This window comes from Agelaius phoeniceus, chromosome 14 (genome assembly GCF_051311805.1).
Source record: "Agelaius phoeniceus isolate bAgePho1 chromosome 14, bAgePho1.hap1, whole genome shotgun sequence".
Lineage (NCBI taxonomy): Eukaryota > Metazoa > Chordata > Aves > Passeriformes > Icteridae > Agelaius > Agelaius phoeniceus.
This window is the reverse complement of record NC_135278.1, coordinates 14,408,882-14,526,612: the sequence shown is the minus strand read 5'-3', so window position 1 is coordinate 14,526,612 and position 117,731 is coordinate 14,408,882. Positions and strand designations below refer to the sequence as shown.

Below are 117,731 nucleotides of genomic sequence, written 5' to 3'. Positions count from 1 at the left end.
CTCAGGGCTCCAGCCATTGCAGGAGGTTTTGTTCCCAAAGCTGTCCCTCAAGGCTCACCTCGCTTTTGAACTCATGGCCATGCCTCAGCTCTTCTGTTCCCTCATAATCACATGAGCAGACAGGATTTGCTTTCCCAATTCCAGCACCCAACCAAGGAGCTGGCCCTGCCTCTGTGCCCCTGCTGGTCCCTCCACACACCCTCTGGTGACCACTGAGGTCCCTGTCCTGGAGCATCCACAATGCCAGCACAGAAAAGTAAACACCAGTGGATACTTCAGAGCTGTAACCAAAGCAAGTCCCACAGTTTCTCCTCTCCTGTCCCATCCCTGTACCACCCTCAGTATGAGGCAGTCTCAGGTGGCACCTAGAATCCGTGCTGTTTTCATCCACCCTGGCCAGAACCTCAGCTGGTCAGCACAGCTGTGGAGACAGAGACCAGCAAGCTGCATTTGCCCAGGCCAGCAGCACAGTCTGGCCATGCAAGACCACAATGACTTCAAGCAAACCCAGGAATTTTAGAGGCATTCCTCATCTTTCTAGGCCAGTATGATACACAGTATATTTTGTAAGACCTTGATTCATTAAACATATATTTCTCTGTGTCTGCACCATCCCAAGCATGTTTGCCATCAGCTAGCCCTGATGGTGTGATGGACACTTGAGGGATATCCCTCTTGTAGGATTGGTTTTCCCACTCCCAGCATTCATCTGCAGCCCTTCCTTTCCAGTTTTGCCTCCCCACTGCTGTCTGGCTCTTCAACCAAACCGCACAGACACCCTCCAGTGCTGGTGGCTGGGGCCTGCCCTAGTCTAGCAGCTTTCAGTTACATTATCAGCGTGCCAGGACTGCAACCACAGACTTTATGTTTCTGCAGCTTTGACCAAACCCTTAATCTGGAAAGCACTTATTTATGCCTCCAAGTAACTGAGCCCCCTGGGAGCACCCATGAGGTACTCCTGAGACTCTGTGCAGACACAGTAAGAGCAGCCTGCCAACAGTCAAACCCATTCCCTGTGCCTGAGGAAAAGTCAGATAATGAGGAATACAGTTACTGTCCAGTTCCTCTTTCATTTGCCTGTGTTTTAAAATATACAGTAAAAGAGGAATGGACAGGTCTGGGTGGTTTTGTTCTGTTTTTACTTTGGTTTTAACTGGCTGCAAGGAGTAGGGCTGTTCATGTAGTCTCTGTAGTTTTTTATGCAAGCCAGCATGAGCTTGAGTCCATGGAGGCTTTCTAGCCAACATGCCACCAGAAACCTGAGACTCAGCAGCTGGGGCAGTGGGAGATCAAGCATCCTCCCCCAGCCAGGACACTGCCTTGCCTGAACCTGACCCCAGCCCAGTCCTGTGGGCCCACAGTAACATCCAAGGTGGAAGGCTCTCAGGAAAGCTGATTTCCTCTATACTTTGCAGATGTCACCACACTGCCCTACTCTGTGCAACAGCCTTGAAATCACACTCAGCATTTCCCAATGAAGGGACTGTTTTCAGTGCCCTTGCAGTGCATGCAGCTCTTAGCTTGCTCTGGGAAGAGGAAGAAAGGAGGTAGAGAAGCTGTGGGCATCACAGACTGGCATCAAATAATGCTTCAGTGGCTTCTGCATACTGCTCCCCAAATTTTCTTGGAAAATCACATGAAAAAAAGTGCATCCATTTGATTAGTGTGCAGCAAATTCTCTCACACTGCAGTCTCAAATTCTTGTACTTTTTACCTGCCATAAAGCAGGACATGAAGGATTAGCAGGTTTGTACTGGACATGTTAAAACTGGGACTCATTTAATATGTTGCTCTGTGCAGATCAATCCACACAGACATGAAACAAAAAAGGCCATGGAACTCTTGGAGCAAGTGCAGAGCAGATCCACAAAGTTGATAAGAGGACTGGAGCACCTCCCTGACAAAAACAGGGAAAACAGTTGAGGCTGCTCAGCCTGGAGAAGAAAAGAGTATGTAGAGAGACTTTACAGCAACTTTAGTATTTGAAGGACCTACAGATACTGGAAGCTGGAGAGGGATTCTTCATCAGGAACTGTAGTGACAGGACAAGGAGTAATGGGTGCAAATTGAAAGAGAGGAAATTTAGGCTGGATATTAGGAAGAAATTATTTACTATAAATGTGGGGAAATACTGGAACAAATTGCCCAGGGAAGTTGTGAAAGGCCCAACCCTGTCACAGTTCAAGGCCAGGCTGGATAAGGCCTCGAGTGACCTGGTCTACTGGAAGGTGTCCCTGCTCATGGCAGGAGGAGTTGGGACTAGATGATCTTTAAGGTTCCTTCCAACCCTTAACTTTCTATGTTTCTGTAATCCAAACTGACTTAGCCAAGGCCAGGTGATTGCAGAATCTGGCCCTTGGTCAGCTTCTCTTCACAGCACACCAGGAGATTTTACATTGGGATGGCTCCTTGCACAAACATCTTCAAAGCCAATATACTTGTTTTGATGAAGGAATTAAAGCTGTGTGTTACCAAGTCAGGCCCAAATCCAGTCATCAATGACTGTCTTCCATTTCACTTTGCTCAATCAATCTAGTTCTGCCATCCAGCAGCATCCAGAATTAAGTCCATCAGTTTTAAAGCCACCATAAGAAAGGATGGAAAGACAAATTATTCATACATTTAATTCAAAAATACCAAACTGCTCTTCTGAAGTTTCTCCTCCCAGGTGAAGAATACTATTATTTACTCATACACTGGCTAACTGTTCAAATTGTTTTCCTTCATCCTTAGTTCTTGGAGAGCTTTCAGACTAAATCTCGGAGAGCCAGTTGCTACCAGACTTTCTCCTGAGCTATCTGTGAGAACAGCAGGCACTGCCTTGCACTGCAGTGAGGTGGTAATGGCCAGGGTCTAACAAAACCAGCAGTGACCCTCCAGCAGTCAGCTCCACCAAAGCCAGCAGTGACCCCTCCAGCAGTCAGCTATAACACCAACCTTTTCAGTTTGTCCAGATGTGAGTGAGCTTTGACACTTGTCAGCATTACAGGTGCTGCTTGGAAGAAGCTGTGAGGCCCAGTGAGAGCCCAACACGAATGCACATGGGGGAAAGGGTGAAAAGAAGGGTGTTTATGTGAGCAACCATAGTGACCATGTGAACGAGGAGAGGAGGAAAAGGGAGACGAGGAGCAGCCCTGAGCTGCCACTGCAGCACTTCCCCCCTGTGCCACTGGAAGCACTCATGGTGCTGGATTCTCCAGGGAGCGAGATGGGGTGAGTGTTTCCAGAGTTCCTTCCCTCCAGAGGATGGCTAATTATGACAGCTTAGCTCCAGGCACTAAAACAACTTGAAATGGTGCAGGAAAATGTCACAAGTATTCCTTGAAGGCCAAGCTGTGCATGATAGAGGAACTCCCTTGGGAGGTCTTTCATCCCTACATCTGGGCAGGGATCTCTTCAGCCAGCAAGGTTAGAGGCATTTCATCCTCACCACAAGCCTGCCTCTAGGAACAAGACTTCTCAACTCCACGTCTTGTCAGAAAAACTCACTGAGCTGAGCCCTGCCTCACTGGCCAGCCTGAGCTTTGAGTTGTGTGAACATCTTGTTCCCATTTCCATTCTTCACCTCGTTCAGAAAGAAAAACAAATCAACACACCACGTGGACCTCCAAGTTTTGCTGTCAGTGCCATCCTCCCTTCCTGCCCTCTTTTCTGGCAGGTGCACAGCAACAAGAGTCAGAGGCTGGGCTCCAGCAAAGAGCGGATATTTCTGTTCATGGCTGATTATGTGTTTGGCACACTTGTTTTAGACCTCTGGTTAAGGGGGGGGAGAAATGAGAAAGAGAGACAGAGAGAGAGGAAAAAAAAAAAGGCAGACACCAACCAAGAGGTTCAAAGCTGGTTTTCAGATGGACAGTGAGAGATAAGAAAACCCCACTAACTGTCACAGCTACTGAGTGACCCAGAAGACATCCTGTACCTCATACACTGTTAAGAATAGCATTCAGGGAACAATAGTAGTGTTGATATTTAATCCTAAAGAAGTAGCAAAATAGCACCAGCCAGAGGTCAAGTAAGTTCATGTAGCTTTGACTTATTCTTACTTAATTTTAATGAGTACACTTGGATTTTTATATGAGTGGAGGAAAACCTGACTTCCTTTTTTCCCCAGGTCTGGCATACCTGTTCAGTTGAGACCAGTTCTCTGTTCAGAGGTGCTAAGTAACCTTGTCTAGAGATTTTGCTTCAAAATAAAGTTGTATTGCAGCCACCTTAATTCCTTAATTTCCTTAATTTCCTTAATTCTAATGCATCATTGAAAAATAAAGTTACATTTTCCATATTTGCTCCATCAAAGGACTATCTTTTTTCTTGCAGTAATCTTATTACATGGCTAGACAAAGAGTAAAGTCTTACTCTAGGTCTTGATAGACATTATCTCTTAAAGAAATCATGAGCTATGGAGCTGCTTTATTCATTGCTGGTATCAATACAGTTACTTCTGAAAACAGAATCCAACCCTAGAATTCTAAAAAGACAATTGTGGATTCATATATCTATTGGGTTTTTTCATTAAAAAAATTTAACAAGCATTTAAGTTGTCAAAGACAGGATTGTGCCAATTCTTTTTCACAGACAATGAAGGCAGAGAGCAACTGTGCTTCTGACACTCATCACTGAACATGCAGTAACTAATTTTTTTTCTCTGCATATTACTTTCAGAAACCACACATCAGTTTCTCTGCTGCCACTTTCTGGAGATCCTACCAAATGAATATCCTGGGTACAGAGCACTGGTGATGGCTACAAGGCATGGCAGGAAAAGGCCTGTGGTGAACCTGCACACTCCTGCTCTGCAGCTACAGTCTCTCTGCCATGCCAGGCTCTCTCCCACGTGGGAATACAACAGGAAAAGCAGCTCTGCAGTGATGCCCTCAGGCTACCCTCCCATTGCTCAAGGGGCCAGTGCTAGAAAAAGCAATTGGCAGTCAGGAAAGAAAACCACATCAGGCCTTTTATGTTTGGAGATACCACTTCTAAAGGCTCCTAAGTCACAGATAGCTGGAAACCAGGACTGCAGCTAGAGAGATACCAGTTGCCCAATCTTTTCATTCTCCCTTTAGCATCTGTGCTGGTGAGCCCCAAGTGATAGAGTGCTGGGTCAGCCAGCCCCGAGTCTGACCCCGGGCAGATGTTCCAGATGTTCTGCTCTTCGGTTAAGCCTCAGAACTGACTGCAGGAACAGCATGGAACCAACACACCAGGAACACCTAAACTCCAAGTTGGTGTTTTATCAGTCCTGCACTCTCCACAGGCAACTGCTGCAGTGTCACAGAGACATCCCTCAGCACTGACCACTGTCAGACCCTTCACTCTGGGCTTCTGGGAGGAGGCAGATGTGCAGTTATGTTTCCCCCCCAAATAGAACACAGAGGGCATTTCAACACCGCTGCCTCCGCTTGCAGAGTCACTGTCAAAGGGAAGTCCATGACCGCGGGGCTCTGGCTCGCAGCTCGCCCGCTGTGTTGCTCAACAGTGACAGTTGGGTTTACATCAGCCACCTTTCTCTGTGGCAATGAAGTGCTTCCCAAAGACCATCATAACAGAACAGAAGGGGGTTTCTGTATAACACATCTCTGTCTCTCAGTACATGAAGTATCATGCTGGTAGGCCACCTCACAGTCATTACATCAAACCTCCCCTTTTGGGACACAGAAGTTGTTCACAGACATTGTGAAAAAACATCTGTCACAGCAGGATGACCTGCTTCATCACACCTCTTCAGAGTGCCACAAGAAAAGCCAAAACAGAATTGTGTGGGTTGGTACAACTGCCAACGAGTTTGCAAAAGTGGGAGCTCTGATTTTCATAAGCATTGCCTTGGCTGCTGCAAGGCTTCTCACCCTCCCCAAGAGGAAAAATGTACTTTGAGAGAAGGCCACAGCCCTCCTAACTTGGGCGGCCTTTTCTTTTCTTTTGGACTCTTAAGAGATTATTCATTATGTCTTATGCCTTCACACTATAGCTGAACTGGGCAAGAGCATGAAAATACATGGAAGGAAAGAGGTTATATTGACCCTCATGGCTTAATCTTATCCCAGTATGTGAATGAGCTTTAACAACACTCAGACTGAAAAGTTCAAATGTAGACACAAATGTCTCTTTCCAAAGCAGTTTATGGAACATTGCACAAATCCAATACGGCACATAAAGGTCTATTTTAAGCAGCACCCCAGCCTTATCCAGTCAGTGAACTTACACTTGGCACCAAGAAAGACAAGAAATTGCCCATCAGAGCACATGGCCTGAGTGAGGAGTTAGTGTTACAGCTCTGATTATCCGCTGAAATGCCCACAGGCAAAGAGTCGGGCCATCCATCTGCCTGCAGGGCTGCTCCGAAGGGCTGGCAGGGACACAGCCCTTCTCGTGGCTTTTTTCTGTAAAAGGCTGAGCAAATGCGAATGTTGAATCTTAAACCTGGAGCAGACCGGGTACCTCGAGGCAGGGCCACTTCTCTGAGCAGGTAAATACCCAGCCCGATGGGCAGGCTGGGCAGGGACACGGCTGTTCAGCCGGGATTTGGGCAGGCCACAGAGGCAAGTGTTTAAAAACTGTTCTGCTGTGTATCAGAGGTATGTGTTATATTAACCATTTAAAACTTTTCGGCAGATACAAAGTCAAATTTAGCGTGACTGGTGCAAGGAAGTGGGGAGAGACACAGAGGGGGAGCCGCTCCCAAAGTCACCGGCCCACCGGGGAGAGCGGCGCTGTCTCCGGAGGTTGCAGGGGAGACTGAGCTGCCCCGGCTTCGCAGAGCCGCCTCTCGGGACCACATCGGGCCCGGCTCCCCCCAGCCCAGAGCGGCTCTTGCTCGGGGCAGGGCCCGGAGCTGCGGCGGGGCCCGGCCGGGCCGGGGCTGGGGTGGAGCGGAACGACCAACGCCGCCCGCGCTGCCGCCCGCGGCCGTCAGGTGTCGCTGCCGCGCCGCTCTCCGCCCGACCCGGCTCCAGCCCCCGGCCGGGCCCCGCTCCAGCCGCGGGCGCTCCTCGGCTCCAGCCCCGGGCCCTCCGCTGCAGCCCCAGGTCCTCCTCGGCTTCAGCCCCGGGCCTGGCCCGGTCCGGCCCCTCGCTGCGGCCGCCAGGAGCGCCCCGAGGAACCCGCTGCCCGGCGGGGCCGGCGGCCGGCAGAGCCCCGCGTTCCGCGGCGGGTGGTGCCGGGGAGGCTGCGTGGGAACATTCTTGGCGGTCCCGGGCTCGCGGCCTCTCCAGGGAGAGGACTGCTGGTCAGAAAGGGACAAGGACGACTTTCAGGCGGGGGTAGGGGGGGCCGGTTTTATTTTTAAAATCCGTGTAAAAAATACTGCAAATAAAGCCCGAGCCGGCTGACGGGCCCGGAGGCTCATTCGCAGTCAGCGCAGGGCAGTCCCACTCAATTACTGCGCAAAGCCGCAGCACCGAGGAAATCCTTGTGCTGGGAATTGCCTTCCTGACAGCCCTGCTTTGGCCCTCGATATCGCTGTGTCAGCCACAGCTTTCTCCTGGGACCCGGTTGGAAAAAAATTCTGCAGGGCGTGCCATTGTCAGTAATGGCAAGAACCTGGTTCTTGTCAGCCCCAGACCATATCCAGACTCCCACTGCTCTGCCTGCCATCTCCATCCCTGTCCCAGCACTGCTGCCAAGCTCAGGGACTGTCCCTAAGTGTTTCTGGGTACTGTGTGCACAAAGCTGATGGCAAACACCTGCCATGGACCTGATTCCTGGGCACCACATGCCTCTGCACAGGATCACAGTGACCATCTTTCCCCCACTGGTCTAACTTTGCTTCCTTCAGCCTGACCCAGCCAAGTTCTTCCTGGCTATCTGGCAGTAACAGTCTCTCAGGTTTTGCAGGTGTTTCCAGTTGGGGTGAGCACTGTAATGAGTTTCACGCTGCTAATGCCTTGAGACAGGAAACTTGAGGAACAAAAAGGATGGGTGAGTGACAGACTGCATCACACAGCCAGCACCGGGGGTGTGGATGTGGCATTGGTCAGGCTGCAAGTGAGTACTCACCACTGGAATGTCCTACAGGAAAGGGGCCTGTGCCAGCCCTGGGAGGATGCGAAATGAGGTGAGGAACTGGGCTGACCCACAGGCAGGTCACATCCTGAGGAAGGGGAACCCAGGGAGAGCAGGGACAGCAGGTTTGCCTGGGCTGGGAAGAGTGATGGCAGTTGCAAAGCACAGTGGAGCAAGGGCAAAAAGTGAGACATTATTGCTCTTCAGGAACACCCGAGTTGAATCATCAGGAGTACCTGCACTTTGCAGTGGGAGTTGGAGTTCCTGTAACCATGTGATGGGGAGAGCCAAGGCTGGTGCAGACAAAATATCAGTGCCTGCTCTCTAGCTGTGTGGCCACACCAGTGTGCCTCACTCCTGCAGCAGAGCCAGAGCTCCCTGTGCATCTCTGCCGGGCTCTGGCTCCTACCCCTGGGGTCCCACAAGTGTTCCTGCTCACAGCTACACAGAGGTTGTTCATCCCCTTTGAGCAGCTCACAAGTCACACTGTTACTGGTGCAATTTGTTGATGAAGATGTGGTTTGAAATGCCATTTTCTTAGGGAATGAAACATTTTGTTTCTTTACTCAGGGACACATTTTTTTTTGCTTTAATCAGTTTTGGGGAGATAAATAAAACTATATATGCATACTGAGTGTGGCATGTTCCTTCTCAGATTTCCTTTCATTTACTTGATGAAGTGAGAGGGCTCTCCAGTTTCTTTACATATATTACATTTTTCACTTGCAAAAACATGGGAAGAATAAAGTAAATGCATATTTCGGATACTTTTTCCTTTCAGCCCTTGGTTCTTAACCTTTTGCATCATGTGCCCATGGGAAAGATAAAAAGTATTTCTTACTTCATGTGACCTGAGAATTTGGGGTTTTCTGTCTCTTCAAACTTTTCTCAGTTTACACAGACACACACAACACTTCCCTGCATGTACAGTGTGACAATAGCTTGAAAGCAAGTTTGTCTTCCTCAATTTTTTTTTTAGCTCACATAAAAAAGATTGGGAGCATTTCACTTCTCACAAAGTCCTGGCTTTAGCCTCTCTTGAGCTTGCCCCACACTGACAGCATTTGGTTGGACTGTGCTTGTCCCAGACCTTGCTAGCAGTGGCACCAGGCAAGCTGCCTGTCCTGTGAGAAGAGAGGTCCTGGTGGGTCACTGCAGTGAAAACTCTCTCAGGAAGAACTTGAAAGACACAAACCCCTAAAACTTTCTGCATTTCAGCTCTATACCAATTTAAATACATTTGCAACAAAGTTCGACAAGGTCCAGTAAAGGCTAAACTGGCACAGTGGGACTTCTTCCCATTTTCTTTCATTCCTGTCTTTAAAAGAGGTTTTTTCTTCCACCAGAAAAGCTTCTTCCCTCCTAACCTGCAGCCCACAGCATGGCACAGCCTTGCCCTGAGGAGCCTGGATCACAGAGTCAGTCAGCCAGCCTGGTGCCCTCCCTTGGCCATGGTCCAGCCAGTGCCACCCAGCACAAACAAGGGACAGGTGATGTGGGGATGTGCCCTCATCCTGCCCAGCAGCTGGAGAAGAGGAGGGAGGGCAGTGGAATGAAACCCAGGTCCTGTGGGGAGCAGCCAGCTCTGCCCACACCTCTGAACAGAACAGAACAGAACAGGCCATTGCTGAGCCCCAGGATCAAACAGCATGAGTTTGCTTGTGCCCACATTACAAAGCCCTTGAATCCACATGTGGAGCCTTTGTGTTCATAAAGAATAAGCCTCAATTTTTCATGTAGTTTTTTTTTCAGTTGAAAGCATATGGAAAAAAACATATCCCATGCTGCAGTTCATCTGAGCAGTGTTTGCATAACATGGAACTGTAAGCTTGCCCATGCTGCCTATTGGCAATTGTTCCTGATTTATGATATTGTCCAAACAGTGTTCAGGCATCATTTAGGAGAGTATTATTAGCAAAGGCTAAAATAGTGCCAGGGTGTGAGCTAATAATTAAGTAGGATAGACAATCACTGGTCCAGTGCTGAAGCTTTTAAGCTGAGAATGTTTTGTTTACACCATAGCTACAGCCTGGGAATCAGTGGAAACTGGAGGGATGTGATTTGGGAGATATGCAGTTTATACACTGCTCTGCCAAGTGGGATATCCCATAGCATCAGGAAACCTTGGTCCTTCCAACACTGCCCTGCTTCTTCTTTTTCAGTGACCATCAGCTGCCATAACATAATTCAAGCACTGTAATTTTTATATTCTTATATAAATAATCACAAAATCAGTTCTACTACGAAGGTTGTTTTGGTTCAAAAGAGGAACATGAAGTGTTGCACACTGTGTAGGGCTTCAGGCATGAATGGGATGCAGTGGATGTGCTGGGTCTGTAGCAAGCAGAGGACTGGCACCTGGAGAGCAGGAGGAGGCTTTTCTCCAAGGACTGTAACAGCATCACAGGGAGCATTGTGGTGCCATTCTTAGAGATTGTGGATACTAAAGCAACTGGGATCAGGGCTGCATGCACTGATAATACAGTTTTGAAGGGCTGCCTTGGTTATTCTTCAAATGCCCAGGAAGCTTCTTTGCTCCTGCTATTTGTACAGAATACAAATACTATGGGAGCAGTATTGGGATCAGGAAGGGATCAATGTGGATTATTCCTAAAATCAGGGTGGTCCACATTTCCATGGAAAAGTAGTCAAAAACATCTCAAGGTCATTAAATTAAAAGAAAAGCATTTGAGAATAAAGACTTTTCATGTGGTTGGAAGTACATTAAAATCTCTTAAACAGCTAATTTTCTTCTCTTGAGCACAGCAGAAATTGCTCATAGTCAGTAATTGATCCAATACACTTCACCCTCTGCAAGTTTTCTGTTCTGACACTCCTCCCCACCATTTTCTTTATTTACTCACTGTTTAAAACTATTTGTGTTTCCAGTCTGAGATCACATCCTCTGCCACAGGCAGCTCCCAGCTGGGGAGCACAAATCAGCACCTGACCTTCCTAGTGAATACACCTGGCTCAGCTAGGGTGAGACTGCCAAGGGTCTGCCTTTTCTGCTGTCCTTCCCTAAATTATTATTTGTTCTCAGCAGGCTTTGCAAGATTTCTTAGATGTTTCTACTTGTCAGTTATTCCAGGGACTTTTAGTGAAAAGCGAGGGTAGAAGAAAATCAAACTGGAAGACTACAACGAGATGCCTTTACTCCATGGCACCTCTTCCAAGCCTCACATCTGAAGTGGGAATATTCATATGCATGGAAGGTACTTTGGCCTAGCAGAAGTTGGTTCCCTGCAGCACATTCCTGAGCTGCAGACTGAGCCCAGACTAACATGATTTAAGTGGCAGGGCTTCCATCCCCTCACACTGGGAAATGCTGCCAAAGTTTTACAAATCTTGCTGTTAGGGCATTTTTCTTACTAGGTTTCAATCTTAAGTATCCTTTTGCACCATTGCATCCCACTAGTTTCAGATACAAGCTAAAATGAAGAAGAATGACCTGAAATGAAGCCAAGGGAAATGCATTAAGTGATGTTTGCAGAGTACATTGATAGAAGGGGACAAAATGTCCTTGGGGGAACAAAGAAGTTGATTGTTAATAACACATTTCATGATGCAGACACCAAAGAAGTTTTATAACTGCTGTGAAGTCCCTATGTATTAACTCCATAGTGCAGACCTGCAAAGTGCTCAGGGGAGCTGAGGGCAGGGCATTGCAGGGTGGGCATTTGGATCTCGTGGGTTATCAAGCAGCCCTGTGCCTGCCCCCACCCAGCTGGGCCATCTCCAGTGCTGGGCATCCATCCCCACAGGGATCTTCTGGACCTGCTGGCTTGGGGAGTGCACAGACAAGTGGGGAGCTTCTAGGAGCAAGGCTCAAACTCAAGAAAAGTGCATTAATCTGACTCTAAGTGCCTGACAAACTTTATTTGATTGTATGAGAGCTGAACAGCACAGAAGGAATTTTAGTCATGCTGCACTGGAAATGGATTGCTAGCCTAAACCCTGAGCAGAAGATCCAAGCCCAGCAACATCTGACAGTAGCTGTGATTGGTCCACAAATATTTGGCAAACAAAAAAGAGTTCTAAACTGATTTAACCTTTCCGGCTTATTCTAATAATCAGGTTAAGATGAGAGCCATGCTGTGGACGGAAGGAAGGTCAGCAGAACCCCAGTGTCTGTCAGGTGAGAGAATTAAGTGAAGAAGATGGATAAAGAGGAGAGATTTGGTGAGGGTGATGGGAAAGAGGACAAAAAAAAGTTAATACCAAAACTCAATAATGACAAATTGAATGAAGTGAGGATTTCTTAGTGAGTGGAGCAGCACCAAAACAAAGTCTGAACATGCTGGGGAATGGACTGGTTCTGAAACCTAAACCATCCAAATCACTGCCAGCAGTTTTCTTTTGAAATCTTCAGCTACCAGGGGGAAAGAACTGGGCAGAATTGCAGAGGAGGAGATCCAGAGAACCTCACAAGCAGGTACAGCACAGATGGCTGTGGGCTCTGTATCTTTTAGGTGATGTATTGGAGTTCTAATGGCAGCAACATGTATAACAAATGAGGTCACCAGACTAATGTTATTACAGCAAGTTCCACATGAATTAATCATGTTTGAGCCATGATAACAGAGGGTTGCTTAGTGTATTATCTCTGAGGCTCCCATCTCTCTGGCACTTGTTCTTAAGCCAGATGCCTTGGGATGGGGCATGGACTGTTTTTTTTTCAAAAGAAAGCAAGCATTTCTTTCAAAAGCAGACTCATTTATTCTGTTTTATTCTTGGGTAGGTCAAGCTTTGGTAGCAGAAGCAATCCCAAAACTGCAGTATGATATTTTTTGTAAGGTTTTATGTTGGGTTTTTTCCCCTCTTTTCTGTGGAAGATACTGAAAGGACCCTGGGAAATTTTCCCCCACCAGCCTTCTGGTTTTGAGATAAATATAATCTCTTTATAAAAACACACTCTCACATAGCTTACAGCAGCCTTGTGCTGGATGTGGTGTTCACCATAAATCACACCACCTCACTGCCAAACCAAGTCTAAAACAAAGTTAAACTTCTTAGTGAATGTCCAGCTTTATTTCTGTCCTCAAGAGCAGGAAACTCATGTGAAAGGTTTTTAGTAGTCCTTGCACAAAAAAAAAAAAAAAAAAAAAGGTTTGAGAGATCTCCAGATAAAGGTTTTCCTGAATTAACACACACATAGGTTAGCATACATCAATAAATAGAAACTCTTATGACCATGACAGGGAAAAGCCATGCAGGAGTGGAGCTGCTTGGGTGCCTCCTGTGTGTGACATTGATAGGTCTGGTCACAGCACTGGCTTCCAGTGTGTCCATCCTCCCTGATGCTGGAGGGCTGCCAGGCTGCTACCAAAGGAATGAGAAAATAAAGAGAATGAGAACTTTGACCAAACCCCTGGTAACCAGAGAAGTTGTTAATTGACTTGCACATCACAACAAAAGTTGAAGTCAGGTTAATGGCAGTGGCTTATCCATGGGCTGTTTTTCTCAATCTGGTCATCCCAGAATCACTGCTGTGCTTTACTTTGCAGTACAAAAGATGTCTCTGTGGCTCACATGTAGCAAGCAGGAAACCAGCAGGAAAGAGTGAAGATTCCACAAAAATTCCACCTTTTCCTGTATTACTGACTGTGCTGATGCTTTCTCTGTTCAGTTCTTGTTTGGCTCCTGGGCACTCACCCAGACTCACCCTCTGGCAGAGACAAAAAGTGCCATTCATGGACTGAAAATTGGAGCTTTGGTTCTGGGTAACCATTTGGCTGACAGATGTTTCTGCTTGCCTGTCTCCATCAACGCTTTTTCTCCAACTAATTCCTGTCCTAGGAAGTGTTTGGCACTAGTGCAAAGAAGGAATGGGGGAAACCCACAAAAAATTAAAACCATTTTCAAAGCCTGGGGGTGTGAATTTCCAACCTGTTGGCTGATGATGTGGGAGGGTGTGCCTGCACCTCCAGGTATGGGTGGGAGCCTGGCTGCAGGGGATCTTTCATGTAAGTCAAAGGCACAAGTTACAAAACATCTCCCAGCTCTTGTTTCACAGGTCAGGAAGTGCCAGCAGTCCAAGGGTTCAGAGAAATGCTGTCTGACAAAATGTGCAGAGTTGAGCCCTGGTCCTACAAGATGAGGGACAAGCTACCTGCAGTTAATTTGGAAAAAAAAAGAAAAGAAATAGAAAAAGAAACATACAAGAGATTTCTTTTGTTTGATTTTAACTGTTTGGTTTGTTTTCGTTTTCTTTAATTTCTGAAATGTTTTGACCATTGTGCAGAAAAGTAAGAAAACAGAAAGAATTATGTTATTTTCTGTGTTAATTTGTCATGAGAGTCACAAAAATCCATCTCTGAGATTGTTTTATTCCTAACTTATGTCTGTTAACTGTAGAGTGTCTCACAATGATCCCATAAAATCCTTGGGAACACGGACAGCAGAAGAGCTGCTCATTCTGCCCAAATGCCAGTGTGACAAGGGAGGGTGTCACAAGACTGTCACATCACCAGCTCTGTGACTGGCTCAGAGCCTCTGACCCATCTCATGCACACAACTTGTGCCTCACTCTGTCCCAGGGCTCACACAACAATGGGGTTTTTTTCCCATCAGTGAGGCTGATGGGCCTCACTGTTCAAGGAGGGATGGTGGCAAAGTTTTGTATATGGGCATTGCTGCATCTTAATAGAAATATTTTGAGGATTTCTGACTTCCTGGAGAGGTCTCTAAGCTGCTCCACCTTTGGAAGCACAGGACAATAGTGTTAGAGAGTAAGATTAAAATCTTGGAACTTTTACTTGCATTTTTTCAGAAGGAGTGAGGTCACAGGAAAATTACTAAGTTGGAAGGAGACTGGGACTGTTTCTAAACATTTGTCATTTTCCTACAAGGGATTTTTGCCCCCTCGATAAGCAGCTGTCCAAGGCAGGAGGCAGTTGAGGGGAACACTTTGATGACACTTTGGCTGATCTGGTCCTGCTGATGCTTTTAAGGGCGAGACGGTTTTGCAAAGCTCCTCCACCCAATTCAGAGCCCTGTGAGTAACTCCCCTGCATAGAGCCCATTTCCTCAGAGCAGCAATCACAGGCTGCAGACAGCAGCCTGGTCCTGCCCCAGTACAGCCAGCACAGTCCAGCCTGTCTGAGGGAGCCTTAACATGGGTGTGATACCCAGCCCAGGAATTCCAGTGTCACGAAGTAATTATTTGTAATAACTCAGAGTAACAATTTCCATATGTAGGACTCAAAAACAAGAACTACAGGTTAGGAGATAGATACAGCTTGTTAGATGAGAGCAGGATTTCCATGTCCTTTAAAATAAGATCTGTCCTGTTTTCTGTTTTGGTCTCCCCACCAAAATAAAATCAGCTGCAAACAGATGTGTCAGTGAGCAGAGGCGGAATTATTGCCAGAGGTGTGAGGTGGGGAGGGTTTGACATGGACTGAACTCTCAACACCATGATCATACTTTACTGATTAAAGAGCCTGAACAGATGCATCTTTCACTTCCAGTTTAGATTAAAACCTTGCCTATCTCCTCCAGGTTTGCAGGTTTGGTGTTCAGGCTCTTTCAGGACTGTTCAGGATGTGGAAATTAATAGAGTGAGACAGACACAAACTGAGGTGTCCCTAAAAACTTCCATGCAAAGAAGCCTGTGTGTGCTTCCCTGCGTGGAGGGATGGGATCTTCCTTTGCTCATCCCTCAGAGAGTTCCTTTGTCCAGCTGGGCAGAAAAAGCCAGGAAGGTGAAGGTTAATGCCAAGGAGGTTATTTAGCTTGAATGGTGGCTTTTTTTCCTCCTCCACCCCCCATTCCAACACACACACACACAAACACACACACAGGGTCTGGCACACACACATCCTGGAGCAAGGAAAGGAATTCCCTGCAGGACAGCAGGACACAGGCCAGGACCTCAGATGATACCTGCAGCTGGTGAGTCCTTGCCCTCACCCCACAGCACCTTCAGCCCTCCCCAGTGCTCAGAGCTGGGTCAGCAGCCCCACACACAGACCTTGCTCTGTTCCTGGGCACAGCATCCCCCTGGCTGTGGCCAGCACGAATCCTCTGGCCCCTAGCCAGCCCACAGGGTTTCTTTCCCCCTTTCTCTGCCAAAGCAAATTGACTTGTGACACCTTCCCTGATGTTTTCATCCTTTAAAGGGTGGAAAGCTGAAAGCCTGGCTTCACTGCCTTCACTTGCATGGCTCCTTTGTGCTCTCCCACCTAGATGTTAAATGAGCTCTTTCAGGGAGCACTGGCCATTGGAGTCACTGTGGGCAGGCAGGGGCACACGTGTGCTGCAGCCCCTGCCAGGCACAGCCCAGGGGGAACAGGGGTGTAGCATGCCAGTGCTACCCCAGCAGTGCATCCTGGCTCCTCTTGCTCCCACTCTCCAGCATTTCAGCTCCCTGGGCCTTAGCCATCCTGCTGTTTTCATTTCAGAAAATTATATAACCTAGTTCATGCCTTCTCTGATATAAAACACATTGCAGGTTTTGACTGAAAGATAAATAAGGATTTTTGTGCCCTGTAGATCATGGATCTTATGGTCATCTAAAAATATAATTTATAACTTCACAATCTCAGATAAGACCTTGTTCTGACAAGTGGATACCTTCTTCTACTTCCTGCACTTTAGCAGAAATCTAGTCCACATATACACTACAAGCTCACCTTCTCAATCATACATGGTTTGCAGCATTCTTCCCAAACAGAATGAGAAAAGGCATGTCCATGAGTGAACTCCTACTCTTCTACTCCTGACTCTTCTATTGACTCTTCTACTCCTCTCCTTGCATGAGACTATGAGGGACCACCTTGAGACTTGTGCTTATGGGAATATAACACTGAGGTATTATAACAATCCAGTCAATAATAAACTGTTTAATAATAAAGGTGATGCCAAAACCAGGTGGGATCACCTGAGCATTTGTTTTGCTAACAGAGGCACAAAGGACCAAGTCCAAAGCCCAGTGGAAGGCACCTGTGCACTTAGATGCAGTGCAGTGAACTTGGGTGTGGCCAGCAAATCCATCCCCTGTTCTGTGACAGTGGCCAAGGTGCACGGCACCAGATCTCTGCACAGGTGATGAGAACAGCGCCCTCTGCCCAGATCAGTGCAAGGAAAGTGCCTTGCCAGGGTCTCCTCTGCCTTTTTTTCTGAGCAACTTGCCTTGTTTCCACAGTGGTTACCCATAGGAACTTCCTTAGCTGCACACTGCCCTGGTGAGAGCATCTCAGCTCTGTTTATAACAAATTCAGAGCCTAGAGGTAAAAGAGCCACAAGACACCAGAATGTGTCATCTGGCTTTGGAAACTGGGAAACAAAGAGCTTCTAAATATGCAGGGACCTCCCTGTGTTCCTGGGACCACATAGCAAGAAGACAGAAAAGCCCAAACATATACAGAGAGGAATGTCTGCCCTCCTCCCTTTCCATGTGCTTCAGCCAGGATGTTTGTGCAAGAAGAAAGCCAGTTGAACAATAAAACCCACATGTCAGATGGGGAAGTCTGGAATCCAGCACGCCAAAAGAAAAGATTGACATGAGTTCATCCTCATGGTAAGGTTCCCCTCTCTAATGAGGATGCACATCACAGCATCTGTGATAGGGGGCCAAACTGATAATTGCAGCAGTGTGGTACTTGGCACTTTGAAATTTTCACCCAAGAATTGTGAAGCACTTTACAATTAAACTTAAATATATCTTTATATGAGATGGGAGGGGCAGTAAAGAGATAGCTTTGCTTATTTTGAGTGTGAAAAACACATAATTCCATCACAAAACAAACCAGAAGTCTCTAATTCACCTGGACATGGTGTTTTTAATGAATTTTAATGCCCAGTCAGACTACAAAGCCAGAGGACTTGCATGTCTTCATGCTTAGTAAGTGTTCTTATGACCTTTTGTCAAAAGAACATACATTTTTAGTAGTAGAAATTATATAAAACAATGGAACACAAGAGTCCTCACTTTAATAAGCATTACTAACACCTCAAAACATGGAGTGGGAAGGAAAGTATTGTGAACCAAGTCTGGCAAACCATAAGATGAAGTGAGGTCTAGGCACCGGGAGGTTTTACATCTGAGTACTTGCAAATTTTCACCACATTTTCATCAGATTCATTAGTTTTGGTTGGAAGAATGTTTGCCTCTCATCTGTCTGTGTGGCAAAAGTCCTTGCTAGGGTTTCCTTTTACATATAACACCAAAGTAATTAAGCTCCTAATTAGTTAAACTTTGAACAAAGTTCTGGCAATGTCTTCTCTGGCAAGGAGAATCAGTAGCTCTTACTGGACTGGGGCTGTCAGGCATTTCCAGACAGCAGCACTGAGCACCTCTCAAAGCCTACAACTACTCCTCCTGCTCCAGGCAGCTGACAGAGGTGTCAATGTCCCAGAAGTGATCCCAATGCAAGGTTTCTCTATTAAAACCATCTCCAGGGCAATCAGGTTTGCCACATGCCCATGGTCCTCACCAGTCTCAGACAGCCGTGGTGTACCAAGGGTTAGGGCTGGTGGATTCAGTGCCCTTCACTCCTGCCACTGTCCCAGCTCAGGAAGGGCTGTACCAATATCCCTTGCCAAATGTCCCCAGCCAAATGAGGAGAGGAAGAGCTTAGAGATACAGATGTGGAGTCTTCAGGTTCTGTGGCTTCCCTGCTGTGTTTATTTGCTTCTGCATGTCTATAGCCAGCTTGAGTGAGGGACTGCTGCCCTGGCTGAGGAGTCAGCAGCTGGGGCTGTTACATTGCCAGCCCTGGCACTGACCACCACAATTTGGCTTCTGTCTGTCCTTTACTTTCAGATTCTCTTTAAACTGGCATGAGCTGGTTTCCCCAGCAGCAGCAGCAGCAGCAGCAGTGCTGACAGGGTTTGCGTGATGCTTGAAGATCTTATCCCAGCTTCATCCCAGAAAATGGCACATGTATTTCACCCAGCCAGCTCCCAGTGATTACCAGGGCCCCAGTTGTCCTTTCCATGCCAGAGTCTGATGATTTTGGGATCAGGCTGTGCCTCACTAACAGCTCCTGGCAGCACTGATTTCACTGGGTCCTTTGCCCTGTGTGGCATCACTGATCCTTCACCAGCAAGGTGCACCCTGCTAGCAAAATACACCAACACTAAGAATAAAGCAAGGAGCAGGTGTCTTGTAACACATTCCTCTGGGCTCTGTATGGAGCTGGCAGAGCAGTGGCAGGGTCTGGGAATTCTGGAGATGAGGAGGAGTAAGGGAAAACTTAGATTTGCTGTGAAAGGGCTGACAAGCTCTATATTAAATACTGGTCTCCAGGCTATGTTTGGCCTCTCATGAGCAGACAGTGGTAGAGAGCCAAAAGTGTTCCCAGTTTATGACTGGCACAGAAGCTCCTTATGGGGAAGTCCTGAGGAAGCAGCTCAGAGACACTGCTGGAAATCTCCTCTAGTCCAGTGTGGTCCTGTAGGCTGCAGCTTATCACAATACAGAACTGCTCTGTGCCTCCAAATTTGCTTTTCTAAGGGAGAAATTGATTATATGGGCAGGGTCCTGCTTATGCTCTTATTTCTGGTGGATTTTTTTTGTCACCTACTTCTACTAAGATTTACCTTTTGGGATCAGCTCCTTGGCATGCACAAGCTGGTGTTGTTTCTCTGTCTGCACTGAAGCTGTTCTGCCTGTGATTTGTGTAATACAGACTGATGGTCTCAGATGGTCATCACTGGTCCTCTCCAGCCTTTTGCCATCACCCTCAGCAAGGAGATCAAGTGCTTTAGCACCCATAAAGACATTGCCATGTCATTCTGATCTCCATCATGCCCATGCATTTTTACAGACCAGGTGGATGTCCCAGGATCTGCTGGAGAACTCCTTGCTGAAGCTGCCTGTGCCAGGTTTGTTCTTGCAGAGCAGAGCACAGAGGTGCTTTGCAAACATTCTCACAGCCTTTGAGCAGCACAGGGCATCTTGCCACCACCTATTCCAAGGCTGAGTTAGCCTCTTCCTCTGGGACCACAGGCAGGAAGTAGTAGTGTACAAGTAGAAGCAATTTGGGGTGAAGACAGCTCTCCTGTGTTGTCTGTGTGCCTGCTCTGAGCAGGATTACTTCCACTCCAAATGTGTTACTGCAGGGAATAGACGGGAGCTGGGTGGGGCTGCAGGGGCTGCAGGGACAATAAAAGGAAATGCCTCTGCTCTGCACATGGTCTGGAGAGGGAGGGTGCTAGTGCCAGGCAGGAGGGGATGTTGTGCAACACAGGGTCCAGAGGGGAGGCAAAACCAGAGCAGAAGAAAGTATTTGAGAGAGAGAGTGGATGTGTGGGTGTGTGGGTGGTGTCAGGGGAGTGGGAAGGAGACAAAAGAGGCTGTGTATGGCTGTGTGTGAGAGGATTGCAAAGATGAGATGAGAGGCAGAATGTCTGTGGGTGGCATGGAGAAGGATGCAGCGCCTGCTCTGTGCTGCCAGACAGAACACTCCATCCCAGCTGCTCTGACCACCTTTTCAACCCGATCAGCCACACCCTTATTTTACCCTGTTAACCCTCTATATCCAATGTCCTTGTCTGAGGAAGAAAAACTGTGGTATAAGGGTCTGGGTAGGGTGCCAAGGTTCAGCAAGAGCTGTCCATCCCTTCAAGCAAACAAGCAGCATCTTTTCAAACTCCCTTGAGCACACAGAGATGCTTCAGAGTTGCTGTAGTGTTGAGTCTGGAGGTCATTAGAGAGCAACCTCTCCAGAAATGTTTCTGCTGATGTTTGAGTCACTGAGCCATCTTCTTACAAAAAATACACATATCAGTGTTACCAGAGGGAAAACAAAAGCTTCATCCTTGATTGCAGTAGCCTTCCAACTACACTCCTCCCTATAATTTCCACATTTTGCAGTTCAAGTTTTTGCTTCTTCTGTTTAAAAAAAAAAAAAAATTGGCTTGGTTTGGAGACTGCCTGACCCACATGGCTTAGACCAAGATGCAGCTGACCCCAACATCCTGAGGTGCTAGCAAGTGACATTTGAAATCAGACCTCTCTCTAAGCCAGGTTCCTGAAAAGCATGGGCCAAAGAGGTTGATAAATAAAATTAACAGGTTTGAAGACAAAGTAGAGGAAAGAAAAAATCAAGCTTGCTCATAAATATCCTTCAGAAAGTGAAAACATAGAAATAGTGACCTAATGGGAGGCTCTGCTCAGAATTCCAGAGGATCATGGTAATCTGATATGTACACTGACTTCATGAGTCTGGAGTCCTCCTGAAGAATCACACCACAGCCACACACACTTTGTCTTAGCCCCTGCATGCCATCTCCATGCCCTGCTGTTACAGCTCTGGCTTGTAAAGGCTTTCAGTTTGCTTTTTTGGTGGGCAGTACTTGCCCTGGATCAGCTTCAAATAGGAGAAAAAATTGTTAAAAAAAAAGACAAAAGGAGCCTTCAGAGGTCCTGAGCACTGTGCCTAGGTGGTGATCTCATGGCAGTAATGACCTCAGAGGTGTGTTTGGCTTGGTTCAGATTCACAGAACTGCCTCTTGCCAAGGATATTTTAAGTGGGCCAAAAACATCTGTAAACACACCCATCCAAAAACACACATGATGGGATTCATGTTAACTCACATGTGCTCCTCTTGGGAGATGCAGGGTCTGCAGCCACTGTCAGCCTGCTGGTGCTGTTTATCTCACAGCTCAGTTTACCTCAGTTTATCTCACAGCTCAGTTTATCTCACAGCTCAGTTTACCTCAGTTTATCTCACAGCTCAGTTTATCTCAGAGCTCAGGTACCCCAGCCCACAGCTCACAGACAGTGAACTCAGCCCACCAGTTGTAACCTGTGCCATGCAATACACGTCTCCTGTGGAGTTTCTGATCCTGGATCCCACATTGGGGGACTATTCCCGGGTCTTATTTCTCTTATTTCAGGTTAAAATAATTTTTAGGTAAGTCATGTGAACTTTGCTGTGCTCCTCATAACTAATCCATTTGAAACAGGAAGGAAGGTGCTCCTGGGGGTCCAGTTTTCCAGGATGAACACTGTGCTCCTCACAGCATGGCTGTTTGATGACTGCAGTGACTGCAAAGAGCTGTGGGTTGCCCCTGCAGAGCCCTCAGAGCTCTGCCTGCTGACATTCTTGGTGCTCAACACATACACTGGATCATTTTCACAAGCTGCTGTGCATTCCTCTCCAAACACACGTGGGATGCACTGATTACCTCCTTCTCCAAAGGCTAAGTCATGTACACAGGACTAAGGCTGAAAGCTGGCAAGAAGAACAACCCTGTCTGCATAGGCAGAATGCTTCCATGGCAAAAACTCATACTCTCAAAAGCACATATTTTCCCATAAATGGCCAGTCACAAAGAACCAGCAACCACGAGCTGATGTGGGCATAGGGAGGAGCTCTAATGTCCATTACTGATGAGGAGCAGCTCTGTGACATGATTGAACTGCAGGATAAAATTGTGGGTGACTTCACAGCCAGTGCAATGCACACTGATGGTACTTGGGGCCCTCAGCTAGCACACAGGGCTTGGGACTTTCACCTGCCCCCAGCCCTTGGAGGACACAGAGCAACAAAAGCCCCTTTTTAGCACACTCATGTTTTCAGCAGCTGCTGAACATCCAGACCAAGCAGCACACAGCTCTGACTCCAGCCTCTCTTGGGCACTGACAGCATCTGATGGGATCTCCCGACCTGAACAAACTGCCTTTGAGGAGATAGAGTGTACTCTAACAACCACAGTGACTCCTTTTAAACTATTTCAGAAAATACACAGCCTTAATCACCTCTTTAAACTATATTTCAAAAACTTTGTCACATAGGGCCATAGAAAAGGCTCCCTGAGCCTGCCAAAATTTGGAATATTTTCTCTTGAAGTGACCCTGTTTCAGTGTGCTGTTACAGCAGATACCAGACACCACCAAGGCCAGGTCACGCTGTAACATTTGCTGTCATCCTGAGTTTGCTTCCACTGAGTATTTGACCTCATATTTCCCATGCTTGGTCCCTCTTAAGAAAGGTTGTTTTGTTGGTATGGAATCCCAATAGGTATTTTCAAGTTCAAGGAAAGTGAAAAGAAACAAGCCCAAGCCCCCACTGTGCAATCCTCCCCTCTGCACCAATCCTGGCTGTGCTTTTTTCAGCAGGCCTCTATCAAGGAGGGATGAAAGGCAGAGTTCAGGACCAGGTCTGAAACCTGGACTTAATCCAACAGCACTAAATCTCCAGCTGCAATGATGTTACATTGCAGGAGACAGGAGGGTGGAACCTGGAGGGAAATTATTACCAGTGCTTGAAAGTTTCCCCTGAGTGCTTTGGGGCCTCTCTTAGAGTTTTGTAGTGGATCTCAGCAAGGCTTATTCTCCATCATTGCATGGGACAAGTCATTGCTGCTTCAGTGTTTCTGCTGGGTTGTTTTGCATGAAGAAGACTTCAACATGAGCTTCACAAAGCACAATTCTCAGGCAACCTGGCCTTTGTTCAGGAAAAAAAGGAAGTCACAGGTCTGTCAGCATCCAGGGAACTCCTGCCTTTCAGCTGTCCCAACAAGACCCAGTGAATGAGAGCAGGGAGATGGGAAGGTGCTCTTTTCAGCTGGAATTTTCTGATCTTCTATTCAACCTGCGATTAAGCAGTCCCAATGCAAATAGACATTCCTGCCCTTTCAAACCAGCTTTGTGTCAAGATATTTCCAGGCAGGCAATGACAAGAACAGGCAGGGGAAGAGAGCCTTCCTCATGCCATTGCTATTAAAGATCTAAAGACCTGTTCTCCAGCTCTTTCCTTTTCCAGTCCCTCCCACATCTCTGCAAAACTGTTTGGAAAATATAGCTTTGGTAATCCAGAGGCTTTCTCCTCTCTCCTCTGAGTCTGCAGGACCTGAAACAGAAGCAAGACAAAACCTAATTATCACATTGATTAAATCATGGCCCTGTCTCACTGGGTTTACTCATGTGATTAAAGTTCCATTGAAATAGAACAGGGGGCAACCAAGGAGTTATCCCACCAATTTCAGTGGACTGTGGATTTTTGCATGGTTATTTACAACTAACTGATGATTTAACCCTGATGGAACTGGCTGGTCTTGTGTGCATGGAAATGCAAAAGATGAGATCACAAAAGCAGCAACCCCTTGGCCGAATAACCTTGGCCAAAACAGGAGTGAGGTGTTTTCCAACCCTGCAGCAAGACACGCTGTGTGTTTGTATTGCAAACAGGAGCACAGCCCCAAGCTGGGGGGAGAGGAAGGCTGTACCTCTGGGACAACCTGTGTCTGTTGTAAATACATTTTTCTGCCTGACCTAGCAGCAAAACTATGTGTCACCCCACTCTAACCAACACTAGGCAGGCAGTGAAGGAATATATTGCTCACTGAGAAAAAAGTCTTTCACGAAGCAGCAAGTCAGTCATGAGAGATCCTAAGGCTGAGGGTAAGGAAGGGCAAACAGTGTCATGGGAAATACATACCTGATGTGGGGGTTCAGAGGACTGTGGCAAGAAATCCTGCTGTAAAACTGACTTTTTGCCCTGAAGGAGGAAAGAAAAAGGAGTATCTGCCATTTAGAAGCATATTCCTTGCAGTAGCCTTCATGCTCTTCAGACATGCCTGATCATTGTGTAGAAACCCTGACAGTATTTTCAGCCCAGAATGAAGCTACAACACACAAAGGAACCAGGCAAACAGGATGCCAGCAAGCCTTGCTAAAGGAAACACCATGTAAATCAGGGAGAGGAGGTCACAATGACTATAGAATGTGTTACTTCTATAGAAGGGGCCAGCTCAACCTTTGGCTGGAGTAAGATTAAGCCTAGGCAACTGTGTTAAATGAAATTGTGTGGGCAGGATGTCATGGGCTGGCCTTCACTCATCAAAGGTTACCATCCAAGTCATGGCACAGGAACACATATTTTTTTTTTACAGATCTGACCCATGCCCCAGCTAACCCAGTCTCCTGCTCTCAGATGCAGCCCTGACTTAGTGCTTGAAGTGTTAGGGTTAGGGTTAGAAAAGGAGGGTCCTCCCTGGTTTCAGCTCACTGACAGAGCAAGGCCAGACTTGATGAAGTGTCTCAGCTAGTTCCCACGTTTGTTCATCTAATTAGGGCCACTGGACATCAGAGCATTTCATGCACAGGTAGCAGTGTCAGCAGCATGGCAAACCCTGAGTCACGCTATGTGTTTGCAGCACTGTAGTATGGAAAACAAACCTAGAAGCATGGTGGAAGGATTTGTTGATCCTGTGTGCTGGTAGACTCTTTCAAATAGTTTCTCTTCACTATCAAGTAATAAGTCCAAAAAATAAAGGATATTCCTATTGGTGGATGAATGTTTTCCTTCTGTCAGACAGAGAGCTCATCCCTGCTGCTCCCACAGCAGCGTCACGGAGATCTGACAGCAGCAAAGTTTCCAGCCCTGTCCCATAAACAAGCAGAGTTTTCCAAGCCCTTCCCTGCTTGCACTATGGTCTGAAACAAATCCATAACCAGCAAAGGAAACAATTGCATTGGAATGGAATCCCTGGGCTTATTCTTCATTTTCTAATGTGGATGGAGCCAGAGGTGTGGAATTGGGTTCCTCTCTGATGCCTCCCATGGGATAATGCATAGTTTGTGTTTCTCCAAAGCCAGTGATTTGGAATAACAGTTGTCAAGTAATTTATTTTTAATGCCCTTTTGAAAACAAATTCCAAACTGTTGGGGTTTTATTTTTTGGAGGGTGCTGAGTTCTTTCTTTAATAAAACTTTTTAACCCTAAGAGCTACAGTTGTAACAAATTGGTTTTGATCTGTTTACTAATGGGCTTACCTGCTAGAAAAGGCTGTTTCAGTGGAGCAGTGACATTCAGGGCCCCTTTGAAAGACACCAGGGACCTAAAGACCATTGATGCTGTCAGATTTCCAAGACTAAATTCCTCCCTATAATATCCAGGCTTGCAGCCAATTTAGCTGGCTTGGAGCAGTTGTAGCTTTAAAACATGCTTGATGTGTATTCAGATTTCAAAAAGGAAAAAAAAACAAACAAACCCAGCACTGCAGTGATTCAGAAAGATACACAGATGATGGAGCAGAGCAACAAAGTCAAGCACAAGCAGGCAAAGCCAACACAAGCAGAGATGACCTTTCTAAATTCCACAGCCCTAATTCTGCTCCTTGGAAAGAGTGCCTGAGCATTTGTACCCCAGCCTGATACAACTATTTCCTTTCTCCATATCTGATTCCCTACATGGCTGCTGTGATACCATAAAAAATAACTTGAAAACAGAGTGGGCTATTTATGATTCTTTTTTTATGAAGGAAGACTCACTGTTCTTCAGAAACTGGTCATTCATGGATGTTTCTTGGGCAGGAGGCAAAGAGGAGGGAAGATGATTCTCTGTTTAAGTTTGCTAAAAAATTCAGGAGAAATGTTCCCATTGTTCCTGACACATTTTTCTGACCTATGGCACACAGATATCCTGAATCCCCTTTCCCATGCAGTGGAGATAAAGGAACACAACCGAAGTCCACCCAGCTACCAGTGGTAAAAAAATGTAATAAGGTTAGAGGTTCTACAGCATTTTTATCTAGTATAATAAGTGTTGTTAAACTCAGAATTCAGAGGAACTTACAGCTGCAGAGGAAATCTTTTCTGCTCATAGATTAGGAAAGAGGTACTTTGGAATGAAAAGATCAAGAAATTTTATCCATGGGAATCCTTTGGAAAAGGCTGTGCCATTTTAATTATTTTATTGTTGCTACAACAGTAAGCAAAACCATATTGAGACTGTGGACACTAGACATGGAAAAATATGGATGAAAAGCACTAACAAGCACTGGTCTTGACTGCAGCCTTAAATTAGTCTGTCCCAGTGGTACCTTTTGCTTACAGGAAATGCCTCCTGAGGTATTTCCCAGGAGAATGAGAGCTGATGGGGAGGCACTGCATAGTTTGGAATAGTCCATGAATGTGTGTGAGGAGGCGAGGAGGGGCAGGGGGTAGGCGGGGAGGAGGAAGGGAAGGAGGGGACTGGCTGCTGTATTTTGTCTTTTTAAAGGCAAATCAGATTTATGGGGGGGAGGGGGCTACTCTTTCATTTTCTGAAAATGTCTTTATATATCCTTAATTCAAAAGTACTTGTAAGGGTTGTTTAGAGACAGAGGAGATGTCATTCCCAAAATTTCACTACTTGTCAAATCTTGTATGCAGAGAGAAAACAAAAATCAGACCACAGAGTACCAGATGGCAAATACAGTATCCTTCATATTTCTTCATAGTTTTTAAAAATCTTTTGACCTTCCAAGACAGTCTGTGTGACTGAGATGTGCTTCAGTCTCGTTTTCTAAAGATTTCCATTTATTTAACACTTTAAGTTGTTATTTGCAGGACTGAAACCTGTGACGTGAAAGAGATCAAAATAGCTTAACATGGATTAGAGAACATTTTTCTCATGTAATATATCCCTTTCAGCACATCTCCAGAGAGGGTTTTATAGCACAAATATTTCTCAAAGTGACAGAACTGTGAAAGTGTGTGCCCTTGGTATGTGTTTACCTTGGAATAGCCTCTCAAGAGGCTTCTTTCTCAACACAGACTTCTTCACAGACACAAAATTTCCCTGCACTGCAGACAGAAAACTTTCTAAAGGAAACTTCCTACACAACAACGACTAAAACCCACAAATGGGTTTGGGGGTGGGACGAGGGGGCAGAAAAGGAATGCACTCGGGTCCCTATTGCTTTTCCTGCCTTCTCTGTGATAACTGGCACTAGAAGCCGACATCGCAGACAGACTCCACTCTGGGCAGCACCAGACTGGAGCGCAGCAGGAGCTCGGGCCCGTCTCTGAGGGCTGTTACACCCCACTCTGCTCTCTCTGGTATGGCAAAAATCCCCAGGAGAGGAGCCTTGAGAGTCCTAGAGTGGGAAACAGAGTGCTCAGGTGCCCTGGCGTGCAGGAGGAGTGGTCCTCCAGAACACACTGCCCGGCTGTCCCGGCTCCTGTCACTTCTTGGCTCTCCCACCGCGTTTGCCCAGAAAATCGGTCCCGATTTTCCAAAAGAGCGTCACTTTCTGGGTCGCTCTTTCTCCGTCCCAGCTCCGGGCTCCTGGGCAGCGCCCACCGTGCTCATCGCGCCCACCGCGAGCTGGGGCAGAGGCAGCTCCGGGGCGGTCTCAGGACCCCTCCCGTGCCCGGAGGGGCTCCCGGGGCTCGGCACTGCGGCCGTCGGGGCCGCGCTCGGGGCGGGGGCGCTGCGGCCCCGCCCGGCCCGGCCCGGTCCGGCCCCTCCCGGCCCCGCTCCGCCCTCCCCGCGCCCACTCGCCGCCGCCGCCGCTCGGGACCGAGCGCTGGGGCCGCCGGCAGCCACCGGCCAGCAGCCACCGGGCACCGGCCATGGGCCGCGCCGTGCCCCGGCCGCGGGCATGACAGCGCGGCCGCGCCCCGAGCTGCGCCCCGGGCTCCGCGCGGAGCCAGGCGAGTACCGGGAGGGAGCGGCACCGGGCGGGAGAGACACCGGGCAGGAGAGACACCGGGCGGGAGAGACACCGGGCGGGAGCGGCACCGGGCGGGAGCGGCACCGGGCGGGAGCGGCACCGGGCGAGAGCGGCACCGGGCGGGAGAGACACCGGGCGGGAGAGACACCGGGCGGGAGCGGCACCGGGAGGGAGCGGCACCGGGAGGGAGCGGAGCGGGTCGGCACCGCCGGGTGGCTGCGCTGCGGGTCCCGGCAGGGCTCGTTCAGCTCCCGGTGCCGGGGCCGCGCTGGACGGGCGGGTGCGGTGCCGGTGGTCGGGACGGGAACCACGCGCGGCTCCGGCAGCCCCGGTGCGCTCGCGGGGTCGCCGCTGGTCGGGGGAGCTGTCGGGGCTGCGAGCCGTGTCGGGACAGAGGGACAGGCACGGGAATTGCCATCGCTGCCCCGTCCCTTCGCCTCCCGGCAGCAGCTGCTGAGCGCAGCTGGCGGCACCGGCTGCGGCCGGACAGGGGTGCCCGGGCTGCGCAGAACCGCAGCTGCCCTCAGTGATTTTTCAACTCAACAGAACAAGCAACAAAATGTGGTATTATCATAAGGTTAGCTTGAAATAATGGAAAATAAGAGGGAAAACTTTCCCAAAATGCCAGTTGGAAATTCTCAAACGAACCATCCAACACAAACAGTAGCAGAGTGGAACAATTTTCTTTGCAGGGAGTTTCCACTGGAATAAATAGCAAGTTCTGTTAAAAAAATATAAAAATAAGAATTTGCAGCTAGTTGTAATACTTGTGATGCTTGCCAGGGCTGGAATGTGCTCTCAGAATCCTTGTGATCCAGACTGATGGTTCATTGCAGCTTTTGCTGCCAGTTCTTTAGAGCCACGTGCAGGTTTTACCTATGAGCCCTACCTAAGACACAGGTGGCTGGATTTCCCTTTACCTTCTGATGGTCTTCCATATTTAGAACATTCCTTAACATTCATTTTCCTAAGCAGACCCCTGCCTATTGGTACCTCTGTGTCACGTAGAATGTTGCTGTGATGTGGCAGCTCCACGTTATCTGCAGGTGATGGAAAATGAGGACCTTTAACAGAGTGCTCTTTGCCTCAGCATCCCAGCCAAGGTCTCACTTGCACAGCCTCAGCAGCAGGGCCATGAACGCCTGTTTCTGCAGGCTCTGCATGGATTCTGTTCCCAGATGCACAAAGCAGGACCAGGCACTCCACCTCAGCCTTCCACTGATGCCTTCAAGGACCTGGTCATCACTTTGTCCAGCATGGTTTTCAGCTCATTAAGCCCGTGGTACTTGATGGGTTATGTACAAATGGGAATGTTCTTGGTCATGACACAGCTGCCAATGCCTCACTGAGACCTGGCTCACCCCCAGCTCCTGGGTAAACTTCCTGGGCCCCTGGGCTGGTGCTTTCCAGTGAGCAGCTAAAGAGAAGTGAAGTATTAGTGTGTGAACCAGAGAGAGGTGTTCAGGGGGCTGTTTTGGTAAGCACAGGCCTTTTAAAGCCACCCCCCGAGCCTGCAGCTGACCAGTTTTCTCCAAGATCTCACTGCCTGCGCAAGCAATAGCTTGGTTGTAGCCCAACTATTTATCGCCCTCTAGTGAGGTCCTAAAAATTAACATAGATTCTTTCCACGAGGAAAATAAATATTAGAGTTTGTCTGTTAAAAAAGATTTACGTTTTCCAAGAGTCAGTGGCTTCAGGGAATCCCCCTCAAGCCTCATACCACACTTTGGATGGTTGCATAGCCTGATTTTGGGTAGGCATGGGTACAGAATGATAGTGTGTGTCTCCCCTGCAGTCTCTGGGTGCTCAGTGAAAGTCTTTGCAACAACAGCACTGGACACAGATCCTTTATTTTGAGCTGTCTTTAAGTGCTGGTGCACTTTAGGTTTTGGCTGAACCCACATGTAGATCACTTGACATGGCTCTGGTCTGGGTGATTGCTTCTGCTTCTTGTGCTCCACCTTCCTTAATTACAATTCAACTGGGCTGGCCCCAGACTTGGGAAGTGGCCTTGTCTTTGCAGAGGAGCTAGCTCCAGGGGCTGGAACTCTTTTAGGTTGTAACCAGGGGATGGGATTCAATCACCTGTGTAGTCAGACTGGTTTTACTTCACAGCTATGGGAGATGAGGAATGTACTGTGAATATGGTTTCTCTCAATTGACCTGAAGATGTAGCGGATGCTTGTTCCTCATGACCAGTGATGAGGGATCTCAGATCCCCTCCTGCTTGCAATGCAATGCATAAGATTCTGATTTGCAGCTCTGATACAGAGATCCTTGTGGATCCTTTCCTAGTCCCTCATGGACAGCATTACCTCAGCACACCATGCTCCATCTTCCTACCTGCCCCAGGCTCAGCACCCCTCTGTCACACCAGAACCCTCCAAAACACCCCCAGATTCCTGTGTTTGTTCTGTTTACCTTCATCCATACACTACCCACTCCTCCTCTCTTGCCAGTGACACCATTCAGCTCTTGCTGGAGCAACAGCTCCCAGCAGATCTGGTTACAAACAGCTCTGAGAATGCCCAAGCAGCACTCAGCCCCTCAGGCTGTTTCTCACTGTGTCCTGCATCACCGGTGTGCAGTCACACCTTGATCACACTGCACCTGTCTCAAAGGAGCAGCCTGTGGAGCTCTGCTGAGGGGACACCCCACGGTGCCTGCCTGGAGCTGGCGTGCAGGGCTCCCCCAGGGGCCCTGCTGAAGTGTGATGCTGCTGATCTGTGTTACACTGATGGCTTCTCAGGCAGTCAGGAAAGCTGCCCTGGCAGCTCCCCATCCCTCTGTGTGCTGCTGGGGAGGGACTGACATCTCCTCAAGGCAGTGCCAGCACTGGGGGGGTTAATTCTAACAGAGCAAACAGAAAGTCTCCTCAAGGGCACCTTCTCCATTTCATCCAGGGGCTGGAAGTGTAACAGTCACTGTGGTTTAAAACAAAGCTAAAAACCAATAAACCCCACTCCTTCTATCTTCCACTTCCCTGCCTTTCCTCCTGAGATGTCTCAGAGCTGTGGGAAGAGGAGCTGGCACAGGGATGGGTGCTCAGAGCCCATGCTCTGGGGATCAGCCCTTCTCTGCTTGTGCACAGTGCTGCTCTCCTCATGTTCCCACAGAGCAAATGGCAGCACAGATAAGGACATGAAAATTTCCAAAACCAGGCACCCATGGTTAGCCCCTTGGAAAACAGCTGGGGTGGAGCCCAGTTTGTGGCATGTGAGAGAGAAACCGAAGCAAAACCGGATGTTTTTGTGATTTAAAACTTATTTTTCATAATTCCATTTAAAGGCTCGGTTTGGTTTTGAAGTTGTCTGCTATATTTATTGGGAAATTTATAACCCAGAGAGCTTTGTGTGTGTCTGATGTGTGTATGCAGATCTGTATGTACACATGTCCTTGTGCAGGCATTACTTGTGAAGAGGCTACTGCTCAATCTGAGGAATATTTTCCTCCTTAAAATTAGTAAAACTAGTAGGTACTAACAGCTAAGTAATGGCAAATATAAATTCTATGTAGCTCTTCTGTAAATCTTGCTGGATAATTGGGTTTTTGCTCTGAACACCTCAATATTGGAAAGATTATGTCAAATTATAAAGTGTTTACCAAGGACCCATGAAAATACTCATGACTGGAGGTATTAGTTTATGCATAAACATGTTAAGCCCAAGTAATGGGAAATGGGGCATAAAAGGGAGATCAGGAAGCCTTTGGGGTCATCTGTACCCCACAGGATATCCTGTATTTAGCCTAATTTCAGCTGATACAGTTTTCACACTGTTGATGTTAAGGCAAAAGTGAAAAAGAAATACTGTGAGAAATGAAAGCAGGGAATAATATATGAATAGAATAATTGTCTTTAAATTGAATGTTTCTTGGAGTTTTCCATTGCCTGCCCCTTCAGGCTGTACTGGAAATGGAGGCACAGAGAACAACATCTCCAAAAAGCCCCATGGCCACTCTCCAGGTGCTCCTGGGGGCAGGTGAACCTCCACACCTCTGATCCAACCCCCACAGCCCCAGCCTGTGCCCTTGCATGTGGCATGAGAGGTCATAACTCTGGTTTAGCCTTACTCTGATTGCCAGGGGATGATAACCCACTCTCAGCACCCCCATCCCCTGCAGAACACTGGCATTCTATTCCTGCCTTCCAGGGAACACCATTTTCTGCCTTTGTTGTTTCTTTTCCTTGGCTCATCTCTGAGTTTCTGCAGTGGCTTGCAGCAGTTGCTCCTGTGGAATAATTATAACAGCCTTGTGTAGGGAACTTTGTGTGCATAGTAGTGATTCCACTGCTGGTGTTTTTCCACCTCTCATGCCATCAAAGAATGGGACGTGTTCTTTAAGGCCACACAGCCTGACTTGCATTGGTTCATAGCATTCTTTTTAGTAAAGGAATGTGCACATCTCTTTGCTAGCCTTGGCAAACTCTCCCATGGCCTCCAGGTTATTTGATCTTCCAGCTCCTCATCATCTCTGATCAGCTTCTCTCCCTCCCTTTCTCAGCCCACTGGCAGCTCTTCAGGCTGTGTTTTCAAACCTCTCCTTTGCATCTTCTTTTTCACATGGGTTCGGTTGCTCCCTCCTGCCTTCCCTTTCTTGACCTTTTCTCAGCTGCTGAGCAATGTCTCTCTCTTGGCCTCTATCACTGCTCAACCCTTAATGCCTTCCTGCAACTCCAAAAACTGGCAAAAAAGTGCAATTGTTTAAGCCAAAATCTACTTTTATTTGCCCAGCTCATGTAACTTTAGACTCAAAGCCTCACTGAAATTCATGATTGGATCCTCATTTAAGGTTAGGATGTCTATTTTTCATTTCAATCAACTGCAGAATTCTGTGGAATTAAATCCTGCAATTCAGCACAAACCTATCCTGGGGTTTGAGAAGTAGTTTGACAGTAAATGCTACTATGAGTGTGCCCACACTGATGCTGACAGGCAGATGAGCAAGCAGCAGGAGGAAAATGCCTTTCATGGTGTGTGTGCTAGCAGAGATGCTGTTGATTAACCCATTTTTCAGGCAGCCAGCTCTGCAAATGCCATTTCACAACCACCAGCTCTGCAGAATGCTAACGGGATGCTTATAAGGCATAAAGGGATTAATGCTCAGCTCTAATGAAATCCAGATGCACAGAGCTGCCTCTCCTCAAAGTCCTTTCTCTGGCCAAGCTGCAAATGAAATGATTTAATCATTGTAAACAGATGAGAAGCACCATCACTCAACGTGAAGCAGCATTCACTGAGCTCACAGGCAGTGCTGCTGGAGGGGCTGTGTCACCCCTGTCCCCCTGCCTGCAGGGACATCAGCCCCGGGGGGAACCTGGGACCTTCCCTGGGGTGCACAATTCCTGCAAGTTTCCATCAGGGCCGGGGAGGCTGGCTTGGAAACAGCCTCCTTCTCTCCCTGAGCCAAATCCAGGGCAGTTCTGAGGCTGGTGGGTCTCTGGTCACTGTCCCAGGGGTGCTGTGGGCACCTTGGTGGGGGTGTGGGAGAGGTGAGGATCTGAGCCAGAGTCATGTGGAGCTGCACTGTCTGCTCAGGACACCTGGAGCATTTCTGCCTTGTCAACTGTTTGTGGTTTGCACTTTCTCTTCCTTGGGCAGTTTATATTTTCCTTTGTCACACACCAGACCTGGGCAGTCTGCATGTCAAGCACTGGGAGTTAATCTGGGCCCTAGCAGGGTCTAGACCACCATACTCCTGCTCAGAAGCCCTGCATGGAAAGGCTGAAGTAATTCTGCAGCTGAGCAGACCCAGCTGTCTATGAATTTTTAATTTTTAATATGGCAGGAGGAGGGGTTTTGAACAAAGAGGCAGGGGGAAAAGGAGATATTTTAAAGGCAGCAAGGAATGTGTTACATTTTTCTGTTCCTCTGGTTTGGCTGCTCTGCAAGTTTTTCATTTTGCCAAAGCTCAATTCAGTGGACTGTTTATTTGCATTTTTAAAGAAAGAACATGATTCTTCATTTACTTTGGCCTCATTGATGAATTTTTATACTGTGAAACCCAGCAAGTTCCCTTCCAATGTTATGTATATACAACTTCACAACAGAAACTTCTACCCCACAGTACCAACCTAAATTAAATGGTCTTTATAAGAGTGTTCCCCCTCTGATTTCCCATATGAGTAGAGTCTAAAGTCACCTTCTAACCACTGGTGTCATGCTCATCACCAGAGCAGGCCTCAGCTTAAGGCCAGAGACCATATAAGTGTGTAGAGCTGTGTAGAGGTTTTCTTCAGAGCTATAGAGGCAAGAATTCCTTGTGAGATGTTCCTGGGGTGGCTTTCAGCATTGGTTCAAAGGAAGGAAAGGAATGAGGAAAGAGTCCTGATATAAATTTTTTATCAGAACATGTAGGGGTAATCTGTTGTGATGGGTTTTCACCATGGGATGGAGCACTTCAGGAAAATCCCAGCAGGTGCCAGTGTTCGGTCTAATCCATTGTCAACACACATTTCAAATTTACCTGGCCCTGGACATCAGAATTGTGACAAAACTGTCTGGACCTCCAAGAAAAGGTGAAGAAATTTTGCAAAACAAGGTTTTACATTTCTCACTGCTTTCCTTTAGCAGCTGTTCGTATCTTGCCAGGCCAAATGCTTAAAATTCAGAAGTATTTCTGAATCAACATCAATATTTATTGATCTCTTCAATTTCCATCAGTTAGTGATTTGCTGTGCTAGTGACACAGAAGAGACTTGCATTTGTGTTGTTCAAGGTTTTTCAAATTGATATTGATGCAAAAAATACTTTGAGTGTATCCTTTGGATGTTCAGGGCCTGTTCCTGCTGCAGGTGATGACTAGGAATCATCCTCACCAGCAGTAAGCATTTTTTGTGCAATGCATTTTTTTTGTTGTCCCAGAATACATAAACACTCCTCTCTTGCTGAACCTTAAGATTTGCAGAGAAAAGACCTCCTGTGGATGTTCTCAGCAGAGGCTGCCTGTAATTTTCAGAGATTCTGTCCACCAACACTATATCAGGGTTGAGGTTTGGAAATAGCAGGATATTTTTAATTCTTGTATTGTTTAATTTTCACCTCTCTGTCTGGTTCTGGGGCCTCAGTGAGGGAGCACAGAGCTGCAGGTGGGCACCGTGTGTTTTTCAGAGGCACAGCTGATGGATGAGAGCTGAGGTTTGCCTTCCTGCTTAAAGCTTTTGGGCCCCTTTTCAGGTGCCTGTCTTTGAGTGTCAGCTGAGGGTTTTGCTCTGTTTTGGGACCCTCAGCAGTGCCCTGTTATGGGATTGAACATTTGTGCTGTTCTCCGGGCATGGGCATTGCTGTTGGAGGACAAGGCAAGGCTGTGCTCAGTACCAGAAACACAGCCCCAAGCCATGATAACTTCCAAGTGTCCTTATTTGGGTTCCAGCCCAGAGCCATTTAAGAATATCCCCATGACACCAGCTGCTCAGAAAGACCTGCTTCAGGCAGGAGGACTGGTGCTCTGTGTGGTGACAGTCCCCTCCATCCTCCCTCACTGCCATCCACTGCTGGCATTGCTCCAGACCCCAAGGAAGGCACAAGGAATCCATGGGAGCAGGGAAAAAATGTGGCATGGAACAGATTTGTGTGAATTAAGCTGATCCCCAGGCACCTCTCTTTCCACCTCCAAGTGGAAAACCCACTTGGCCCTTGGCAGACAAGAACTGTTTCTCCCAGCCCTGCTTATATGGGAGACTTTAAAATAAACCAGCAGGGTTCCATTTCTTGGAAGGAAAAGGAAATATTTCAAAGTGTGTCCTTGCACTGATTTACAGCCACCAAGCTCTGCATATTTTAAGAAATGTTTTAGTTTGTTTGGAGCTGTGTATTAGCAGTAAGGAAGAGGGAAGCAGTTAGTGAAACATGACAGGAAGATGAAGTTGTGTAAAATGGCTCAGATAAATATTTACACCCAAGTTTCTTAGCTCTAAGTTCACATCAAACCATGGTTCATACAGAGCATGTTTTTTGTTGGGCCTGCTCCATTTTGGAGCCTTCTCCCTTCTCCCTGTTGGGTGATGCTGGCCTGCCTGGCTGGAAGGAAGCTGGTTAGCAGTGTCTGATCCTGACCACCATCATGGGAGCACTATCTCTGCTGTATATGGCATCCTCACAGAATCACAGAATGGCTCAGGCTGGAAGGGACCACACTGGTCCATCCTCCCTGCTCAAGCAGAGTCATCCCAGAGCTCAATGCACAGCATTGTGAGCAGAAGTTCTGGAATATTTCCAGAGAGGGAGACTCCACACTCTCCCTGGGCAACCTGTTCCAGTGTGCACAGAGCCTTCACAGCAAAGTTCTTCCTCCTGTTCAGATGGAGCTGCCTGTCTTCCAGTTTCTGCCCATTGCCTCCTGTCCTGCTCAGCACCACTGAGCAGAGCCTGGCTCCAGCCCTGACACCTCCCTTCAGATACTGATGGACATGGATGAGGTCACCTCTGGTCTCAGAGCTGAACAGCCCAGCTCCCTCAGCCAGTCCTTGTAAATGACATGAGCCAATCTTCCCCTGGCTGAGAACGGTGAAAAGAGAGGGAAAACAGTGCAGAAAACAAATCACAGACCGGGCTTTTGTTTTGCTCCTAGAACTCCAATCACTCACCTTTAAGAGACACTTGGAGAAGAAGTGGAAGGTTTTTAATCTTATTCTGAGCTGGGCAGGAAACCAAGGCTGAGAAGAAAAGACACCTCTTCCAAGGAGCTGATGGCATGCTGTAGGGAGGAGTGGAGCTTTTCAGGGCACTGTCAGCCAGGACCAGGCTGGCAGAGTGGCACAGCACCCTGGTGACAGACACTGCCCTGCCTCCCAGTGCGTGCCCTGGGATGGGTTTCCCATTTGAAGCAAGGGGGAATGGCTGCAAGGCAACAGCTGCTGGAGCCCCTGCTAAAACTGTTCCAGCTTGAGGGGTCACATTCACACTGTACAGTTTGCTGAGTGGCAGATGAAGTCTGGGAGCAGGGTGAGGGAGACAGCAGCTGTGTGAGTGCACTGTTCCCTAAACTCAATTTAAGTGTAAATCCACATACAATGGCAAGCCCGGGTTTTTTTCACATAACCTAATGCCTGATTTCCTTTTATGGACTGAACAATTTTCTCTTCTGTTTCATTATCTTTCTCTAATGGCATTTTCTAACTGGAAATGCAACAGCAGTGTGCCATGGGTACATGGTAGGAGCATGGACAGCACAGGAGGCAGCAGTGCCCACATTATCTCATTAAGAGGCTTTTGTAGGCATGCCTCTGCTAATGTAAACTCATTATTGGACAGGACAGCAGCAGTTCTTTTCACATGGATGGATCCAAGTCCAAGCAATGAATTGTTTCTCTACTCTTAACTGGATTCTTAAGTGTTTTTTAAATGTTGCCTGAGAACTAAGTGGCCATGTGCCACATTTATACAGTAATGTTTGCCCTGGTCCAGCAGACCACTGAATTGCCCTGTTCCACTGACAGCTGTGCTCAGCTGATCAATAGCAGTGATCTGCTACCTGCTCTGACACCCCATGCTGAAATCATGAGGAGAATATTTGTAGGAAGATAACGTTTCACAACATCCATGCAAGAATAAGAATAACGTTGATGTTGTGGGCTCTGAACAATCTGTGATGCCCCAAATAATCAAAGACATTGTGGCCCATGTTTTGCTCTCTCTGACCATTAGAACATAAGCCTCCCTGACAGATAAGAATACCAGCATGAAACGGACTCTGAATCCATGATTATAGAAATTGGGATGGTTTTTTTTTTGAAGAGTATATGATACCCTTTAATCATCTTTGCAGCTGGGAAGTGTACTGTTTGTCTAACGAGGGGAGAGTAACACTGACAGCTTAATGCTCCACATAGAGTAACAGAACCTGGCAGCTACGAGCACTGGGAGCAGCAAATTTCCCTTGGAAGTGTGAGCTGGGTGCTGCAAGCCCACCCTGAAACGCTGGGGTTGAAGAAAACACAGTGTGGTTTCAAAGAAACAGTGTATCAATGTTTCTGAAACAAATATTTCAATTTATGCTTTACAGAAAAATAGCCCTGTTAAACATTTTTTTTTTTCATTTCTGAATGGCAACTAAACCAAACAGCATCATTCCAGTGCCACAGGCATTGCAAACTTTGACCCGCTGTTGTCAGAAGGAAAACCCACCCTGTGCTAAGCAGATGTCATTATTTTTCAGTTCCATCCCACCTTAACTATTTGGAGAATAACATTCAAGTGCAGAGGTCAGCAGGGAAAAAAAAAAAACAACCAGTGCTGCTGGCCAGCTGAGCCGATAGCAGAGACCATACATGGATTTGGAATGAAGGGCATCAGACTCACAGCCCCCCTGGTGCCAAGAAATACACAGCTAAAATCAGCAGCTCACAGATGAGTAATGCACAAACATGGTCCAGAGTGTTAGAAGTGTTCAGGCACTTCCAGAGTGTGTTGGGTAAATGAGTCTCTGTTTCCATGGCACCAAAACAGCACAGAGATCACGCCATGTCCTTCGGCACTTCTGTGATTCCATGCCCAGTGAATGAGAGCAGAGCTGACCTCCAGGAAAAAGCACAGCCTGGCTCCAGTGTGGAGGAGCACAACGAGGTCCCCTCTTGCTGCAGCAGCAATGCTGTGGGCAAGGGCTGGGCAAGGGCTGGGCAAGGCTGCTGGCAGCCAGGTGAGTCTGGCTGGGAGCCACCCTCAGAGCCCAGCCAGCTCTGCTCAAGCCCAGCCCTTGGGCAGGAGGGTCAGGGGGCTCCAGCATCACACAGGGCACTTGTAATGCTGCTGATGGGTAGTGAGATGGGAGGGGGTTTGTGCAAGAAAACCATGAAACTGTAGAGCTTAGAAATATGCTGGATTCAGAGGGCATTTACATGGCACTGTGAGAACACTCAAGGTGTTAGGAGACTCTGCCCTGGTCCAGCAGTCTCTTAAGAAAATATAATTTACATGGGCTGGCCCATGCACAATCAAATTGTTTAAAATGAGATACACAGCTAGGTTCTGCCATGCAGAGAGGGAGTACACGAGCAACTGTTTTACTTTGTATGCCTACTGAAACCAAAGGCAGAACAATTTATTATTCCTCTATTAAATATGCAAATTAAGTATGTTAACCCTGAAATTTTGCCAATTAGCTGTGTGTCAAATTCCCTCAGTCAGATGATTGTTTTAGAGTGGCCAAAATGATTGCCTTACCTACAGTAAGGGGATTCCATAATGTCAGTGATGTCCTGCCAAAGGAACGGGACTGGCTAGGATCAAAGGAACTTTGGCTGAGGTCTTGGAAAGCAATTTTTTTGTTTGCCTAGAGTCTGTTTGGGGTCAGGCAGCTGGACCTCTGGACAGCTGATGATCTCAGCATTTTTTCCAGAGAGATGGGGAGTACCTTGTGTCCTGTAGTCACAGCATTCCACTGGAAAGTCCCAGTGTTGTCTTTGTTGGACTTCCAGGGGTAGCCCAGTGCCTGCTGGAGGTGGTGCTGTAGGACAGGTCCTCAGACAAGGCTGCTTTGCTGTCACCTTTCAGGAACAGTCTGAAAGCCTTCCCAGTGGTCAGAAGAAGAAATCCACCAGTACCAACTCCCTGAAGTTTATTCTGGGATAAATGCCCTCCTACACTAAAATTCCATCAGGTCTGTCCTTAGCACCACTTGTACCCCAGAAGAGAGTGGCTTTGGAGTGGCCAAAATGATTGCCTTGCCTACAGCCAGGTATTGTTTGCCGTGGGATTCTTTGGCACAGGAGATCCTATCAAGGGTTTATTACAAAGCCTCTGAAGACATTGCTGCAATCTGCAGTGCCCCTGGCACAGAGGTGCCTCAGCTCACCCTGTCCTCATCAGTGACCTCTGCAGTGGCAGCTGCTGGCATCACCCATCCTCACTGCCCACCTTCAGATAATGCATGGCTGATGCTTTGCTGCATTATGTTTGTGGGAATGTTTTATCCTATTAAGGCACTTCCAGAAGCCAGATGTTCTGTTTTAGTAGGGGCTTCCTTTTTTTAAAACAAACATTTGTGAGCTGATGTTATTTTTATTCAGTTCTCCCTGTGAAACTTCCAAAGACAGATTTTTGCTTGGCAATGTCACAGCAGGGTATGAGGGAGAAATTGCTGTCCATCTTCCTCTGCCTACATTTGTACATGTACCCAGGGAACCTACTTAGGGAGCACTAAGGATACTGCAAAGCTGAATATTCATCTATTAGGAAATTGATTTATTAAGTCACACTTGCAGGCCCACTCCAGCTTTGAGTTATGTAATCATACATTCTTTTTCACAAGGTCATCTGTGCTTTGGAGGCCTCTGTTGGACCTGGTCAGGCATGGAGTCAGGAGTCTGTGTTGTGGAAAGCTCTAGGCTGTAGGATTCCCAGGTCCTTGGCTGCAGAAGTCAAAAGTCTTGTAAACTAAATGGGAGATGAGGAGGGTGTCCCTTCCCTGGCAGCTGGACCCCACTCCAGCCTCTGCCATGGATTTCCTTTTTGAACAGCATTAAATCACTTCCCCCAATTTTTATTTTCTCACACAAACCCCTGGAGACAGACTTGCAGCCATGTTGAGCTCCTGTAGCTCCAGGGAGGGCAAACAGAAGCAAACCAGCCCCAGCCAGCCTTCCAGTTAGCTCTGAAAAACCTGACATAATGTGGTGAACACCAGTCACACAAATTGGCTGAAATGGTTCTGTCCTTTGCATTTCCATCCCTGATATGAGATAAAACCTTCCCCTGGCATCACAGGAATGGTAATGCAGTCATAAGGTGCTGAGCTGTAACAGCCTTGCATCCTCAGAGATGGGAGCTCCCAGTGAGCTCCCATGCAATGAATGTTTTCACTGCTCAGCACAGACCTTGAAAAGTATACAGTTAACAAAAGCAACATCCTTTCCCCTTAGGAGCCCTCCCTCATCAACCAGCAATCTTGGTTTCTTTAATTCCTAGAATTTTTCATATTTTGTAACATTCAGAAGTCAAAAGATCAGTAAGTCTCAACATGCTCTGAACTCCCTGGCACTTAAAGCTCTAACATAGGCAAATGCTGAAATTAGAAATGAGCCACGGGACAGATTTTCCCATGCTTACTAATCAAGAGTCACTGATGTAAGGATTTCTCTCCCAGGCTAAAATCTCTCATCTTTCTCCAGCACAAAATTTACTTAGCAAATAAAAGGGGACCTGTGACCTCTGTATATGTTGGCTTGGATAGTTATCATTTCTAACTCTTAGGTCTCACCATTACAGTCACCCCAGTTCTGTGTTATACAAGACTTGGTGGCTGTGGCTGTTAAAAAAGACAGAAGTGTCTTGAGGTTAGGCTGCCTGGAGAGGGGCCTGGTAACAACCTGTTTGCTGAACTGGGAGTCATGGAAAATGAAAATAGAGAAAAATCTACCAAGGAACCTCATTCATTCCTCCAGCTGATAAAGTACAATTCCCTAAAGCATTATATGCTCTTCATATCTTGGTCTGGTCCAGTTTTAAATTGTATTTCTATACTTTTCCTTAACAAACTTTCATGGTATGACTGTTTGGAAGTTTTCTTGAACTTCACCCTTTGTTTTTTTTCCTTCTGTTTATTCATATAATTACTTTGAGATTTGGCTGTGAAAACATAAATGTGAGAGTTGACCAGTGTTTTAATGATCAGGAAGGGGAGGGAGGTGTCTGGGAGCACATGGGAGCACAGATCATGGCTTTCAGTGCTGAGCTTTCATGATTATTAGCTAGACAAAAAGAGAATTTGAAGAGTGCAATGAGCAGGTCTGCTCCCAGGGTGGCCAGGCTAACTTGAATGTCTTTTTGTCCTGCAGAAGATGAAGCCCATCGTCCAGAGAAGACGATCTACCTCATCTGCCATTACTAAAGCTCTTGGAAAATCAAAGTCCCATTCCAGGTAGAAAAAATATCTTTCTGACTCCTGTTTCCATCTTTCTGCCTGCACAGACTGAAATCAAATGGGTTTTCAAATTCATTTAACCATGTTGAGGGCAATTTGGTCCTGTGGCAGGGGCAGGTGGGGGGACAAGGCACCAGGCAGATGTGGTGGTTCGCAGGACATGGGCTGATGCAGATTTAGCACCCCTGAGGAGCATCCTGGGCTTCCACCTCAGAGTTTCCCTGCACAGCCACGCCCTGTGCAGCTCATCACTGCCAGAGCCCTCTGCAGCCCCTGCTCCATGTGTGCACTGCCACTGGGAGGGACAGTCCTGACAATTGCTTCTGCCTCAGCTGCAGGTACACCTGGGCAGGTGAGGGGGCTGGAGCTGCTTCTGGAGATGGAGGCAGTGGTGGGAGGCATGCCCAGGCCCTGAGAGCCCTGTGCAGGATGGCATCAGCTCAGGACACTTGTTGGAAGAGCTGCCAGACCCACACATGCTCCAGCCAGCCTGTCCCTGCCAGCTTGGGTAGTGGAGAGCTGCCCCCATCCTGTGCCTCCGCTGATGCTCCTGCAGTGAGGAGTGTCAGCAGAGTCAGGGAGCCCCATGCCAGCCAGTCATGCACATTTTCTGCTGAAACACTGAGTGTTCTTACTCAGCCCTGAGCTGAGCACCTCAGCCCAGTGGGAGCTGAGTCCTCCTTGACCTCCTCCCCTCCTGCAGCACTGTGTCACTGCCAGAGACAGATAAGGGGATATGGTCCTTTCTGCCTTGCTCTGATAGCAGTCTTGTAAATAACATTTCCTGAGGGATTTGTTTAGTTTGATTTTTTTCTCTCTTTGTAAGAAGGAGAAGATAAAGCTGAACTGATTGATCTGGACCAGCCCTCTGGAGAATATCCCTTTTGTATCCCACCATTGGTGATGGATGCACAGTGCAGCCTGCTTCTCTGGAATGAGGGGGAGTGTCAGTCTCACAGGACATTTAATATGAAGGGCAGGACTGATTTTCATTTGGTTGTCATTTGAAAAAGTTATGTGACTTCTTTTTCCTTCCTCCCACCCCCTCTAAATTGCAGTAAGGAAAAAAAAAGTGAGGAAGAGAAACAAATTCTTGCCTTTATTTGGCTGGAGAACATCCTTATGAGGGAGGGAAGCTTTAAGTGCTTATTGTGATGAATTGCTGTGGAGGGAGCTGGTCCAATGCCATCTTTGCTCAGGCCATGAAAGCATCAGTGAGATTTTTTTGCTATTCTGCCATTGTGTTTATAAAGCTGGGTAATCCTCCAGCTTTAGGAAATCCACTGCTTGGGACTGTGAGATGCTGTGGCTCCCACTGCTCAGCTGATGGACATGGAGAGTTTTAATATCATATCTGAAGGTGATGAAACTTCTCACTTTCAGCCCCAGAGCTGCATAAGTCAAGATTCACTTGGTGGTGGCTGTGGAGGAGGGAAGAGGGAATTTCTGTTTGCCAGAGTGCAGGTGTTCCTGTGACTGGGGGAGGATTTTAGTAAAGCAGCTACTGGCTGGTTTTAACCTCATTCCTGTGAAATCAAGTGAGTTCAGTTATGAGGCCAGTGGAAACTGAGTTAAGACCAACAACGTCAAAAATACTGCAATTACAGCTCGTGTGGGTTTTTATTTGTTTGTGTAGAGTGTCCTCAGACTAGAGGGTAGAGCAGTAGAGCAGCAGAGGGAGAGCAGAATTGCTGAGGGGTGAAGGGAAGGCAAGTATCCTTGCCTGCAAGCAAGATACACATTTTTCTCTATGTGTAGAGACAGGAGGATCTCTGTGAGGTTTTTTCTGTGTCAGTCTAAGGCCATGTCTCAGAGTTTTACTAATTAAGTCAGGCTCAGGCACACAAACACACAAGCAGGAACTCTTGCATGTTCATGCAGCACAGAAATGGCTGTGGGAGCTGCTGTGCCAGCTGCCCTGAGCCCAGAGCAGTGCTGAGGAGGTGCTCTGTGGGGTGCTGAGCTGCAAGCAAGGACACTGCACTTGGCAGAGCTCTTCCAGCTGGGGACAGCACAGGGAGAGGGTCTGGTTCAATCTCCATGCTGCCTTGTTGACTGAAGTCAACAGCAGAACCCCTCAGGGATTTTTGGAAATGGTGAGCACCTCTATGAATCTCAGTGGAAACAGCAAGCTGGATGGCTGCCAGGCAAGCCAGAATCAGATGTCTGGAATTAGATGAGTACATGCAGTTCATTTTCTTTTTGCTGCAACTCTTGTGCTGACAAATTGTTCAGGCTGGATGGAAAACATGCACAGAAAGGGCAGTGCCCCCACGCCCAGCTGAGCCACACCATGAGCCACAGGCTTTCCATGGTCAAGTCATAGCACATGTGCAGGAAGTAAGTCTTTTACCTGAGTTGGAAATTACTCAAAAACTACTATTTCAGCAACTTAATCTCACAAGATTTGGTGTGGTCTTTTTAGGCAGTTTTCTGTCTGAGGCTGGTAAAGTTAATTGTGCAGGGGAATGTGGGTCATAATAGAGGGCAATAGGGGCTGGGAGAAGCACAGAGCTCTCAGGCTCCTCCAAAACAAAAAAGGAAAGCTTCTGACAAAGTCTTGTGATTTTTCTTACTCCTGCAGGGAAACTACTCTTTCCTCTTCCCATTCAGACAATGGGCTGCCAAGTGGGGTGTTCAGCAGCCCAGGCTCCACCTTCATCCTGGATGAGCGAGTGCAGCTAACCGTGGGCCTGCAGACCCAGGAAAGACACCTGATTTTGTTGAGTGATGTGCTGGTCATTGCCAAGTCCAAGTAAGAGGAATTTCCTTTTCCCCAGTAGGTGCTGTTGAAGCTAGGCTCAGCATGTGGTGGGGTTTTTTGGCCTGTCCTGTGCAGAGCCAGGTGTTGGACTCAATGATCATGTGGGTACCTTCAACTCACAAGATTTTATGAGGCTCTGATCTACTTGTGGAGCATTTAGCAGCCTCCAAAACAATGCTTCTTTGGAAATGTGGATCTAAAACGTGGCATTTCCCCCTTCCACCTTCACAAATTCTTCTTGGTATTAATGTTTCACTCCATTTGTCTGAAGAAAAATGTTGTCTAATCAGTTCTGCCCATTTCCTTATGAGGCTGCTTGAAGATCACCATGAGGGCAAGAGGCAGAAGGACAAAACTGACTTTCAGTCTGACTCCTTCTGTCACTTATAAATTAAGAGCTCTAACTGCATCTGCATGACTTGAAAGGAGCATGATCAGACTCTGGAGGACTAAATATTATTCTCTGGCCTAAGGAATTAATAATTTCCATTGCAGATCCTCCTCCAGCCTGAAGCTGAAAAAGCAAGTGCATCTGAGTGAAGTGTGGACCGGCACCTGTCTCAGTGAAGTGACAGAGAAAAAGATGAGTCCTGAGAATTCATTTGTCATTGGCTGGCCCATCACCAACTATGTTGTCACCTTCAGGTACCTTATCAGACATCAGAGCTCCCTCTGCATCCCAGTAGCTACTCAGGTCTCCCTGTGTCAAGTGAACAATGACTGAGGCTAAAGGGCCCATTTCCTTTTCCATTTCCTTACCCTGAAACCCAGGTAACCTGTGCTGGCAGCAATAGTTATAGGAACAGCAGACTTTGGGAAGGAAATACTAGGAGAAAGAAAATAGCAATTAAAGGTCACTGCAAAAATAATGAGGGCCCACCAGATGAGTTAACTCCAACTTCACAGAAAGGGATTTTCCCTTATCTGAACACTCACCAGTCTGACAGGAAACCTGGTCCAGTTTGTTGCTGGGATTTTTTTGTTATTATTATTTTTGGTATTTGTTAAAATAGATCAGAAGAAGGAAAGGACTGTGCTTTTGTTCCAGGGCTTTGCAGGAAGCAGCTTTGACTTACAGCCATATATAAATGAAATTGGGTAGAGTTTCCAAAGGCTGTTACCCATTCAGCACTTGTTTGATGATCTGCCTCCCTTTTTGTCTTCAGCTCAGCTGATGTGAAGGAACGATGGCTGTCAGAGTTGCTGGGGTAAGTGACCCTCCTTTCATCCTCCTTCCAGGAGGTTCCTCTACAGGCCTTAGAGAAATCTGCCCTTCAAATTATGCTCTGATTTTCAGCATGTCAAGTGTCTAAGTGATTAATATTGATGCCCCTAGGAGAGTGCAAAATTGGTGCTAACAGCTGGGAAAAAAGGGGGTCCATCAGAAGATGATATTGATGGAGCATCCTTTTTCCTTTGGAGCTGGAGGTTGACTTTACTAATCACTGTGGAGCTGTCACAAATGTTACTGATTCTTCAGATGTTTTTTGATTTCAACTAAAATTTTTATTATGTTGCATCTAGAGGCTACAGTTTTTTCTTTTATGTTTTATATGTGGTTTCCACTAACACTCAGACAAAAGTGTTTATATAGAGACAAAGAGGGGGGAAAAATCTTCTGATTTGTGGAGAACAGTAGTGATCCTGAGGGAACACTGGAAGGTATTATACAGACACATCTACCTGCACTGAAGTACTGCATGTGGGGGATTGTTACTCTTTGTGCTCCAGGTAGATAAAGAAGTCAGTAAGAGCATGGGGCCTCACTATGAACACTACATTCATGTATGTCATAATTAATCTGTATTTATTACAGTGCCAAGGAGGATGTCTCATCCAAATTTTAGGGCCCTTCTCAAATTTGGTTGGGAAATTACATCCCTTCCCCTTTTCTTTGACTTTCAGGCATATCAATGAGGTAAAACAAAATGAGTATCTGAAGAATCTGACCCTTCAGATCGTTGTGCTGGATGATGACAACTGTTCTTCTGTAAGTAAAGCTAAGGACCTGCTTGTCAGATCAAGACTACACAGGGGTCTGTGGAGTAGGAGAGAATGCAGGGCTGTGCTGATATTCCAGCATCTGAATATCTGCATCCTTCCCACTTGGAAGCCCACTTGGAGAGTTTTGGCTTGAGAAAGGAGTAGATAGCCAGGCCCTTATCAAACAGCACTTAAGATTATTCTTCACCTGACTTCTTTTCTCTTTTCCTTTTGCTTCACTTCAAAATTCATGCCAGTTTGTGGCTGAGTGCCACAGTCAATTCCTATTTCCAGTGCTATGAATTGAGGGTATTGATCTCAGAGTCACTGGTGTGTTGTCCTGAATTAATTTACTGGAATGTGTCCCAGTCTAGCATACATTTCTTGGCTTCGTGCCGAGCTTGGTGGGTCACATTTGCCTCCTGGGTATTCTTCCTTCAAAGAGTGACCCCTGACACTGGTTGATGAGCATTGCTGTGTTCCATGTTCACCCTTTTGAGTGACAGTGACATTATAATCAGACAAACATTGATGGGATCAAACACAGCATCTAAGCACCACCCACCTCCTGTGATTTCTGCTGTTTGAAATCTTTGGATGGTATTATAGACCTATGACAGAAGAAGGAGTGGAGAATAGCTTTCATTTTGTTTACCCATCATCCTTTCTGGTGTAGTTCAAATTTGTACAGCTCATCCAACCATGAACATTTAGTAAAGACAGTCCTTAGACACAGATGTGACATTTTCCCCAGATTTTAAAGCTACAAGAAAATGCCACCAGACTTCTCACCTTTGTCTTAGCTTCCTGTATTTTCTCTGTTTGCCTTTCTAGACTACTGAAGTCAAGGTGTCCAATGTGGAAACTGCAGAGAGTGTGATGAAGAAGACCCTTCTACAGCTTGGGCTCCCTGTAAGTGGCAGGTGACAGATCTTAGCTAAGGATTCTGGCAGCATCTGCTTCACAGGACAGAGTGGGTGTGGATAAGTGTAGATTTGCTGTCTGTTGCTTTCTGGGCCCTCACTCTGGCCCCTCTCAGCTAACATTTTTCTCTTCTCTGTTCCTCACCCAACAGGGCAGGACCAGTGAACACCACCTCTGGGTGGTCTCAGGAAAAGATGAGCCTGCTTATCCTCTCATTGGTAAGAGCCTTCCCATATTGAGCATGATTTTGTTGCTTAATTCTGGCACCAGAGGAAACAGTAATAAATTGTATTAGTGTATGTGGCAGAGAAACATCACAAACATTGCATTCTTCACTTAAAAAGCAATAGCAGGGACACTGTTCTTGATATAAGATGTGACATAAAGTTGCTGTGAGATGTCACTTGGCTTTTATCATCTCAGCATCCACATTTAATCAAAGCATGGTGATATCTTTGAAAAACTTCACACTTACCTCCCTTTTCCAAGCAAATCTGTGCATTTTGGGGTGGGAGCCCATCACACTTTTCAGCAGATGCTCCAAATAAATGGGAGATCTTCAGGTGGCCCAAGAAATACCTTATTTGCAGCAGATGTGGTGCAGGGGTAGGACATGCCTCAAAGCCTAATTCAATCTGGCTGCTGGTATGAGCTTGCAGGGCTCCAGGTGTGGAGGCTGGTCCTGCTCTCCTGCTCAGCTATGCAGGCATCTCCTCACAGGCAGAGCAGGAGGTCAGGGGCAGCCTCTGCCCACCTTCACTGTCTGTGACAGAGGTGTCCACTGATCTCTGTCAGACAGAGCATCTCCTGACACTTCCCAGGCCCTTTGCCTTTGGTCAGAACCAAACCAATTGCTGCAGTCAGGTGGGTATTCAGCAAGAGTGTTCTAGATCTAGAGGAAAGCACTTTGGCAACTGAAAGAAACAGAATTTTTCCATGGCATATTGGTGACTTACAAGCTTCTAGTTAGGAAGCTAACATGTTTATCCTACTCTTTTGGTACTTACTTAGTTTTCATTGCATTTCAGTTCTCAAATAATGAAACTGCTTTCCACACAAAACATTGCATCATATTGAAAACCCAGTTTGTTGCATTTTGGTTGTTATCTTCTGAACTGCAACCTTAATCCAGTACTAAACTGACATCACGGGCACATGTAGGCCACTTGCATCAATGCCTTCACAGGCTGTTTATTTGAAAGCTTTCCTTTCTAACAATTTGTGTTTAGCTTTTAGAAACTCCTCAGGCTTGACGGAGGGTAGGTGTGTATATGGGGGCCTTGAGGACAATCACAATGGTGCTTGAGTGCTATAGATCTGTAGGGGATGATCTGAGAAATAGAAGAAACATTTTAAAATAAACCACTGAATTTTGTCTGTTAAGTTCTAACCATTCACCATGGAGATCACCAAAGCTGGAATTTTCCAGTAACAGTAAGAGTTTTTACCATAGGTCTGCATTTTTGCTTGGTCTTTACACAACTCTGCTCAACAGGGCACGAGTATCCCTTCAGCATTGCCTTGAGCTGTCTCCGGGACTCTGCTGACCAGCAACAAAGAACCAACAACAACACTCTCCTGGCTGATGGGACAGAGGCTTCCTTCCTTGCTCAGCTCCCAAAGGAAAAACAGTGTCAGTTTGTCCTGAAACCCAGACTCCAGGCTCCAATGCAGCTGAGGAGAGGTAGGGGCTGCAGGAGTGTGGTACAGCCAGATAGAGACTCTCCGCTGACCAGTGCAGTGCTGAGCTCTTCTGGCATCGTACATGTATCCAGAGTTGCTCTCATACCTGAATGGAATGTGAAGAGGAAGAGACTGCAGAGAAGTGAAATTTCTCTGTGCAAATGTCTCGACTTAGCTTTCAGTCTTTCGTTAGTCTGCAACTGCAAGTCATTGTAATAGAATCATAGAAAATGCTGAGTTGGAAGAGAACCATCAGTATCATTGAGTCCTGGCCCTGTACCCAATAACGCCACCATCCACCTGAGAGCATTGTCCATAGGCTCCTTGAACTCAGACAGCCTTGATGCTGTGACTACTGCCCTGGAGAGTCTGTTCCAGTGCTGAGCCACCCTCTGGGTGAAAAACGTTTTCCTGAGATCTCACCTAAACCTCCCTTGACTGATTCATGCCATTTTCTCAAGGCCTATCACTGGTCACAAGGGTGAAGTGATTCTTGCACTGCAGAGACAGCAAGAGAAGAATGGTGATTGAGAATTTTGCTGATGGTTGAGAGATGAATAAGTGGTTTCATATATATACTGCTGTATATTGTCTAACCATCCCCATTAAGAGTGCAGTTAATAAACAGGTGAGGGTAGAAAGTGTTTGTTTTGCTGGGAACTCTGCCTCCACTGTACATCGCTCGCTGTCCAGCAGGAGGACAGGCAGGTGTGTAATGAGGTTTGTGTTTGCTTTCAGAGTCACTGCAGAAGCACACCAAGAGGAAGAAGTCCTTGATTGACTGGGCCCTGCGCCGCAGCACCAGCACGCCCACGGGCAGCCCTCCCTCACAGTCCCCTACCACGCCCCGCAAGCTCTTTGGCCTGTCCCTGTCCTCTGTCTGTCCTGATGGAATCCTTCCCAAGCCAATCATGGTAAGCAGCAGCCTGGACTGCTTGTCTTGATGTAAATTTGATGTCTTTAGCCCAAAATTTAAAGCCACTTGCAGCACTGATGAGGATTGCAGGGGGAAGAGGATCATGGTTTACTTGTGATCCAGACTCAGCTCAGTAACAAGGGTGGGAACAACCCTCTCCTGGGTAGTCCCCATCTCTTCATTCACAGGCATCTGTCCTTTTCAGTGGGTGTCTCAAGGTCATCACCAGCTGACAAGGGGCAATGTCAGTGGATCCTGCCATGCTATGTAACCTAGAACTCACTCACTGCAAGAGTCCCCTGGGCTCACACTTGTCACAGGATAAGCGTGCCCACATGAACTGTATCTGCAGCTTGCCTGTCAGGTTTTCATCCCTGGTTAGATCAGGATAAATCTCCTGTGTTGTTTTCTTTCCATTACTGACTTGGTCATCTGCTAATTACATTGCAACACATGATGAATAATATACACAAACAAGAGGGTAAAGTGTTAGGCTCTAAAGTACAACTGGCTTTTCTCTTAGGATATGCTGCTCCTCTTGTACCATGAAGGTCCCTCTACTAGGGGCATTTTCAGACGTTCTGCCAATGCCAAGACTTGCAAGGAACTGAAAGAGAAGCTGAACTCTGGAGATGATGTTCAGGTGGATGGAGAGTCAGTCTTTGTGGCTGCAGCTGTCATCACGGTATGTGTGGCCAAGTAACTCAGCTGTCTGGGCCAATGGCACCTTCCTTCTTTAAGGAAGCAGTGAGTCTTTATGGGTAGGGAGGATTTCAGGGGAATAGAAAGCATTTTCCAGCAAGGAACATTTTCACCTGTTTGTGTGCACAGAGGTGATACAGTGGCCTGGTTTTCACATGCAGACATGTGCAACCTTTCAGGATGGGGCTCCCTTTGGCACCTGCCCATACCAAACCACCCCCAGAAGGAAATACAGTGATGTCCACCTGCAAGGCAGCTGTGATGTCTGTACAGTGCCAAATAACATGGCAGATGCTGCACTGACATATGCATAAAACCCTTTGCTGACAGCAGCACAGATGTTCTTTGTCATTTCTGAATACAAGGAAGAGGCTGCAGAAGGTTTGGGAGGACTTGTGCCACTTGAGGGCAGCTGCTCTGCAACCCCCAAAACAGGAGCTGACCTGTGCTCTCTGGACCCCCAGCTTTCACCCTCTGATCAGCCAGAAAGCACAAGGGAAAGCAGCTGCTAAATCCAAGCAGAGGGGTTCTGGTGGGTGGGGGATGAAGCTTGTGATAAGACCCATGGTTCAGTAAGGAAAAGCTTGTATTTCATACTGGCAATTAAATCTGGTCAGAGTAATTTAGGCACCAAAGTATAAAAAAAAAATCCCTTTTTTTCTTGTTGGCCTGATATCCAGGCATTTTCCAAGACAAGACATACACTGAGTTGTTGAATAGTCCCCTGAGAAAAACCAGCAGTCCTCCTAGCTGAGAAATGTATCAGAGAGATCTGTGCAGAGCCCCAGGGCTGAGTCCTCTGCTGGACTGTTGGAAAAGGGACAGTCCTGCTCTGGAGAAGGGGCAAAACAGATGGGCTGCCTGTTCATCCTGCAGTGCTGCCACAAAAGAGCCTGAGGAAGACAGCTTGGTGGGCATGGGAGGGGAGAATAAACATGTTTGTGTAGTGTCTTGTTTTATCTTGTGCTTAATATGAATAAACAGTGACTATATGCATTGTGAAACTGAAACCAGGAATTCAAAACTGACCAGACTGCTCTGCATATATATATTTAATTCAGGATTTTCTCCGAAATATACCTGACAGTGTTCTATCCTCAGACATGCACGGACTGTGGATGGAAGCTGTGGACACAGAAAATCGGGCACATAAGATTGAAGCTATCAAAAGGTTTGTAAAAGCCTTTGTAAAAGTTTCTTTTGGTGGGAAAAGGGGGAATCATATGGGCCTAAGAATTGCCTTCATTTTCTGGGAGATTACTGGCAATGCTCCAGGCCACAGGGGAGGAGCTACTGCTGATTGCCAGTGTCATGGATCAGAAAATTTTATTTTCAATGGTCTTTTTTGAACATCCTCAACATTTCTGATCCCAAAAAAGTAATTTAAAAATTCTCTTCTGATGATTAGTTCAAATTACCAGAACAAGTAAACTGAAAAAGCATAACAATTCAGCCACCAGGAGTGCATCTATGGTAGCAGAATTAAATCTTTAATGACAGTAACTTTATTCTTATGTCCATGAAATGAGGCTGATCATCATATTGGCAGTTAGAATAAACAGCCCTGTCAAGGCAGAGATGTGGACCTTGAAAATGGCTTTACTGCCTTGAAACTGCTGCCCTGAGCATGAGCAGTTTATCAGCCTCCTGTTGGATATCCCATTTATTCAACCATGGCTCAGCTCAATTTTTGAACCTTACCATTTATCCTGGGCCTTCTTTATCCATGTTCCCCACAGCACATGACACAGCAGTGGTGTGGTCTGGAGTGCTGCTGGCCTGGAGCTGTCTCTTGTCTCCTCTGGGCATTCCCTGTTTAGTTAAGGCATTGTGGGTTCCCCCCACATGCTCTGAACCCAAGTCCCTTTGTCCGTCCAGCTCTGAGACCAGAGCAGGTGGGAAATTTGGATGCAGAGTTGTGGCTCTCACATGAGTTGGTGGAGGGGAGTGACACAGATTCACCTTATTATCAAATGTGGATGTCTCGGGCTGGGTACAAAGGGGCAGAAGGGGGAAAAAGCTTTGGGATGCAACTTCTGGAATCCAAAGAGCAGATGTTTGTGAACAGCACTGTTTTCCTTTTTTCCTACTCTCTGAATAGTCTCGTCAACCAGCTTCCAGAGGCCAACCTCATCTTACTCAGACACCTCTTTGGAGTCCTGCATCATATTGAGCAGAATTCTGGAGTGAATCAGATGAATGCCTTTAACCTGGCTCTTTGCATAGCACCCAATATGCTGTGGCTACCGAGTCCCACTGGGCCTGAAGAGGAGAGCCGGTCTACAAAGAAGGTAATCTTCCATGGGTTTGGGAAAACCTCTGGTTTCCCCTTTCACTGCTTTTTATGGCACTGCCTTTTGTAGTCTAAAGGAAGGCACAGGGCCGGTGACAGTGCTGGCTGAGTGGCACCCAGGCCCCATCCTTTCCTCTGTGCAGCTGTGCCCATGCTGGGATGGGTTTAGCCCCTCAGGCTGTCCAGGGTGAAAAGGGAAGCAGTGATTGCTTCACCAGATGAGCTTCCTATATGGCCAAGCAAGCACAGGAAAACTGGAGCAGCTGAAGTTGGACACTGCCACCTCAGCTGGAACAAAATAAGCAATGAGCACAACAGTGCACCAGAAAGGAGGAATGCTGGCTTGGAGCTTATGAGGTGTAGGCAATAGTGAGGAAAACTGTAGAATGTGCTATACCTGGCTCACAGCACCAGTTCACATAGTTCATATTCTTGCCTCAGGTGTTCATACAGATGCACTGCCACATTATTAACAGCTTCTTAAGGAAATTACATCTGTAAAAAAAATGAGATGATCTGGGTATGGTTTTACTTGCTCTGTTTTCATGAAACTGAATCTGTGAATTCCTGTCTTTGCCAGGTGGCCTTGTTAGTGCAGTTTCTGATTGAAAACTCAGGAGAGATTTTTGGGGGTGATATTGCTTCCTTGTTCCAAAGAGCTGACATAAAGAAGTCCAAAAACTCAGCAGAATCTCTGGGTAAGTTGGTGGTAGTAAATCTTCCAGAAATATTTAAAATCTTTTAATAGGTAAAGTCCTCAGACAAAAGAGTTTGCTATACCTTCATGTTTCTTCTAAGGAATAGCATTGAAAACCAGCTGGGTTTGGTTTTCCCTTCGCCTGTCAAGCATAGGCAGGAAGAGATAACAAAGCAGAGTGCTGAGGTGCAGAAACTCCAATGTGACCCCAGGGGTAGTTGTCTTTCTCTGTGGCTGCTGTTAAACCTACTTTAGCCATCGCAAGAATTTAGTGTAGCCTTAGCACTGCCATGTCCCACATGGTTTGTATGGAAAGAGATGGAGTTGTCTGTTAGCTGTCCTATCAATACAAGCCAGTTGTGAAAACTGGTCATCAAACCAGAATTTTTTTTATTATTTCCTGTGAGAATAATGGATTATCTTTATTTTTCCATGGGCTTCATATAATTTCCCTGCTTTGGTTGTTAGGTACTATATATATGGCAACAAATTAATTTGTGTCCTCTGCCCCAGACATAGGCTTGGCTCAGCATGATGATTCCTCTGATGAGCTGGAGTATTCCACTTGTGATCCAGAAGGGCCAAAGCACCACCTGGAATCTGATGATGCCATTTTTGAGATACCCAACAGCTTGTTACTTGACGAGGATCAGGAAGACTGGGACTTGTTCAGTGAGATCACAGCCTGCTACCAAAGCAAAGCGCAGACCAACGCCAGCGCAGACAGCTACGAGCTCCTGGAGGAGGACGGCTCCTTCTGCTCCATCGGCTCCATCCGCTCGCTCAGCCCGGCCCGGGACCGCTGCTCCTCCGAGCCCAGCGTCTGCCTCAGCTCCCAGCTGCCCCCGCAGAGCCACGAGCCCGTGGCCCGCCAGTCCAGCTGCGACGCCACCATCATGGGCAGCCACACTGACTACGTCCACAGGCTCAGGCAGCTGCAGATGGAGAGCCAGAAGCTCATTGATGAAGGCCTAAGCCCTGGGGTTAATAAGGCCAGGCAGAGCTTGTGGCAACCACCTCAGACCACCTCCAGGGTGAAGCAGCTCAGCCTTCAGAAGTCCAGCCTGTCCAACAGGTCCAGCTTCTCCAGCCTGTCCTCTACCACCACCTCGCCATCTGCCTCCTCACTTAGCTCCTTAGACAGTGCTTTCTCCTACTGTTCAGAGTCATCAGCCATCAGTCCCACAGATGTCTCATCCCTGCCATTCATGTTTGGCACTTCTGCCAGGCTTCATGCTGTGTCTCCAACAGCTGCCAAGAGGTCCCAAAAAGAGTGGCACAAATCCTTCACATCTCCTTTACATCTGTGCAATCTGGACAGTTTTCACGAGGGTGAACCCAAGGCTGGAGAGACCAGTCATTGCTTTGGAGAGCAGAAAAGTTTTCCATGTGTCAGCAGAGCTGCCATGGGAAGCCCATTCACTGACATTGACTGGGAAGAGGAGGAGAGACAGCTGAGTTGTTCAGGGTGCCCTGGCCCAGCGCTCAGGAGCCAGGATTATACCAAAGAGTTTGAAGAAAGCCCTGAGCACCCAGATGCCAGCCCATGCAGTGAGACATCCCCACAGGCCAGCCACCAGCAGCACAGGGAGAAGACAGTGAAGAACATAGAAATCAAAGGCATTGATGACTGCCCTCTGAGCCAGGAAAGCCTGAAGCGCACCAAGATAACTTTTTATGTGGCCCCAAATAAAGAAAGCTCTCGGGGGTCTCAAGTGGGAGAAGAGGAGAGATCTGTGACAAACACCAGCAGCAGAGACTCACCCAGCAGCATCAGTGAGCAGAGCCCATCTAAGAGCTTGCAGACTGTGAGAGTCCACATCCCCCAGACATTGTTCTATGGGCAGAACACCCCCCTTGTCCTGCAGTCCTTCTCCAGGCGCTACCACCACCAACCAACGGTCCCATCCCTGCAGGCCAAGCACAGAGAGAGCCCCCAAAGTGCCTCTGCTCCCGAGGAGCTGGAGAGACAACCAGGGGAAACGGCGCAGGCGCCAACCCAGAGCAAGGGCTCGGACACATTCAGCCACACCATCCGCATCATCCTCCCCGACTCCATCCGCAACACCATCAGGGACTATTTCAAGCAGGATGAAACTGAGCCCTGTCCCATGGCAGAGGTGGAAGCAGTGGAGAAGGAACTGCTCCGGAGCAGGGTGGAGTGGCTCAGGAGCCAGCCTCTGGCAGAGGTGGCCGCAGAGGAGCGTGACACAGCGGTGTTTGCAGAAGAGACTTTTGTCTGAAGCGATGGTTGTGGAGGAACTAAATATTTTTTTGTGTATGTGTAACAGAAAATGTTCTGTAATATATGATCAGGGTGTGAAGAATTTAGCAGGCTGCCTGGGGCAACAAGTGTAAAGTGACACTAATGTGTATGTAATACTCATTTTGGTGGGAGGTGGGGGGGGCTGCTCTTGTGTTTTATGCCCTTTTCTGATGAAAGAGACTTCACTGGCTGGGTGTGGAATGGAGTGAATACCACCAGACTCTCCCTGTCCTTGAATTAGCTGACCTGTACAGGGCCTGACTCCATTTTTTTTAATAGCAGGAAAAGAGAAACATTGCTTTATTTTCTCCAGTCAGCTGCTGATGTCGGTGCATGACTGGACAACAGGGACAGCTAATGCTTTTAATAATTAGTTAAAAATCTTTACACTTGCACAAAACCCACCGTTATTCACAGTTCATCACAACCAATCATCCAAAGGAAAATTCTTCACCTTAATTCCAGAAATCACCGCTGCTTCACTCTGCTCATCTGTTGTCTGCTCTGGTCTAGCTCACAGCCCTCAACCATTATTGGTTGAGGCTGGGTTCCAAAATCAGCAGCTGGAGCCCAGAGCCCAAAGTCCATTCAATGACAGACAGCATGTGTAACATTTTAAGCCCAAGATTGCTTTTTTCTGGAATTAATTACACAGTGATTCTTTCTTCTCATACCTTCCCCAAAGTTAGCATTTGACAGAGACACAGTTGCCATAAAGGATTTTAGCACTCTCACTTTGACAGGGCTGTGAATGTTCTTCTGTGTCCTCTGGGAGTAGCTCAGTAGCTAGGAGTTTCAGTCCTAGTGAAAGCTGACAATCTTCTGTCAATGCTGATGCCCCTTTCTAGAAGCAGTGTGGATGAGGCAAGTGACTAAATTCCTAGTCATGCTGAGAGGGACTTGAGCAGGGCTTGGTTTTAGCACGAGGTCAAGGAATTGTGGAAGTTGTCAGGAATGTTGTTGAGTAGATGCTGAAGCAAAGTCACATCTTGCCAGAAAGTTGTCAGTCCATACACTGAAACTGTCCAGGCTTCATCACCGACGCTGGCTCAAAGAAACGAAACACTGAGTTCCCCCTCAGCAGAGAATGTGGCCCTGTGCACTCCAGCAGAATTAAGTCTGGGGAATTCCAGGCAGGGATGTGCTAAGCAGGCTGCTGGTAAAGACCACCAAAGAGATGCAACCAGTGGAGTCCTGAAGCATCCCTCAAAGCCATGCTCAGAAGTGCCACAGACTTAATGGGACTTGTTAGAGGGTTGTGACACTGCCAGCTGAACTCTAAACAGATGCTGAGAGCACCACATTAGTTTGACAGGTCGTTTTAAGGAAACAATGGGAAAGGTCTCAAAGGTTGAAAGGTTTGGGATGGTTCATTTGAAAGTTACATGAGAGTTTTCTATGGTGGTATCTGTCAGAGAGACAATCCTTTTACTCAGTGAACAGTGAATGGGTGAAGGAAAAGAGAAATACATGAATCCTAATGACTGAAAAGTCCTGCTTGTGGAGTAAGTATCCCTGCAAGCTGCTGAGTGTCTGCAAATAGCCAGAGCTGGAGCTGCATGACAGCTGCCATGGTTCAGTCCTTGCATAGAGGGGAAAGCCACCTCTGTAAAATTATCTGGTGTCAGATCCCTCCACTCATCTGCCAGGTGCCTGTGAGGGTCAGTGACAGGAACCTGGCCCAGCACTCCAAATTCACATCATCAAATACTAGGGCAAGGGAACCAGGGGGAAGCCCAGAGCCCACTTTCCAAGGTGTATACAGTCTGTTTTGTTAGATGAAGGGTGTTTACCTCTCAAATGTGGCACTCTGTCCCAGATCACCTTTGTGGCCCTTGTATAATGAAAGGTGTATATAATCATAACACAACTCCACCACCAACATAATTTTCCTCACACGTGAACAGCAATAAAGCATCCACAGTCTTTTTTTCCAGAGCTAAAGTTGTAACTGTTTTAATAAAAGACACATAAGTTGTCACTGTGGTGTTGTCACCTTTTGTTCCCTTGCTCTTGCTCCCCTCTCCCCTGTGTCAGGGTGGTGGCATTTGCACTGAACTGCTGTCAAACACACTCACCTCCCAGCCTGGCTCTGCCAGGCTGGCCACGCTGGCAAGAAATCTTCTGCCAGCACAGCAGTCTAGGCATTCCTCCTGTCTTTTCAAGAAGGTGAAAGAGCAGTAAATATTATAAGAAAAGTCTGCCTATTCTTGGAAGAGAGATGATTCTGTATTCTAAACATACTAACAGATGTAAACTCAGCAGCTGGGCTCAGGTCAAACAGAGGGGACCTGAACCAAATGCAGAGTAAGAGCTCATAATTTGCATCACCTAAAAAGATCACAGGAAACTTAGGAAGAGATTAGTTTAGAGAAACACTGGGTTAAACAGGGAAAAACACACAATTTTCCTTGCCTCATCTTAGGCTCCCTAATGTGGGCACAGTTCTCTGGGTAGCTGCTCTAACCTAGCTCTGTATTATAACATTTTTCTTTATTTTAAACAAAACAAAATCCTGCAAAACTTAACACAAACCAGAGTTCTGGGCTTGGAAATTCACAGCCCTTCATTTCTATGAGCCAGAAACCAATCTTGAAAATGTTCCACAGCCCCCAGCTTGCTTGTAACAATAACAAATGCACAGACACTTGGTTGGATTTCTGCTCCAGAAAGGCCACACTTTCCCTTAATGTATGGCCCTGAGATGCAAACAGGGCCCTTTTCCCTTCTTTCTCTGCCCTTTTTTAGATCATTTAGACCACGCTGGCCTGTCACACACTGAAAGCCCTGCCCACTGCCCCACCAGATGCAGCTCTTGGGAAGTCGTGTTCCATGGTCACCACCCAGGAAGCGAGGAGCCTTCAGGGCCCGCTCCCAATTTAGACCAAGGCCAAACAAGTCCAGCTCATCTGCCTGGAAGAGAAATGACTCATGCAGCCTCATCTTATTTCTGTTCAGGATATATGATTTCTTTCCTTATCCTGCAGGCTGACAGAAACGTGACAGAAGTGCCTGAGGCAGCTGTAGTTTACTTTAAACTTTCCAATTCTATTTCTGATGTTTCAACTGTCAGGAAAGCCAGTCTTCCAAGACACACTCTCCCTCTTCCTTTGTAGCAGCTCCTTTGTGCAGGGGCCTCTCTGTTATACCAGGACACCTTCGAGGGACAGCCAGCCCCACCAGAGCAGCACGGGCTACTCTGACTCCCTGCATTTCCATGCTAACAGTTTGTCCTAGAAACTCTTTCTTCAGAGGTCACCCACACTCTGAAGAGGAACACAGCAGTCATTCAACCCTTCCAACCCAGAAGCTGCTCCCTCTCTTGCTGTCCTGCCAGGATGTGTGCAGAGAGCTGACCTTTTCCAGCAGCAGCCTGGGCTCCAGCTTCCAGCCTACAACAAGGTGGGGACCGAGGAGTGGGACTGCAAAGCTCCAGATCACCTTGGCTTTGCAAGAGACTTGAAGTGCTACTGAAGGTGATGGCTTAGCTGCTTTCATTTAATCCATATTTGTTCTCTTTCTTTTTTTTTACAGTAAACCTGGGACAAGTTGGAGGAGAAGATGTTTGGGAGAAACAGGCACGGCCTGGAAGATTTTTCTGATGTATGACAAAGCAAAGGGCTATCCTGCCACATGCCAGCCACAAGCCTGAAGCCTTAGTACATCACCACATCCATGGTCCCCAAACAGGGCTGGCACCCTGCAAAAACCCACCCTGTTGCCATCACCTCTTACAGCACGTGGTTCTGGCCCATGCCAGAAATCCTTCCTGCAGGTACCCTTCTGCTAAGGATAAATTTCTGGCAGGGATAAACATTTGTACCGATTTTTCCATGAAGGATCCGAGACGAACACAAAGCCCATTGAGAGGAGTCACAGATCACTCATCACCTGTGCCCACAGGGACAGCAGGCCATGCCGGGCGCGGCAGGGCTGGGGTCCGCAGTAGGAAGGCATGGATGTGCACAGAGACCATTAGACACAAATGGCAGCTGTGGCTCCCCGAGACAGGCCCAGGCACCGCTCAGGGCGAGAAGAAGGAGGAGGGACGGGCACAGCTCAGCGGCCCCGCCGCCACCGCGGCCTCCCCCTCCTCATCCTCGTTCTCCTCGCAGCCGCCGCCGCCCCGCGCGCGCCCCCTGGCGGCAGAGCGCCGCCACAGCAGCCCCGCGGCCTAGGCCCCACGGTCGCGCTGACATTCCGTAAATCACAGAACCGCAGAATATCATGAGTTCAAGGGACCCTTCAGGATCATCGAGTCCGACTCCAGGCCCTGTGCAGGACGTGCCAAGAATGCCATAATGTGCCGAGGAGTATTGTCCAAACAATTCTTAGCTCAGGCTGCGTGCTGCTGCCCTGGGGAGTCTGTTCCAGGGCCCAGCCACCCTCTGGGTGAAGAACCTTTTCCTGAGATCCAACCTAAACTTCCCCTGACTCAGCTTTGTGCTATTTTCTCGAGTCCTGTCACTGGTCATGAGACTGAAGAGCTTGGTACCTGCCCCTCTGCTTCTCGTTGTGAAGATGTTGAAGAACACAATGAAGTCTCACCTTGGTCTCCTCTTGTCCAGGTTGAACAAACCAAGTCACCTCTACCACTCCTCATAAAGCTTCCCCTCCAGACTTTTCATCATTCTCATGGTCCTACTCTGGACCCTCTCGAACAGAATAGTCTTTTTTACATTTACTACCTGGAGTATCCCAGGTGAGGCCCCACCAGTGCTGAGTACAGCAGGACAATCACCTCCTTCGATCAGCTGGCAGTGCTGCATTCAATACAGACAACCAAATTTCATCCATCTCCTTCTGTTCCAGCCAGGCTCATGGTACCAGAACAGTGCATCTTGTTGGTCTAAAAGGCTCATTGTTAGAATTTTATTTGACAGGTGGGGTAGTACAGCAATGAGAAGATTTAACATTTGGAGAAAGTGGCTGCTCACAGCACAGAACAATTCAGGGACCCGAAACATCTCAAGTTCATAGAAGTGGTTCCTGCTTACAGGAACTGTCAGTACACAAATGTCCTCAGTATGTTCTTGCTGACCAAACTCAAGTCACCTACATCACCAAGTCCATCAGTACACTGACTTGCAAACAGCAATCTCTTCTTAAGCTTCCCAAATTGGAAAAGTCTGCTCCACTTTTAAAGAGCCAAGCCTTGCAAAATTCTCAGCAGTTACTCAGAATAGCAGAATTCTTAAATTTCAAAGGAGAAAGCAAGTCACATACAGCAGAGATATTTACTGACACCCACCCAGGGAAATATAAAGCCTTACACTTTAATCCAGTTGGTTCAGCAAAGCATTTAAGCACTTAAAACACATACCAAAGACCCTATTAAGCATGCTGCCTTGTTCAAATAAGAGATTTGCCAAACACGCCTTTTATACTAAATCAGACCTTTATGGCCTACTGCGAGCCAGCCACAAAAAGCAATAGCATCAACCAAGAGCTAAGTACCCTGCCACACCTAAATGAGGGTGTAAGCCGTGCAGCAGTCGTTTCCAGTCACTGTTTGCTTTGCTTTCCAACCTCCAGCTGCCTCCTCATGTCCGACACATCCATGGGGACCCTCACTGTCACACCATCCATCGACTTCTTAACGCACACCTGGCAGCCAAGGCGTGATCTGAGAAGAAAACATGAAGTGAGGCTCCTCTGTTCCCCAGGTAAAGGGAGGAATCCCCCACCCACACTGGGATGTCTGGTTCAGGATGGCTTTTCACTAAAGCTCCTGTTAGAGATCTGCTGTCCCTCAAGAGAAAGCAGCTCTCAAGGCACAGCTGTAATACAGAACAAGCCCCATCCTCTTGGAAAGAGGTGTCACATGGTGAGAATCTGCCTCGGAGGCTTGAGGATCTGCTGTGATCAGCAGGGAGGCTTACGTGTCAGTGAGCCCATATGCCAAGTCCAGCATGTCTAGCTCTTCATCTGAGATGGCATCAAGCTTTTGGAAGGTGTCCTTGTCAAAGATGAGGTGACAGGTAGAGCAGGCTAATGTCCCTTCACAGGCACCTGGTGGAGAAGCAAGGAAAGGACAGCAAATCAGGAAAAATAAGGGGGTGAGAGAGACCATCTTTAGGAATAGTGTGAGAAAAGGCCGTTTAACAGATCTGGAGCATGTCAAAAGAGATGCTAGGAAACACAACAGATGGATGCAGTTTCAAGCCTGCCTCTTGTCTGGGAGAATCACCATCAGTTTTCAAATTTTTACATCAGCTCCATGCAGCCAAAAGCACTGACAGAGGCTGCTGGAATGGCAGTGTGACAGTGTGAGGTTACATTGCCATCTCAGCATGGTGAGCCACCCAGCAAGCAGCTGGTGGGGAAGGGAAGCTTGTTCATGGTCTTGGCAGAGCACAGTGGCATATTGTTGCACTCTTCCTAAGTACCCACTGGCCCTAACAGCCCATGCACATATCCTGCTGCAGCACCTACCAAATCCATCAATGGCCAAGTTGTGATTGACTACCACTTCCAGCAAAGTCTCCCCTTCTTTGGCTGTGGTCGTTAGTCGCTCTCCATCCCGATTTATAAAATGCACTGTCACCTGATCCTCAGAGCTGTAAGACAAATTTGCAAAAATCAGAGGAGCCCATCTTTTTCTGAACATCCACAACTGAGGTCTTTTGGCTGAGTGCTAGAGACATGGCACTTAGAGGGAAATGTGCACACAAACACTTTCTCAAAGGATTGTGCCACGCATATGAGAAAAAATTCAAATTATCAGTTCTCAGTGGCAGCCAAATCTGAGTTGCCCCAAAATATTTCCCATTTTATCAAACAGCCCACAGAATAAATGTCTATCTGTGCACAAACAAGTGCAGGTGCTCTTCACATGCTGCCCCTGCTCAGGCTGGCTGGCAGAGGGAGCATGGGTAGGCAGGCAGAGCATTTGCAGATCCCAGGTCTGGGCTGTTAATCCTGGGTAGAGCAATGCAATTACAAGCAAAGTGCTCAGGATCAGATACTAATACAGCAAGAAGGGCTGTTGTCATTCATGCTTTGCTTCCCCTTCCCTTTCCCAAGGGGATTACTTGATGATTGTTCCTTTTCTGCTGCTTTTTCTTCCATGAAATGCCCACGCCTTTCCTTTACTCCATCACAGGGGCCTTCTTGTGGTGAGACATGCCCAGCCCCAGCTTTTACAGAGCTACTGGGCTGAGTAACTTCCTCTGAGCTGATGTGATCCATGCTCAAGAAAAATTGCTAATTATTTTGACAGCCTGCAAGATTTAATCTGGCCAAGAGTTAGGAACATAGCCATCAGCTTCTCTTAATGATAACTGCAGAAAGGGAATCTACAAATGAGAGGGAACCAGCATCTAGTTCATCTTGTCCTGACCAGGCTCTCACACCAATCTGGAGAAGGATCCTACCCTGACAGCAGCGTTCAGGATTGCTCACCAAGACAAGTATATCTTGAGACTGTTATATTTGCTAGAGGAAGTACATGAGCAAACAGGTTTTTTTTCTTAGTGTCCATACCAAATGCTCACTTATATATAGATATATATATATATCTATCACTTAGATATAGGAGGTTACCAAAAGGTCCCAGCTCCTGTGCTGAAAGAAGGCAGCACCCTGGAAGTGGTTGGGCCTTTTGTCCAGTAACTCTCAGTGTGGCACTGCCCAAGTGCCCATTATCCCAAAGCCCAGGGCATTCTCCAGTGGCAGAAGCTTCTCTTTCATCAGGTTGACAACATACATCAGTTTCCTTCATATAGAACCTACAGATATTTCTAAATATGCAATTTAAAGACTACTCCTCAAATGTCAAAACAAAACAAAACAATCCTCCTCATTTCTGAAGGATCAGACTAATTTATTCCATTTTTATGGCAAATAGGCATGTTTTTAGGCAATGTTTGGTTTATCTTTATGGGTGAAATCATTTGTTACAAAATTGAAATGGTAAAGTGATAGAATGCCACTTAGTGGTGCAACCAAATTGATTTTTTTAGCTGGATAATGGTCAGAGGTTTGGAAAGATCTTACCAGGATGTGATAAACTCAACACTGTAAATTCAGTGTATGCCAACTGATTATTTCCTTTTAAAAAAATAAAATCTCAAACTTTTTGTGACACAGCAAAGTGGTGAAGGAGGTTTCAAGAAATCAGTTCTTCCCCCGTCAATGTTTTCCCTAAAAGATACTTTCCAAGGCCATAGCAAGATGCCTACAAGTACTGCCAGAGATAATTTCATAAGCAACAAACCAATTAGAAAGAAATCCCATTGATAATGAGTCTTCATAAATCCCACCAAGTGGGGTTATCTATGACTTTTCTCTAAGGTCAGATAGCAAAGTAGTTTATTGTATTTTCTGTGATGGTTGGATCTCTCTCTCAATGCCTAGCAGATTACAGTCTGACCCAGATCATACTAGTCTATGAGATCCACAAATTGCATTTATTTTACCTTCTCTTCCTGAACTATCCCTGAAGCAGAGAGAGGAAAGGCTGGCAGGGAACCTGCAGTAGTTCCTGCTGTGGAAAAGGGCCAAAGAACTCTTTGTCACCTTCATGAGATGGTTCCCAGCCACTGTCTGTGGCCCCCACAGCTCTGGAGGCAGGACCAGCACCTCTGACAGGTCCCCATAGCTCCAGGGATGGGAAGCAGCTCCTCTCAGGCTGGGTCCTGGCACCACCTTCCTCCCCATCAGCATCTGCTCCCCCAAGCTGGAGGTTTCATCCTCCACCTCCCAGAGGCCACGGCTTGGCTGGCCTCTCTCCTCTTCCTGCCACAGGGCAAGGCAGAGGTGCCTCCATGCCTGTGGATGCAGCAAGGCAGCATTTCACCCACCTGGACTCCCCAGGGGCATCCTGGTGCGTGGAGCTGAAGCCTCTCTCTGCCCAGCCCCTTGCTGGGCTCTGGTGCTGCGCAGTCACAGCGCAGAGAAGAACCAGGCGAGTTCTGCTGGCGCTCAGTCTGCTCTGCAGGGGCCTCAGGAGCCCCAGGATGCCGTGAGCCATCCTGCTCTCTGTCCCCTGGGCTGTCCTCTGATGCAAGGACAGCTTGATTAGGCATTTATACATACAGCTGGGGAGGATGGGGGGAAGGAAAAAAAATAAAACAGTAGGACAGCCTCCCTGGGGATGGAGGGAGGGAGGAGGGAGGGGAAGCAGGAAGGAAGGATGGACAAAGGGATTGTGCTTGGATCTTGCTGCAGTCCAGCCAGCAGGGCATGGGAATTGGTGGAAGCACAGGAACATGTGCAACATCACCTCCACATGCCCATTTCGGAGCAATGCTCGCTTTTTTCTCTTTACAGATTTCCCTTTTAGGAGCCAGAACTAAATCAAATTTCAGGAGAAATATTATTTGTGATGCCTAATCATACAAGGAGTTGCAAGTTGAGGGCTGGAAGAGCAGAGAGGCAGGAGAGCCAATGTCTGCTGCCTTGAGGAGAGGGGGACACAGTTCCTACAGCAATGGAGTGAAGACATGAATTCTGCTCTTGACAAGATAGCATCCAGCCACATCACTGCCTTACCCAATACACCAGGCTCCCACCTCTAAAATGTGAATATTCACTTACTTCACATGATGGTGGTGAGAAGCAGCCACACTTAGCTGCTCATTTGCTAAACTCTCTGCTGAAAAGTACCATAAAGATGCAGATAACTATAGTTCATTTCATGCTAACTGATAATCCACACTACCAAGCTTTGAAACCTTGCAGAAGAAAACTCTTAACTTATTCCCAGAAACAGTCACTGGTTTAGTTTACCCTCCTTTACAGGGTAAACCAATATGAATTTGAGGGCCAAAAATACAACAGCAAAGACAGTTTCAGTTCCTGGTTTCTGTGGAGTTAGGGAACAGCTCTCACCTCAAGAGCATGAATGGTTCCTTCCACCAAATTTACAGCTCACCATTTGGTAGGATGTCTGCTTTAATCAAGTTTTTTAATGCAATAACATATTGGTAGCCAGTATAAGCAAAAAAAGCCACGTTTATACTGGACTCTCTAAGCAATTTGTACAGGGGAAAAACCACAGCATAAGATAAAAAATGTCTGCCTCAACACAGAAACACACACACAGCATTGGATTCATAGTTCTGAAGATGACCAAAAAGTTTTGGCTTTTTGCCCCAAAATGAAAGTTTTCCACCCAAAGCTTTCAGGTTGGAAGGGTTGGAAAGAGGTGCTTAGGCTTTCTGAAAAAACCATCGAAGACATTAAGGAATGCAAGTATTTTCCATAAGCCAGGAGGGAAATGTATTCTTCAGTTCAAAGGCAAGTGTTCAAGCTTTCAGACATACCTCTCAGACAGCTCCAGTGGAGACAAATTCATGGGCAATGCATAAAGGATTAAAAAAAAATAATAATAATTCTCAGGTCAACTTTTCCAGGTGGTTTGCTCTCTCCTACAAGCTGCCCCAAATGCTTGAGGCTTCAAATCCAAATTCTTGAGCTCCATCTCACCCCCAAACTTAAAACTACTCTGTGCAGCTTCTGCAGCTGAGAGACTCTGGCCAGTTCTGCCCTTGTTTTTCAGGCACTACAGAGATGCAGCAGACAGCCCAGTTCTGTCTCAGCCATTTCCATGGAAAGAAAGCAAGGCTGGCAAAGAGAGCTGCAAGGAGAGAGGCCACAGCACATACAAACCACAAAGCATCTTATCTCTCCAGCAAACCTTGAGCTGAGAGAGATACATTAGATATATGCACAGCAGTTTCCACTGCAAGGACATTTGTGTGTTTGTCTGGCACTGCCTCCTCTCCCTGCCAGGAACTCGGAGCACAGCAAGTGACAGGTCAATGTCACCTGATGGAAGAGAGGGCAGTGCAGAGAGGGAAGTCAGGGAGACATTGAGGTGCAGAAAAGGGGACAATTGCTCCCTGGTGAAAGCAAAACAATTCTGCTGGGGCAGGAGAGAATCAGGCCCTTGCAGATTTTGGCTAGTCTGTTTTAAGATCTTTGAAATACAGAGAAAGGGCAGAAGCAGGATCTCCTTTCTAGAGTAAATAATTGTTCATTTAGCCAAGGGCACAAAAATAGAAAGCTTTAACCACCTCTCCCAGCAAATAACCACCCCTCCCACAAAAAAAAGAAAAAAGAAAAAAGAAAAAAACCCAGCCAATAAAAAACCCAAACCAAACAACCAACTAAACCAATGTGGAAAAAATATCATTGCTTTGAAAAAAAAAAAAAAAAACCAAAACAAAAACCAGCTCAAAATTTTGCTTCACAGTTCAGCACATATTTTATAATAAGGCCAAAAGCAGCTGAAGAGAACCCTTAGCTCTGCTTCAAGTATGGTTTGGCAGAAACCAACCTCCCAGCAGTCCACACAGGCACATTGCCCCCACTCCACTTCTGTGGTTTCTTGCCAGCAGGCCACACTCTGTCAGTGCAGTGGCTGTGCCCAAACATCCAGTCATGTGCTGGCACATGCTGGTAAGGAAGTGGTTTTCTAGCTTGAAATACATTGTCCAATATCTTCTGTAGCACACACCAAACAATGTGGTCCTCCCTCCCCCCAGTCTAGGCACTCTCATGCAAATATCCAAAACACCTGTGAGCTGTCTCAGCTCCACCTCAGCCCCAACTTCTGCACAAGGAAGTGAACACTGAAATCAGCACTGGCCAAACCCAACCAGAAGCTACACAACACCTTTGCAGCCCTCCACAGCACGGAGCATACTTGGATTTTTGAGATGGCAAACCCAGCTCCTCTGACCAGTGTTAGAGTTCCTTGCCAGCAGGCAGAGCTGCCCTGGCTCAGTCTCTGCCCATGCTGTTCATGTATAGAGGGAGATAAGCTCGTGCTGGTCCCATGGGAGAAGTCTCAGGGACTGTAGTCAGAGCAGCAGGCACACAGACCCAGGAATAATGAACATTTCCAGAAGGCAGCCTTCATTAATTGGAAAAGCAAGAACAGCTTACCCCTCCCCTCCTAACCAAGCCCACTGCCTCACAAATACTCCTGTAGGGAAGCAGATATGGGCTGCTTGCTGACACAGAACTAAAGCACTGAACACAACGAAAATTCACCTTTCCCATTGTCACTTTAAAAACCCATTAACCACCTTTCCTGTTCCAGAGCAAGTTGCTAATAAAAGCAAACAGAACAATCTGTACTGGTTTGACTTTTAGCAAGCCCACAAGCCCAGACAGAGTGCTTCTGCTGCCTCACAAGAGATGCACTGAGCATAGATCTGGGACAAAGTGCACAACCAAGGGAGCTCAAGTCACAGATACTGCCTCAGAGGCTGGGCCTTGGGGAGAATATAAATATGCCTCAATTTCTACATCTCTCAAACAAGGCTGTTTGTCCCATTCTAACCTTCCCTACGTGTTCAGCAACCTTCTGAGAATGACACAAACAAAGGAGCAGGAACCCTATTCTCACCACTGGAAGCAGGAGGGCAGACGTGCAATCAGAGATGAGCTGGCACTGCAACAAGAAAGCACAAGGAATTCACAGCAGGGCTTCTGGACAGCAGCCATGTCTGACAGTGCAGCTGCTCCTGGCTGGGTGAAGGCCACTAAAAAGTTACAGTGCCCCAGCCAAGACCTTCACTTGCACATGCTTCTCCTTCAAGCATCCAGTCAAGGATGCTTCAGAGATGGATGGGAGTGCAATACTGCTGCATGTGGGCTGTAGACAGCCTTGACCATAATCTTCCAGCTCAAGAGCAGCTTATTTCACACCCTCTTCAAACTTGTTGACTCCAGACCAACCCTGGCCTGTATTTTGTTAAAGGATGATGCACAACCACAGGCTACAGCAATCATGGGGGCTTGTAATTTTTAAATTACGTCTGCTCACCAGAAATATATGTATTAACACCTGCTCTGAGCAACTGTATTCTGACCATAAGCTGAAGGTACAGTCCCTTCCACGAGCGCCCACTATTACTTTTGCAGTTTCAGCACTACTTTTTCCCTAATACCTCCTCATTCTTTCTTCCACTTTTCACTATACCCCTCATCTTGACACCTGTCTTGAAAATCTCCATCTTGGAATTGCTAATGATGTTTAGAGTCACGTCACCTGGAGCTAGATACTCATTTAGGCATTGTTCAGACACAGGCACCTGCTTCCTTGCCTACAAACTGCACTTGGAACTGCAAACCTGCAAGACAAAAGCCAGCCTCAGCCTAACATTTCATACATTGAGGCCCAGACCTTTTCTTTACAGAATGCTTTGGGTTGGAAGGGATGAAGATCATCTGGTTCCAATCCCCTGACCGTGGGCAAGGTTGCCACCCACCAGACCAGACTGCTCAGGGCCTCATCCATCCTGGCCTTGAACATTTCCAGGGATGGGGCATTTTTCTTACAGAAGTAATTTTTCTGCAAGGGAGACATCAACATCACATGTGGCCCAATTTGCATATGGGTATGCAACAGTTAGGGCTTGGCATCGGTGACAGAGGAATTCTGTTCTCTGCCACTTGTCACAGGCTCTGAGATTATATGCCCTGGTATAAGACATTTAAATTTTACAGCCAAGATTGAGATATGCACAGCTGCAAAGCTGGCAGGGAGCAGAGCAGCCATGCTGATGGTTCAGGGCAAACAAGCCGTGCCTTGGGTGCTCTCTGCTTTCTCATTGCAGTCTGTCTTTGTAGATGCTCAAGCAGCTGCCATGTAGGTGCCTACAATTATCATACCTTACCCTGTACATTGCATTACCAAGCTTTGGATGCTGGAAAAAGCTTGTGCTTCCCTCCAAACGTTTTATCCTGAGCAAGAAACTAATAAGCATCTACCTAGAGAAATCCCTACAAGGCTTGTCTGCATCAAAACAAATCAGAATTTGGAGACCATGCCCCTGCAATTCCTTGCTTTAGAAAGAGCAAAGCAGAGAAGGAGAAAGCAATCAGTCTTATTTTCTGCAGTTACTTTGTCCTACTTGGAGTCAGTGCATCTCAGGCCAAATGCATTAGTCTACCAAACAGATTGAACTCAATGAATATTTTACTCTGCAGAGTTACTTTGCCTTTTCTTTAGAGTTCTTAATAAATTGCACTGCTTAATAAAGCAACATTGCAGAACCTGTCAAAAGACAGTGTTTCTAGTCCTCCAGCCTTCTGAGAGCCTTTTATCCTCTAGTCTGCCCCTGTCCCACAGACAAAAGCATCTGGGCTCCAAAATATGTAGATATAGCCTAAACTGGATCTGAAACATCCCAGACAGACTAGCAAATCCAACAGAAGCTGTCTCCAAAAATTAGAGGTTAAATGCAAATTTCTGACCCTAAACTACAGAATGCCTTACAAGAAACTAGAAGAATAGGGTGATGTGGATTTTTTTTAACATGGTCCTGTACAGAAGCAGTCTTCAGCCTTTAATGCTTTACACTTCCATTTCTTCAAAGACAAACTGAATATAGATAAACCTACAGGGAGAATTACCAAGTCTTAAGCCTGTAAGGTAAAGTCCATTGAGAAGCAAGGGCACTAGAAACAGCAAGAACAGGATCAACCTTTCCAGACCTGTGCAACCTTCAATTGAAGGCTGCTGTAGCATTAAAGGAGACATGCAATTCCCCCAGTGCTCAGGTTTTTAGAATCCTGGCAGGAAGGAACCAAAAAAAAAAGACTTACCTGTAGAAACTGAATCCAAGCCATGCCTGGTGGAGATTGCAGAAGCCCCTGTTGCTCCACACTTCATGTTTAGTTTACAGAAAAGTCCAGGTCTCTTCCCCAGCACCAGGTCTGTGAGCACTAACACGTTCCAGTGAAATCTGCACCTTATTCTGCAGTGCAGCAACGATTAGGCAGAGGTTCTGTGAGGCCCCTCTTCACAACCACCAAGAAAGCAGCTGCAAATGAAGATCACACAGTTCATTAGCAGAAAGGTGGCAGCAGCCACTCTTCCACTGCAGGAACCCATCCTGAGACCCTGGGAAACAGGCAGAGACAACCACAGCAAGGCAGCTGAGAAGCAAATTGTGCCCAAGTTCCCAGAACAGGCTGATGGCAGCACAGACTGGGCAGGGTGTCCATGCAAGCAGCAGCCCCAAGGCCCAGCCAGCCTCTCCTGGATGCACCCAGGCCAGGGCTGGGCCCAGCAGGAGCTCAGCCACAGCAGCTCCATCCTGTCCCTCTGGCCAGTCCATCTGCAAGTTGAACATTTGTACTCAGAGCCTCCTCAAAGAATTCCAGTACTGGCTCCAGCTGGGGGGCTGGGGAGGGGGAAAGGGCTGTTACTGAAGCTCTTCCCTTTCAGAGTGCCAGAAAGATCTCCCTGTTTGTGAGGGAGCTCCCAGGCTGACCTCTGGGCACCACAAGGCTGATCTGCCCAGCTACAGGACACAGCACTGGACTTAAAGCAAACCTTAAGTAACCAGCCAGACACAATCTGCTGAATTTCTCTCAACTTTATTGGCACTTCAGGAAGAACAAGGTATGGATTTTAACAACTCCTCTGAAAAGGAAAAACATGTCTTAGTCAAGGTTCTCTCTGCAGATAAGCACATGGACCCATTAATTACTCCAAAACCTTAAGGAATTGATGTTTTATTATAATCCAGTAAAACAACTGGTCAAAAACCTTCAACATAATTTACAGCAACAAAAAAAAAAATAAAACAAGAAAAAAATAAGCCAGGCAACATGTGATAAAGTACTTCCCTCCCCCCACCCCCAAGAGGAGTAGTTATCCAATTAAACTGGAACATGAAGAGGAAGAACAATTCACTGTATTCTAACAAATAAAAAATGTGTCTACAAATCTCACCATAATACTGAAAGCTTCTTACATTAGTTTTCTTGCAAAATATCATCTTTATAATACAGTATACAATTCCAAGGGGAGGACCATAAACATACCCTTCATCCCTTGACTAATATTTTCTAATTGTGCATAGCTAGAAATATTGAAATCAAATATCATTAGATACCACTGGAATATAATACTGGTTAAAAAGAAGGCAGGGCTGAAACAACTACAAAGAGTTAGGTGGACTCACTGGCACAAGCCGTTCTATTCCTTAATTGGACCATGTGGAATTAGAACGTTTAAAAAACCATATAAACAGAAGTCATGCCAACATCAGAATACATGAGAGCTCAGCAGTGTTGTGTGACCCATCAAAGCAGAAAATTACTGGTTTATTATTTGAACACATATTCCAGGCACCATACATCAGCTTGTTAGGAAATTATTAAAATATTAGATAGGATTTTTCTCCCCTCAAATGCATCAACAGTTGCCATGGACAGAGCAGAAGTGCTGAGAACCAGCTTTAAAGCACCAAAACAGAAGTTTAAAGGTTGTCTGTTCCCCAGTAACGAGACTCGTGCAGAGCCAATGCCAATCACCTTCAGTACACAAATATGCAAATACATTCTGACAAATTTAACTCCAATCTTTCATTTGTGACTTTCATGGTACTGAGGCATATTTTTCTTGGCCAACAAAAAGCTTGCCATGTCATGTGCTCCCCAAAAGCACTCTGTGTCCAGGGGAGAGAAGGGGGCTCCCACATGACACACCTGGAGGTTTAAGAGCATAGGTTGGCATGTTGCTTCTAACAGAGGTTGGCTGGTATTTGTATGAATCCCTACACAGATTGCATTGCTTTCAAAAAATAAAGTAACACAGAACTGGTGAGGTTGTTTCCAGCCACCCAAGGAATTCTTGGGGAAATACTGCAGTTTGTTAACACTATCATGAACATTTATTTTTTGGCACAGTCTCCCTTTGCCCTTTTTCATACAGCAGAGAGCTGAAAATGCTCCAGTTTTCAGATGTTTTCCTTCTATCACCATTACCAGTAACATCATACAAAAGGAGAATCAACAAAACTGAGTAGGTCACAAAATTTGGAATTATGCTAGGCAAGAAAATAAATCCCAGGCTAACCCAATGACTTCCTATAGGGACACACTAATCCAAGGAGGGCAAAACAAAGGAGGACTTCATTTTAGGTGGAACCCATTTTTAAGATGACTCTCCTGAAGGTTAACAGTTCCTTTTATGAGGATCAAGGCAACATCCAATTCAACCCTGAGCATACATGGCTATTTCCTCCACACAAATGGCAGGGAGGACTCTGGGTAGCTACAGCATGGGCAGCTTGGATGACAGGAGGTGATGGTTATTTCAATACCTGGCACAAGCAGCTCTCAGGACCAGTCTCAGAACCATTTGTATCCCATTTCTAAGAGAAAGCCTTCTGTTCTCAAAGCCACAAAAGGCCAAAGCATCCTTCTGGGGAAGGAAAAGCACTTGAGCCAGGGATGTGGCGGAGTGCTAGTGAGGATTAAGAAAGCAATTGGACAAGTGTCTCAGGATCCTCTCCCCTCAATTGCTGCTTGAAGCCAGGAAGACAGATGCAGTCTTGTACATGACCCAGATATGTGAGCAGTTTTTGGTCCCCAGCTGCTGATCACTTTTTATGATTGCATCTAGTTTAAACTAAAGGTATCTGAGCTACAGTAGATCTATACACAGTCATAAGGCACCAACAACTATGTGCTAAAAAGGCCTCTCATGGAAATCTTGTTCATGTAACTAGAAAAGTATCTGTTCAGCAAGGGAAAATACAGCTACACTAACTTTTAGTCTTTTACATTTCTACCTCCCACTTTAGGTTTTCATTGGCAAAACCAAAAAGGAAGGCAGTGTACTCTAGCTATCTCTGCCTCACTGGTTACATTGAAGTCAGACAAATGATAGTGAACAAAGCCATTGACCAGAGACAAAACCTCTGGAAAGCAGGGAATTCGAGGCTTCAAACCACACTGTATCAGTGGAATTATTCCAAAGGCCTCCTCATGATTAGAAAATTCAAAGCTCCATCATTAAACAACAAAATGTAACACCAGCAGGAACACCACAGAATCTGTTTGGTCTGCTTATTTTTGTAGGACAAAAGCTTTGGTCTTTTAGAGAGAAAGTCCATATTTTACCTTCAATCCTTCTTCCTAAGCTCCCCTTTTTAACTACATGATTCAGACTCTGGGTTAAGTCAGAAATTCAGACCCTGACTACTAAGCTTAATCCTGAAGCTTGCACAGGTTAGTAGGAAGGCAGAGTGTCAGACTGTCAGCTCTTGACTATTTAATGCAGTACAAGGATCTGCTGCTCTCCCCACACAACGGGAGAAGACAGCAACACAGCCACCTCAGTGGGCAAACCCAACACATTAAGACTTTACCCCAAGCCAAACAACTTCAGATTTGCCCTAATACACATTTGCTTCCCCAAGCCACCCCAGGCAGACATTATTTACTATTCCTTCTTCTGTCAATTAACTCCAGCATTTGCCCAAAACTTGATAAATAAGACCATGGTCACTCTTCTGTAGTGGTTCCAGCATAGCACGATTATGAGTGATGATGGGAGAGGATGGGAAAGAGGGGAGAAGAGAGTGCAGGGCAGCAGGTGCAGGGGGAGTTTACATGGACTCGAACTCGTCGATGCGCTGCTTGGTGTTCCCCTGCCGGATCTGGCGCAGGGTCTTGTACTTGTCTCGGCCCAGGCGCATGTTCTCAGCGTGGATCATGTCATTGGCTGTCTTCTTGGTCTCATCCCGAGCGTTTGCCAGCTCTGAGGAAAGAGCCTTTGGAGGAGGAGAAGCAGACAGCAGCAGGTTAGTACCAGAGACTCAGAGCTGGACAAGATTTCCTGCTGATCCTCCTAAAGATCCGGTGTCTATACAGACAGGAAACAGACAAGCCCCAGTGTATTCTTCTGGGCAACCTGCTCTAGCTGACCTTGCTTGAGCAAGGAGGTGGAATTAGATGATCTCATGGAGGCCCCTCCAACCTAAACAGATCTATGATTTTATGGAAGTTGTTCATATTTCTCCCTAACATTTGAAGGTATAAAACATCAGACAATCTGTCACATATTTATCTTCATCTAGCACAGTTAAGAAAGATTATCTCCAATGCCTGTATTTTAAAAGAATGGCCATGTGGAGGGATCCCTGAAGACAGCAAGAACATCTTGCAGAATCTGAGGAATTACTAGCTTTCCACCAGAAAAGGAATTTGCTGCAGAAGATAAAATGCACCTCTAGCCCTCTGTGTGTAATTACCACAGTACAATGCACAATGAGCAAAGCCTGGTGCAAGTCAGGCAGCACAACTAAATGCTTGGAATTTAACACCAGAACACTGGAGTTCCTCACAAGAAGAGGGTGCAGTAGTGCTGTCTCTGTGCTGAGCCCTAGTGGGCTACTCCAGGGTTTTGCAATGCAGAGTTTTGCAATGCAACCCAGACTTGACAGTTAGAGAGAGCTGCTGGATAGGAATCAGACAAAGTTCTTCAATTCCTTGCAGCCAGGGCTATGAACAGCTGTCAGGTGGTTGGCAATACTCACAGACAGCACACTACATCTGACAGACACTACTTGTTGGCATTGCTTCAAACTACTTCACTGCTTCCAGTAAAATGAAATTCAAGTGGCAGAAGACCAGATCTGCCTCTCTGCTCAATGGTTAAGCAGCTATCTGGCAAGATCATGATCATCTCCCTTCCCTGTGTCTCCCCTCATTTTTTAAATAACAGTAATACCTTCCAGCTGCAAGAAATGTTGAGAAAAGTAGAAGCAGCACCCCCACACACACATTCTGCTGCCAGCTTCTTACCTTCAAGTGTTTCTGGACCCTCTCATTCTTCTCTGCCTCAGTGGTGCGCTCCTCCTCGCTGCGGTCCTTGATGGTGGCCTCCGACCTCAGCTCAGCACTGGCCTCTGCTGCATTCTCATCCTGCTCATCATCATGCTCGTTCTCAGAGTGCATGGGTTCAGTGACATGAGGGGTGCTCATGGCAGTCTTCAACTCCTCTTTGGTCTTCTCTAGGTCCTCCTGCACCCTCTGTGCCTGCAGTAGGATATGCCACAGTGAGTCAGTCAGAATAATCCTGAGTGCCTGAGACGTCTCACAGAAGCACCACTCGGTGCTTGTTACAAGGAAACCTTGCACCTCTGAAGGGGTGTATTCCAAAGCTACTCAGCTACCATCATTTGCAAAATTTTCTGCTGGATAACACTTGAGAGATTTGAAGAATGGTTACTGTTAATGGAAAATGGGCTACGGGTCTAATTAGTCAAAAATTGCTACATGGAGTTAGAATAAGTTACCAGTTCCAAAGCTGTGTATTTACAACAGCCTCAATCTTGCAAGAATTGAGTTTAGCATGGAATCTAGTGCAGTAGTTTAGGTACAACCCAGAACAAAGAGCAACTCCACAGAAAGGATGCCATTTGCTCAGATTCTGCTTTACCTTATACTGCCACTCCTGCGCCTCGCTCTCCTTCTTCTGCCTGGCCAGCTCCAGCTGTGTGATCCTAGCTGTGAGTTCTGCCATCTCAGCAGCCTGCAGAAGAAAGGCTTTTAATGGAAATAAAACCCAAGGTACTTGCTAAATCAAGCATTTAGTTCAAGTCCTGAGTGAAAACACATCTTTTCAGTGAGAAGAAAGCCTTCCTGTTAACTTCAGTTCCACCAATACCTCCATGATGAAAGAGGAAAGAAGGCCAAAAAAAATTGGCGTTTCATTGTGAGTTGGGTTTTTGTTTGGTTGTTGAGTTGGTTCTTTTTCCTTCTCCCCAAAACAGAGCTACAAAACTTAGTTCTTTGAGTCTAAACCAGGGAAAGCAACACTTTATCATTATCACATATAAAAAAAAAGGCAAAAAGCAATACAAATCTACTGCACAAATATATTTACGCATATGTTCACCTACTTGAGGATAAAAATTGAAGAACCTATGAATGTAGTGCTTCCACACTATATTCATAGCCTGGTTTGCTTCAAAAGTTTAGATGCTTCCCCTTTCACTATTTTCCCTACTTGATTGTCAGTTCACCAACTTACCAACTGTTCCTGGGTCTTTTGTTGATCATGGGATGCTCTCAATAGGGCCTCCTTGGCCTCTTCTGCTTCTCTACGTTCCTTAGCCAGTTTCTCTGCTTCCTCCTGAGCTCGTTTTCTCTCCTGTTCCAGCTCCAGAGCTCTGCGGGTCTGTTCTTCCAATTCTGAAAATAGGGGAGCACATTTCAAGTCAGATCAAGTAAAGAATGGCAGTAGAAGAGGAAAGTCTGTCTGGATAAGAGTCTTCCTTCAGAGGACAGGTAAAGGAGGGATGCAAGCAACTGTTCCCTGTTCTTTCCTTTACATTTTACCTGGAGCTGTAAGACTAAAAATTAGGCCCACCCCCAATGGATTTGTGGGGAAGCACCCAGCCCAAAATTACTTGAGGGCAGAGAAGCCTTCAGCATTTTGCTTGGGCAACACCACACTAACTCTAGCCAAGCAATTAGATAGTAAATCACCACAGCAATGGCTGGTGTGACCCCTGCTACACTCTGACTCCTTCCTCTACAGATATGCTGGGATAAAGCTTCCAGCCAGCACAGGAACAATGGCAAGGTACTTCTGCTGCCAAGAGAGAAATCTTGGCTGTTACCCATTTCTTTAATGCATATATTTTTTCAGCAACTGCATATGGAGGGCTTACATTTGGCTTCAGGAGGCTAAACCAGGGCCCTAACACCAGTTAGCACACAACACTGGAGAGACAAATTACTCAGAGATGCTCATAGCTTTACTATTTGAACCCTTCTCACTCAGACTATTCATCATCAAAGAAAACACTGAAAGATTTCCTATTACCTTGCTGAGCTTTCTTGGTTTGCTCCTCAATTTGCTTGAGTCTCTCCATCAGCTCCTCCTTCTCACGCTCAATCTTCTCCTTCTCCTTTTCTGCCAACTCCCTCTTCTTCTTCTCATTCTCCAGCAGGGCTCTGATGGAAGGAAGTCACAATGTAATTTCAAACCAACTTGGAGCACTTCCTAGTAAACACACAAAAAGAGCACACACAAGATGTGCCCTACAGCACTCAGATAATGAGCTTTACTCCCTTTATAGAAGTACAAAAATATAAAACTCTGCTGGCGTTCATCTCAATGACAAGTTCATAAGTCCAAGAAAGTAATGGGAAGTCACATTTGTGGTGAGTACCATTACTATCAACCCATCAGACCTACTGAAGCAGAAAGCAACCTGCTTTATTTTGGCTCAAGCAGATTAAGGTGCTGCCAGCCATTTATCTAGCACATGATGCTACTCATGCAGTGATTAGTCACACACCCAGGTTACTCAGAGCCCTACCAACCTCTCCATCTGTTTCTGGTGTTTCTCTTCCCGAGCCTGTGCCTTCATCTGCTGCACCTCGATGGTGTCTGGTTTACGTCTGCGCATGTAGAGCTCGTGGTTCCCCATGCAAAGCGCCAGGATTCGCTTGTTAATCCGTAACCGAGGGGCGTAGAATACAAAGTCCTTGGGACAAGGAAAAGGCAGCATTAGATTTGTTCTTTCAGCATAAGAAGCCCCTTGTGCTATGCACTATGCTCCTAAGACCCCGAGCATTTTAGAGCTGCCAGCCAGCTTTTCTTAATAATGTCTATTTCATTGGTGGTGGCAGATAGACACTTATTTCTGGAATGGATTTCAACCTGACAAGCACACCCAGGGCAGAAGCACCCAATGTGTCATTCCAGTGCTCTGGGTTTCACTGTAACACACCCCTAGCACCAAGCACACAGCATCTTGCATCACCATTTCTTTACAAACACCAGCAGGGCTGCTTTACCAGGCACACCGAATTCCTGGCTTCTCCCACCTCCCTTCCCACTTCAATAATCTGTATAATAGCCTGGCCAGCCACTTAGAATGTAACGTCTTGGTTTATGCCAGAGGGGGTGTTAAATGTTACAATCAACGGATAAATAACTTTGTTCTGTTCAAAAGGAGCAACAGGGAAATGCTTTCAAGCAGCAATGGAACAAGAATGACCAGAAGAACAGAAGGTACTGGCTAGCACTGGAAATTATTAGGTGTTAAAGATTAAAACAATTACATTCAATATAAATTGGCAAGGAAAAAACTTCCAGCCTACCCTACAAAATGACTTAAAGCTTCTGCTTTAAGTAAGGTGAAAACCTGCAAAAGATCATCCCACACACTATTAAAGTCAACAGGGTGCAAAGGAAGCATTCACACTAACAGAGGTACCTCAGATCCCTAAATGAATTATCAGAGAATCTGAACAGTCTTAGGAGAATCAGAAACCCTAAGCAAAGAGCTACTCCCTGCCACTGATGTTAAAAGCTTAAGCTTATACTAAATTTCTACCCTCTTAGCCAAAAAAAAATCTTAACTATCACTTGACTGCCCTGAACAGGTTTCCCTGCTTACATCAGCATTCATGCTATTGATGAAAAGATTCAGTGCAGAAAACCCCAAAAAGCCCCCAAAACCAAACCCACAGAAATCATTCAGCTAAGAAGTTGAAAGTTTAATAGCTTAATATGAATCTTGCTTCTTACTGGTGCTTTCTTGTCAATAGGCTTAATAACAAATTTCTTGTCATTGAATGAGATATTTCTGATCTCACTCCAGGGGAATCCAATTTTCGGTGTTAGCCTGTAAAAATGGGAAGCAAAAAGAAATAAGAGATCCCAAAGTAATTTCAAATTCTTGACTTAGAATATAAAGCTTAAAATCATACCAAATCCACCCTCATATTTCAGTGCTCTTATGGTAGTTGAAATGAGCAGACAAAATTAGCCACACAGATGAAACAGAAATATAAGAAGCAGTTTTTCAATCCCACCTTTTTTTTTGTTTTTTAAATGAAAATCAGAACTGGAGAATGCATCTATAGCAGGAAGACTAGGGATAAAGTGAAACTACCTTGAAAAGATTTGCCAATTTCTTGTATTTGTTGGTCCAAAGAATCACATTTTATGGATTATTCTGGCAATGTCAAAAACACAGCCAAGAATGATATAGAAATGGTGGAGTTTAGTTAAAGATTTGAATTCCAGGAGAGAGTGATTTTAAATGACTTTATATTGGAAAGGAGCTGATGGCAACAATGAAGAGAGAGGGGTTAATTACCTATCATTCTGCTCATAAATGTTGAGTCCAAGAGCATCTACACCTAGCCAGAGCTCAGAGCCTTTCTTGTTCTTAATGCTGAAGTAGTTCACACCGTACATTTCCAGATCCTGTGCAATTTTCAGGTACTCCAAGACAGCATCTTCTCTGCAGCATGTAAAAAGAAAATAGTTATTCTCTTTTGAGTCTTTAAGCCATTAAAGCAAGAAGGTTCTAACTTCCCATGTGGACAGAGCAGCAACAAGCTGGCAAAGGTTCTAAGCATCACTCTAGTAGATAATTACAAACTCTGCAAACTCAGTCATGTTTTACTAAGAACAGCCAGCTGATGTGGACCAGCAGAGGCATGTAAACTAGTTACTCTGAGCAAAATAACCTGAAGAATGCTAACTTATCCTGAAGCAAATCACAGATTTATTTTTTTTTATGTATTTGTACATTACACACTGACACTATTTGAAATACAGCAGTTTCACACTGCATCAGTTACCTAATCATTCCTCGATGTTCCTCATGCCACACCTGGATCCTCTCCTCCCACTGGTCCTTGTTAAGCTTGTGCTGCTCCAAAACCCTAGAAAGAGCATACATGGGATGTTTCAAACCAAGCACTACATATATGCACACACACAATCACATCACTCTATAATAATGCTTCATTAAATACTCCACGGGCATCAGAGTTCACCCACAAAAATATTCCAAGAAATACAGCTTCATTAAAAGGCTAGATAGAGTCAATGGTCAGTATTCAGACTTCTAATAAAGGACAAATTTTATTCAGTTTCTTTTTTTTGTAGTGTATTTTGTTTTGGAGCTTTTCTCACCACTTCTGATTAGATTTTCAGAATAGTAATAGGAAGTTTAAGGTTAAAGTTCTTTATTAATTGAATACTAATCTAAATGCCCAAAGTGGCACAAGGCTATACTTTATTCTGGGTATTGCAATCAAAACATCCCCTACATTTAAAAAAAAATTTTAAAATCACAAACCATTTAAGAAAGAGAATGGCTAAGACTATGCAGGTTCACTTGCCTTTGTGGGAGCAGTTTATCACTAGCAAGGTAGCCAGACTTGTGCACGTCTTTGTTGAAGTCTCCGTACTTGGACTGGACGGCGTAGGAAGCCAGCAGGACAGCTGTTTCTGGGGGACAGTAAATGTCATCGTTCAGAATTGCCTCCTTCACTTGCAGGAAGAACAGGCGCTGTGTGATGTCCTGGATCAGCTCTTCTGCCACATCTTCTGGGTAGAACTTGGCACGGAATTTGAAAAGCAGGGGCGTTTCTTTACGTACATCCTGTGCTGTTACCTGCAACAGAGTCAGCAGATTTTATAGTCTATATACAAGTGAAAGGGAGCAGTTTACAAACAGGAAAACAAGCGTGCACTAGACAAAAAAATTCTCCTTTCCAATGCAGAAAAGAGTATGCAGAAAAGCAAGGATTTTCAATTACTTACTGCTAAATACCTCATCACTTCTCCCCACTGAACTTACACAAGCCAGTATTTATGGCCAGTGGTAGTTAAGTTACTTTCCAGGTTGCTCCTCAACCAAGATGCTCACTTGAGCACATCATCAGCATTTTACCAGGAAGGGTAACAAATCTGGCCTGGTTAACAGAGCTAGATGCAGGACCAGGTCAGACACCACAACTCCTCATACCCTGGGGAGGGAGTGTGTGCACACCACAGCACCAATCACTGATCTTGCAGTACTTGAAGTGCATGGGTAGGCAAGAACAGATCCCTGACAGAAGTATGGAGACTGAATTTGCCCCTGCACTCTCAGAAGGGAACAAGGACAAGCAAAATTTTGGAGCAAACATACCTTTTTGTTCAATTTTAGCCATGTTGAGAAACCCTTGGTGTCTTGATACTGAAGTCCAAAAAACCAGACCTCTCGCAAACCAATTGTCTTGACAACCTGAAAGAAAGGTGATTATTAGCAAGATTTCCAGATGGACTGAACTCAGCAGTGGCTGAGAACATGTTAGAGGTAAGTTCAGACAGTGCCCTGACCACCTGCTTCTCCTGCTGCAGTGCACAGAAAGATGACTGAGCATCTAAGAGGTCTTAAGTGGATGGGTGTGATATTCTTTGTTCTCCTTCAGGTTTTTAAGGCTTGTTGCTATTTATAAACAACAGCTGGGATGTTATTTTTTTTCAGCTACTTATAAGCCAACATGTACAGCCAAAACACAACATAGCAGCTCTGACAGGTCTAGTAACTTCCAGGAATGAGGAACACAGCTCCATTTTCAGGTATATCCCACTCTTCTCATGCAAATGTACTATTCCTGGGCAAGTCATGTGCTACTTTAAGATTTGTTTCTACTCCACTCATAGCTATAGACAGGGCTTTCATACAGCTCTTTACTGAGCAGCAGCATTCAGAGGAAGTGCAGAGGCTAAATCCATATGCTATCCCCTGTGCCAGCACAAAGCCACCACAGACATTAACTACACCACTATGTGAGCTCTCTCTGTAGTTACTTCCCTAGCACACCAGGCATGTAAATAGGAATTAAGAAGGCTTTACAGACATGTTGTGACAGGAGACAAGAGCTTCGTGGTGGGCAGCAAGACTACTGCAGTACAGGGCCACTGTTGGTTAAAAAGAGGGGAAAGTTTCTCCAAAGCCTGATTGCTATCAAGACATCCCCCTTTGTGCCCTGAAAAGCCTGGGACATGCCACAGGGTGCAGCAAGGGGCTAACATTGGTGCAGAGACTGAGACTTGCCCTGTGAAAACCAGCTGCCAGGTCAGTTAATATAATTTTGTACTGCCCAAAGGTGCACTCTGTTCCCTTCTGATGTGGTCTCTACTTTGGCAAGATACAACACCAAAGACATAGGTTCCCCACAAGCACATCACTAATTAGATTGTTTAGGGCTTGGATCAGACATTTTATCTGGCCTTTCAAAAGAGCATTAGGGCCTTTGTTACTTTCAGAAAAACCAAATGCAGTTTTCAGCAGAGGCATGCCATTGATGGCACACACAGAGACAAAACCTACACTAGGGCATGTAGTACATGTACATCATCCCACTGGGGTTCCTGAAATTATTCAGCCTGTCCTTGCTTGAACATGAACAGGAGAGCTGGGCTAGAGCCCCTGCAGATTCAGGGGGATGCAGATCATTTGTGCATCACACAGCTGATGAGGCTTTTGGAGAAGAAGCAGGGTTTGCTATATACATGAAGTTTTGGTCACTTCAATATAAGAAAGATATTAATCTCTAATATTAAAATATTAGAGAGGGTCTAAAGGGGGCAATGAAGATGAAGGGCTTTGAGGGGAAGCTGTATGAGGAACAGCTGAGGGCACTTGGTCCATTCAGCCTGGAGAAGACTGAGGGGGGACCTCATCACAATCTACAACTTCCTCATGAGGGGAAGAGGAGGGGCAGGCACTGATCACTTCCCTTTGTGACCAGTGACCAAACCCAAGGGAATGGCCTGAAATTGTCAGGGAAGGCTTAGGTTGGACACCAGAAAAAAAGATTCTTCACCCTGAAGGTGGTTGAGCCCTGAACTGGCTCCCCAGGGAAGTGGTCACAGCCCCAAGCTTGACAGTTTAAGAAACATTTGGACAATGCTGTCAGGCACATGGTGTGATTCTTGAGGATGGTCCTGTGCAGGGCCAAGAGTTGGACTCAGTGATCTTTGTGGGTCCCTTCCAAGCCAGCACATTCTGTGATTGGAAGCAGATGGTTCAAGGAGGGGAAGAAAGGCTGTCCTAGAGCTCTGTTCTTGGAAGCATTAACATATGAATGGGATGGAAGCTCCTCACTCGGCTGCATGGGTCTGCTTTCCTCTCTTCCACTTGACAGCAGCTTATGCCTGGGAATTGAACAGGCTGGGCTGCCAGCGAGGAGCTGAAAGGCTCCACACTGTGGTCCCACACAAAAGGACTTTTATTCCACAGCAGAAGCCTGCACAGCAATGGCAGAGACAAGAACGAGCTGGGGGCAGAGAAGAGGGGGCACAGCACAGCACTCACCATCACAGTCCCAAGCTGCCACTGAACTAAGGCAGGGAGGATAGTCCTCCTCCCTGCTCAGCTTTAGCAGGCTATTTAGTTCCATTTAGCAAGGAGAAAAGCATGAAGAAGAAACAGCTTTCTACAGCTGCAAGGAATCTGGCTGGCAGCAGCATAATTATGTCTGGGGGTGTACAGCATTCAGAGCCCTAATGAACTGTGAGATGTTCCAAAAAGCAAACAGCTACTGGCAGTGGCTAGGGATGGAGAAGGGCTGGCACAAAGGATGGGAGAATAGACTGTCTGTTTAACACAGACCACAATACTTAAATACCTAAAATCTGCACTCTCATTTGGAGAGCAGCATCTTTTCTTCATTCCAGGGGGAGCATTAAGTCAGTCCCTGGGTCTTGTTTAGCCTGCTGGGTAAAGCTCAGTTTACAATGGACAACAGGTTGGATGCAGCCCTAAAATCCAGCTGTCCCATGGTACCTTGACCAGCTACTACAAACCTTTAATTGAGTACTACTTTTAGCTTAAAATTCTATTCAGTAAGCCACACTGATGTAGGGAAAAAGGTGCCTTTCTGGTGACTCACTTCATCCTCTGCAGAAAGTCTAAGCACACATTAGTAGGGGTTTTTTACTTATGTTCAGAGAAGAAACATAAGATCTTTCAGGTAGCCTTTTCTCTCATTCCTTCTTTTACTCCATGTTTTCTAGGTGTGTATGACAATTCCTGTCCTTCCCCTCAGCACTCACCCAGCTCCCTCTGAACTATGTTCCTGCTGTTGGGTGCTGCTCCACAGCTGAAGAGGGAGCCATAAGCAGCCTCTTAAATGTACACTTTAGCATCAAGATGATGACTGAAAATGGCTGTCATTCTCAGCCCAGGAAACACAACACCACACTGGCAAACAAGTACAGATTCTGATGAAAGCACTATTTACACACAGGCAAGAGCAAAGCATGCAAGCAGAGGAAAAGGCGTAGCACTTGGATCATGTTCCTGCATCAAAGGCCAAATCATCTCAGGCTATATCATGGGACAAGTGCCTTGAATGTTGCCCATGTTAAAGATGAGGTAGGTCTCTCTCCCTTTCTACAACAGGCATGTCAAGTATATCTGAGGGAAAACTGCCAGCTAACTTATTGCTGGAGGAGCTCTGAACTGGTGCCACACCTGCAGTTTCATGTACCAGTCAAAAACAGCCTAGAATGGGGTCTTCCAGGTACCCTAACTTAGTACCCAGGTTAGGCTCCATTTACAGCCACAAATATCCAACTGCTCCCCCTCCATTTAGCTGGTGGATGCACTTCTAGTTTTCCCTTCCAAAGTGCTAAAATGCCAGAGTACTAAACTACAGGATTTTCAATCTTTTGTACTTACTACATTTTGCCATTGACATCTTTAGCAACAAGCAGTCCATTTTTGGTTGGAACTACTGCTTTTCTAAAAATCAAAGTTTCCACGTGTTCCTGTGAAATTTGAGACACATTTTCATACTGCTCAACCACAAGCCTTCAGCACAGAGACAAGAGTTCTGGGGTTTGCTGGGGCAACCAGCCACTATCCTGAGACTTGCTGCTTTCTACCATAAAACTACCATAGTGAGTTTTGGTTTCAGTGCTTTCACCTAGTGGATTAGGTGTTACAGAGCTATTTTATATGTTTCTAAACACTACTAGATAGGACCTAGTAGTAGCTAAAGATTTCTTACACTTTCCCTCCTCAAAAAGCTTAGTTTGCAGGCCATGAGACACCAATGTGTTGTCTCCTTTATTCCAAACACAGCTCAACTCAGATGGAGTCACTCAAAATTCAAGAGGGGTTTGACCAGCTTGTGCTGTAAGCTTAAGCAAACATGAAAGAAGTCTGACAAATTGGTACTCCACAAAACCAAACTGGTATTCTACAAAACCACTAAATCTACTGCAGCAGGTAAACAAGGAGGAAGCTGCTAAGCATCACCAAGGTTTCAAGCTGCACAACACCTTGGTGGCCATGGAGATAGAAAAGCAAGGCAAGACAAGCCAGGGCACACAAAATCAGAATCTCAGGAGATCTGGCTCTTAATGAAATCTGAAAGAACCTTAAGAATTAAAAAGAAAATGTATAAGACTTAATGCTGAACATAAATACAGCATCAGGGACCAGGTTTAAAGTGTGTAGAGAGATGCTTATTGTTATCATTTTAACTCATAGATAAGTGCACATTTCTATTACAAGCTTAGTTTTGACCCCAAAAGCTCACAATAATGAGGAAAAGCATCTTTGGAAGGTTAACCACATGCTTTTAAAGTTTGAAGTGATAGCTACTGAAGTTTCTCATGTGACATTTTCTTTAACTTGTCTTCATGGCTCTTAATGGGACAGAAATCCCCTTTAAGGAGATTGGACACTCAATGATTCAAGCTACCTAGAAAAGGGAGGGTTTTTAACACCTTTTTTTTTTTCACCCAAAAAAAGGAAGTTTGAGAGGCAAAAGATTGAAGAGACAATTTCAAAGCCATCCACAGCAACAAGTAACTAAGAATGTTCACCAGACAACAGATTAAATCTTTCTGTGTAGAAGACATCCAGTGCAAAGCACTGCTGTGGTTTACTGGCTGCTCTCCAGACCAATACAGAAAAGGGTCAAAGGAGGAAAACAAGCAGCTATCACTGCTGCAGTGCCTGTGCTCTCCATCCCCAGGAAAGCAACATTTCAAGGTACCTGGGAGGTGATAAAGCCTATGGGATAAGCAGCATCCCTGACACACAGAGCCCATCCTTGAGCTCTTCTTTTAATCCATCACTGGCAGCTGAGCAATGGGAGCAAAGTTACAGCTCTTGCTAGTGAGTCAGTAAGTGCTGGAGGTCAGCAGCTGATGTTAAAAGGTGCATCAGCAAAACTGCAGAAGACAAACAGTACAATCCCATCTCATTTAATCCAGGTTTTGTCCTTGCAGACAAGCCTAAGATATTTAAGCTAAAGCTGTACAATTACAAGATCAGGGAATAGGAAGAGCTCTAGAATACATCATGATGTCACTGAACATGTTTATCAGTTCAGTGGTATTTCTACAGCCAGCTACTTTGGGGCAGAAACCACTTCCTACAAAGCAGTGAGGTATCTGCATTGTTCTGTCACTACAAAAATTCACTTTGAAATTTAACCAAACAGGAAAGAGGAAGACAGGAACATTTCTACCTCATGCCCATTCACATATTATTACTATGGAACATTAGACTCAGATGCTTTTGTCCTCATTAGCCTAAAACCTAGCTACAAGCTTTCCAAAATTTTCTGAATCCTATTCAGAGTGGGCCAGAATCACGTGTGGCATAAGGAACACATTTATCTACCTTTACACACAACAGGTGAAAATAAATACTGCCTAAATGTTACTGAGCAAAGCCAGCAGATTGCACTGAGGCAGCCATGCAGCTAAAAAGCCTGGTAATGCTTAGCAGCTTCCTTCTTGCTTAACTCAGAACTGACAGTTCAAAGTGAAAGGGCACCCCGGGGCAAAAAGATGCTGGATATCTTAATTTTTTTTTCTGTACAAGAGTCAAAAATCAGGTTTCACACCAGAAGTCAATGCCCTACAACAGGAAAACCACATGTCTGCTTTATAGAGGAGCTCTCCCTTCCCTCAAAAAAGCACTGATGAAAGCAGATCTTTTTTCAGAACCAGCATCATGCAGAAAACACTAGATTATCAAGTCCAGGGGCACAGCATGGCTTAAGGGAGCTAGAAAATAAACAGAAGTAACTTTGTTCTCACACACCGCATCATGGCCTATCTAACCTAAGGATAGAAACTGAGGCAGAGTGAACAATGTCCAGCCAGAGAGCAGCCACAGTGTCAGCAGGGACACAGCACTGGACTCTCCCTTTACAGGAACCAATACACAAAAACTGCTCACTCATGTGAAAAACACTGGATATGCAACAGCTGACAATACATTTAAAGGCCCATCCCTTTCCTACAGGGAGCAAGCTTTATGTCAACCAGACCTTTTACAAATAACAAATGTTTAAAACCAGCTTCAGACGCTTTTTTTCCCTCCCTCATTTCCAGCTTCACCTACAATCCAATTTAGGTGGAGTAAGCACTGCCTCAACTTAGAAACTCAGTTCTGCAACAGCATTTGTTTCTCCCTTGGCAAAGTGTTTACTGTGGAAAAAGCAAAACACAATTCTGTTTAGACAGGTGCTGTGTGAAATACACTGAAGGGAGCAAAATGTGCAGCTGTCCAAGAGCATGACAAAGGAGTGAAATCAATTACTAGACATGAAGAGCTGCTATATATTATATGGAAACATGGCTGGATGTTTCTCAGAGACAAACTGATGAAGCCCAAGTCTGCCACCAATGTCAGTTTGCAGCAGAAACCACAGATGACCTAGAGCTGACTGAAAATATCATGTGTAGATTAAAAATATTACTGACACGAGTAGTATTGCTTCTCAGCACTTGGTGCTTTGCTTGGATAGTAGCAGAAGCTAAATATTGAAAAATAATCATGGGAAGCATCCACATGAAGAACATCACCTTCAAAAAAATTTTAAAAAACCAAAAAAATACCAAAAAACAGTTCATTTTTTTTAATGAGCCTGGGAACATGACACCTCAGCTTCATTAGCAAACACTCTCATGAACTAACTGTGGCAGAGTTCCATGATGCACAGATGGATTCTGGATAGAACTTGGCTTTCACGTTTATAAATCCAAACCTGTCAGATCTGAGACCACACAGGGCTAAAATATGCAGGAGCTACTACACAGTAAGACATAGGCAGCTGAGAACTACACTGCAATTCAGAACTTTTTCAAAAGCCTTTTTACTTTTTCCATTATGAAAGGATGCTCTTTCACTAAAGCTTTGGATCTCCCTCCATTTCAGGGCTGGGCTGCAAAGAGCAGTATATCATCTAGTGCTGAATCATCCAGCTGAGTACAAGAGAAAACAGTAGTTTGTGGTTAAAGATCTAAAAAAATATATAAAAATTTAAATTATATTTGCTGGCCCCAAATGAAATAGCTGACTTCAATGGGTGAATCAGCCCTTAATTTTCTCTCTTCCTTATGATAGGTACTATGTAGAGCTGACCCCAGAATGCTCAGCTCTACTGAACCACACCCAAATCTGACCTATCTGGTCTGGCAGTTCTCTCATCTTGTCATTACTCCAAGATTCAATTTGCATATCTTTGAGCTATGAATTTACTGTTCCCATTTCTCTCCAAGGAGCAAATCCATGGCCAATTACAGCAGATAAACACTGCTCTGGAGTCTGCAAAGTTTCACTCTCTGCAGCTGATAAATGCCTGCCTTCTGCTGCTCCAGCTTTGGGCTGCACACACCTCCCTGTTTCTCCTGGGCCAGAGCAGCAGGAAATTTTCCTGCCCAGTGAAAGCTGGGGAAGGCTGAAGCACCCAATGCAGACAGCCCAATGAAGGGTGGTACAACCATCACTGCTCTTAGAGTTTCCCTCAGGGCCTGGTGGGAGTACAGAACATCACTTTACCTGCACTTAAAGGGAACAGCAGCATCTGAAACCCAGCTGAGCCTCTCCTGGTTTAGAGACCAACTACCCTTTGGAATCAATTGCACAATGCTTGCAGGTAAGTCAACCAAAAATAGCTTACTAGGTCTCCATAAGACTTTTCTTACAAACTAAGACTGCAGATATCTACTGCTTTCCAATTACTGTTATTTTGAGCCATAGCACCAATTCAGTTCACTAGAAGTAATAGCTCCTAACACAATCTTGGAGGTTACAAAATGCAGTAGTTTTGGGAAAAAAGTACAATTTCTTACTGTGCTGAGTTCTCTTGAAGCTATTACATATAGTGACACTCAATCTTTGAAGTCCTTTAGAAATTATTTACTGTTGCCTCAATAGAATTGCAATATCTTTATCAACTTTGAATCTTCTGCAGCTCCATCTCTTACCTGATCAAAGAGTTGCTTCCCTGTGGTGTTGGGCTGGATGGCAAACTCCAGCTCAGCATCCATGGTGGTGACACGCACACTGATCTGGAAGACAGAAAAATGCATCATTACAACTCCTGCTCGAAGTGATGCTACCCAAAAATGAAAACAAACACCTGCCCAGGAGCAGGATGCAGCTCTCAAGCCTCCAGGGACTTCACTGCCAGTAGGCACAGTCATCTCCTCTGCCAGCATGGCACTCACAGCTTTCCTGTAGAATATAACTTTCCTGTTCTGCAGTGTTTTTATCCTCTCTGGTCTTACAAATATTCACGTGTACTGACACACATGAGAGCCATTTACATCTTACAAAGTTTACTAGCCTTAGATGCAAGATCATCAATGGTCTTCCAGAAGAAATGTTATATGATGCACTGTCTTGACAGGAATGTCTCACCATCACATTTTCACTTGTGGCATGAAAGTGGCAAGGAACTGCAGCAAGGGAGTTCACAGCTTCATCCCACAGAAGCAGGAAGAGACACACACACACACACACTTTTCACTTCTCATGAAGCCAGTTAAAACAGCAGAGGCATTTCAGGTCAAATGCTAGTGTAAAACACTGCTGATCCCATTCAAAACTCCTGATAATTACTGGGAAACATTATTTAAATGCTCGGGGCTAGACAGAAACTGTCCTGGCCTGAAAGCAGATGCCTTAATTTTAGGCCAGAGAAAGTGAGGTCTGTGAGTACACCAAGCTGCCTGAGAATCCAATTCTACTTGCATGCCTATCAACTGAAAAGGGTAAAGATATTTCACAGTTTTTGAGCACAAGCTGTACATATTAAAACAGATTTATTTAAAATATTTTTCCATCAAAGCAGAGGTTCAAGGCTTGAAATTGTTCAGACAAGATATTCACAATGCACCAAACCCCAGCACACAAGTCTTGCATTAACAGTTCTCTCTCTAAGACATTTACCTCAGATCAACAAATACTAATTTTTTTGCTCTTCAGTGCAATCAATCCTATTAGTATACTCCACCAGGCTTCCAGTGGTGAAGGGTGGAGGGAATTACACTGTGAACAGCTTTAAGAACAATTCCAAGTCATATTTGGACTATAAGCTCACTCCATGACACAGGATACCAAAAAAGCAAGAGTAAGCAGAGAAATATTCAAAGAACCACATAATACCAATATGATCACAGGCAGTTCTGATTCCTCTGTTTCTACCAAAAATATGTACAGATTTCACATCTTATTTACTAAGAAACTAGACTGCAAGAGAACTAGAACCAGGGTTTTTTCCCCAATAAGCAAGAAATGTTCTGCTAGTTAATCTAGGTAAGTACCAAAAGAGACCAGTAACTATAACAAATACTTTTTGAGGCTTCCCAGAAAGCCTGCTTCAGACTAGTCACATCACTATTTTGTAATTGATAGCTGCTTGAGATAAATCTAAAGCTTTTCTTGTTTTAAGTTAAGCTAAAAATTCTGTAAGGTTCAAGGTAGGCTTAGCACAGCTAAGCTGAAGTACATGTTGAAGTTGTTGAAGTTCTGCCTGTTTCATGCAAAAGGAATGTTATTTAGACATTACTAGAACAAAGATATCATGTACAAGTATATCAGGAATAAGTTGGTTTTGAAGCCCTCTAAACCTTCTGACACAATGTCAAACTAAAGCAAAACTATCCCACAGAAGTAGCAAGGAAAGCACAAATGGCCTAAACTCCTAAGAACAAAGCTTTTTTTTTTTTTTTTTTAATTAGCAGCTTTCAATAGCATGCAGATGCCTTAAATTCTCTCAGTGTACACCTTCCCAAAATTATTCTCTTTGAATCCTTGACAATGGGCTAATTTCATGGTGCTTTGGTGAAACAAAATTGTGGCCACTTCTTAGAAGGGCTGAATGGTCCCCAAAACAGCTTTGCTGCTTACACTTGGAAGCAGATTTCTGCTTCTCTCCTCTAAGCCTGATTCACCCAGCACAGCCACCAGTGAGAGCAAAGCTGTCCATGAGCTACATTCAGGTATAAGAATGTAATTCGGGTATATACATTAAATGAGCCATTAAGTTACCCCTTGCATTTTGTTAGCTTTGAAGTATTTCCTGTTCACCTAAAGCATGAATGTATCAGCTACTATGAAAGAAAGGAGTCTTTGCTCCACTGTTTATGGACAAAGCACAGTAGCTACTCTTATCTGATATCATGTGCATGGGTGATTAAGGGCCAAATATCTGAGCACCAGAAAACTGAACTGAAACATCAGTGGCACCTCTTTGCAACTTGTGCCTAAATAGTCTTAAGAGTTATTTAGAACAAATCACACCTCAATATTCTAAACAAAGCTACTTCAGTAACCCCATAATTCATGCAGAATACTTATTAAAACTCACATCTTTGTTAGCACAGTAAAATAAGGTCCCAGCAAAATTCCCTCGCTGTCAGTCACTTATATGCCTTTAAGCTATGTGACCCAATATTATCCTTCAATTAGTACACTCAATAGGAAGATTTCCACATTTCCCCCCACCACCCCCAGCAGCCCCCCGTGCTCAGGATGAGTAGCAACCTAAAGTCTTGAATGGGTCTGCACTTGCAGCTTCAGGCTGATCCGAGAGAGCAGAAGCTGAGATAGCACAGGAAACAGGCTCGTGCTTTGCAGAACCACACCCCGGTAGCGCCGTTTCCCCCGGCCGGACCGGGTTTAACGCGTTCAGCCGCGCACTGCTGGGAACTGCCAGCGCAGCCAGCCGGGGACACGGCACATCCTGCGCTGTGCCACTGACATCTTAACCATGAGCTACTTTGAACCATCAGTGGCCATTTAATACTTGGCTGAGAAGCTAGTTTGCTGTAAAATTGAGCTTTGTTAAGGCTCATTGGTGTGAAAACAACACACAAAGACATTTTTTCCCCATACCCTATCAAGCTAGAGTGGTTTTGGTTTTCCAGTTCACAACAACTGGCTCAGAGGGAGGTTTATACCACTTCAGGTGGCATGAAGATCAGGAGGCACTGATCTTAATGCACTCTGCATGCAGCTCAAACAAGCTACAAGAAGAGCTCTACAGACTGCTATCATCTCTACCATACAAGTATGTGCCAGGCACTGCATGTTTACCTTCTTCCTCCTCGTTCATTTAAAGTCTCACTTTAGGTAAAACCACTTTATTAAGGTATTCATAGCTGAGTACCGACCAACACAAATGTTACACATAGGAATAAAAATGCTATAGCAAAACAAAGCAACACTATGCAGCCCCATAAAAATTTAGACTCATTTGCTTTATTCCTTGAGAGTTACTCTGCCAAAAAGCACTTTTAAACCTTCTATCTAGTTTGCTACCAGTGCTTATTCTCAACCCTCAAGATTCATCACCATCAAGCTATTAGATTTTGTATTTCTAAGCCATCTAATAAGGTTTTCCTAGGTTTGAGGGATGGCATAAGCCTTGGGATATTTATAATTTGGGTTGTAAACAGAAAAAAGTCAATAAGGTATCTGACTTGGACTGCTGAGCATATCCAAATTTAGCTCTGTCAGTCCAGACAAGTAAGGTGCACACTGCTGGGAGATGTGCAAAAGAGACATTGCACACCAGTGATTCAATCACAAGGTCCAGTGGCAGCACTCATCCCCAAGTATACTGCCCTCCTATTCCCAATATTCTGTTACTAAACATCTATCAAACTTTCAACACTTAAGTGTTTTAAGAAGGTTTACTGGATTTCATCAACAGATTTATCAAAAATACTATCCCCTAAGGCAGTAATTTGTACTCAAACTCTGTTTAAAGCAATTAATTGAATTTATTCATCATAACATTAATAATATACCCACCATTAATAATATACCCGCAGCATGCAAATGTTTGCAACACTCAAAATTCTACTTGGATCCTAAAGTCACAGAAGTTTATTCTAATAGGTGGTTCTAAAGAGTCTTTTGTCTTTCCATCATTGTTTAATAGCCTCTCATACAAACAGCTACTAATTAAATGCTTCCAGACACCATTTTGCACATTGCAAGAACATTCAACTATCACATTTCAACAGGCAAATTTATACTCACCAAATTTAAAAAACATGCCAAAAAAAGTGCTCATATTTAACTGATTCCTTTCATAACAGCTACAGGAAAGAGATAGAAAACTAGCAACCCTTCCTCTTCTCTATTTGGGGAATTACCATAGTTCCACCAGCCTAAGCACTGCTAAAGCTTGCCAGTGCCAGAGCACATTAAAGAGCTTCCTGCTGCCAAGGACAGTATTGTCAAGAGTGATAGGTCCTGCACAGACAGAAACTCTTGCATGGCAGAGATACTCTTCCAGCCCCAGAGCAGCTGCAGCCAAAGAAAGCTCCCTTTGACCAGCAAAAGCTTTCCAAAGGCCCATGCCACCATTACCCCCTCCTGCCATGGTGTTGAGCAATCTACAAGAGAGACACTTAAAAGACAGTGGTATCTACAGCCACCTATGTGCAGCATCTTTTCAGGTATTTTAATATTTCCAATATACCTTCAAGTCTCACTTTCTGCCCCACTGTGTTTCCAAATAAATTTTACTAGCAGCAGTAATTGTTAGGTTTCTGAATAAATCCTCCTAATAGTGTGCTATAAGAACTTCCTGAGATGAAAACGTGTAGCTGCATATGGCAGGACAAACAGGAAAGACTGATACTGTCACACTCAGCAACGGATGTATTGCCTGTGCTAATGCCCCAGTGCTTTGAGCAGCACGAGAGGTAGAAAAGACAATTCTGTTTGTCACAAGTTGGGACAGGAATAGAGTACTAGGAAATTCATGTCAGAATAATAAGTGGAGTCAGCACAACAGAGTATCGACCTCTACAAAACCCTGACCCTGAGCTAAAGCTTCTTTCCTCCCTGCATTTCCTGTATGCATGGAAGCTGCTGTACCCTGCTGGGCTGGAGGCTTCAAGATATTCCCTGCTTCCCAGCTTCAAGCCTCCAAGTGGACTATTTCTGGAGAAAGCATCATAAGGAAAATTTATACTTTATTGCAAATTTGACTGGTACAGAACAGAAGCAAGCTCAATTAAAAAGAAATTCCAGACCAACCTTTATAGCCTCTGCACTGAAAGGCACCAGTTTACCCAGCAGTTAGTCCATGTAAAAATACTAAACCAATATACCATGCACCAGTTCCAACCTGGGAAGCACATCAAATCCAGCTGGAGCTGCAGGAACTAAGATCTCATAAAGCACCTTAATAAGAAAAGCTGTCCAGTTTTGGCTTTTTAGCAAGATCAGCAGCAATATGGTGAGTTTAACAAAAAGTGTCCCCATTTCTCAGACCGTGCAAGTGGAGCAGAGTGCTCTGCAGTGCTGCACCTCCCTTCCCACCACTGCTCAGCCTGCACAGCCCACTGCAAGGACAGCAGAGCTTTGCAATGCCTTGGAGGGGAACCAGAGGTGATGCCCCACACCTCAGCACCAGCCATACTCACAGACATCTGGCTCCTTCCTGAGTGCCAGCACCCTGCTGAAACAGCCCTGGCTCCTCTGTGTCAGGGTGAGGCTGGGATCGGGTCATGTGAAAGCGCTTGCAATTTCTCAAAGGATTACACTTAATTAACCAAGCCCCCTTCCAGCAGTCTTAAAGGGCCTTTTCATACCTCTAAGCTCATCAGGGAACAGAACAGCAGCAGGGACACCCCAGGCACCACACTGCAGACACCAGAGAGAGGTTAACCCTCCTTCCCAGCTCTCTGCACCAGCCCCATCCTGCTCTGCTGGGGACACAGCACTTGTCATTTGGCTGGAGCACAGGCCATGCAGTAAGTCCACAGGAGGCATCCCAGCCCACCCCACTATTGAATGAAGCTACCACCCAAAGGAAAGCCTGCCATGGTACTTGTGGTACCAGTGAGCCAAAAGTAAAACTCACATCCTATGGAGTGTGTGGCTTTCTTTTGGTACCTAAATAGAGCCTATAGCAGGAATGCACCCTTTAAAGCATCCCTAATGACTTTAGCTTGGAGCCTGAAGACACAGAGCAGTGAAGGGACAGCTCCTACTACCCAGCTTCACAAATTTCTCTTGTGAGCAACAGAATTCAGGCTAAATCCAACTAAATTTGTGCTCATATGGTCTTATTCCTTCTTTGTGAAGGAGCAGGGCAGCAAGCCAGCTTGGGTTGAGAAGCTGCTGTGGAGCCACACCTGAGCACAGTCACACCAGAGCTGTGTCCCCACCACCAGCAGCTGCTCTTTGTCCCCAGCAAGACAAGATGGCTCATGTGGGCAACAAACCACAGCACCCACACAGCTTCAGGAGCCACGCTGCTGGGGACAGGAAGAGGAAGCAGGCCAGAGCACCAGCCTGCAAGATCAAGAAAGTTCACGACTTTGAGAAACCTGCTTGCAAAAATTGTATAGAGAAAGGCTGGAGGCACCAGCACCTAAGAAAGGGTGGAAGCAGCAGTGTCTGGGCAGACATGCTCTGTGTCATCTGTGGCATTTAATACCTCATTGAGACACCAAGGGATGCTGCCAGGGTTTGCCCATAGCTTCCAGCAAAACTCACCTTCATAGCACCAATTTAAAAACACTGGGTAGGGGGGAAACAGTTACATCACATCAGCCATAAAAAAGATAAGCTTTCCTATGTGGAGCTTGAAAGAGCAGAGGATTTCTGCTTTACCTAACAAATAAAGGGGTTCAAAATAAGCCAATTCTGTGCCCATTCCAACCGCATTTCCATAAATTTTCTGACAAGGTTTATAGCAGTCATTGCATCCAGTGGTTGACAACCTAACCCTATTTTTGAAAAGGGTAAAGACAAGCAACTGACTGAGGTGATTAATGAGATTAGCTCAGTTGGTTAGAGCATGGTGCTAATAACATCCAAGATTGCAGTTTCAATCCCCCTACACATCATACACATGAGAGTTAGACTTGATGATTGTGGGTCCCTTCAAACTCAGAATAGTCTCTGTGTGTGTATGTGTCTGGAACTAAAAATTTGCTACAATATATAATGCTAAAGGTCAGTTTCAAAAAAGGAAACCAAGTGATTTATTCTAATATAAACCCTGTCATGCTGTAGTGTCAGAGCCCTGGTATATTTGTTTGACTGTTAATCTCAAAATATTCCTGTGTTAATTTGTACTGCTTATCTCACAGTGATGAGAAGGAACATAAAATTCTTCCATACAGCAAGTGGTAACCAGGAATGCTTCCATTAAAAAAAAAAAATTAAAAATTTGTTTCCTTGAAGGTGAAGGCAGTTGCTGCCATGAAAAGGCAATGCCTACAGAGCACAGCAACACTTTATTGCATATCTGGTTCTCAAGACCAAGCATGAGAAGCCACAGCTCCCTTCCTGTTTAAGTCCTCCTCTGCATGTGATTGATACCTGGCACTCAGAGAGGCCTGAGCAGAGGATCACTGAGCAGAGTTGGAGGGGATCATCCTTGCAGGACATGTTTATCAGTCCAGAGATCAGCTATTCACACCAAGGCAGGGAGTCTACTTCAGACACCCTTATAAAAACTAGGGATTCCATTTTTTTTTCTCCAAATGGCGGAGAGCAATTTGAAGATTTATTACCCTCAAGGACAGTTTCTCTTAAAAATGAGGTCTCCTTCAAACCATGTTCACAAAGTTCACAAAAAAACTTTAAAAAAGCCTGCTCCTCATGCAAAGGGTCTGTTGTCTGCAGTTGCCTTGCTTTAGATGCCTTCACTCACTCACCCTGCCCCAGCTTTGCAGCTTTCTCACAATCAATGTTGCCCTGCTCTGGAGACACTTTGCTCCATCAGCAGCAGCAAGCACACACTCATAGGTGCCCTGCACAAGCACTCAAAGCCAGGGCTGTGCCAATGCTGGCTCCATAGGGCTGGAGATCTCCACATTTGAGAATTCTGGAGGTACCATTCACCCAATTTAATCAGTGATCTGATTTGGGCAGGCAACTTTTTCAGGAAGAAGGTTCTACTTTACAAACACTACTACAAAGTTATTCATTCAAACCTATTATTAAAATTCCCCTACCGCCTACACATCACAGCTTCCAAAATCATTCATGATGTTTCCAGGTTTGAGAGTACTGAGCCAGTAGAAGCAGCCATGGGTGGATCCCCACCCATTTACAGTCAAGACCAGATACTTGTATGCCACTTATTACACTACTTACTCCCAACCTTGTGCAATGGATCAATTCCTCTATTTTTGCCATTTCCTTTTCCATAAATAGATTCTTCAAGCACCTCCCTTTGCTTTCCTGTAGCTGTTCCAAGTAATTAACATTGCCATTTTCTGTTTCTTTAGAGTCAGTTTGAAGAAGCCCTTGGAATAACTATTTTTGTACCTGCTGTTTGAGCTGCTTAGAGAGAACATCCTTTACTAGTCAAAACTAGGAAATTAAAATACCATAGGGAAAATCCCCAACCCCTTTTCCTCAACATCTGGATCAGCAGGTAAAACTTGAAGCAAAATCTAGCAATGTGCAGTTGCCATCATTCAACTTTTACAATCTGTGCAGCTTTGAGTCTTGTTTTGGGGAGGTTGCTTGTTTTGTAAATACCTTTTTTTGTGCCTGTTAGAAAAGCTTTTCCCTGGAGAAGCATATACACCTATTATGGGCTCTGCACACTAATAGTAGGGTTGGCAGTTGTATTTCCCTTGTCAGACCTTAACCACATCCCTTGCTAAAGCTCTTCAACCTGAAGGCAGCTAGCAGGCAGTGGGCATGTTTGAATGCCAGCCAAGTTATGGGTGATATTCCTCACACTGCTGTGTACTCCTCCCAGCAATCCTACTCACAGGTTACAAACAAGAGGTTTGTGCCACCCCCTTATGTTGTAGACCAAAGAAAGGTGTTATGATCCTGGCTGTGACTGCAGTCACTGGACCAGCAAAACAGTCCCTGCACTCCCTACCACCATCAGAGGCACTGCAGATTTTCTGAAAGGCTCTTAGGAAGCAATTTTCCCCCCAGCCTCCCTTGTCCAGTTCTTCCCCTTCCATCCTGAAGCCAAGGGCAGGGAATTTCCCAGAACTGTTTAACACTTGCAAATACCCAGTGTGAGGGGCTGATCAGGCAAGACTGGGAGCCAGGATATGTTCCCAAAAAGTCAATGAGCTTTCCAAACATAGCATCCAGTGAATGTCTGCCAAAATCACAAGCACCTACTTTGCTGGAAGGAGCTCAAAATAAGATCAAGACAGGATGCTAACAAGACAAGTGTGACCTGCATTGAGGCATCTCATGTACAGTAAGCACTTGAGGTTCATGAGCTAATAGACTAAATACTCAGTTCCTATGTAAAGGTCTCTAAATTCATCTACAGTTAAGAATTGTTTCAGAGGTAACTTGGAATCAAGGGCAAATAAAATTGCTACACTCCAACTCTCTGCTAATCACTAAAGACACTTTCCACAGGGAAGAAAGCATGAAGATAACTGCTGTGGCCAAGCTCTTCCTTCTAAAGGACTCCCATTTAGATAAAAAGTCAGAGCAAGCTTATCTTGTTTCACGTGCTTCTCTCTGGCCTTCAACTGAGAGACTCCTAGCAGTTTAGCTCTGTTACAGGGAGGGGAGCTGAACACAGGGCTGCCTGTTCTAGACACCCAGAGCACAGCCTGGGTGTGGCACATCAAGTTCTTGGCCAGCTCACAGCCCTCACTGAACCTCTGAACAATGGCCAGACTTCTAGGAGCTAGAACACAGTCTTACTGTGGGATCTGACTGCCCAGACTATGAGCCATCCCTCCAAATTTAACTACATGCACAGTCAAGCATGAGCTAAAGCTGTTTCATCATCCTGTGATTTTCAGCTTTATCATTTCCAGCACGCTAGACAAATCCTGCAACTTCCTTTCAGTACAGGGTCTCATTTAGGCTGGCTAAATTTTCATATCTATTTAGGTCACGGTTCCCTAAAACACAGGATTTCCCCTAAATGGCTCAGTTCTACACTTCTTTTTAATATTCAGTTTCCCCACCCATATTTGCTTCCCTCACCAGCAACCTATTTTAGATTTTAAATAGTTCTGTTGGGACTGTCCACAGTTTATAAAAGATCAGCTTGTGATTGCTGAAGTAGTCTTTGTTATTTTAAGCTCCATCTAGTTAGGCATCTGAGCTTTCCTAATACAGAGGAGAGCAGCTACACCACACAGAACCCCATGTCCCAAAAGGTTCCTGAAGGGGCACAGGAGCTGAGGAGAGCAGTGCCAGCACATACAGTGTCTGTATCCACCACCACAGGAAGCCATCCTGAACAACCTGCACCCTCCCAGTCACTTGTCTGGGTTCATTCTTGTACTCCACAATTACACCACGAGTAGGAATTCAAAAGGGTAAATCAGGGTGGGAATAATTCTTCTGTTATTTTCTCCAACAGAATGATTTCATTGGTCCTGTTCACTACACTTACCCAGGGGCAGTGCTGCAGGCCATGGAACAGAACATTTTGGGTACAACTGGACAAGATGGACCAAGCTATTGAACCACTCTTATTCCTCACTCCCAGGCATACCTGCTTCATCCTTTGCAGCAGCTCTGATTCACAACCCCTTGGTGAGATTTACCATCAAGCCACATATATACCTACATGCCATTAACCCCATTTTCTATTGGACTTCAGAACAGAACTGATGCAAAACTTTACAGTGGCAGCAAACCATCAAAGCTCTCAAGCAACCAACCAAGTTGATTTAGTTCATTCAAGGCTGCAAGTAAATCCACACTCTTGGCTTCACAATCATACACTTTCTGAAATAGACTGTTTGAAATGGGGCTATTTCAGAAAGAAAGCCTGATAAACTTCAGCTAACATCTGAGACCTAGATGCATTGATGAAGACATTGCTGAATGCCCAGGACTGTCAGTGGTCAAGTAAGACTTATTAACATAAACAGACTTCTTGTATCAACTGGGCAAGAGTAATTTCCTTACATGAACAGCAGTTTCAATATCTAGATCCTTGAGTCACCTCTACAGAGATGCTATGGACCATCTTTATACAGCCAGACATGCAGATAAGCCAAATTGGTAGTGGTCTTCCTAAAGCTGCAGGAGGTCAAAACTGGGAAACTCAACTGGGCAATAGGAAGAGAAATAGCCAGATGCTGAGTACATCTCCTGAATAGGTCAACGTACATGCAGATAAACCCTAAAAAAGCAAAGAGTAAAACTCACTAGACTAAGGAGAGGCAGGGAGCCTGAAAACCAGCCTCCTGTAAAGACCACTCAGAAGTCATCTTGAGAGTTTAGCTCTTACCCAGACCTGCAGTATAGGGTTGCTTTATGTTTTCAGGTTTTTCCATATGCTAAGGTACAGCAGCATAGGGTTGGCAGACATGAGTTCAACTTTGATCAAAGCCAGGGCTCCTTCAATGCTCCTTCATGAATTATCTTACCCCTAACTGCACTTCACCAGAACACTGGGAGCTGTCAGAGCAGCTAACTACTCCTGCTTAGGCTTGCTGTAGAAATTGATAGATCCACATTAATGCATCTAATCACCCATCTCTATCTAAGGGAACGGCAGAGCAGCAAAATCCCTTGGTTTATAAGACTGTCTGAATCCTCTCCGATCACAATTATGGTCAAATCCTTCCAAACACTGCCAAATCAAAGCTGTCATTTGAATATGGTAAAAGCATTTAATGGCAAAGCCTATGGATTAAATCTGTCAGAACTTGGAGCAGTGCAGCCTTCTGTTAGATTTTTACTTGATTATTTACCACTGTCAGAACAAACAGTAAGATAGCATTGTATTTCTGTGCATCATGCTGATGCAAGTGCTGTTCATATTGGTCTGATTTTTAGTGATTTGGAAGTTACTCAGTCATTCTCTTTGCTCTGTCTTCTTGTAGTTTCAAGATAACACTATTATACTGATATATACTGAAAATGCTGTAAGAAATAAAATAAAATGTAAAATGCTGACATGGACCCCTTTTAAAAAAAAATCTCTACCCTAAACTGCTGGATGTGTAAAAGGGTATTCAAACTGAGCATAATACATTGCATTGCCTCTTGCAGTCACTCTTCAATCTGAGATGTTTGTAACAAACCACAGAGCAAGATAAAGGAAAAAAACCCTGAGTTGGGGGTTTTTGAGAGTTGCACTTCTGTGTGTATGGCTGTCAACACAGAACTCCAGGCAAACAGTGCAGAAGACATTGGTGTCTACAGATTGCACAGAGCCTAAGACACAAGCAGCAGCAAGACATTACAAGTAGAGTAAGAAAATTAATTTTCAGGGACTTGCTGCTGCCCAGTTTGTCATGGCTGGGTCAGAATATTATCAATTTCAGGTACAGTTTAGTGTTTTAAGCAAACCAAAAATTTTAAGTCAATACTTGGGTTTTTTTCAATACCAATTTCAGATAAGAGGGGTTCCTTGATAGCTTTTGAAGTGAAGGACTAGCATAGCAACAAAGGAAGCATGTCACCTCAGTATTACAGCAAAGAATAAGTTACAGTCCAGCTTCTGTAACAAAATCAGCACAATGGAGCTGCAGGCTGGAGGACCAAGACAACACTTATCAAAATGTTTCCTTGGCTTAGTGATAAAGCATTTCATGGTCTTGAATAATAACACTTTTCAAGCCTTCCACAGTCCCAGCCATGGACTTGGAGCTTCCTGACATTTTTAGCAATACTAGTTTTTTCTGACCCCATTGTTCAAATTACCAGCAACCTTAGAGTTTTTGAGGCAGCTCACAAAATGAGCAGTCATGTCTAACAGTTCATACAGCAGCTTCTGGTTGTCTAGGGGATTGTGAAGAGTGAAGTGATAGAACATAATCATTTTACTGCTCTCTGCTTCCAGTACTTCACCAATGCAAACAAATTCACATGTTGAGTGTGCCTCAGTGAAAATTACAAATACTGCAACAAAAATCTAGCAGCTCAAACAGCACATTTTCAGTAACAGAAGCCAGGTTTCTCTTTAGGCAAGCTTAGATCCTGATTTTTCACTGTATGAGGATAACTGTAGCTACAGAACACTGAATATGAACAGATACTGGATTCAGTACATCGCAGCTGAAGCCTTCATTGTCTATCCAAAAAAATAAATAAAGTTAATCACTTTTCCAAAAGCAGTTTTATGACTCCTTAATATTGAGATACACATAGGAACAGATGAAATAAACAGATGTTGGCAAAACAATTATTGATGCTTAAGCTTTCAATCTCATCTCACAGACCACAAACATTTCTTAACACTTGGATGCAACATACAGTAGTAACAAACAACACACTAGAGAAACAACACCCATGCCTGCTGTGCAGTGTCTCCATTAATGACTGCTGTCAAAACTTACAGGAACATATGAATACAATGAGTAATATAATCTAGTAACATTCCTAAATGATAACTTTGCTCATTTTAAAAATAAAATACACACAAACCATCCACCAAAGCAAACATGTCACAATGTATGTTTTTATTGCTTAAACACCGAGTATTCTAGTGTCTCAGGTGTGCTATAAGTGACAATATTTTTAATCTTTCCAGTTTTCCAGGCAATTTTGCTTTCTTGCAGATCTTTTTTAGAAGTCTGAGAGTAATTAGATTAACCAAGTTACTGGGTGCTACTGAAAGGCATTTAAAGGACATTAAAGTGTTTAAAAGACAATGCAGTCATCAGGCACAGCCAACGTGGGCTGTTGATATCCTTCTACAATAAGGCCACCCACTCAATGGATGAAGGAAAGGTGGTGGATGTAGTTTTTCAGTATTTTAGTAAAGCTTTTGATACTGTCTCTCACAGCATCCTTCTGGACAAATTGTTCAGCTGCAAGATAAGGAAGCTCAAATTGTGCTGGATGAAGAAGCAGTGGAGGCAGAGCTCAGAGGGCTGCAGGGAGTGGGGCTGTGTCTGGCTGGCAACCAGTCAGCAGTGATGTTCCCCAGGTCTCCATAATGGGCCAGTGTGGCTCAGTATTTTTATCAAATGATGTGGTTTGCAGGAGCTGAATGCACCATTAGCAAAGGTCCTGACAACACCAGCACTGGCTGTGCTGCTGACTCACTCAAGGGACACGAGGTCTTGAAAAGGCATCTAGATAACTCAGAGCATGATTGATCAGGGCATTAAATTTAAAAAGAACAAATGCCAGATTCTGCACGTGGAGCAGAGTAATACCAGGCACAGTTCCAAAGTGGGAGAGGAGTGGGAGGAGAGCAGCCCTGCAGGAAGGGATCTGAGAATGCTGGTCAGCAGCAGGCTCAGGAGGAGCCAGCACTGTGCCCTTGGAGATGAGAGGGCAAAACACACCCTGGGGGGCATCAAACACAGCAAAACAACCAGTCCAAAGAGGTTATTGTTATTAAAGTGTCAACTTAATGATCTGTAAGCAAGTCCTTACTTCTAATACATATGCACAAGCCCCTCCTTCTCTATCATTTCTGACTAATAGGATTGTTTTCATCTAAGATGTATTGGACCACCAAGTTCTGTGTGGGTTTTGCATTAAAACTTTTTACTGGGCAATCTGATATTGCTTGAATTTGTCAGCAGTGGAACTGCCTTGTTTCTTACAGTGTGCCTTAAGAACCATTTGCTGACATTCTGCAAGTCCTGTAGACTACAATTGTCAGGAAGATATCCAGTTCTGGATTTTAACAGAGAAAAAAAAAATTATAAACAACCAAAACCTTCTTCTCCATCCAGAAAACTGCCTGAAAAGACATTTAGAATATTGAGGAACTAATTTGGTTTTTTTTGTCCTCTGAGTATACTGTTCTGGCAAAGTGAATTTAAAAAATAAGATCTATGCCATATTTACATTCTTAGAGACATTATGAATGAAAAGCCACACCTCTGGGGGATGGAAGATATCAAGTATCCTGACACTTCATCCTAATCATTTCTCTGGCAGTTCAGTTTCTGCACTGTAACCAAGCACAATGGAATTCTGGGCTAACTTTTTCCTTGCCATAGCTTTTCAACTGTACTGTGCAGTTGAAAAGGCAAGGAAAAAGTTAGTCTAGAGTTCCAGATTTAACCTAGAATGTTATGCTTTATTAGCCTATGCTATATAAAACCAAATACACTTATTAAATGTTGTGACCAAGTGGTTGATCAGATTGTAATAGCGGATTTTTCCCGTACTAAGTCACTTCACCACCATAACTAAATTCCCAATCAAGAGAGGAAAAATGCTGTCATAAGGGCCTACAAAGGAGAATAGTAAATATCAGTGATATACAGACAGAAAAGACTTGTTTCTGGCTGCAGAAATTCATCAGTTTACAGCTGGACTCAAAGGTCTTTTCAATCCAAACTGATTCTATGATTCCACCTCAAAAGAAGGTAAACAATGGCAGAGTAACTGTTCTCCAATATGTTACATGCAAAATTCTCCAATATCAATTTAACAACCACACTGCCCCACCAAAAAAAAAAAAAAAAAAAAAAAAAAAAAGAAAGAAGACAATGAAAAATACAAAATACAACAAGAAAGTTTTTACAATATTCACCCTCCAGGATAGTAAAATTCTGCCCCCGAGAACCTTCCTCTAGGAAACAAGCTGACAAAGCTAGAAATTTGCAAGAATACAGCTCAGTCTGGACCATGGCACTTGATTCACTGCTTCAGGTATTCTTTCTAACTCTTCTGAGATTTCCTTTTACTCTACACAGAATCACAGCTGGCAGAGAAAGGAGTGTCTCTTCCCTCTTCTAGTCTGTCATCTCATTCTTGCCTAATTACATGTTTCTCTACAGAGCTGATCAGGTTCAGAGCTTTTCATTCATTCCTCCTTCAGGGGCACTCCTCTGCCCTTTCCCATAGCTATTCATCAACCAGCAGCAGCCAAAGGGAAAGAGGCTTAGCATGGCCAAGTACTCCTCTGCCTTAGCCTGGCAATCGGAGGAGAACTGATCCACGTTCTTTCCTCCACACTTTGTACCTTTCAATAGGTTCCTCAGCTACTACTGTAGCTTCAGAGATGTTAGAACAACTAGGAAAAAGCATTCTGCAGGAGTCACGCCTTTAAAAACATTTTCAAAGGATGTTTTTTCCTCATTTAAGTTCAACAAACTGCTATACAAAGTCGAGGAGTTTCTGACTGCCCCACTACTGCCCTGGAGGATCACACATTCAGAGAAGTGAATATATCCTTTCACAGCTGCACAGGAAGGAAGCAGCACTAGATCACCTACCTATTGATAGCCACAGTTGCTGCAGCCATAATTTTTTCTTGCCAATATAAGGCCCAAACTTCTGCAATTTCAGGTTCTAAACCCCTGAACAGTTGTAGATGAGCCCGTGGTCTTACAACCACCAAGCCTGCCAGTGACTGTCTCTCCCTCTCTCCTCGCCAAGTATTTGTTTTAAACACTACCTTAAGAGTCAGCATTAGCTACTGGGCTCAGAAGGGTGAGGTTTATGCCCACAACTTCCAAAACACTTGAATGCTCCACCTAGAAACAGCCACAGGAACGTTACAGAGATGTGCTTGAAAGAGTGGCCTTCCATCAACCCAGAGACTTCAGCCTAATTTGGAAGTTTCAGATGGGATAAAAACAAACTTTTAACGCAATATTATTGGCTGCACTGTGCAAATACCTGCTGTTCCCAAATACCCCTAGGGAGAAAGCAAGCAATTAACTGGCTGCTTACTATTGCTCTTAATTTACATTAGTTAATTGCCCTGGATTATTCCTGGGTAGAGAGAGATTTCCTCTTTTCCAATAGTGTGACTACAGCAACAGAGAGCTGGTTTCTGGTATAATCACTGAGCAAACAGACAAAAGGGAAACGGGACACTGGAATGATAGAGATCCAAGGAGTTGAAATCTTGGAGCTCTTTTCAAACAAACCCCATTGTAGTTCTCAGAACAGTGATTAAGCACAGATAACAGCTTTATTGTGCAAATTCAGGGAGGCCCTCTTGCTGCACAGAAGGGAAAAAAAAAAAAATAAAAAAGAAGTCAGCCAAATAAGGTTGCTTGAGCTGCACCGAGCCAGGAAAGAGTCCAGGAGATGACGCAGGCAGAGGAAGCTTTTAGTCAGTTTCCTTCAGAGGCTGGAGCAGAGCCAGAGCCACCTCTGAGGAGGAAGAGGGGCTTCTCTGTGGAGCAGCCATTGACCAGCAGGGACGCGGCCGGGCCACAGCCCCAGCAGGGTGCGGTCCCCCCGCACATCCAGTGTCACAAGCAGAAGGTATTTGAATCCTTCCGTTTCAGTTCATCAGCTCTTTGAAGCTGCTACTAGGGACTTAGTGAGCTTTTTGAGGAGAATTTCACTTCAGACTACACATTATACATAAAACAACTGAACCAAGTTTCCTCTAGAGGCAGAGATGCCATTTCCTTTCAAAATAAATGAGTCCATATTAAGACATCTTATGAACAATGCTCATGACTAAAGCAAGAATTGTAACGAAACTTCAGGGGTGACTAATCACACAAGGTGGAATCACCCAAGGAAATGCCCTGAAGGTTTAAAAAAGATGCTGTTTGTAGTTGTTATGGTGACAGGATATTTGCAAGAAGCAAGTGATGGTGAACCCCTGATAGGAGGCACCCTGTTCCCCATAGGATTCCTACAGCAGACCTAAAGCTCTCCTGGGGCCTCTTTTATGGGGTGCACCTCACCAACCTGCAGCTTGCTCAGCTGCCTCAGGCAACAAATCAAGAGGGCAAAAATTAAATAAAAGACTCAACTAAGATGCTTAATCTTCTAAAACCTCTTGTATGATAAGCACTCTTATACATAACATTGTCACCTTGAAGTTTTATGAACTGGATCATGACTCCCAGTTCAGATCAGGCACTTGGAACAGTTCTTGCTCACAACAGTGTAAAACCACTATAACTGATGGGGTTTGCCCTGTCAGGGGTAGGGCTTGCCATAAGATGAGAAAGGAAGATTTTACCAGTATGTAAAAACAAAGTGAATATTTGTTTCTCAACAATGGTGTACTTTAAATCCCTGTTTAACTTTAATATAGAAGGCCTAAAAGTACCAAACAGAAGCTTTTGCTCACTGTCAAGCTTAATTGCTTCACCTGACATGAAGTAAAACCTTGCTATTCTTGCAGAATCTAGGGACCAAGCTGTTGAATACAATACAAACTAGGGTGCAAAGGCCTTTCCTGTTTTGCAAAATCCCATGGTAGGTATAAAGCTACAGATAATTCACTGCTTCCCAGTTTCAGTGGTTTACCTGCTTCCACTGTAAACTCAGCATGTTTTAGCTATTGCTGCTTCTGAACGACAAGTCAATTGAAAATCACCAACAGGGGAAACACTTCTATGTAAAAAAGGTCTTTGGGAGCATTCAAACACACCTCTTTACAGCAAGTCATATTTCTGATGGCATTAGAAGAAACATATAATGGATTGAGTTTGCCCAACAAGTGAGCACACATGTAAAACTTGGATCAGTGTCACCAAGCTTCCCAAGCTGTACTGAGTGAGGAAAGGAAGAGACAGCACCAATGGGCCAGTCATGAAATAAGACAGAAAGCATCTGCAATGCTTCTGGAATTCCTTCATAGCACAACAGGATGAGGAGAGAAGTGCCCATCTATTAAAGTCACAGTTTTCATCACTATCCTTTTCCTCCTCAAGACATCAAGCAAATTCCACTAGAGGAAAAAAATGAAAAACAATCCAAACAACTGTAGCATTCTACTCATAGTTGCCATCTTGTTGCAGCATTTGGTAGCAAGTAGCCACAGACAAAAGAAACTAATTAACCAGAGGATTCTCCTGATACACACTGCAATCCATCAGTTACTTTTTTTCTAACCAGAACCTTGAAGCTCCAAAGAACAATGGAAAAAAACCTTCTAGGACCTTTTGAGTTTTGCTGGGAATTAGGACCATCAATTCAAACTACAGACAGGGTCCCTAAAGATCCTAATAACTATCGCTTAGCTTGAAGCTAAGCAATAGTTATAATAACTCTAACACTTATAACAGCTAAGCAAGTTATAATAACACTCAGCTTCAAACTTAGGTATAATAAAGTCTGGACTGGTACCTTTTCCCTTATTACCTTCTAATATTTCTGCATTCACAAGACTCGCTTTGATTAAAGCCCTTTCTCTGCAATGTTACCTAAAACAGAGCTGCCCAAGTGCTGGTGACAGGACTGTTGAGTGCACACCTCTCATGTGATGAATGCTCCTGTTTCACCTTCAATGGCCCATCCATTCACAGAGCAAGCACATGCACGGGCAAAACAGTCAGTGAATCCCAGAAACCTTGCACCCATCAGGCAGGGAGAGATCAGAGCCTACTCATGGCAAATAAACAGACTGCACACAAATGGAGGAGAGACTTCTCAGAGCTTGACAACAGCTCATTTTTAGGACTCAACTACTTTCACCCTCTGCAATACAAAGCATGGGGGGAATTATATGCTCTTTTTGGTGTCTGCTTAACTGTTCACACTTCACAAACTTTGCAGAGCACAACATATTTAAACCAGAGCTGTATCATTAGATTAAACAGGGAAGGTTTCCTGTTGAGAGTATGGCAAGATCAGCAGGCTGATGCATGATGGACTTTCCACACAGCCTACAAAGCCTCCAGCAACCAAACCCCCCCATTACATGTCACAACAGCAAATCATGTGCACTAGTTCAAAGGTTACCAGAGTTAATCTTGGATTCTTATTAATAGTGCTACACAGCCTAGTGTCACTCATAGCAAGCCTCCCATAACAAAATGGAAATCTCCAGCTACATGTGCTAACATTTAGCCTAGCTTGAGGAGGTGTAGAGACTCAGAACTCAACAGGTTTTGCTGCTTAAGCCATGCAGCAGCATGTTTCTGTAAGCCTGTTGAGATGAATGATAAGAGCTACCAACCAAGTGGTTTTGACACAAATGCTTTTCCTGCCCAGCCAGAACTGTTCCCTAGAACATTTCCTCCATCTGTCTTCTTCACAATGGATTTATTTTTGTGATGAAGCCCACATAAACCTACATCTAACTGCCCAGGTTTCACCCACATTTGACCTTGATTTTTTTTCCTTGACTAAGGAAAATCTCTTGCATTTTACTGTTTTGTTAATTAAGCAGCTATTAACAAATCTTAAGCTAGCACAGTAGTAGTCATGTTTATTTCACATGAAGAACTGATTACACAGTTATGCCAGCATATCCTGTTCCTGCAAACCAAAGATCAAGAAATAATGTTTCAAATATTATTTCAGTTGGGTCTGTAACTAGAGCAGATGAGGCAGGAAACCAAAGGCTGATACAGCAGCAGGCCCTGCAGCTCTGTACTGCAACAGGCACAGACACTGAACTGCTCTCTTCAGTGTGCAACACAAAGCATTACACCAAAACACTTGCATTTCTCTATCTGCTCCAGTTTTTAAAAGCTCCGAAAGCAGAACTGCTCTGTCAAAACCAGAACTGCTCTGTCAAAACCAGAAGGCAGCAGACTGAGAAGGTGAATCCAGCCCAGGGTGTGTCTGGGAGGCTGAACGAGCACCTCGCAGCCAGCTCAGATTCAGCCTGGTGCTGGGAACTCCCCACCGCAAGCCGCTCTTGTTCAGGATTTCTTGGCTGATCCACACTAAAAAAAGTCACTCATCATGACTGTAAACTCTATGGCTAAAAGGTCTCAAGCATAGAAGTCCCCTGACTTGTGCTATTTCTGTTAATCTTACTGAACTTGTTGCCTGTATGTTAGCTTTTTTAGTAAGCAAATCTTCACTAATCACTAATATTTGATGGAAGGCCTTTCTAAAGCTTAAGAAAATACTCTCTTAACCTTGAAGAGGCTGAGGTTTGATATCCTTTAATATCTTGATGTTTAATTAATAATAACCATCATCTAGCTATCCATGCTATCAGAAATGGCATTTAAGACACCAGGAAAAGTAGCTGTCAATCAAATAAGCATTCAATACCTAGAGTAAAAAAAGTAAACTATTAAAAGAAAATCACAGCAGATTTCATTTCAATTTCTATTTGCACAGAGGTGAGTTTTTGTTTGGATTTGTTTTTTTCCTGTCCTTTATGTAAACCACAGGCTCTTAGCTTAAACATTAGATTTTCTTAGGCCATTTGAGATCACTCCGGTACGGAAACATCCAGAGACTTCCAGCCTGCTCCTTCCTGTTTTATCAATGAAGGGCTGGGACTAATTCTTTCGCTCCAACCAGGAGAAATTAAATGGAAAAACCCCATGCTCCTCATTAGTCACCGAACTCCTGCTGCGAGGAGAGTCAAGTACGGACTTGACTAGACTTTCTAAAGTACCAAAATCTCCTCGGCCAAGAAATACCTCGAGTCAAGCTGGGACAAGGTTCCCTGGCAACCCAAACCGACTAAGCGCAAGTTGTGAAAACCCCAACTTCTCCTCTTCGGGGAGCGCACGAGGCGGCCATAGCAGCCGCCCGCTCCCTCCGGGCTCTCGGGAGCCTCGCCCCGCTGCCCCCCCGGCCCGGGCGCACACGCGGGCGGGCGGCGCCGCCGCCGAGCTCCGCCGGACATTTTAGGGCGGAGAGGCGGCCCCGCCGCGCCGAGACCCCGCGCTCCAGGCGCGGCCCCTCGGGCGGGGGAGCACAAGATGGAGGGGCCGGGCGGGAGGCTCCGCTCTCCGGGACTCCTCCGTGCCCCTCGCCGCTCCCTGCGGGGCGGCCGCCGCCGGCCGGGGCGCAGCCGAGCCCGGGCGGGAGGAGCCCCCAGGCCGCGCCCGCCCGGCCCCGCGCACCCGCCCGGAGCCCGCGGCGGGGCCTCCGAGCTGCCCCGCGCCGGCGGCACCCACCGTTTTCGGCATCTTCCCGGCGGGCTGGGCACGGCCGTCGCTCCTCCTGCGCCGGTGGGGATCCGCACGGGCTCCTCGCTGCTTCTAACGGGACTCCGCGCCTCTCCGCCCGGCCAGGCCCCGCCCGGCCCCGCCCGGCCGCCTCCGTGCGGGGCTGGAGCCGCGGCGCCCCCGCCCCGGGAAGGCCGAGCCGGGGCGGCGTGGGAGGGGCGCGGCCGCGGGGGCTGCGGGGGCTGCGGCGGCTGCGGCGCGCTCCCATCGGTGCTGGAGCCGAGGGCTTCCAGCGCCCAGAGACAGCCCCGGCCGCAGAAGTTTATGCGCGGATCATTGGGACTTCTGGTCCTTGATAAAAGCATTGTTTAAGAAAATAATGCTGTTTCGTCGGCGATTGCACTGTTCAAAGTAAGACCGCAGCACTGACCTGTGACCAGTGCTTCTGTCCCTTGTGAGCCAGAGCTGTGTGCACACAGGTGCAGCTCAGCCCCGGCTCCTCGGCCCGTGCTGTGGCCAGTCAGTGTGCTGTTCCGTGCAAAGTTTTCACAGCCATCTGTTTGACTAAAAAGTACACTTCCAGCTTGTACCGAAAATCACGCTGTGATAAGCCAGTCTCCGTAAAAGAGGCAGAGGAGTCCTGCAACTTTATTCGAATAAAGGGAGAGAGTCCACTGGCACACACACACATCCCCAGGGTTTTTTCTCTCCAGGTTCTGGAGAGCTCAGCCTCCTTTTATCCTGAACTCCCGGCCGCACGTTGCCCTCTTCCTTTCTCCATTGGCTGAGTTACCAGGAAGGCACAGCCTTCCCAAACTGCCTACCCCGTATTCCCCCTTGAACCTGTCATTTTATCCCAAAGTTCAGAAACTCAAACTTGGGCAGACCCACTTGATTGTTTCAGGAGCCAAGCTGCCTGGGATCTGCAACAAACCTACTGCCCAAAGTTAGTAGAGACATTAAGACCCATTTCAAAGACTTTAACATCCATGCCTTCACCCATCGAATTGTTTGTAAAGACATTAGCACACAGCTTCCCTCTCAAGTTCCAGATGCTTCAAAAGCCCAAGGGACTGTGGCTCCCTGAAGCTTGGCATGTAACGTCTGGTCCTCAAGGCTTCTCCAAGGCCACACCCACAATCACAGAATATAAATGATCAACCAAATTCAAGGATAAAAATAGCAGAGGACCAGTGGCAGGCCATCCACCAAAGCTTCTCTTGCTATCTCTGTTTTGCAACCACTGATGGAGGGAATCAAGGTTCAGCCTTTCCATGGGGATTTAAAGAAGCCATCTCATCTCATTTGGGACTTTGAATATAACTTTCATGCAGCAAACTAAAGCCTATTTTCTCCCAGGAAATTAGAAGTCATTCTTTTTAAAGTTAACAGTGTCCAGAAGAAGGAAATTAAATAAATGTAATGTCTTGTTTTTAAAGAAAATAGGAACATACAATTTTTTTTTCTTGACTTTGTGTCTTCTTGAAAAATCTGTTAAACATTTTTGTCTGGCAACACGGTCCAGGCACTTTGTTTGCTTCAGCTGAATATGCAGGTTTCACTTAAAGTAGAATCTCTATGCTGTGCCTACATAGGAAAAATAATGAGTATAATTGGATTGATGTAAACTGGTGTAACTTTCCTGCACAGTAAGTCACAGGGTGCCTAAGAGGCTGTTTTACAAAGTTTTCTTGCTTCTCTGTCTCCTTTTTACATTGAGACTTTCTTAGACAAGGTCGAACAAGACTGGTTATACTTATTTCCTACAGAAATAGATACTGACAGAAGACATACCGAATAATAAAGTCACTTGCTTGTGATTTTTTTGCCAGGTTTGGATACAGAAATGTTAGGTACGAGCTTTCTCCCTAAATTCAAGACACTCTGTGGAGTTTTCTTTTTATCCTAGCAACATATATGATGGGGAAAGCCCAGTTCTGCTTCTATTGAAACTTCTATACTAACATTCCTTCATAAAATTTAAGTAATTGTTTGGAGAATTCCATTAATCTTTTTGTAAAGGTGATAAAACTTTGTGTGATAAAAGTCTAGCTATCTTTATCTCATTTGGCTATCCCTTGCCAAATTTAAGGGGCCATAGTTTAACATCCAGGGACCTAAGATTTTTCTTCACAGTGCTAATGACAGGAGTGCTAATGAGACAAAATAAAGTAAAACAATCAGATCCAAAGCAACTGTATTCCCACTTACAGTGTGCCAGGAATTGGTCATGTCCACAGAAAGTCATAAACCCTATATGAAACAGTCCCAAAGAGTCTGAAGGGCTGAGACAAAGCTTCAGCATAACATACACTTGTTTCTGACCCCAGCCACTTCTCTTGTCCTTCTTCCCTATTATTCTTATCAATAGCCAAACAAAATACCATTCATGCCACTTTGAAAGACAAGAGTATCCTGTGACAGGCACATGAGTCTCTACACCTCATTTCCTCTCCAGCTTCTTCTTTTCCCCTTCCCCTCCACTGCTGAGGTGGAGAACGAGACATCTGAAATTTGAACCTCATGGCACTCCAGCCACAGCTCCATGATGAATTCCTGTGGTGGAGGTGCTGCACCAAGACCTGACCTTCCCTGCAGACCTCTCCTTTAGCAGCTGCTGAGGAGCTATTGTGACATCCAGCTCAGCTTTTGCTGAGCCCTCCCTGCCTGGCCATGTGTGAGAACAACCATATCAGTGGATTCCTTGAGAATTGCAGATGGGTTACCTCTCCCTCTGACTTCAGGATGAAATTCCAAGGGGTAAAAGTATCAGCCAATTAAAAGTCCTCCTTGCAGAGGCTGAAAAAATGAGTAACATTACCCAGGGCCTCAAAAAGGTTGTTACTCCCATACTGCTCAGATCTCAAATAATATTAAAGTATTTGAGAATTAGATTAAACCAGGATGACATTAAGCATTCTCCTGGGAAGAGGTCTGGTATTTCACTGCTGATTTATTGTCTTGGTTTTATTTTCATCAAGCCTTTTGTAGTAGCTTCTTTTAAGCAGAAAGGACACATAAATTATTTGGTCTGACATACCAGAATTATTTAGCATGAGCACAAAAAAGGGCCTGTTTTAATAGCATATGGGTTTTTTGACTAATGAGGAATTACTTGAGCTCCCCTTTGCATTGCTTTGACAGAAGATGGAAGCCAAAAGTGTTTCATATTAGAGGTGTACTTCAGAGGGCTAAATTTAGCTTGATTCACATAACTAAAGGAAGGCACAAAATGAAATTGTTACTATAGTATGAGAACTGCACCTTCAACACACAGTAGTCCTGGACTCTATTTAAAATTAACCAGGTCTTGGAATTGCAGCTCAACTTCATTCTCCTGCTCTTACTGCTTTCCTTCTGCTCAGACATTAATGCCTACAGGTTCACAATGAATTGCTGTCAGTGATGATCTTGGATGTTTTTAATGTTTAATTGTATTTAGGGGTAAAAAACATCTTTCCTCCCAAACAAACACTATCACTTCACTCACACCTTTATGTCTTGAGAATCAGGGTAATCTTTTGCAGGTAATCTCAAGCTGGAAGAGTGAGAGGAGTAAAGGGGAAAGCACTCCACATTCAGGAAGGCAGGATTTGAAAAAGCTGGAAATAATTCCATTCATATGCAGCTGCAGTGACAGGGCAGAAGCTGATGGGGCCACTGGATTTGTGAACCCATTTATCTGATCCCTTTTCCACCTCAAGAAAAAGAACTCATTGCAGTATAAGGTCCCAGCTCCTGCCTTGTCCACTCACCAGGGCAGAAATGACTGAAACTGCCTGGAAATCCCAGGGATTTGTGTCTGCCAGATGCTTTGTAAAGCCGAGTTCCTCATTCCCTCCAGCATATAAATCCCCCACGGGCAGTGACAGCCCTGTGAGGAACATGGAGAAGGCTTTACGAGGAACAATGACTCACTGTATGGCCCACACCACTCATCTCTTCCTGTATGTCTGGGGATGTGCTGGGAATATGCTGTTTGTGCAGGGGGAGATTAAAGGGGAGGGATCCAAACCAGACAAAAGGTGTGCAATGAATGCAATGATCATATTAAAAAAAATGTAAGAATAACTCATCTGCTAGAATTGTCTCATCTTCATTTTTGCTCTGTTTTTACCATATGGGAGCAAATGCTCATGCTTTCTACATCTTGTACTGCCTGCAGCAATGTGGGAAATAAAGGGAAATCTAATGGATATTCTGGGACTTTACTCCAAGTATTTACAACCCAAATAGCAGATAACATCACTAGGAAGGACAAAAAAATTAATGGGACTATGTTTTGCCAGTTTGTGTGAAAGGTACCAATGTAGAAATGCCCTTAAATCTGTGCAGAATTGGAACAATGAATTTGGAGACTGATGCCGGCACCTTCTCCTTAGAGCAAGGAGGTGGAGTAAATCCTATTGCTCTGTTCCACCTCAAACCAGTGAAGAAAAATTATTCCTCTGGGTGATGGGAAGAATCAAGGTAGGGCTTTCGGTTTTAGAAAAATGTATCTAATCTAAAATGTAACTCCAGTGGTATTTCTTCTGATAGGTTTGAGGGTGTGATGTGTTTCCAAAAGGAAACATGCTTACTCACATGTATTTCTCAGAGGCCATTAAGCATTACAGTAATCATGGCCAGCTAAAAACATACTGGAAGCAGCATGTAAAACACCTACATTACCCATTGCATTTTTTCCCCTTGAGGCATGTTAAGGAAATTTCCTTATCTGACCATTCAGCAGCCACTCTGGCAGTTACACTGACACCACCAGAGGCTTTAATGCTGGGACCAAAGCCCCTTCTCAAAAAGCAGCTCCGGGGTCCCACTTGACTCCTGACACACCCCACTCTCAGACAGTCAGATGAGTTTTCCCCCCCAGCTTGACCCCAGGGTTCCCATAGCGGAGTCTCAGGCCTCTGGTTGTTTTAAATAATTTTATCACAGTGCAGCAACAGAATCACAGTTTGTCCTGGTGCCTCCAGGGAGGGACTGTGAACAAAGGACTCCCTGCACTTTTACATCCTCACAGTCTGTGCTGGCATAGCCTGGGATTCTGAGTCATGGGCTCCTGCTGTGTCTCTGAGAGTCTGTCACCTGGCTGGCACCACAGACCCTCGTGTGCAAAGGACCCCTGCCAGTCCATGACCTCCTGTCCCTGAGCTCAATCCTCAGCCTGCACTGGGGTCTGCACACTGAGCTACCTGCACTAAATGTATTCCTCAACAGGCAGTCCACAACACCTGTGGGACATCCACCAGACCTGTCTTGACCAGCAAAGCCCCACTGTAACAAACCATGATGGAAAAAAAACCAATTAAATCTACAAAATCTGATGCTCTTCTCTTCATTCATCTTACTTTCCTTAACAGGACAATTCTGTTTGTAGACATAAAATCTAGCAATTTTTTATTCAATAGGGCTCAGACTGCCAATAGTTTTCATGTAGTACTAAGAGGCTTTGCTGCAGAAAGGGAGGTGACTTGGATCTTCAGCCAAGATCTTCACAGTTTCAGTGCCCCAAAGAAACAGGCTCTGTGCGAGTTTTCTCCTCTCTTCCCCCTCTCTCCTGCTCTGCCTCCTCAGATGGCTGGTGTGGAGCCAAGATGATGGTACTGGTGTGATGACCATGTAGGGCCACTGCCTTTCTGACTCAGAGATTGGGAACTTGAAGGCTGTACCAAAGGCCACCAGGCTCTTCCTTCCATTCCTGCCAGAGAATGGGAGTGGCCAGTCCAAC

The 117,731-nt window shown here is 45.5% G+C and overlaps 3 protein-coding genes across 3 annotated transcripts; 1 reads left to right on the top strand and 2 right to left on the bottom strand.

Moving 5' to 3' along the window:
• Positions 1-28,230: 28,230 nt before the first annotated feature.
• On the top strand, positions 28,231-58,462 carry LOC129125932 (uncharacterized). The gene is made up of 15 exons (XM_054641644.2): positions 28,231-28,376; positions 42,168-42,250; positions 44,838-45,008; positions 45,513-45,662; positions 46,184-46,225; positions 46,923-47,007; positions 47,835-47,912; positions 48,076-48,142; positions 49,420-49,608; positions 50,346-50,521; positions 51,047-51,208; positions 52,287-52,396; positions 53,327-53,516; positions 54,099-54,216; positions 54,729-58,462. Exons 2-15 carry the CDS (start codon positions 42,171-42,173, stop codon positions 56,456-56,458), a joined length of 3,348 nt encoding a protein of 1,115 aa, XP_054497619.2. The 5' UTR covers positions 28,231-28,376; positions 42,168-42,170; the 3' UTR covers positions 56,459-58,462.
• A 2,877-nt stretch (positions 58,463-61,339) lies between these two features.
• Positions 61,340-65,518, bottom strand: LOC129125853 (adrenodoxin-like). Its single transcript, XM_054641519.2, has 4 exons — positions 65,286-65,518; positions 62,917-63,041; positions 62,364-62,493; positions 61,340-62,107 (listed from the first exon to the last, which is right to left on the bottom strand). Exons 1-4 carry the CDS (start codon positions 65,516-65,518, stop codon positions 61,987-61,989), a joined length of 609 nt encoding a protein of 202 aa, XP_054497494.2. The 3' UTR covers positions 61,340-61,986.
• A 6,289-nt stretch (positions 65,519-71,807) lies between these two features.
• On the bottom strand, positions 71,808-112,157 carry MSN (moesin). Its single transcript, XM_054641317.2, has 13 exons — positions 112,013-112,157; positions 90,293-90,376; positions 82,194-82,289; positions 81,400-81,674; positions 80,854-80,937; positions 80,364-80,510; positions 79,790-79,886; positions 78,577-78,740; positions 78,074-78,204; positions 77,276-77,436; positions 76,682-76,774; positions 76,045-76,278; positions 71,808-75,011 (listed from the first exon to the last, which is right to left on the bottom strand). The coding sequence occupies exons 1-13, from the start codon at positions 112,022-112,024 to the stop codon at positions 74,847-74,849; spliced, it is 1,743 nt and encodes a 580-aa protein (XP_054497292.1). The 5' UTR covers positions 112,025-112,157; the 3' UTR covers positions 71,808-74,846.
• Between the last annotated feature and the right edge of the window lie 5,574 nt (positions 112,158-117,731).

Excerpts from the sequence above, each read along its gene's own strand:
- LOC129125932 (XM_054641644.2), top strand. The coding sequence starts at position 42,171 with ATGAAGCCCATCGTCCAGAGAAGACGATCTACCTCATCTGCCATTACT. Across the intron at positions 47,913-48,075 it reads TTCTACAGCTTGGGCTCCCT|GGCAGGACCAGTGAACACCA; the intron begins GTAAGTGGCAGG and ends CTCACCCAACAG. Across the intron at positions 54,217-54,728 it reads AAACTCAGCAGAATCTCTGG|ACATAGGCTTGGCTCAGCAT; the intron begins GTAAGTTGGTGG and ends CCTCTGCCCCAG.
- LOC129125853 (XM_054641519.2), bottom strand. The coding sequence starts at position 65,518 with ATGTATAAATGCCTAATCAAGCTGTCCTTGCATCAGAGGACAGCCCAG. Across the intron at positions 63,042-65,285 it reads GATGCCCCTGGGGAGTCCAG|CTCTGAGGATCAGGTGACAG; the intron begins GTGGGTGAAATG and ends TTTGTCTTACAG. Across the intron at positions 62,494-62,916 it reads CTTGGCCATTGATGGATTTG|GTGCCTGTGAAGGGACATTA; the intron begins GTAGGTGCTGCA and ends CTTCTCCACCAG.
- MSN (XM_054641317.2), bottom strand. Across the intron at positions 80,938-81,399 it reads GATAAACTGCTCCCACAAAG|GGTTTTGGAGCAGCACAAGC; the intron begins GCAAGTGAACCT and ends TGCTCTTTCTAG. Across the intron at positions 79,887-80,363 it reads ATTTATGAGCAGAATGATAG|GCTAACACCGAAAATTGGAT; the intron begins GTAATTAACCCC and ends CCATTTTTACAG.